Source organism: Malus sylvestris, chromosome 1, assembly GCF_916048215.2.
Source record: "Malus sylvestris chromosome 1, drMalSylv7.2, whole genome shotgun sequence".
Lineage (NCBI taxonomy): Eukaryota > Viridiplantae > Streptophyta > Magnoliopsida > Rosales > Rosaceae > Malus > Malus sylvestris.
This window is the reverse complement of record NC_062260.1, coordinates 16,734,802-16,876,523: the sequence shown is the minus strand read 5'-3', so window position 1 is coordinate 16,876,523 and position 141,722 is coordinate 16,734,802. Positions and strand designations below refer to the sequence as shown.

At 38.1% G+C, this 141,722-nt stretch overlaps 16 protein-coding genes and 4 long non-coding RNA genes across 30 annotated transcripts in view; 10 read left to right on the top strand and 10 right to left on the bottom strand.

Moving 5' to 3' along the window:
- The window catches only part of LOC126621938 (uncharacterized protein At2g39795, mitochondrial-like), a 659-nt gene extending 88 nt beyond the window's left edge, over positions 1-571 (top strand). The window contains exon 1 of the mRNA XM_050290565.1: positions 1-571. This exon is cut by the window's left edge and continues 88 nt beyond it. Coding sequence (XP_050146522.1) covers positions 142-507 — 366 coding nt within the window. The 5' untranslated portion in view covers positions 1-141 and the 3' untranslated portion in view covers positions 508-571.
- Positions 572-597: 26 nt separating this feature from the next.
- Positions 598-1,131, top strand: LOC126614027 (splicing factor U2af small subunit B-like). The gene has a single exon (XM_050281669.1). It carries the CDS (start codon positions 607-609, stop codon positions 1,129-1,131), a length of 525 nt encoding a protein of 174 aa, XP_050137626.1. The 5' UTR covers positions 598-606.
- A 7,945-nt stretch (positions 1,132-9,076) lies between these two features.
- LOC126621912 (pyridoxine/pyridoxamine 5'-phosphate oxidase 2) lies at positions 9,077-11,232 on the top strand. Its single transcript, XM_050290536.1, has 7 exons — positions 9,077-9,241; positions 9,323-9,372; positions 9,455-9,512; positions 9,647-9,679; positions 9,797-9,892; positions 10,761-10,928; positions 11,018-11,232. The coding sequence occupies exons 1-7, from the start codon at positions 9,146-9,148 to the stop codon at positions 11,117-11,119; spliced, it is 603 nt and encodes a 200-aa protein (XP_050146493.1). The 5' UTR covers positions 9,077-9,145; the 3' UTR covers positions 11,120-11,232.
- A 6,233-nt stretch (positions 11,233-17,465) lies between these two features.
- Positions 17,466-18,049, bottom strand: LOC126621929 (uncharacterized). The gene has a single exon (XM_050290552.1). The coding sequence runs from the start codon at positions 17,907-17,909 to the stop codon at positions 17,622-17,624; it is 288 nt and encodes a 95-aa protein (XP_050146509.1). The 5' UTR covers positions 17,910-18,049; the 3' UTR covers positions 17,466-17,621.
- Positions 18,050-18,830: 781 nt separating this feature from the next.
- On the bottom strand, positions 18,831-22,060 carry LOC126614016 (probable alkaline/neutral invertase F; the record flags this gene model as incomplete). Its single annotated transcript, XM_050281659.1, has 4 exons — positions 18,831-19,364; positions 19,882-20,440; positions 20,819-21,259; positions 21,806-22,060. Coding segments are annotated over 4 exons (1,548 nt in total), but the record flags the coding sequence as incomplete, so codon positions are not given.
- On the bottom strand, positions 22,042-22,726 carry LOC126621919 (uncharacterized). The gene is made up of 2 exons (XM_050290544.1): positions 22,620-22,726; positions 22,042-22,498 (listed from the first exon to the last, which is right to left on the bottom strand). The coding sequence occupies exon 2, from the start codon at positions 22,493-22,495 to the stop codon at positions 22,064-22,066; it is 432 nt and encodes a 143-aa protein (XP_050146501.1). The 5' UTR covers positions 22,496-22,498; positions 22,620-22,726; the 3' UTR covers positions 22,042-22,063.
- Positions 22,727-28,985: 6,259 nt separating this feature from the next.
- LOC126629076 (protein KINESIN LIGHT CHAIN-RELATED 1-like) lies at positions 28,986-32,559 on the top strand. The gene is made up of 3 exons (XM_050298967.1): positions 28,986-30,108; positions 30,593-31,501; positions 32,156-32,559. Exons 1-3 carry the CDS (start codon positions 29,513-29,515, stop codon positions 32,388-32,390), a joined length of 1,740 nt encoding a protein of 579 aa, XP_050154924.1. The 5' UTR covers positions 28,986-29,512; the 3' UTR covers positions 32,391-32,559.
- A 978-nt stretch (positions 32,560-33,537) lies between these two features.
- Positions 33,538-53,022, top strand: LOC126618839 (uncharacterized). 2 transcript variants are annotated; one of them, XM_050287035.1, is made up of 16 exons: positions 33,538-33,996; positions 34,504-37,236; positions 37,487-37,946; positions 38,674-38,902; positions 45,074-45,238; positions 45,479-45,751; positions 45,872-46,117; positions 46,738-47,130; positions 47,235-48,626; positions 48,955-49,011; positions 49,727-50,155; positions 50,761-50,984; positions 51,516-51,649; positions 51,770-52,039; positions 52,137-52,315; positions 52,430-53,022. In XM_050287035.1, the coding sequence occupies exons 1-16, from the start codon at positions 33,591-33,593 to the stop codon at positions 52,523-52,525; spliced, it is 7,686 nt and encodes a 2,561-aa protein (XP_050142992.1). In that variant the 5' UTR covers positions 33,538-33,590; the 3' UTR covers positions 52,526-53,022. The 2 variants fall into 2 exon arrangements, with proteins under 2 accessions (XP_050142992.1, XP_050143001.1); XM_050287044.1 differs by having other exon boundaries at positions 33,837-33,996; positions 34,524-37,236.
- On the top strand, positions 39,289-43,301 carry LOC126618848 (uncharacterized). 2 transcript variants are annotated; one of them, XM_050287053.1, is made up of 3 exons: positions 39,289-40,296; positions 40,474-40,847; positions 40,944-43,301. In XM_050287053.1, exon 3 carries the CDS (start codon positions 42,540-42,542, stop codon positions 43,212-43,214), a length of 675 nt encoding a protein of 224 aa, XP_050143010.1. In that variant the 5' UTR covers positions 39,289-40,296; positions 40,474-40,847; positions 40,944-42,539; the 3' UTR covers positions 43,215-43,301. The 2 variants fall into 2 exon arrangements, with proteins under 2 accessions (XP_050143010.1, XP_050143002.1); XM_050287045.1 differs by having other exon boundaries at positions 40,474-43,301.
- A 1,669-nt stretch (positions 53,023-54,691) lies between the features above and the next one.
- Positions 54,692-57,873, top strand: LOC126629096 (uncharacterized). Of its 2 annotated transcripts, XM_050298991.1 has the most exons (4): positions 54,692-54,903; positions 55,184-55,329; positions 56,130-57,064; positions 57,199-57,873. In XM_050298991.1, exons 3-4 carry the CDS (start codon positions 56,184-56,186, stop codon positions 57,665-57,667), a joined length of 1,350 nt encoding a protein of 449 aa, XP_050154948.1. In that variant the 5' UTR covers positions 54,692-54,903; positions 55,184-55,329; positions 56,130-56,183; the 3' UTR covers positions 57,668-57,873. The 2 variants fall into 2 exon arrangements, with proteins under 2 accessions (XP_050154948.1, XP_050154945.1); XM_050298988.1 differs by lacking the exon at positions 55,184-55,329.
- Positions 57,874-58,884: 1,011 nt separating this feature from the next.
- On the top strand, positions 58,885-60,606 carry LOC126626371 (uncharacterized). Its single transcript, XM_050295695.1, has 3 exons — positions 58,885-59,068; positions 59,715-59,797; positions 60,403-60,606. Exons 1-3 carry the CDS (start codon positions 58,990-58,992, stop codon positions 60,430-60,432), a joined length of 192 nt encoding a protein of 63 aa, XP_050151652.1. The 5' UTR covers positions 58,885-58,989; the 3' UTR covers positions 60,433-60,606.
- Positions 60,607-60,972: 366 nt separating this feature from the next.
- Positions 60,973-62,955, bottom strand: LOC126626361 (uncharacterized protein At4g00950). 2 transcript variants are annotated; one of them, XM_050295676.1, is made up of 2 exons: positions 62,187-62,933; positions 60,973-61,345 (listed from the first exon to the last, which is right to left on the bottom strand). In XM_050295676.1, exons 1-2 carry the CDS (start codon positions 62,796-62,798, stop codon positions 61,268-61,270), a joined length of 690 nt encoding a protein of 229 aa, XP_050151633.1. In that variant the 5' UTR covers positions 62,799-62,933; the 3' UTR covers positions 60,973-61,267. The 2 variants fall into 2 exon arrangements, with proteins under 2 accessions (XP_050151633.1, XP_050151640.1); XM_050295683.1 differs by lacking the exon at positions 60,973-61,345 and adding an exon at positions 61,377-62,089 and having other exon boundaries at positions 62,187-62,955.
- A 3,080-nt stretch (positions 62,956-66,035) lies between these two features.
- Positions 66,036-82,225, bottom strand: LOC126617919 (uncharacterized). 6 transcript variants are annotated; one of them, XR_007621640.1, is made up of 4 exons: positions 81,834-82,225; positions 81,523-81,751; positions 74,023-74,081; positions 66,036-66,242 (listed from the first exon to the last, which is right to left on the bottom strand). It is a non-coding gene; the product is annotated as an uncharacterized LOC126617919 (long non-coding RNA). The 6 variants fall into 6 exon arrangements; XR_007621597.1 differs by lacking the exon at positions 74,023-74,081 and adding an exon at positions 67,280-67,338; XR_007621646.1 differs by lacking the exon at positions 74,023-74,081 and adding an exon at positions 80,766-80,824 and having other exon boundaries at positions 81,834-82,224.
- On the bottom strand, positions 67,535-69,989 carry LOC126618115 (uncharacterized). Its single transcript, XR_007621647.1, has 2 exons — positions 68,348-69,989; positions 67,535-68,265 (listed from the first exon to the last, which is right to left on the bottom strand). It is a non-coding gene; the product is annotated as an uncharacterized LOC126618115 (long non-coding RNA).
- Positions 74,278-76,732, bottom strand: LOC126618159 (uncharacterized). Its single transcript, XR_007621648.1, has 2 exons — positions 75,091-76,732; positions 74,278-75,008 (listed from the first exon to the last, which is right to left on the bottom strand). It is a non-coding gene; the product is annotated as an uncharacterized LOC126618159 (long non-coding RNA).
- Positions 77,785-78,804, bottom strand: LOC126618207 (uncharacterized). The gene is made up of 2 exons (XR_007621650.1): positions 78,418-78,804; positions 77,785-78,353 (listed from the first exon to the last, which is right to left on the bottom strand). It is a non-coding gene; the product is annotated as an uncharacterized LOC126618207 (long non-coding RNA).
- A 4,401-nt stretch (positions 82,226-86,626) lies between the features above and the next one.
- On the bottom strand, positions 86,627-91,259 carry LOC126617625 (auxin response factor 18). Of its 2 annotated transcripts, XM_050285688.1 has the most exons (15): positions 90,819-91,251; positions 90,618-90,725; positions 90,247-90,362; positions 90,024-90,119; positions 89,871-89,927; positions 89,417-89,569; positions 89,223-89,307; positions 88,952-89,042; positions 88,702-88,866; positions 88,494-88,607; positions 88,332-88,404; positions 88,101-88,248; positions 87,404-88,008; positions 87,123-87,310; positions 86,627-87,030 (listed from the first exon to the last, which is right to left on the bottom strand). In XM_050285688.1, the coding sequence occupies exons 2-15, from the start codon at positions 90,661-90,663 to the stop codon at positions 86,886-86,888; spliced, it is 2,082 nt and encodes a 693-aa protein (XP_050141645.1). In that variant the 5' UTR covers positions 90,664-90,725; positions 90,819-91,251; the 3' UTR covers positions 86,627-86,885. The 2 variants fall into 2 exon arrangements, with proteins under 2 accessions (XP_050141645.1, XP_050141698.1); XM_050285741.1 differs by having other exon boundaries at positions 87,404-88,005; positions 90,618-91,259.
- Positions 91,260-103,944: 12,685 nt separating this feature from the next.
- LOC126617833 (triosephosphate isomerase, cytosolic-like) lies at positions 103,945-104,366 on the top strand. Its single transcript, XM_050285941.1, has one exon. The coding sequence runs from the start codon at positions 103,999-104,001 to the stop codon at positions 104,359-104,361; it is 363 nt and encodes a 120-aa protein (XP_050141898.1). The 5' UTR covers positions 103,945-103,998; the 3' UTR covers positions 104,362-104,366.
- Positions 104,367-114,155: 9,789 nt separating this feature from the next.
- LOC126617505 (exportin-2) lies at positions 114,156-118,982 on the bottom strand. The gene is made up of 2 exons (XM_050285601.1): positions 115,932-118,982; positions 114,156-114,880 (listed from the first exon to the last, which is right to left on the bottom strand). The coding sequence occupies exon 1, from the start codon at positions 118,848-118,850 to the stop codon at positions 115,935-115,937; it is 2,916 nt and encodes a 971-aa protein (XP_050141558.1). The 5' UTR covers positions 118,851-118,982; the 3' UTR covers positions 114,156-114,880; positions 115,932-115,934.
- A 10,303-nt stretch (positions 118,983-129,285) lies between these two features.
- LOC126617754 (ethylene-responsive transcription factor ERF023-like) lies at positions 129,286-130,065 on the top strand. Its single transcript, XM_050285832.1, has one exon. The coding sequence runs from the start codon at positions 129,328-129,330 to the stop codon at positions 129,886-129,888; it is 561 nt and encodes a 186-aa protein (XP_050141789.1). The 5' UTR covers positions 129,286-129,327; the 3' UTR covers positions 129,889-130,065.
- Positions 130,066-141,722: the final 11,657 nt, after the last annotated feature.

Below are 141,722 nucleotides of genomic sequence, written 5' to 3'. Positions count from 1 at the left end.
TGCGCTGAGGAGACCGAGGATCTCGACAAGGTTGAGGAGATTCCATCATCCTTCCCCTTTAAAATTGAAGATACTCCCGGAATCCAAACAGTGACGCTGAAAAGAACATATTAAGGTGAAGACATACAGGTTGAAGTTCACATGCCTGATCTAGTCATAGGTGAAGACGACAACGATGATAACCAAAATGATGACAATGATGAACACGCCAACCAATCCAGCATCCCGTTGGTTGTAACTGTCTCCAAGGGTAACGGACCAATTGTCGAGTTTAGCGTCACTGCTTACCCTGATGAGTTTCAAATTGACAGCTTGGCAGTGAAAAATCCCGAAGATTCCGAGGATCAAATTGCCTACGAGGGGCCTGATTTCCATGATTTGGATGAGAACCTTCAGAAAGCATTCCACAAGTATTTGGAGGTGAGAGGAATCAAGCCCAGCACAACTAATTTCTTGCATGAGTACATGCTCAACAAGGACAGCAAAGAATATGCAAATTGGTTGTAGCAACTTAAGCGATTCGTCGAAGCATAAAACTTTTACCGTAAGATGTTACCTGCTAGAAAAGATTGGAGGGAATTTTGTCAACAACTCCTCCTCTCCAACATGTACCAGCGCCCCGATATGCTCACCAACCCCGGCGTCGACCCCCAGGGCCAAGCCCTCAACCCCCGCAAGATCCCGGACAACTTCGAAGATTTTTATGAGGATCTGTTCGAGGAGCTGAGCAAGTACGGACAGATCGAAAGCTTGGATATCTGTGACAATTTGGCTGACCACATGGTTGGTAATGTGTACGTTCGGTTCAGGGAGGAAGAACATGCTCAAGCTGCACTTCAGAATTTCACTGGCAGGTTCTATGCAGGGCGTCTCATCATCGTCGACTTTTCACCCGTGACGGATTTTTGTGAAGCTACCTGTAGGCAGTACGAAGAAAATGTATGCAATCGAGGTGGCTACTGCAACTTCATGCACTTGAAGAAAATTAGCAGGGAGTTGAGGAGGCGGTTATTTGGGAGAAACAAGCGAAGGCATAGCCACAGTCCTCAAAAGCATCATCGTGGTGGTTATCAGGAGCGCCCACATGGAAGTCATGGTTCGAAATGGGTCGGATTCGAATTTCGGTCCTGAAGGTTTCTGTCTTTCGATCTTCACGGCTTCTGCTCCCTCCTCCCTCTCCCTTCGTCTCTGTAGAAATTTGGGGCACCTAGAAGGCACCCAAATTCAGTCTCTCAGCCATCCATTAGATCTGAGACTCTGATCCATTCCAAACAACTCATTCAATTTCTAAGCTTCTGAAATCAGAAGCAACAAAAAATGAAGAAAAGCTCAGATGGGTTTGTGAGGGTAGATCGGATTGATCTGAAGAGCTTGGATGAGCAGCTGGAAATGCATCTCAACAGGAACACCACCACCGCTAGCTCCAGCAGCCGGGTCATCGTCGGGCAGCATGGGATCCGAATCTGACCGTGGTCGCACCCGAACCCAATCGAGACCATGAATGTGCACCGCATAAATTGAGACGATTTAGAAGAAGCAGGGGAGGCAGTTTGGAGTCAACAACCTCAAAAACGGTCATTGCCGTCACACCCACCTACGCTCGAACCTTCCAGGCGCTACAATTGACTGGCGTTATGCACTCGCTGATGCTGGTGTCGTACGACTTCATCTGAATCGTCTGAATCGTCGCTAAGACCGACCCGGCCCCTTTCCAAACCCTGATCTCCCACCTCATGTCTTCCGCCAACGATCAGCGCTCCCAGGCGGAGCTCCTCTTCAACCTCTGCAAGCTTACCGTACTCTCCCCCATCCCCGGCGCTCAGATCCTTCAAGCCGCCTCTGCGGTTGGGCTGGAGCCACATACGGGCTTGAGGTGGCTCATCAATACGGTGTTCACGGGCAAGCTGGTGTTGTTTCAGACGACATGAATGGGCCCATCAACAATGAGCGGCAATCCCCTTCTGCCCGTCAGTTCCAAGCAGCAACGGCGACGGCAAAGTCTCCGACATCAAGGCTGCACCGCTCTTCTTTTGCACCCTCCTCCGTCTCTTGCCTCACAGCTGCCACCCACTTCAAAGACTGCTGTCAAACGACTAGCCGGCCGAGAAGCTCTTCCTTAAACTCCAGCTCTCCGTCCGTCTTCGTCCTTCCCTACAAAATCCCTCAGCCAAGCATCCTAATTTATACAAAAAAAAAAAAAAAAGTGGTGGAGCAAAGCAAAGTGGTGTTGTCACCACGTGAAAAAAAAGAGGGTGGAGCAAAGCAAAGTGATGCTGTCACCACGTGAAAAAAAAGGGGGGGTGCACCAGGCACCATGTGCAAAGAAAAAAATAAAAGAATAAAAAAAAATATATATATATATATATATATTGTAAAGGTTTTGGGTGCTCCACTTACCGTGTTTTGATTGTTTTAAAGCCAAGACTGGAAAGAAGGAGAAATAATATAAAAAAAATTTTGGTGGGGTCTTGGTGCCTCTAGCACCATGTGAAAAAAAAAAAAAAATGGTGGATCAGTCCACGTGAAAAATTAATATGTATGTATGTGTGCATAATATATGTATGTTTACAGCAGAAAAAAAAAAAAAAAAAAAAAAAAAAAAAAAACCAAATGCATCGAGAGAAATAAAGTCCGCTTTTCTTTATTTCTTTCTGGAATTTTTTACATAAATTTGCATTGTACATACAAAAAAAAAAAAAAAAAAATCAATCAACTCAAATTTACAAGAGGGGATCTTCAAGGACGATCAGGTGCCACCTCACCACTCGGCAGAGCTCCAGAAATGAGAGGCGCTGGAGGTTGACTGTTTGAAGCCTCACCACTCGGCGGAACTCCAGGAAGAAGAGGAGCCAAAGGATGATCATTCGGAGCTTCACTACGCGGTACAGCCCCAGAAGACGAAGGCAAATGTTGTTGGAACAAACCCACAAACCTCCGATGATCAAGTAAAATCTGACCATCAGATTCCTGCATCTGGTCAATTTTCCTCTTCATGTTTGTGGCATAGTTGTGTGCGAGCTTGTGCAACTGTTTATTCTCATGCTTGAGCCCCCTAATCTCCTGTTTGAGACTCATCACTTCAGTCGCCAAGGATTCAACTTGACGGGTTCGAGCAAATAGGCGTTGGGCCATATTAAACACAGAACCTGCACACTGCACACTAAGAGCCAGAGAATCCTTAACAGCCAACTCATCAGACCGTTTGGAAAATAGTCTGTTATCTCTGGGAGTGACAAGGTTCCGGGCCACCACCGCAGCGGTCATGTCATTCTTCATCACCGAATCCCCGACGGTAAGAGGACCAGTAGGGGATATGAAGGATGGGCGCCATATGTTGTCTGGAGAAGGCGGGACTGCCTCTTCACCAAGATTCAAGTGAAAATGACGGTCGGAGGGTCCAGACATTTTCAAAGTGTTGAAGAAAGAAGAGGTCGGACGAATCAAGATCTTAGAAGTGCAAGAAGGGAGTTTCTACAAGCGAAAATTCAAGTGTGCTTTGAAACGAACTGCATGCCTCTATAAAAAAGCAGCACTCGACGGGATTTCAGAGATCGAAGAGGTGAGCTCAGAGTTCGAAAATGCCGATTCAAAAATCGAAGAGGCAAGCTCAGAAATCGGAGAAGCATCTTGCTTTTCCAGACGCGTTAGCCCCCGTCACACGCAAACTCAGCTTTGCGGAAATCACGGGCAATTTGTTAAAGCGCCAATCCCAGATATCGAAGAGGCGCCAGTCTTTTCAGCCTTGTCAACACCCGTCACACGCAAACTCAGCTTTGAGGAAATCACGGGCAATTTGTCGAAGCGCCGATCCCAGATATCGAAGAGGCGCCAGTCTTTTTCAGCCTCGTCAACACCTATCACACGCACACTCAGCTTGACGAAAATTACGGACAATTTGTCGAAAATTTCTGATAAAGAAAAAAGCACGTGAAGCCATACTGATCAATCACGCATTGGTTACCGACACGAGTAAAAGAATAGTACATCTACAGGTACTAACGAATTTCCTATAACTGTCCACCTTCACCCTCCATAGCGAGGCAGACATACATAACCTTTCTTCATCTCCGAGAATGCCTTCCCAACGAAGCCTCTCGGGTCACTCAGTGTTCCTTATTCCTTGGGGTACCTCTGCAAGCCAATGACTCCAAAGCAAAAGTATCTCATATCACCAGGGTAGAAAGCAAGAGTATCTCATATCATGTGTTCTCCCTGTCCTTTCCTTTGTCCTTGTTCTTACCTACAAAGACAAGGATAAAGAAAACAATATGCCGGAACTTCCACTCAAACTCGGGTAAGGAACCGACTGCTTGGAACCCTTCCCTGATTGCCTACCTAGCACTGCTCTCGAGTACTCGTCTCCCACTGCTGCTGTACTTCCAAAGAAGCTGCCACATCTGCCTGAAGAACAGATAAAGGCAAGTGAAAATGATACCTTGCAGCATGTGGAGACAACGTGCAGAAGAAACAAGCAGAGAAGAATGCGGTCTGCACAGTCAACTCAGCAGAAGGAGTCCGAACTGAGGAACTCGAGAAGCTGCCACATCTGCCTGAAGAAACAAGCAGAGAAGAATGCAGCATGCACAGTCAACTCAGCAGAAGGAGTCTGAGATGAAGAACTCGAGAAGATGCCACATCTGCCTGAGGAACAGATAAAGCAAGGGAAAATAATACATTGAAGCATGTGGAGACAAGCACAACAAAGCACGTGCCGATTCATCCGCTACTTCTTCAAAATCAAAAGTATCTCATATCATCAGGGTTGTAATCACTCTGGACGGTGAACTCGTTTTGACCCTCAAATTCTTGGGTCGACTTATTAGGCGTTGTGGGCTGCACGTGCCGATTCACCACCCTTGAATCGAATCCTTAAAGATTAAGTCACCAACTTGAAGAAAAGCCCATCAATCTTGAAGATCATACCGTTGACCAAACTGTTCAGGTATGAATTAGAAAGATTGAACAAAGAAACAGGTTGTCACCTTTACCTCGTGCCTGCTTGCCATGTGTTTGAGTTAACCTTCAAGAATCAAGCCTTAACAGCCCTTGAAGAAGTTTCCAGCCAAATTCAAGATCAAGCATCGACGGCCCTTGAGGAAATCACAAGTCCGATTCAAGATTAAGTGTCTACCACCCTTGAATCAAAACCTAGTTCAAGAATAAGCTGTGGAAAATCAACAATTGGAGGAATCCAGAAAATCCTCCGACCCAGTTCAAGATCAAAGCTGTGGAAAGTCAACAAGCGCAACAAAATATGTGCCGATTCACCCACTACCAAAGCCAAAGATCATCTACCACATGAAGCTCCTTGTGGTCTAATTTCAACCTTCAAGATCAAGCCTCGACGGCCCTTGAAGAAATTTCAAACAAAAGTTCAAGAACAAGCCTCAACAGCCCTTTAAAGAAATCTCAAGCCCAATTCAAGATCAAGCCTCGACGGCCCTTGAAGAAATCTCCAGCCCAATTCAAGATCAAGCCTCAACGGCCCTTGGATCAACATCTACAGTAAGGGACTTCAAAACGCATCTCCTACACGTGACAAGCACATGTATACAACGCGCCTTGAAGTGGGGGCATTTGTAGACATCGAAATTTCGGTAAATAAATGTTGACCGATAAATCAAAGTTTCAACGCTCATGTATTACATAAATTTTACACGTAGCGTGTGTCTAAACAAAAAATTGAAATAAGTTGGAAAAGTCATCAAACAGGACACGTGTCAACACCTGGCAGAAACGACTTATTTCATCTGGAATATTATATTCAAAATTAGGCCTTGAAAATTTCTATAAATAGAAGGCTAATTCATTCATTTGAGGGGACCAATTCATATTACACCTTGAAGCTCTGAAGCTCTGAAAAACTCTAACGCCCTCAAGCATCCAGGTTCCCGAAGAATCAAGAAAGCTCTCTTCGTTCTTCGTTCATCGTTCTTCCAAGATCAAGCCCAAACGGCCCTTGAATCAACAATCATCCACCAATTCAAGATCAAGCCCCGACGGCCCTTGAAGAAAGTGTTCTTCGTTATTCGTTCATCGTTCATCCAAGATTAAGCCCCAACGGCCCTTTGGATCAACAATCATCCACCAATTCAAGATCAAGCCCCGACGGCCCTTGAAGAAAGTGTTCTTCGTTCTTCGTTCATCGCTCTTTCAAGATCAAGCCCCGACGGCCCTTGAAGAAAACACCATAATTCATCATCCGTTCATCCAAGATCAAGCCCCAACGGCCCTTTGGATCAACAACGTCGACAAATCCACACACATCCAACCGTTCTTCAAGATTAAGCCCAAAAGCCCTTGAAGATCTGTTCATCACTGTTTCTTCAAGATCAAGCCCAAAAGCCCCTTGAAGATCCGTTCATCACCGTTACTCAAGATCAAGCCCCAACGGCTCCTTGAAGATCCGCTCAAATCCACTTTCAAAGATCAAGCCCACGGCCCCTTGAAGAAACTTCCAACAGTTCATCCAAGATCAAGCCTCGACGGCCCTTGGATCAACGAAACATCCACAAATACACACCTTACGAAGATTGAATCAGAGGATCAAAATAGAGAGAGATTGTAACCCAAAATCATCAAATACAAATATTTGTTTGTGCACGTTGTTCTTGTCTCTTTCGTTTCAGGAATTTTCCGTGTTCACACCCCATTTCAGCTGAAAATGGCCACAAAAAATTGGCTTCACAAAACAAAATATGACGACTAAGGTAGTCAACCTCTCCTTTGGTTTGACAAAAGTAGAAAGCCCCAAAACAATGGCATACAAGGAGGGCCTATGTTCCCTTAGGGTGCGTTTGTTGCACCGGACTGTCTCGGACTGGACTAGCTGCAGGGACTAAGCTGGATTGGATTGGCTTAGACTAAGCAAGATAAAAATAGTGAAGTGTTTGATGCAGTGCTGGACTAAATCTCGGACTAAAATATTTTAGTCCCAATATTTCATTTTTTCCATTTTGCAATGGAAATAGACTTTGTAATTTGCTAGTATCCTACAAAACTTTGCCGTATTACCCTTACCCTCTCCCTCTCTACAAAAAAAACATCACCCACAACCTCTGCACATACCAAACTGATTCGAATTTCACCTCAATTTTTTCTGAAGTAATCTGTAGTTTGTAAAACCCATGCCATTTTCGATGAGATCCAACCGATTAATATCGATTCCAAGAATTTGATTGAGCCAAGCCGGGTCGACTCGACGCAACCCATCTTCAAATCGCGACTCAGGAGGCTTTTTGACCAACAGTTCACGAGCGTGCTTAGAATATCTTCTGCGCAGGAGAAGCCGACTGTTACTGAGTTGCCGCCACAGCAGCAGTACTACAGTACCAGCAGGATGGAGCAACTGTGGCCGTCGCGGCCGAGCTCGGATCTCAGCATAGCAGAAAGAGAAGAAAGCCGGGAGAGAGGAGGAGGGGAAGGGGGAATTGGCGAGGGGGAATGATGGTGGCTCTCGGCGTTTGTGAAAACATAGGAGCAGAGGAAGACGCGAGGGAGTTAGTCCCCGCTAATCCCATGGTTCTCGACGAGTCTACTAGCAAGGGAGTTAGTCCCCGCGAGTCCCTTCTAATCTCATTAAACTTAGTCCCGGACTGTTAACAAACACGAGACTAGACTACTACATAGTTCAGTCCAAGCCAACGAAAGCTAGCGAGCTCAAAAAAACACCCTTAAAGAAAAAGGATAGAGACGATAATAACAGACTAGAAACTTGTCCTCAGTTGCTGAATATTTTCCCACGTACCCCTTGGTGAAAATGCAAAATTTCCAAATCTTCTAGCATCCCACAAGCACACTAGCTTCCAAAAATCCAGAAAAGTGATAACCGAAGAACTTTTTCCTTCATGATCCTGATGCATACAATGCTGCTGAACAAAGACCCAAAATGTTCTCCGATTCATCTATTGTAGACCGTGATACATTCTGCATGTAGGTATCAACAAATTTTGTCTTGATCCCGTAATAATCTTGCTTCCTCGGATTAAGTAGCGAGGCATCAGACAAAGTGGCATCATCAACACAATATTGTATCAACTCTGCCAAACGTAAAGCTCATTGACCGTGAAACAATGATCTTCAAACAAAATGGCCCAAGTCTTGATATCATGAACAATTCCATTTGTTGCTGTCTCATCTAGCACGGTACAGGTTTGAGGCAGTCCAAAGTCCCAAAATCGCTTGGTTATATATATTGTGGTCCAGCTGAACCCAACACTTGTCACCAGCTTAATAATTAGCTCAAAACACCATGTTCTTGTGTAAGACACAGCAGCCTCAAGCATCCAATGCAGATATAACTTGCTGATCTTGTCCATAAAAGTATGTGCCATGATGACGATAAGGTGAATAAGACCTTAAAAACGATAATTCCAGTTTGAATTTGCGAAGAGCAATAATTCCTCTGCCATGAAAATTGAAGCAAGCAGTGCATACACTAGCCTTTCTTGCACCAACTAGCTCCAGGAGAATATTTTTCTTGCTTTTTTATGACTCGTGAAGGTAATTGTTGGCAAATGAAGGAACAACTTTTGACTCGGCACCCAAAAACCGAATCAAAGTTAGACAAAACTGTAATATCATGGATTCTTCCAATGCATCATCCGTTAAGTGTAGGATACTCTCAGCCACATTCTGACACTGCAACGTCACAGTAAGAAATGCCCCAGCCACAATGATATGGTGCTGGAAGGTTATAAACATATGAAAAACACCATATAGTGCTGGGAAGACATGACCACGACTGGACGAGTAATGACTTTTCGAAATCCACCCTTTGTGCGATCAACATATCCAGCACTGCAATTGTTCCCTTCCTTAGTGCAACATCGAACATTCTCATGGAAGGAAAATGTGCCCAGTAGTCTCAATCTGCAAGCAGTTGCAAGCCAAAATGATCAAGGGGAGGAAGATTTGCGTCGTTTGCGAGGCAGAGATTCAGAGCGACGGAGAAAGAGAGAGAAGAAACGTAACAAGTCGTGTTTAATTGCAACCGCACGATCTCATTGAAAGAGATCGAACGACTCTCCGCATCATCCCATTTTTCAGCTAAAATGGGTCCCTCCTATTAAAGAGGCTGTGCAACTATTGTACCTGGAAAAATCAACAAACGGGGAAACACAAAGAAGCAGAGATTAGCGGAGCAATGGGAACACTAACAGCGCCGGCGCCATGGAAGCAGCTCCTTCTCAGCGCAATGGAATCAAATTCCCACCTCAGGCACTCTTCCTACATTCAGCTAGTATGTCTTTCTCTCTCTCTCGTGATCAATTTTTTTTCTGTTAAAGTTTGAATCTTTGATGGTTAATTGGTTATATAATAGGCTACGATCGGTTGTAACGGGAGACCTTCAAATCGGACCGTTGTTTTCAGGTACTGGCCCTCTCTCTCTCTCTCTCTCTCTCGCTCTCTGTCTCTCAAATCAAAGTTGAAGACTTTTCTGGGTAATTCTCAGGGGATTTCAAGAGGACAGTGATAAGATTCAAATCCACACCGATTGCAGAAGTCGTAAGGTGTTCATTCTCGCTCTACCCATTTTGTATTTTCCCCTAATTTACATGTTTCTTTAGATTTGAAGATGATATGATGTTTGAGTTTTGAAGCAATGGAAGTTGGAACTGACATTTCTGCATAAAAACTATTGCAGATTGAGGAGCTTAAGAATTGCCCTTTTGCTGAGGTAATTTATCTTTGAGGTACATTCCCCTTAATTTGTTAAGAAATGATCGGCTTTCTGTCTATATGCACTGCAAGTAATGCTTATTTTGTGCTCGGACTTAATTCTCCATGTTTTTAGATATGTTGGTACTTTACTGATTCGTGGGAGCAATTTCGGATCAATGGAACAGTTGACATGATTGATGGATCAGATCCCGACGCCGTAAAACTTAAGGTGATGTCAATATTCTTTTAATGTATGCATCTGCATCGTCATCTGAACTTATACTTTGGATATGGTGGTTTTGCTGTGGCAACTCCTACATCTAAATTTTGAGTCGGAACATTTTAGGATGTAAGCGATACTGCAGAAATCCTAGTTTCCATGTTAGATGGCATGTTAAACATGTATTCATCAAATCCAGTTGATTCATCGAAGGGCTGCGGGTAGGGAACTTCGAAGTTCAGTTTGAAACTCTCCGCAGTCTTCTCCCGACAAAGTTAGGAAAATTTGGTCATCAAGGGCCTAACTGAGTCCCAACATGCTCTGGTGTTTTGTTGAGGAAAGTAAAGCCCGATGAGGCTTAATTTGACATCACTTATAAGTCTGGGATCTTCGTTGATCATCATGTCTATACGAAGTCCCATGCACATGTTTTCAGTAGTCAATACAATTCATACAAAGTTTACCGAATATTTTACATGTTTGCTTATAAGATTTCAGCTAGATTTTGCAATATAGTTTGATTTATCATGTAATTTCTAGAAATCGACATGCTCTAGGCCAAAGATAGTAAAATTGGGCGAAGCTTGGTGCTGGACTGAAATTAGTTTTTGGCATGGTGCCACTTCGTCGACTTCCTTACTGAGCAAGGATGAAAGATACTGTGTTTTTGTTGAAAGAAAATCCCACGGTTGAGCATGTTGCCAAGATGTGGGGGTGGAAGGTATACGTAAGACGATTGAGTGATGTTGGACATCATATAGCAAAAACAAGTGTGTTTAACTAATGAGTTAGTCACGATCATCGACCTCACACAGATGTTGAGAACTGTGGGTTTCTGTTTGTTCCTGATATTCCCCTCTAAAATTGCCTGGTGCAGCAAAGAGAGAAATGTTGGTTCTCCACTTCTCTGAGATCAAGACTGCAGTATTTGGGGCCGCATCCAGGACTTCCTGATCCGAGTGAAGAAACACCGGCGCAAGTGTTTCTTGACCCTTCTGCAGGCCCGGCTGCTGCATTTTGCGTGCTTGTTCTGGACCCTCAACAGGTTTAATTGCTTCTCCGGTCTTGCATTCACCTAAAAATTTGCTTGGTTTCATCCCTGCTTATTTTTCCTGCGTTTCATTGCATTCGCAGGTTGATTTCTTGAATCTGAAGAGTAACCAGAGGGTAACATTTTCATCGACGCAAAGTCCCAATGGAGACAAGTGCTGGACTTCAGAAAGGGTTAACCCATAAACATCTGTTCTATGATTTTAGATTCAAGCGATTTGCCATGTACTGCTAATTTATTCTCCTTCGTTTACATTTAAAAACGAATTGCCAAAGCCAGAGCTAGTATTTCATGTGCTCATGCTCCTCTTGCCCTCTATAACGTGACATAAAGACTCCTTCAACAACAACAGTAAATTAATTAAAATTTTAGAATAGTAGTTTGATCAAATCTCTTAAGGCCTTAAACATTTGATATGTATACCCAAACCAACCAGTTATCTTAAGATGTGCTTATCAAGTTACCAGATAACAATCCGAATTCATTAACATGTCAATCCAAAACCTATTAATTTCATGTTGTTTCATGTCAGGTTGAAGAAATTATCAAACCTACTTAGATTACAAGGAATTCCGTATACTTGAGGAGACCATGTATCGATTATATAGGAAGTTGAGAATCTATCAAGATGTTCGAGTACCAATTTTTACCAGCCCAAACTAGCATATTATGCCATTATCCCGTCAGCTGAAAAGAGGATTGTGCTCTGTAGAAGTTGAACGAAAACAAAAATGCATTTTTGAGTAAAAGAAAATCAATTTAAAAAATTAAATTATGTACACGTCAAAATTTGAGCTACCCATATTGTGTCTAATGCATGCCATGCCACGATACGATGCCTTCAAAACCACGCTGCATCACTCTGTGTCATGGTGCAAGGTTTCATATAGTAATTTGAGCATGCATATGTTTCTAGGTTTTCTCCAATGCGGGATAGTAGCTGGATGTGAGTATTTGGTTGATCAGAATTACACAACTAACCAACCGGCCACTCACATCCTGCAAGTATCCCATAATGATTTGTCCCGCACTCGAGAAACTGTGTGTACGACCACTACTACTGCTACTTGAGAAACTACCGCACCTTAAATTAGATGTCCTGTTTTAATTAGTTGTTCGTTAGAGTCCATACATTTAGTATGTACACGTCATAATATTGATTATTTTTTCCAAATTATATCCCTCATCAAGCTTGGCATCTCAATGTTTCTTTACAGGAAAAGATGAAAATTTTTTTACTAGTAAAAGCACCTCAGAACCCTAATTTACAAGTTCATAATGACAGCCTATATAATATTCTAATAAGAAATGCAAATGAAAACTAAAAAAGAAACAATGAGTATCAAATAAGAGTAGTCACAGTAGGAAAGATACAAGGACTGAATCTCTAATCAAGTAATAAGCCACAACACTCCTTCTGGGTACCCTTTCGTGCTCACAGAGTCTCATCTGAGCAATTAGCTAGCTAGAGAAAAGAAAAGAATTCTCATGTGAGTTCGTTAATTAATGTATTGTGTGGAAAATAAGACCGTGTTATGTGTAGATAAGTATAAATTTTAAATTGTATATATTTTCTGATGTAGGACAGAAATCCGATTATTTCACGTGCAACAAAACTAAAAGAAGGAAGCGGCGAGCAATAAAGAAAAGTGATTGGAGAATTGGCAATTCACGTGTTAATAGATTATTTGCTACGGTCATATCTCAAAAGTTGATGTTTTGAACCTTTCTTGTTGAATGAAAGCTACTTTCATTTCTGGTGCGGTCGTAGAAGAGGTGTTTAATTCTCCCACAAAAGTGGCTTGAGCCATCTTTTGCAGAAAGTCATGAAGACAGCAGCCTACTAATAAATGGAGTCTTTTGGGGTTTCAAGGGCTTTATTATATGTCAGTTATTTTCATTTTAATTTCCTAAGTCTTTTGAGTTTTCCAAGAGGTTGTAAAAGGCTTATTTAAGAGCCATGGCTTTGTAATCATTTAGACATCTTTCAATCAATTAATCAAATTATCCTTTGGATTTCTATCAACTGGTGGACTCCAGTAACTTTGTTCTACAAGGGATTACGCTGGTAACCCTTTCATTGCTTCGTGCTGCGTCAATTGGTATCAAAGCGGGTTTCTCCCGTCTTGGCATTGTTGATTATCCTATTTGCTATGTTCTAACGGCAATCGATCGTGGGAAAAGATATACCTTAAGTGACGTTGATCGCAAGGTTGTTACAATAGATGTGGTGTGCACAAAGGGAATTGCCTCGAGCCAATCTCATATAGTTGATGTTGAAGATATTCCTATTTTCTTCGGAAGTGATTGCATTGAAGGTTTTCTCTTGTGGGTTGAGGATGTAGAAAAACTTTTCAAGACACAACCAATTCCGGAAAGAGAGATGGTGAAGATGGTTGCTTCTTGTTTAGATGGTGACGTGGGTTTATGGTGTGATCATATGCAAGAATCTAGGCAACAACAAGGTAAGTGTCCTATCCAAACTTGGCGTTGGTTGAAGCGACTAATTGTTAAGCAATTCTTGTCCGATTTATACGAATTGTATTTGGAAAAGACTGGTCAACCAATCATCAGAAAAGAAGCTAAAGTGATGGAGAATGATATATCATTATGCCAAGAAACGGTGGAGGCCAAGGTGGAAGAAAAAGAACAAGTAATTTTCCTTGGTGAAAATCTTGTTGATGAAGATCTCCGGAAACATGACAACTCAGAAGTGGAGGCTCAAGAAATTCAAGGTATGAGTGAATCAAAATCTGTCATGACTTTGGAGAATCATGAGTCTAGTAAATTGGATCTAAATTCTATTGTTGACCAAACAAGAGAATTGGGTAAGGAAGAATATTTTGATTCCCAATTGCCATATTTCAATCTTATTTATGGAATTAATTTCATGATTATTCCACCCAAGTATACGGAAAGTTGGGCTTCTCAAGTTGAAGAACTTATTTTCTTAACAAGGGAGTTATCTACTAGCTATCAAGACCGTTTCAAGACGAACTCGAGGTCGAGTTCCTTTCAAGTGGAGGAGTCTGATGTAGGACAGAAATCCGATTATTTCACATGCAACAAAACTAAAAGAAGGAAGCGGCAAGCAATAAAGAAAAGTGATTGGAGAATTGGTAATTCACGTGTTAATAGATTATTTGCTACGGTCATATCTCGAAAGTTGATGTTTTGAACCTTTCTTGTTGAATGAACGCTACTTTTATTTCTGGTGCGGTCGTAGAAGAGGTGTTTAATTCTCCTACAAAAGTGGCTTGAGCCATCTTTTGCAGAAAGTCATGAAGACAACAGTCTACTAATAAATGGAGTCTTTTGGGGTTTCAAGGGCTTTATTATATGTCAGTTATTTTCATTTTAATTTCCTAAGTCTTTTGAGTTTTCCAAGAGGTTGTAAAAGGCTTATTTAAGAGCCATGACTTTGTAATCATTTAGACATCTTTCAATCAATTAATCAAATTATCCTTTGGATTTCTATCGACTAGTGGACTCCAGTAACTTTGTTCTACAAGGGATTACGCTGGTAACCCTTTCATTGCTTCGTGCTGTGTCATTTTCTCAAAAACCAAACCAAAACCACCGCACCAAACCGAACCGAACTAAACAGTTTGGTTTCATTTTAGTTTTAGCTTCAAAACCGCACTGAACTGCACCGCAAAAAGTTGCGGTTTTACTCAAAACCGCATCGAACCAAACCGTACCCACCTCTCATTACAAGGAATTCCGTATACTTGAGGAGACCATGTATCGATTATATAGAAAGTTGAAGAATCTAAATCTATCGAGATGTTGGAGTACCAATTTTTACCGGCCCAAACTAGCATATTATGCCATTATCCCGTAGCTGAAAAGAGGATTGTGCTCTGTAGAAGTTGAACGAAACCAAAATTGCATTTTTGAGTAAAAGAAAATCAATTTAAAAAATTAAATTATGTACACGTCAAAATTTGAGCTACATATTGTGTCTAATGCATGCCATGCCACGATACGATGCCTTCAAAACTACGCTGCATCACTGTGTGTCATGGTGCAAGGTTTCATATAGTAATTTGAGCATGCAAGTGTTTCTAGGTTTTCTCCAATGCGGGATTGTAGCGGGATGCGAGTATTCAGTTGATCAGAATTACACAACTGACCAACCGGCCGCTCACATCCTATCCTGCAAGTATCCCATAATGATCTGTCCCGCACTGGAGAAACTGTGTGTACGACCACTACTACTGCTACTACAATAGCAGCATATGAGCTAAAGTTGGTGCAGAGAAGAATCTCCCATCTCCAGCTCTCTTGGGTGGCTTAGAAATATAAACTTCAAGCTCCCTGAAAGAAGTCAAAAGCACTTGTTCAAAAGTGCTTATAAGATGAGCGTTATAAGTAGCCTCCCAGGAGTTAAAAAGAGTTGGGTCAACTGGTTGAACAGACAGCTAAGCAGAAACTCCCCTCCCATGAAACTGCCACTGATGTGAAAAAAATGGTTGAAACCAGAATATTGGGTTTTGGCTCCTTGCGGAACTCCCTAGGGAAGCCACATGCTCCAACCCCCAGAATTGCAACAAATTTACAGGAACTTGCTGCGCTCGAAGACAAAATTTCGTAACCAACTTTTCGTAACCTCCCCACACTAAGCACTACTAAATGTGAGAGCAGTCAGTTTAAGTGTGAACAATCTCCAAAATACAAAGTTTAGGTTTTGATAGTTGGTTCAGAGACTCTCACAGGGATGGGGTGCTTGCCCTTTCCTCCGAGGACGGGGTGCAAGGTTCGGGCTTCAAGGGGTAGAGTCTTGAAGGGGAAGCGAGCAAGGCTATACATAATCCAGCTCTGCATCTTGATGCTGATTTGCTGGAGAGAAGAAGATAAGTAGTGATTAGATTATTGGACTGAGCAAATATTGATCAATGTGTTTCATTAGTTGCATCTGAGCTATCTGCAAATAAGTAATGTAGATGATGAGCTGAATGAAAAATATTTCCTACCTTGGTTCTGCATATCCAAGCTGCTTTCGTTAATATTCCCCTGTTTTTCTTTCGATGATTTTTTGTGAATCGTTCTTTCTAGCCACTGTGCTGGTTAAGCAATCAATCCAAACCAAACGTGAAATTTTATGATGCAGCATCTTATTTTCAAACAGACAATAAAATCATACCTCTGAAAGCACCAAATTTGTGGCGAACACTCGGCACATAGGACTTCTGGTACTCCTGAGATTTGAATCCCTTCCTCTTTAGTTATGTTTTGAATGCTCATGCTTGAAGAGGGATTCGTTGTTCAACGATGTTTGATTTCACCAGTAAAGGGAACATAATAAATTCATACCATATCTGGTAAAAAAGTCATTTGCATACAAAGGTGAAAATCGCAGACTTATTCATAGTGATGTGCAATACTCAGATCAAATACTAGACTCTGTCTGTGGTATCTTTCACAAAGACTGAGATGTGGCTCTTAAGGAAAGAAAGACAAACTTTAATACGCTTTAACAACTATTGTCGCACATAGCGCCGAAGATCTTGCATTAACAGAAAGGTGAAGACCGTTGATGCAACATCTTATAGTTACGGAAACAGACACCATATCAGACCGTTAGCTCTAACTCGACAACGAATTTTGTCGTATGTTGCGACATAGACACGATCGCAATCATTAATCCAGCTAAAAGCTCTGAGTTTCGATAGACAATATGCATAAAAGAAAGGGAGAAAGAAGGAATTAAAGAACCCTAGTCAGCCAATTTTCTGTCTGCAAAGTCGCAAACTCAGTAACATGGCAAAGTACTTTCTTTCTAATCTTCTGGTCTCTAATTGCTCGCAAATGATCTATGGTCCCCAAAATGAACAACAACAACACACAAAAAGGCACACTAGTTCAATAAAATGAGAGCATCGTCCAAAATCTGAAAGGAAAGTCATCCATGAAAAGTTTGGCTCGTGATGCAAATTCCTGGTTCAAATGACCGGAAACATAAGAACAAACCAAGACAAACGCCAAAACGTTCCACATTTTCCAACCTAAACAATATAACACTTTGATAAACTAAGATGTAACCACCCATTACGCATATGAATTCAGGAACAAGTAAAACATCAAGCTCGAATCACTAATGGTCCGTAAAATATCGAATAAAATCCACCGACTGATGTGTGGGAGTGGGGACTTACCCACATATTTTTCAAGCTAAAGTGTCATAAGCTAGTCTGACCAAACTATAACGTTACATAGAAAAACCATAACTGATGTTAGCATGAGAGAGAGAGAGAGAGAGAGAGAGAGAGAGAGAGAACATATGTAGACCTACAATTCCGATGCTATCATTCAATTGTTTTCTTTCCATAAATAAAATTAAATCCATTTTTATTTTTATTTCTCAGAAGGAAATGCTACCATCCAAGCTAAAACTGCTGCTTCCAGAGCACTCTAGATGCATACAGTGATTGTACCTTACGCATGTAAAAGGTTGTACCTTGACACGGAAGCAACAACGTCAGCTCTGGAAATAGCATTTCCCCTTTCCCAAACTCATCAAAATTGAAATTTTACAAAAATCCCCAATTTCATACAAAATCCGAACAGAATTCCCAATTCGTACGAGACACAAATTAAATTACACATAAAAAGCAAAACAAAGCATTGAAATTTCCTCTTCTAATATTCACCGTATGTGAGATCTGCTGCGAGTGAGTAGCTGTATTAAGCTGAAACGCCGTCGCTGAGGCGGTGGTGGGTGGCGGCGGCAGGGGGCTTGATGGGCTGATCGGGGCCGGCGATGGCCTGGTCTTGGTGGGACCCGGCGGTGGGCCTGGAGGAGCAGGAGGAGGAGAGGAAAAGAGGGCGGTCGTCGTTGGTGATGTTGTGATTGTCGTCGTCGAAATCGGCGGTGTTGAGATTGATGCAGGAGCAGCGTTCCAGTGAGGCGAAGAAGGCGGAGGCGACGTTGGTGCCCACACACGACAGCAAGGACATGCAGTTGGTCTCCATCGTTGGATCACGTTGATTGAGCGGTACAGATTGATCGAGTGCAGAGTCTCAGTGAAAGGGAGAGGAGCAGCTGAGCTGAGTTTTGGGGGAAGGAAGACAATGGAGTTTTTGGGAAATTGGAAGTTGGAATAAAGGGGTAATGGAAGTCTTCTTTTTCTTAATGCTACGTCGTGTGATTTGTCCGTTTCTTGTAAATTAATATTTGATTTTCAATTAAAAGTAAATAGTTTTGATTCTGTTAATAAAATTATATTGTTGCTACTAATTCTACGGTCTAGTGGTATTCATTCTCACTGATTAGTGAGAGGTCTTAAGTTCAACTCTCGCCAAATGCGACACCCCCTTTCTTTAGTGTAGATAATATCGATTTGCTCAAAAATAAAATAAAATAAAAATAAAATTATATTGCTTTAGTACGATGAGATAGTTGTATTTTTCTTTTTACATATAAATGAAAAATTTTTATATTTAATTCTCGTTAAATGTAGAATTTAGCTTATTTTTATATTTTTTTATTATAGATAATATTATTTATTAAATTATTTGAAAATATATATATAGTTTATTAAAAATAAAAAATTTATATTATATTTTGTTACCTTCATTAGGGCTGTTGTCAGCTGATTATTTTAAGTTTCCTATTTTTCTCCTGATCAGAAATAGATAGTTTCCCCAAATTTTGACCACGCCTTTGGCAAAGAACATGAAAAATTAGGATTAATTGTGATACTGTCCATTGAATTTCTCCCAAGTTTCACTTTTGGTCCTTCAATTTAGTTTTCAATTTCTATATGTCTCACTTTAGTTATTTTATCAATTTTATTTTAGTACATTTAAACTGTCTGTATCACTCTTTAAATATGCATGCAAATGAAATAAAGAGTAACAAAACGATGTGCGACGTAATTGAAGAACATGGAATTTAAAAACTGAATTCAACGACTAAAGTAAAACACAGATACAAATTCAAAGACCACTAAAATGATTAACCCAACATTCGTGATCACTAAAAACACAAATCAGAAGGGTAAAGCTATGAAACCAAAAAGAAATAAAGCCAAAGAATGGATGAACCACTTTGATAGGTTCATAGCCAATCCATGGCACAACAAAATCTCATAAACCACTTCCATCATGTGCCACTTCTCTGTGGTCTTCTTATTCAGAAAGAAGCAGAGCGGGTAAGCCTTGGCTTGGCTATCTTCTTGTCCTCTTCAAGATAGATGAGTGCAAGATTGGCCGGATTCTCGATCATCAACTTAGCAACCAGGTATCCGGAGATGCTCCAAGTCTGGTACTTTCTTGCTTGCTTCCCAATGTACCTCCCTGTCTTGCCGTCATAGTACTCGGGCCACCCGTCTTTCGAGAGTCGCTGCTCCACCAGCTCGATTGCTTTCTTCGCCATCTGAGGCCTCCCGGTCTTGATGCAAGCTGCGGTAAGCAGCCACAGCAGCGCTGCAAGAGAGGATGACACATTAACAATTGTCAAGCCACATTTGCATATTTGTTTTAGAGCAAACACACGTGTCAGCATTCAATGAGCTACACTAAGTTACTAACAAACATCAAATATCATGTCAAATGAAGAACAACGGATTAGACACGCTACATAGCTGAAGATTTTGATTGGAAAAGTGGCAGAAACTGGTAATTGAAAGGTTTCAGTTGAATTATACTAAGAACTGTATACGCTTTGAAAAGAAAAATGGAACTGCAAATTGTCACATTATGCAAATAGATACAAGAGTCACTTGATCAGTACGTAAAAAACAAGCAACAAACAAAAACAACCCGACAGCTTATTCAACGATTTAAACGAAAAATCTTCACTACTTCAATGGCTAAAATGAGGATTAGAGGTTCTAAAATGGACAGGCATAACAACTGCAGTAGCAATTAGCAAACATACAAGAGCCAATGCAAATAACACAACATTTGATTAAACTTGTATTTTCATCTCCATAAAACTTACTTGGCCAAGAACCACCGTTGTGATAACTCCATCGTGTGTTTTTCGAATCAAATCCCGTGACAATTCTCCACTCATGTCCCTCCAATGCAGGGTAAATAATTTTCAGAGGCATCTCCCCGATCAATTCCTCCCATCTCTCCTCAATCAAGTCCATAATTGCTGTAGCTTGCACAGGTGTTACCAGCGAGCTGAGGATGGCAATACAATTCCCAACTAAAAACCACCTGAAGTCCATCCTAGCTGGGCTAACATTGCCGATCAGATATCCTCCTCGCAAGGGCATAAAATCGAAAACCCAGTCAGGGATAGACTCTGGAATGACATTAAACTTATTGACGGCAGTATGGGAATATTCCTCAGTTTTGTAGCGGTACACATTGTTTAGCTGTGTAAAATCAAGCCAGTAATACGTCTGGATGTGAAAGCTGAGAGCTGAGATGCGCTTATCTATCCGCTCAAGGAATTCCTTGCCACCACGTTCTGGATTCAACAGCTGCCGGGCACACCTCAATGCAAAGTAGAAGAGTGTTTGAATCTCAATTGGATAACCATACATCCCCTGTCCAAAAATCAAGCAAATGCATGAAGTTTGGTTCTCTTAATTATAAGGTATCCTTAGACTAGTTGGGAAAACTATGAATGCAAGTGACAATGCCAAACCACAGAAAATTAGATATCAAGTAATTTTCTTCAAAATCACTAGGAGATCGAAGTGAAAAACATGCGAGTTATGGCATTCTAACTTCTCTAGCGGGCAAACTATATTGCCACATAAACAACTCCTGTACTGAACCAAGATTTTACCACAAGAATGTGTCTATTAGTACATATCATTTCAGCTAGTGAGGCCAATATTTAATAGGAGTTGGGAGAATCAACCAACCCAAAACTGATATGTAGTTTCAAGAATCCTACAAACAGAAAAGAAAAGACTCACCATCCTCCTGTCGATCATACTACACCCATCTGCACAGAGAAGTGTTGGGAATGTGTCAAACCCATCTGACAGGCAAAGATTGAGAATTAACTTTATTCCCGTCTGCACCTCAGGAAGTTCTGCCAGTGAGTGATCATGAGTGCATTTGGTGTATGATCTCAGCAAAATGATCCACCAGAACCCAGAATCAATAGGCGCAACTCTTCCAATTGCGCTGCCACCAAAATCTGCAACTAAAGTTTCATTCTTACGATGTTGATCAAAGAGAACCTTAAAACTTGCCGGCAGAACACCTTCTCCAAGCGTAAAATTATCGATCCTCTTTTCCCAGCTTTGGAGGTGGAGGGTCTTGAGGAGAAAATTCTTTACAACATCTCGTTGATCTGGTTCTTTTTTCATCAGGCAGGCCAAACCACTAGGAACAAAATCTCTCACAAACACCTGCAGTTACATATCATTACTTGATTGGGATCATTCTTAATGCCTATTTCCTACCAATTCAAACAATATAAACAAAATAAATTGAATTTACCAATTCTCTTTCCCATATTTGTAGTATTTTGAATACTGGCATCCATCAGGTGAACACTAATAAGCTAGCTAATTAGTGCCACAAGTTATCAAATACAATGAAGAATAATACTTGCATTCCCCATTTTCAATGCCTAAATTTCCGAATTAGAGACACACAAACACTTGCAAATACTCCGTCTTCAATACCTAAACTTCGGAATTATAGACTAATTAATCAAGAAGCATTAATCCACAATTAGATGCACTAATAAACAGATAATCAAGAAGAATCAATCAGCAACTAATCAACAGTTGATCAAGAAGCACTAATCCACAATTAGATGCACTAATAAACAGATAATCAAGAAGCATGGATCAGCAACTAATCAACAGTTGATCAAGAAGCACTAATCAGCAATTAATCAAGAAGCACTAATCAACAATTAAGTTATTAACAAGAAACATTCGGTATACCTGATTGTAATTCAAAGTCTCAGCCGTTGGATCCATAGCTGCAAGAGTACCCACTGGCTTGCCTTTGAAGTAGACGTACGACTTCTTGAGTCTCTCCCAAGCCTCCTCCACCATCGCTGGGCTCCCTGCCGATTTCGTCTTTGGCGAACCTTCCTTCCAAGGATCCAAGTTCTCAATAAGGCTCGCTCCCACACTTGGAGACGGCAACAGCACCCCTGGCTTCGCCGCGCTCACACTCACTGGAACGTCGTCATTTCGCTAGAAGTTTGTCGTCTTCTTCGCCGGCGGTCTCTCGCACTCTTCCTTCCGCTTTGGCACCTCGCCAGCATCCAAAGATTCCGTAAACTTCTCCGAGCTCGACTTCTCTGTCGGACTCGAATCAGAGGTTATTGCACTTTCTTCTACCGACTTTTTAGACTCAGCATTCCAATTCGCAATCATTTGGTGAATATGATCGTAATCCAAAGCATCTGTCGATTTCAAACTCGATGTCACGCCTTCATTCGTCAAAGAATTGGAATCTTTCTCCAACGGCCTTGCCTCAGGCTCTTCTTCATCGTTCGGAGAGCATGGAATCCTTTCCGGCGAGATGACATCATCGGAAGATTTCTCGACCGTCGCCGGCACTGGAGGCGGAGCAGCCTCCTCTTCTTTTGTTTCGGTGAGGAGATCATTGAGCGTTTTCGCCATTTCCTACGAGAAGGCGGATAAAATCGATACAGAGCTGTAAAATTAGTGAAGAAAATCGAAAATGCAGAAGAAGATTCTAGAGTGAGAAAGCTAAATCTTGAGGGAGAGAGAGAGAGAGAGGGACCTGAAGTTATATCTCGCAGCGCAGAGAGAGGGAGAGAGAGAGAGTGTAAGTGTGTGTCCGTACAGAAGTTAGAGAGAGAGAGAGGTATATAAAGGGCGCGATTCTGGGTGGGGGAGTCCGAGTCAGGGAGGACGGGAAAGCATGGGTTCGTTTTGGCGGTTAGAAATGGAATTGAAGCAACAAGTCTGAGGAATTTCGTTTGGGCGGCGTTGGAAATATCTTCATTTCGTTGGGGGCATTTCCGGAACTCAATGTCAATGACCGTTCGTCTGCGCGGGAAGGGAAGTGCTCATTATATGGAAACGACACCGCATAAGGCACGAATGAATCAGTGATTCATACTAAAATCGAACCAAGAATCTCGAATTGCGATTTAAACTTGGGTCAATTTTACGAATACTCTCAAAGTTAATTTGGCCCATAAATTATGTCTTCTTGTCTCGTTTTACTCACAGCATCAACTCCGTAAAATAATCATACAATAAATATCTTATTCATTTATTTAAATAATCTTCATTGATGGTGATCTAACAAAAGATTAACGGTCTGTTTTCGGTATCCAACTCCAAATGCCCACCCCTACCTCCAACCAAAAACATATTGGCAATCAAATAAACAAACAAAAAAATATGCAAGTCTAATGAGTTTAACATGATAAAAGCAGCTTCACTCCCCCATAATTTAGGGTAATGTAATTCTCTAACTACTAGCAAAAGATTTGGGAAAGAAGAAATACTATAAACATTGAACAAATAATTAACAAGCTAGATACCAAATGAATAGCAAGTGGGATTGTGGGTTGCAAGTTTGCAATACCATTAAACCACTCAAGCTCTTCAATTTTCTTTTACAAGTTGCATTACCAACAAGGTTTAGGTGGTAAAGGCTCTTTGGTATTCAGCCTATTTCTTATACTTTGGAATATTTGAAATTGCAAAAATCATCAGGGCACAGTGAGTTAAAAAAATGCAAAACTTCCGCTAAAATTAGGATTAATTACACTAAGATTCTCTAATATTTATTGAGTTTTAACAAAATTCTTCTCACATTTGAGACATTACACTATGACCCCTTTGATTTTAATTCACTTTCAAATAACCCTTTAGTCAAAATTCTAATAATAAATATAAAACTCTATCCTTAGTAATTACTTGAAATTAATAACAAAAGATTTATAATTATATATAAAAAATTATGAAACATTAAACACTAAAAAAAATGACAAGACAAGACAACACGTCGCAACATCAACCCGAGGGTTTTGATGTTGTAATTTTGGTTCTACTTTTGATTCCCTTAGGCCATCCCAAGACGATGAAGCTATGAGTTGTCATCTTAATTTTTCATTTGAGTGGATACAAAGCCAAATATCTTATTCTCAATTGTTCATAGAAATCCACACTACGGTGCATAAACATGATTGTTTTCCGCCGCTGGTGTCACAGCCCGTCCCGAGATTCTATATATCGAGGTTGTGAAATGACAAAATTACCCTTGACGGTTACTAAGGTATGTGTGTGACATGTTATTGATTATGCATATTTCTTAAGTTTTGGAAAATTTAATTGGATTAAAGGTTATATGTATTTTTGTGGTTAGGGAGTTAAGAAAAATGGATGGTGATGGTTTTGGGATGGACCACACACACATACACACGGGTCAAACCTCTCTCTCGCCTTCCCCGTGCTCTCTCTCTCTTCTCTTCTCAGTTCACTCTTTCCCTCTCGAAAACGTACGGACGAGACCAAATTCCCTCTAAACATCGCGGATCGACGCCAAAAAGGTAAGGTTCTTCATCATTTCGACCTCCTGAGTCGTTTGGTACTAGTTTTAGAACGAGAAACCTTAGAAATCATGTTGAAAACCCGGGGTCTAATTTGAGTATTGTTCATGCATTCGTGATGTGTTGATTTTCAAGGATTTCTAAGCTTATAGTGAGCTTAGTGAGGTCCTAAGGAAGCTCGGAGTGCTTAGTTTGAAGGTTTTGGACGTCGGGATCGTTGAGTTCGAAGTTAGCCAGTTTTCTTGGAATTTCTCCGGTGAGATTTCGTAGTTTTTAGAGCCTTAAAGTAGTGTAACGTGAATCTACATGCTTAGGGCTTCATTTTGATATAAAACGCGTGAAAAATGGTTGAGAAATGACGGAGAACAAGAAGATTGAAAAATCTCCAGTTTTCCAACGACCGGCGAACCAGTCCGGCGACTGGAGGTTAGGGGTGATGCGCGTGGGGGCGCGTGGACCCGTGCACATCCCAGGGCATGGGGGCGCGTGCGGCTTCAGAAATTTTTTCTGAAAATATGTCGACGTCCGTGACGTTGAGTAGGTCACTGTGGTATATTCATATACCCAAATTGAGCACCGTATAAGAAGTTATTACAAATTGTCGGTTATGTGCTTTAAATAACGTTATTTTAGTTGTTTCGCATATAGGTGATACCTATCCCAAGGACAAGCGCATCCAGGGACGTCACCGAGGTTACGACCCTTCAACTTATCAGTAAGTGGGCAGTTATTTTCTGTTATTACCTATATACTATTGATTTTCCCATAAATTGAATTTAAATGAAAGTATGTTTTCAAATGTCATACATGCCTATTATGAATTATATGAATTAGTAATTGATGCATATATATATATATATATATATGAATTTGTGTTATGGACACATAGGTGAGTATCATGTGAGTTTTATGTTATTTATGTGAATCATTGATGATGTGAATTATGTTGAGAACTCATAATCTGCACCCCTGGTGTTAGTGCTTATAGTATTCACCGCACCGCAAGCTCACATTGGATCCAAGTAGGTGCATGTCGTACAGACCATGAGAGGGTTCCGACATGCTAGACGTACAGATCACTAGAGGTGGTTCCGACTAGTAGGTGACCTTAGATTATGTGCACATATGAGTGATGAGAGAAGCACTAGAGCGTATTATTACACCATTCTTGTTGTACAGACTACTTCAGGTAGTTCCGACTTATGTGCAGAGTAGTGCCGTACAGGTCACCGTGGTGACTCCGGTTGGTTTGGATATTAAGCTATGGAATTAACCGTACATGATTAACTGCAGGGTCTCCGGTTGATTCATTATGTCACATGTTATATTGATGCATTCATAATCTGTTATTGACATTTATGGCATGGCATATTTTCTGGAATTGATAAGGATTCGTGATTTGAGTTATATGAAGAGTTATATGCATATTATGTTAATTTCTGGGAAAGTATACAGATTTTACAGTGAGGGGTTAGAATTGTTTTTTATGAAATGTTTTCGAAAAGCTTTGGTTTTACTGACTTACTCAATTTTGTTTTGCGCCCTTCGAGGTTCTAGTTAGCAGCGTTGGTGGCCCACGAGGATCCCCACGGCGTACTGACAGACTACATAAATGTAGGACCCACACTGCGGGTGTTGTAATTTAGTTATAGTCCTACTTGACTACACCTAGTTATTATGCTCTGAAATTGTGTGTTTCGCACTTAAACTTACTCTAGCACGTTACTTGGTTATTATTGCTAGTATTTGGTTTTTGTTTATTCGTATTTCTCTTATCTTTTACTTCCGCGTCGCACTTTTGATTACGTCACACTCACGTGACGGCCAACACGCCTTGATTCTAGGATCGGGGTGTGTCAGCTGGAGTGTCTTCTGTTTCAATTATTATTTTTTGTAGAAAGTAACTATCTGAAGTATATATTCAATTCATAAAAATAGAAATAAAAACTTAAATTACTCTTATACACGACAATATTAATCTAAAATCACTCTTGTTTATAATTTTTCTATGGAAGTCATAACTAAGATTAGTTTTGATATGTATAATTTTTTAATTTGGTATTATTGAGCAGTCTAGAAAATAGACGGATATAGGAATCTACTTGATCTTTGTAATGGTTCGATCTCAAATAAAATGCGTACCATTGAAGGCCATTTTGGGAAACCTGTACTTAAAAAATAAATAAATAAACTGTTTATGTTGTGCTTTTAAAATAATCAATTGTAAAATAAAGGAATTGATAAACTGTATTTTTAAAAGTGTTGTGAGAATAAAAAATAATGCAAAAACGTTTGATAAACTTTAATGTAAAAGTAATATAATTGTATATAATTACAAAAACGAACATAATAATGATGGGTGGTGGCAACAACGGTGGCAAGGCTAGTGTTGGGCTATCGCTACTACAATGGTGGGGGTATGATGTTTGTGCCAATAATAGGGTATGGTGTTTGGGTTGTAAAGGTAGCAATGGTGTTAAAGTCAATGGCAGAGGCAACAACGGTGGTTGTGGTGGCAGTTGTGGTTGTGGTGGTGGTGGTGGTTGTAGATTATGGCCTTAACAATGCTAATGATGGTGGTGGTAATGGCCGTGGTGGCAGTTGTGGTGACGGTGGTGCGATGGTGGTGATAGCAATTGTGATGATTATAGTGGGACGACAGTGGTGACAACAAGGATGGTGATAATGGCGGTAATGATTTAAGGTTAATGGTTGTAGTGGTAGGTGTTGGCGGTTATTTGTTCTCTAATGGAGAGAATGTGAATAGAAGGATAAATAATATAAATTTTTTAGGGTATATAACAATTAAAAATATTCATTAAACGTCCAATTTTGTTTGTTTTATAAAAACAACTTATAAGAGCTGTCATCTGGAGGATATTACTTTAAAATAAAAGAAAACTAATGAAAATTGCTTCAAATTTTTACATTTTAATAATAAAAAACTACATACTAACTTTATTTAATGACAAGGACAAAAGAATTAAAAAAAAAAAAACCAACTTGCGCTGGGGTGCGTACCACCCCTTCCCTTTCACACTCTACTTTTTTCTCCCACCTTTTTCCCCCATTAATAGATTTTTTTTGTTTGCTTAGAATAAGAAAAATACTTCAAATTGAATTACATTCTCCAGTTTTATTTTTGTGTTGTCGTTTCCCAATAGTAATTATGATGATGAGAAACTTTTCGATGTGTCTGGAAATTAGGGTGGTATACTCTATACAAGTTATGAGATTCTTGTGTTAAAAAATTAATAACATAAAAAATAAAAAATTTCATCACTTACATAATAATACGTGGTATACCATTTGTGTTACGAGCACAAGGAAAAATTTATCCAATATGACACCCAAGCTTAAGAAATTGGATGGAGAGTTACATTTATTATTGTAGGTATGTAAAAAATATGATGAAATTTTAATTTGGTAATTGAAAATAGATTTTTAAATATAATTACTGAGAACATAATATTCTTAAGGTTTTGGTCCACATAATCACTTATGGATTCATTGTTTTTGGTGCAATGGGTGCTTTTACAGGACCAAAAATGATCTAAGTTTCAAACCTTATGAAACTGAACACTATTTATAAAACTTCACCAATAAGTAACACTATTCATGAAACTAAACCAATAAGTAGATAATATTTATGAAACTGGACTAATAAATAGACACTATTTATGAAACGAAAACAAGAATTAGGCATTAATTTTAAAACTAAACCAAAATGTGAAAACTATTTATGAAACTGGAGTTAGAACTGACAATATTTATGAAACATGACAAAGAATTATGCAATATTTATGAAAGTGGACCAATGACTAGACACTATTTATGAAACCGGACTAAGAAATAGACACTATTTATAAAACTGTACCAATTACTATACATTATTTATGAAACTGGATCTAATAACTAGGCACTATTTATAAAACATGATCAAGAACTAGACACTATGTATGAAAGTGGACAAAAGACTAGGCTCTATTTATGAAATTGGACCAATAAATAGTATAATACAGTTTGGTTTCATAAATAGTGCAATTTTATAAATAATATTCAATTTCATAAATAATGTTCAGGTCCCGCGCATCAGGTTTTTTTTTTCTTTTTTTAATTGTGTCATTTTCATTAAAATTTAATTCTTTTTCAATAAATAAAGTTATAGCATGATTTTTTATTAAAATAAATTTAGTTCAAATCCTTTTTAAGAAGTTCTTTTAAAAATAAGTAAAGTATTTTATTTTGGGGTGTGATATTCACACACCCAATTTACACACCCTTCTAATTTTCGACCGTCGGATCGAATGAACTAAAGAAAATTAAAGAATAAAAATTAACAAAATATGTGTAAGAAGTAAAATAGGATGTATGGATAACACAACCTTTACTTTTATCAAACTTTTTAACTTTTTAAATTTAAAATTTAAACAGTAAAAACAATGTCAAACAAGGTGTGAATGAGACGTAACATTGTAACGGGACCTGAAAAATAATCCAATAATTGCAGAACAGATACTCCGGGCCACGTTGTGGGCCGATACTTACAAAACAGCAGAAACCAGCCAGCTCCAGCCTTCTCTAACTCTCTATCTCTCCTCTCTCTCTCCCTCTCCCTCTTCCAGTCAGCAGAGCAGAGGAACATTCAGACGAAGCAAAGCATAGAAAGACAGCGCAGAAGGAAGTGAAAAATAAAAATAAAAATAAAAATTTGCTGCAATGGATTTCGTATCTCTGTTGGTCCCCTTTTTTGTTTTAAAGCTGATCATCAAATTAAAGCACTCCAACCCCAATTCCTCCATCATTAGGCGTCTCTTCCAAGCAACCCTCCATCCCCACCCCCATTAACTCTCTCTCTCTCTCTCTCTCTCTTTACCCACCTACTCTCTCTCTCCCCTCTGCACACTGAACCAAATTCAAGTTTTTACCAGCCACTTATCAGTTCCCTACTTCTTGTAATACAGAAACAGAAACCCAATTCTTCATTTCCGCAGCTATTTCTCACCACATTTGGTAAAATTTAGCTAAATTCAGTTGTGGGTATTTGAAATATATCAATTTTTAGCTTGAATTTATCGAATTTGATTCTGGGTACCTCAGCTTTTCAGCCATGCCAGGCTTAGTCTCACCCAAAAGCTCGCCTCTTGGAGTACCTTCGCCGCCAATTTTCGTAGCCGACCCGGCCCGCAAAACAGAGCACTCCAATGGCGCCAAAACCCCATCGCCTTCGACCACTCGGGCCAGACCAGCCAAAAAACCAGCCTCAGAGAAGCTACCCATCGACGAGACCTCGCTCGACAACCCGGATCTGGGTCCCTTTTTGCTGAAGCTCGCCCGGGACACTATTGGGTCGGGTGAGAACCCGAATAAGGCCTTGGACTACGCCATTCGGGCATCCAAGTCATTCGAGCGCTGCTCGGGTCCTGGTCTTGACCTGGCTATGAGCTTGCACGTAGTGGCGGCGATATATTGTAATTTGGGCCGGTTTGAGGAGGCGGTTCGGATCTTGGAGAGGTCCATTGAGGTGTCGGATCTGGAAAATGGGTCGGATCATGCGCTGGCAAAGTTCTCGGGGTACATGCAGCTGGGTGACACGTATTCGATGCTGGGACAGCTTGAGCAGTCCATTTTATGTTACGGGTCGGGTTTGAAGATCCAAAAGGAGACTCTGGGTGAGTCGGATCCGAGAGTTGCAGAAACTTGCAGGTAAAGTAAAGCTCATCTCTTTATCTGTTTGTTCAGCTCTACAGGCTCATTTTAGCTAGTGATGCTGTAAAAATGCTACATTGCGCCATATGACTGCTTCGGTTAATCTGCTCGCGCTAGAGATCGACTCACGGCGGTTGATACATGTAGCCATGTGTGAACAACTCTCAACCGTTGATACACGCATCAACGTTTGGAGTTCGGCTATTGTTAACAATTGATTAATATTGTAGGATGTCGCATGAATCAACGGTTATCAACCACTTACGTTGCGTTAAAACTTATCGATGGGGGCAAAAATTTGATTGTGTTATTTGTTTTGATAGGCTTATCCTCTTAGAACTTGCTGATGCAATGTAATTTCTTCACAATTGCCTGTACTATGTTTTCCTATTATCCTTAGAAAAACAAAAAAATAATAATTGGAATTTAAGCACCGTAAAAATGTGCTGGAAACACAAACATAAGACATTGGAAATGGCAGGTACCTAGCAGAAGCCCATGTCCAAGTAATGCAATTCGACGAGGCGGAGAACTACTGTAAGAAGACGCTTGAAATCCGCAGGAAGCACAACTCGCCAGCGTCTGTTGAAGAGGCTGCTGACCGGCGTCTCTTGGCTCTCATTTATGAGGCAAAGGGAGATTACGAATCTGCACTTGAGCACCTTGTCCTTGCAAGCATGATAATGATTGCCAATGGACAGGACAATGAGGTTGCCGCTATTGACATGGGCATTGGCGATATTTACTTGTCTCTTTGCCGCTTTGATGAGGCTGTTTTCTCCTACCAGAAAGCACTTACTGTCTTGAAATCCATGAGGGGCGAGAATCACCCTTCAGTAGCATCCGTCTTTATTCGCCTTGCTGACCTGTATTACAAGACGGGTAAGTTAAGAGAGTCTAAATCCTACTGTGAGAATGCTTCGAGGATATATGCAAAACCTTTGCCTGGAATCGTACCCGAGGAACTTGCTAGCGGGTTGACTGAAATCGCAGCCATCTATGAAGCTGTCAATGAGCCTGAGGAGGCACTGAATCTCTTGCAGAAGGCGATGAAGTTATTAGATGATACACCTGCACAGAGGAGCTCTATCGCAGGAATAGAAGCACAGATGGGCGTTATGTTCTACATGGTCAGGAGGTACAGGGACGCTTGGACGTCTTTTGAGAGTGCTATATCAAAGCTTAGGGCCGGCGGGGAGAGGAAATCTGCCTATTTTGGTGTTGTGTTGAACCAGATGGGATTGGCTGGTGTGCAGTTGTACAAATTAGACGAGGCTGCTCAACTTTTTGAAGAAGCAAAGGAGATACTTGAGCAGGAGTGTGGCCTTTGTCACGCCGATACTCTTGGAGTGTATAGTAATCTTGCAGCCACATATGATGCCATGGGAAGGTAACTCATCTTTGACACATAAGCTACAAGGATTTCTTAAATTCTGTAAATAGTTTGTTTTCGCTGCTATTAGAATCTACACAGAAGCACTTAGGCGGCAGACATCTATGCCCCATCGTTTATGATCACTTTTGTTTTGTTTTGTTTTATGCTGAATTATTGTTTATCAAAAAATACTTTTGTTTGCAGTGAGCTTAGATGTATAAGATATAGTGGAAGTATAGATAGTGAACAATTAAGCTTGTAGCCTTGATGCGGTCTACTATGGGAGGTCTGTCAAAAGTCACTTTAGTAAGGAGTCCTCACATTTGCTTGAAGTCGTAATTAGTTGTTACTCCCTGGTACTCATGATGATCGTTCCTCTATTCTTTTGATCTTCCGTGGGTAATTGTCAGGCGGCTGATGTAAAGTAAAAGGTTGAAGGCTTGTATCAGAAAGTAGAGATGCTTGTCCATTTTGGAATCAATTACAATTTATAGTTTTGAGATCATAGAAAATTTTGCGTGTTTGCAGAATTGCTGAAATGCCGAGCATCCTATTAGGTTTTTTTTATTATCCAGTCGTAAAACTTGTATAGGGATTTTACCATGATGTTTGAGTTCTGCAGCAAGTTCAGTTCGTCCTTTGAACATGAAATTCTGTTATTTATTACAGAGTAGAAGCTGCAATTGAGATGTTGGAGCATGTCTTAAAGGTGAGGGAAGAGCAGCTTGGGACGGCAAATCCAGATTTTGACGACGAGAAGAAGAGGCTAGCTGATCTTTTGAAAGAAGCAGGAAGGGCAAGGAACAGAAAAGGAAAATCACTTGAAAATCTCCTCGAACCCAACTCCCAAAAGACGAAAAAGGAAGGATCGAAGAGGCGGTCTGGATTTGGATACAAAACCTGACGGAGAGACGCCTCTCTCCCCGGCTCTTCTTTCCCTTGCTGCAAATTTTGTACATATCATGTTTAAGCTATTGAACTTCCACTTGGTTTCACTTCCTGTATTTCTTTTACTCTCGTTCACTTTATTCCTGGATGCTTCTCTTGTGAAATTTAAGTCGTGTTTGGACCTTTGTTGTACTGTTTTTTTTTTTTCCTATCTGATTCCTTGCTTACTATCAAGGTTGTGTTGGCCACTGTGTAAGTTACCACTGCTCCCGAGAAAGACTCGTCTGTCATCCGGGATATAACCCACGTGATGAGTGTTATAGGAATACATATATATCTCGGTTGTATGCAAGAGGCTCTTGACGATGTGGGGGTTCACTTCTAGGAGACTACCTACCAAACTAATGGACTAATAGCAGTCTAACTGCAGTCCAAAACCCTCAAATGGAAGTCATACAAGCCACCAAAAACACATGGAGATTGAGTCTTATAGTTGCTAGACTTACCTATATTTCAAATTCATAATATGACATTTGAAATCCTTAGTGTACACAAAAATAAAGCTCATATAAAGTTCTAAAGTTTAGGGTTAACGGGAGCTGACCAGTGCCTGAAGTTCGAACATATTGCCTTATCGGATTGAAAATCTTGATCCATATACTTATTTTTGGTCAATTAGTCAATATCCAAATAAATCCATTAAATCGAATCTTGGGAAGAAAAAAAAAATCAATATAAAATGAAACTCAAACTCATTTGAATGTAGCAAGTAGCAACGTTATTGACATGCTTACTACATACATACAAGTCGGGTGGACAAGTTATGTTTTTAAAGGCAAACGAGGGAGTAAAGCATAAAAATCTAATAATTTTATCAAATACGATGAAAATTGAGTCTATTCTTATGTCATAATTAGGGCAAATTGATTTTCTTTTCAATTTTAATTTCAAGTAAATATTCAAATTTGGTACATTTTTTTGAATATTGTGAAAAGAAAATATCACTTTACAACCTTGAGTTTGGATTCGAATTACACATGGAGATGGAGGCCATTTCAGTCATTTTGCGTTTGGTCTGATGCAAATATTTTTCAGTGTCGTTTCGCCTACACGACGTCGTCTCCTTGGCGCCACAAACAACGTCCGCTCTCTTCCTCCCTCCTTCCCTCTTCTTTCTATTTTCACTCACGCACCTTGTCACCAAACCCAAAACCCAATGCCGGACGTAGACGCACCCTCCGCTTCCCAAACCTCTATATCCGCCGTGGGCCCCACCCACCACCTCCCTCTACAAATCCTCAGATCCGACCCGACACCTCCTGCCCCGACCCGATCCGACCCACCGGGATCCACCATCGACTGGCTCCCCGATTTTCTGGAATTTTCATGGGTCGCCTACGGAGCCTCATCGCTACTAGTGATCTCCCACTTACCCTCCCCACTCTCCGATACAGAAACACTCATCGGACCCATTTTCCGGCAGGTATTCGAGCTCTCCGGCGACCCCTCATCGGCCGTCGAAGCTGTTTCTTGGTCCCCTGCCATGCCCTCGATTGGCGAGCTTGCTGCCGCAGCTGAGAATTGCGTTTGGGTGTTCTCGCATGACTCGGCGACGTCCAAAGGTGCGTGATTGTTGGAGGTTGTTTTAGTGTTTGGTTACTGAGAAAATTGAGAGAGAAAATGAAAAGTGAATGTTAAGGTTTTGAATTGACAGCAGGACTTGAATGAATGTCTTGTAGCAGGTGTGTAAACTGTTTGCAGCAAAAAGGTTTCATATTTCCTGTTTGGTAGCTAGGAAATTTAGATAAAAGATGAGGTGAAATGTTGATATTTTGAATTGGCGACTGGACTTTGGGCATAGAATACAGAGAAGCGGTTAGATGTCGAATGTAGTTGTTTTCTGTTTGGTTTCTGAGAAAGCAAATCAGGAAAGGAAGTGATATTTGATTACAAATACATTGACATTCTTGTGATTTTCTGCATTCATGTGGTCCAAAATGGCAATATGATTAATGTTCTCTTTTAGTTCCTAAAAGTTTAGTAATTTACTATAGGCAATAATTCTGGATTCTTTTGTTATTAATTTGGTTTGTATGTCTTAAATTTCAAATCTTTTTACTCATATTCAGGTTCTTTTTGTTGGAGCCAGAATGCAGTACTTGTACAGTCGACGAAGGTTAAGGCAATCAGATGGACGGGCTCAGGGGATGGAATTGTTTCCGGTGGAGTTGAGGTGGTTTTGTGGAAAAGAAATGGCAGGTTTTGGGAAATTGCTTGGAAGTTTAAAGCAGAATTACCACAAAGTATGGTCACCGCAACTTGGTCTCTCGATGGACCATTTGCAACTGCAGCTTATCAGAGTAAATGGCAGACTGAAGGATTGTCAACTAATAAGGCTAGCAAATGTGTGTTAGTATGTCAAAGTGATGGAAAATCTGGATTTTTGAAATCCGACCTACATCATCCTCATGCTGTCTCAATGATTCAATGGAGGCCATCTACCGGTAGGCATTTAAACAGAGATGCAAGACATCCACCAAGGCAAGTGTTGCTCACTTGTAGCACAGATGGAACTATTAGGTTATGGTGTGAGGTTAATGATGGAAGGGGAAGAAAATTTGGTAAGGACATGAATGACCCCAAAACAATGAGATGCTCTTTTTCTGTAGCCGCAGTAATAGAGATAAACCAGGCTTTGAATGGACTTCTGGGCACTGATATATATGTGATGTGGGCTACAGAAATTGGGGGTGTATGTAAAACTCGTGAAGGATCTAAACAAATTTTCTCCACAAAAGGTTATCTGCAGGACCTGGCTGGTAATTGCGAGTGGTTGATTGGGTTTGGCCCTGGAATGTTGGTAAATTTCTGGGCTATACACTGTCTCGACGATGTCTCACCAATACGATTTCCGCGGGTTACTTTATGGAAGACACAGAAACTGCAAGGTCTGAAAGTGGGAAATTCTAATTGGACTGGACTTTCTAACTGTAAAGATGGAATACCTCTTAATAAAGTTGTTATCTCAAGGAACTGCTTGTCTGGTCCACCAACATTATGCTCTTTGGTTCAGTTATTACCTTGTAATTCCTTGGTTTGGTCACGAATACATACTCAGACGTCAAATAATATAGAGGATACACCCATTAATAAATCTGGTGCAGAGAACATCATATCATGTTCAGCTGGTGGACTCCTGAATTTGGATGGTCATGCTGGAAGAATCTTACAAGTAGATGTGCATCCTTATAGCTGTGAAGTTGAGTTGGCTGTCTCTTTAGATTCTTGTGGATTACTTCTTTTTTGGTTCTTTTCTACTATTTCAAACTGCATCTTGGACCGGCCAACACTAATTCCAACATGGGAGCTTTGTGGGAAGCTTGCGACTCAAGGTTCATGCTCCAAATATACAAGCTTGAGGTGGGCACCATCAATTGGAAATGAAGCAGTTATTCTTCTTATGGGACATGCTGGAGGGATTGATTGCTTTGTTGTAAAAATTCATCACAATGAGGAAGAAAGTATAGAATGTCACTACTTATGTACAATACCTTTTACAGGTCATGGTCCTTATGTGGATGGTCCTGCTAGTATCTTTTCAATTCCTTTGCCTTCAACTTGTCCTAAAACCCTAAAATCTAATAAACTTTTGCTTTTGGGTGTATGGATGAATGGGTTTCAGGCTCTTTCTTGGGAAATAACCTTGCATTCTTTTGATTTATCAAGAAGCTACTGTGAGTGCAATTTTGATGCAGGAAATGCGTCTGAAGGCAGTATGTGGGGATTTGAAACTACTTTTGCTGATAAAAGATATTGTCTTAATGTAAAACCTTGCTCATCACAGATCCCAGATCCTCACACGCATGATGAGGTTACAAGTTTTGCTGTGGTCTACCCAGGTAGAAAGATCTGTATGGAAAAGAATTTGGCTTCTATTATTGATCTATGCTATCCTCCATATATTATGGCGACAGGTTGCTCCGATGGTAGTTTGAAATTGTGGAGGAGTGTCATGGATAAACCATCAACGCCTCACATTCCATGGGAACTTGTGGGTAAGTTTCAGGCACATCAAGGACCTATTAGCCATGTATGCTTATCTGACTGTGGTCGTAAGATAGCAACCCTTTGGAAGGAGCTTTCTTCAAATACTGTTAGCACTCTTCATATATGGGACTCTGTACTCCTAGCAGGTGCAGGGTCTTTTATGCTAGAACATACAATATCCTTTGGTCAAGATCTTGTTGCTTTAAATTGGCTATCATTTGGAAATGGTCAGTTATTACTTGGAGTTTGCACAAAAAATCAGTTGCAAGTATATACCCAGCAGCGTTGCGGTAGCCAGACTTTATTAAACTCTGAAAAATCATTGAAAAGGGATATATGGGTCTGCATTGCGTCGACTCATACCTTCCCTCTCATTAATGATTTCTTTTGGGGCCCCAGAGCATCAGCTGTGTTTGTTCATAGTAGCTACTTTTGTGTAAATAGTCAGTGGTTATTCCTTGCAGATAAGAAACATCTTGTTAATGTCGATCCAAGTTACATCATGGAAAATTGCTTGGATTCTGTGGGTGGAATGGAAGAGGACATTAGTTCTGGAATTTTCATTGATTGTGGACTTGGTCAATTCAGTAAAATATTACTTGATAACAACAGAAGAGATTGCAAGTCTGATATTCCATTGGAGATTGATTTGAAAAAGGATTATCTTTCTAGCAGCTTGTTTGTAGCAAGGGCTCAACTGAAGTGTAGTGGGGCTACTAAAGTAAGTATATGGACCATGCATGAAGTGGTCGAGCAGTTAAGTGGATCTCTGCCAGTTTATCACCCAGAGGCTCTCTTTATGAATATCTATTCAGGTATTAATATCACAGAAGTTCAAGTGAGTTGTGTGGTACTGGTTAAAATCTTCTATTCATCCCCCTCCCCCGCTCACTCTCACACCCTCTCCCTCCCTACCACTCTCTGCATGTCTCTTTTTGTCCCAATTTGAAGTTTCCAAATTGTCCTTTACTTCTAAAGAATCCTTTTTGAGTTCCTTGTTTTCCAAGTAAGTACTTTTGTAGTATTTAATTAGTTTAATAAACAAGGAATCTGTAATGTGTTTAGGAAATTGGAAGCGTGCTTACATTGCTCTGAGGCATCTTAATGAGTTTCTCTCTTCTAATTCTTCTCCTGAGAGGAAGTGTAGCCCTGCAAAGTCTAGCAATTGCATTCCGCAGATTCCTTTGTCAAATTTCCTTGATGCACATATCTCAATAAATTCAAATGACAAAGTATTTCAGTGGAGTGGTGATGCCTCTGTATTTTCGTCATCTTCTCCGTTTCAAAGAGGCTTTGGCCAATTTACAAACAGTTTGGACTCTTATGGTTCCAGTAATATGATCAATTCTTCCTCAACAAAATCTGAACTCAATGACTTTATTGAGCCTTTTGAGAAGTTGTACAAGTCAGCAGATATAAGTGACATAGAGAAGATTCAAATTCTTGCCATTATAGATCTTCTTACTGAATTGTGTAGTTCAAACTCTAGTTCTGCATATGAAAGTCTTGATGAACCTGGACGGAGGTATTTCTGACTTCTGTACCCCATTCTGAATTCTTTTATTTGAGTTATTTTTCTTGAATTTGATTAGAGGTACATTCACAGTGAACACTAATTTCTAGCTAACATAAAACAAGAAAAACTGGATTTTAGGTAACAACAGCCCTCCAATTCGCATAACTATAAAAGGGTAGGTCTGAAACCCAATAGAAACCCAAACCGACAACCATCCCACAAACCATCTGCACCCTCCCCTCTATAATTTTGAAGACTTATATTTTGTTCCATACGCACCATTCAAAACACAGCCAACACACACGGTCCACAAAGCCTCTTCTTTGCCCAACCAAATATACTCTTATTGGAAGTGTGTGGTGATGGCTATTTTCTGAATGATTTAAAGGGAGAGGAATAAAAGTATATTTGATAACGGGAGGGGTGAGGAGACATTTTTTAGTTGGAGAGGGTTCGCTTTTGGGCGTCTCTATGTGCCTTGTCTTTTCCAACTTTAGGGGTACTAATCTTTGACATTTTAGGGACATTTATTGTGAAAATATCTATGTTTCAGTTGGGTATATCCAAGCATAATAGGTTGAGCGGTGATGAACAATTTTTATCTAATTGTGTTGCATAAAACTATACTATTTTCTCATAACTTTTTTGAAGTTGTTTAGTTCTTGAGAGTGATTCAAACAATGTTTTCACTTTTTCTAATTCTTCTATCTTATTCCGAACTGTCCATTCGTTGTAGGTTTTGGGTTGGATTGAGGTTTCAGCAACTACATTTTTTCCGAAAGTCTGGTAGATCAGCATCCGTGGAAGAGTTGGTAATTGACTCCAAGTTGATTGGATGGGCCTACCACTCTGATTGCCAGGAGAATTTATTTGGTTCGTTTCTACCTAATGATCCATCTTGGCAAGAAATGCGGAATTTGGGTGTAGGATTTTGGTTTACAAATACAGCACAGTTGCGTTCAAGGGTAATACTCTAATCTCTTATTCTTTGTATACTTTTATGCACTAAACTAGGGAAATGTCTCTTCTCAATCTTTTTACATAACCAGAAAAGCCGGTTGTCTTCTTTCCAATTTCCCAAACAGTTATCTAGAAGAAAAAAAAAAAAACGTAGTAGCTAAACCTGTCTGTGATGTCCATATATTTTGGCAAAGATAAATATGCATTGTGTTGACCAAGTATACCAAGGCAATAAATTGATCTCGCATAAGCACTGAACTTTAAGTATAAATAAAAAGAAAACAGTTTCAAAAGGTAGTTAATTTGTTTAGTTTTATTATTGTGCCGTAATTTTAGTTTATCAAGTTATGGTCATGTTTAAGATGTTTAGTGACTTCATGCAGCTTCCTTATTGTGCTAGGAATACAACAACAACAACAACAACAACAAAGCCTTTTCCCACTAAGTGGGGTCGGCTATATGAATCCTAGAACGCCATTGCGCTCATTTGTGTCATGTCCTCCGTTAGATTCAAGTACTCAAGTCTTTTCTTAGGGTCTCTTCCAAAGTTTTCCTAGGTCTTCCTCTACTCCTTCGGCCCCGAACCTCTGTCCCGTAGTCACATTTTCGAACCGGAGCGTCAGTAGGCCTTCTTTGCACATGTCCAAACCACCGGGACCGATTTTCTCTCATATTTTCTTCAATTTTGGCTACTCCTACTTTACCTCGGATATCCTAATTCCCAATCTTATCCTTTCTCGTGTGCCCATACATCCCACGAAGCATCCTCATCTCCGCTACACCCATTTTGTGTACGTTGATGCTTCACCGCCCAACATTCTGTGCCATACAACATCGCTGGCCTTATTGCCGTCCTATAAAATTTTCCCTTGAGCTTCAGTGGCCTACGACGGTCACACAACACGCCGGATGCACTCTTACACTTCATCCATCCAGCTTGTATTCTATGGTTGAGATCTCCATCTAATTCTCCGTTCTCTTGCAAGATAGATCCTAGGTAGCGAAAACAGTCACTTTTTGTGATCTTCGCTAGATTGCTCCGGTCATTAGTGTGGATAAGTATATAAATTGATAGAGATAGGAAAGCAAACACAAGATGTACGTGGTTCACCCAGATTGGCTACGTCTACGGAATAGAGGAGTTCTCATTAATTGTGAAGGGTTTACACAAGTACATAGGTTCAAGCTCTCCTTTAGTGAGTACAAGTGAATGATTTAATACAAATGACATTAGGAAAAATTGTGGGAGAATGATCTCGTAGCCACGAAACTTCTAAGTACCGGAGTGTGGTATCGTCTTGACTTGCCTTATCTGTCTCATAGGTAGATGTGGCATCTTCTCTGGAAGTACTCTTCCTCCATCCAGGGGTGGTATCTGTAACTGGTGGAGATGCACAAGGTAATGTATCAATTTCACTTGAAGCTTACTTGTAGTTTCATGCTTGGTCAAGCGAGATACAAACCATGTAGTAGGAGTCCCCCAAGTCGCCGAGCTGGGGGATCTGCTAAAAGAGGTGACAGACAAGGTAAGCAATCAGAGCTCCGGCTGATTGTTCACATTCTCCCTATCTTGCAGGCAGCATGAAGGATAAAGAGAAGAAAAATGAGGAGAGATGATGTGGGATACTTTTGCTTTTGGAGAAGTAACTTTCCACAGGCTTATTCTTGAACTGGGCTGGAGGGTTTTCTGGTTTCCTCCAGAGTATAAGGCCGACTGAAGAATTTGAGGGTCAAAACAAGTCCATCAAATCTAGAGTACGTTCGACCCTGCTGATATGGGATACTTTTGCTTTTGATAGAGTAGTGGATGTATCGGCACGTGTGCTGTTACGCTTGTCTCCACATGCTTCCTTGTATCCTTCTCACTTGCCTTATCTGTTCCTCAGGCAGATGCGGTATCTTCCCTGGAAGCATAAGATGTTGAAGATGAGTACTCGAGAGCAATGCCAGGTAAGTAATCAGGTAAGGGGTTCCAGGCAGTCAGTTCCTGGCTGGAAGCTTGATTCCAAGTGCTGACTGATTGCTCTCTTTCTCCTTGTCTTGCAGGTAAGAACAAGGCCAAAGGGAAAGACAGGGAAAAAGCATGATATGGGATACTCTTGCTTTTAACCCTGATGATATGAGATATTCTTGCTCTAGTATAGCTTGTTTACAGAGGTATTATCGGGGGGAAAAAAAGCTGAATATTTCGAAAGGCTTTGTTGGGAGTGCCCTCTCAGATAAGAGAAAGGGTTGAGCATTTTTGCAGGTCTGCCTGTCCGTTAGGGATGGAAGTCGACATATATAGGAGTCTCCCTAACATCAAGTAATAATGTTATTCCTTTACCCTGCTTGGTTATAGCACGGTAGTGGGAGCTGCCAGCTTCACATGTTTTAACTCTGTCAGAGCACTTTGAAAAAGTGGTTTGTGGTATCTGGAAAGCTGATGTTGCGTGTGAAGATTACAGACCTGTCGGGGGTCTGGCTCTCGAGATTCGGAAAACGATGCCTCTTCGATTTTTGAGAAAGCAATCCTGCTGGGGGTCTGGCTCTCGAGATTCGGAGAGCGGTGTCTCTTCGATTTTTGAGAAAGTAATCATGTTGGGAGTCTATCTCTCGAGATTCGGAGGACGGTGCCTCTTCGATTTTGGAGCAAGCAATCTTGTTGGGAGTGTTTTCTCGAATGAGAGTAAAGGTTGGGTATGTTTGCTAGTCTACCTTGCCACGAAGCACAGAGGTTGACACACAGGGACTTTCCAATTATCCAGCAGTGGTACTGTTCCTTTACCCTATCTTCGATTTTTGAGAAAGTAATCATGTTGGGAGTCTGGCTCTCGAGATTCGGAGGGCGGTGCCTCTTCGATTTTGGAGCAAGCAATCTTGTTAGGAGTGTTTTCTCGAATGTGAGTAAAGGTTGGGCATGTTTGCTAGTCTACCTTGCCACGAAGCACAGAGGTTGACACACCGGGACTTTCCAATTATCCAGCAGTGGTACTGTTCCTTTACCCTTGTGGGTAATAATATGGTAGCTAGACCTTCAAAATTTATGTGTCTAAACTTTGTTAGTGTTGTTTCTTTGCAATTCTTTTACCCTTCTTGGTCAGAGCGGTGTAGTGGGAGCTGCAAGCTTCACGTGTCTCAACTTTGTCAGAGAACTTTGGCAAAGTTATCTGTGGTACCCATGAGCTACTGTTGCGTGTGGGAAGTGGGTGATTGAACAGTACGATTCATGTGCTTTCTACTTCGCCAGAAATCTTCGACAGAATGCCCATAATTTCCGCAAAGCTGAGTGTGCGTGTGACAGGTGCTGACAAGGCTGGAAAAGTAGGTGCCTCTTCGATTTCTGAAATCGGCCCTCGTGGTCTCTGAGCAGCCCAGCTTTTGAGAAAGCAAGCCTCTTCGATTTCTGAGATCGGCCTTTGTGGTCTTTGAGCAGCCCAGCTTTTGAGAATCTCTGAGCAGCCCAGCTTTTGAGAAAGCAAACGCCTCTTCGATTTCTGAGCAGGCGCCTCTTCGATTTCTGAAGCTTCATCGAGTGCAGATTTTTATAGGGGCTGACATTAAGTTCCAAAGCACACTTGAATATCCACTAGTAGAAGCTCCATTCTTGCACTTCTAAGATCTTGATTTGTCCGACCTCTTATCTCTTCAACACCTTTGAAAATGTCTGGCCCCTCCGACCGTCGTTTTGACTTGAACCTTGTTGAAGAGGCAGCCCCGCCTTCTCCAGACAACATATGGCGCCCATCCTTCGTCTCCCCTACTGGTCCTCTTACCGTTGGGGATTCCGTGATGAAGAATGATATGACCGCTGCGGTAGTGGCCAGGAACCTTCTCACTCCCAAAGATAACAGACTACTTTCCAAACGGTCTGATGAGTTGTCTGTTAAGGATTCTCTGGCTCTCAGTGTTCAGTGTGCAGGTTCTGTGTCTAATATGGCCCAACGCCTATTTGCTCGAACCCGCCAAGTTGAATCATTGGCGGCTGAAGTGATGAGTCTCAAACAGGAGATTAGAGGGCTCAAGCATGAGAATAAACAGTTGCACCGGCTCGCACATGACTATGCTACAAACATGAAGAGGAAGCTTGACCAGATGAAGGAATCTGATGGTCAGGTTTTACTTGATCATCAGAGATTTGTGGATTTGTTCCAAAGGCATTTATTGCCTTCGTCTTCTGGAGCTGTACCGCGTAATGAAGCTCCAAATGATCAATCTCTGATGCCTCCTCCTTCTAGGGTTTTGTCCAATACTGAGGCTCCGAATGATCCCCCTCCGGTGCCTTCTCTTTCTGGGGCTCTACCGACTGCTGAGACTTCTCCTAAGCAACCTTTGTGAAGGCTCCCTCTTGTTTGTTTATTTTGACTCAAGTATATGTACATATTTGTAACTTATCGGGGATATCAATAAATAAGCTTTCCTTCATTTCAACGTATTGTGTTAAATACACCAAAGCCTTCTTCGCTAAGTTCTTTGAATTTTCTTTTGTTGAAGCTTGTATGTTGAAGCTTTGTGAGTGGAGCATATAGGTTGAGGTAGTGTTCCCTTAATTTCCCGAGTGAGGAAAACTTCTCGGTTGGAGACTTGGAAAATCCAAGTCACTGAGTGGGATCGGCTATATGAATCTTAGAACGCCATTGTGTTCTGTCCTGTGTCATGTCCTCCGTTAGATCCAAGTACTCTAAGTCTTTTCTTCGGCCCTGAACCTCTGTCCCATAGTCGCATCTTCTAATCGGAGCGTCAGTAGGCCTTCTTTGCACATGTCCAAACCACCGTAACCGATTTTCTCTCATCTTTCCTTCAATTTCGGCTACTCCTACTTTACCCCGGATATCCTCATTCCTAATCTTATCCTTTCTCGTGTGCCCACACATCCAACGAAGCATCCTCATCTCCGCTACACCCATTTTGTGTACGTGTTGATGCTTCACCGCCCAACATTCTGTGCCATACAGCATCGCCGGCCTTATTGCCGTCCTATAAAATTTTCCCTTGAGCTTCAGTGGCATACGGCGGTCACACAATACGCCGGATGCACTCTTCCACTTCATCCATCCAGCTTGTATTCTATGGTTGAGATCTCCATCTAATTCTCCGTTCTTTTGCAAGATAGATCCTAGGTAACGAAAACGGTCGCTCTTTGGTATTTCTTGATCTCCGATCCTCACCCCTAACTCGTTTTGGCCTCCATTTGCACTGAACTTGCACTCCATATATTCTGTCTTTGATCGGCTTAGGCGAAGACCTTTAGATTCCAACACTTCTCTCCAAAGGTTAAGCTTTGCATTTACCCCTTCCTGAGTTTCATCTATCAACACTATATCGTCTGCGAAAAGCATACACCAAGGAATATCACCTTGAATATGTCCTGTTAACTCATCCATTACCAACGCAAAAAGGTAAGGACTTAAGGATGAGCCTTGATGTAATCCTACAGTTATGGGAAAGCTTTCGGTTTGTCCTTCATGAGTTCTTACGGCAGTCTTTGCTCCTTCATACATATCCTGTATAGCTTGGATATATGCTACTCGTACTCCTTTCTTCTCTAAAATCCTCCAAAGAATGTCTCTTGGGACCCTATCATACGCTTTTTCCAAATCTATAAAGACCATGTGTAAATCCTTTTTCCCATCTCTATATCTTTCCATCAATCTTCGTAAGAGATAGATTGCCTCCATGGTTGAGCGCCCTGGCATGAACCCGAATTGGTTGTCCGAAACCCGTGTCTCTTGCCTCAATCTATGCTCAATGACTCTCTCCCAGAGCTTCATTGTATGACTCATTAGCTTAATTCCCCTATAGTTCATGCAATTTTGTACATCGCCCTTATTCTTGTAGATAGGCACCAAAGTGCTCATTCGCCACTCATTCGGCATCTTCTTCGTTTTCAAGATCCTATTGAAAAGGTCAGTGAGCCATGTTATACCTGTCTCTCCCAAAACTTTCCACACTTCGATTGGTATATCGTCTGGGCCTACTGCTTTTCTATGCTTCATCTTCTTCAAAGCTACACCCACTTCTTCCTTCCGGATTCTACGATAAAAAGAGTAGTTTCTACACTCTTCTGAGTTACTCAACTCCCCTAAAGAAGCACTCCTTTCATGTCCTTCATTGAAAAGATTATGAAAATAACCTTAAAATTCTCTTCATGATTTTATGCAGTTTTGACATGACTCAGTTTTTGTCTTTCACTATAGATGGAGAAACTGGCAAGATTGCAGTATCTGAAAAGGAAAGATCCTAAAGACTGTGCATTGCTGTACATTGCACTGAATAGAATTCAAGTTTTGTCTGGCCTTTTCAAAATAAGCAGGGATGAGAAGGATAAGCCCCTTGTTGGATTTCTTTCACGCAATTTTCAGGTACTTTTAAATTTATAGGCTGGTAATATATAATCACTTGTTTCTATCGGAGGAAATGTTTCTTCTTGAGTTGAGGTCCTCCTTGTCCCATATTTTCTTCTCTTCATTTATTGGTGCCAGTATGGACTCTCTCTCTCTCTCTCTCACATTTTTTTCCTACTAATTATCAGTTGAACTTGACCAGTAGATTGTCTTAACAATATTCAATCTCAATTTTGCATCCACATTTTATTCTTTCAGGAGGAGAAAAATAAGGCAGCGGCTTTGAAGAATGCATATGTCTTAATGGGGAGACATCAGCTGGAATTAGCAGTTGCTTTCTTTCTGCTTGGAGGTGATACTTCTTCTGCAGTCAATATTTGTGCAAAGAACCTTGGGGATGAACAGCTTGCATTAGTTATCTGTCGACTAGCTGAGGGTCGTGGTGGGCCACTAGAGAGACACTTAATTACGAAGTTCATGCTACCATCCGCAATTGAGAAGGGCGACTGTTGGTTGGGAAGCCTTTTGGAGGTGTGTTTATATAGTTTAACACAATATTTCTTGTTAAAGTGGACTCTGCCACTGTCTGTGATGTGCTGCAGCGCAGTTCTTTAGATGTCATACCTTACGGTGACTCTTCTTGATTTGCAGTGGGAGCTGGGAAATTACTCTCAATCTTTTACATGCATGCTTGGTTTCCAAATAAATTCTGCAACTGAAAAGTATGCACTTTTGTCCAACGGTGCTCCTTTTTCAGACCCAAACGTTGGTCTGTATTGTCTAATGCTAGCAACCAATAATTGCATGAAAAATGCTGTTGGGGAGCAAAATAGTGCATTACTCGGAAGGTGGGCAATATTGACTACAGCTACTGCATTAAACAGATGCGGTCTTCCAGTAAGTTTACTGTTTGATCCATGCTGTTGTTCTGAATGATATATGCTGAATGCGAATGTAGTGTTTTAGGTGATTCTTCCATTTATGAAAGATTAATGACATTCTGAAATGTTGGCCATATTATTGTCTCATGCTAACCTGTTAATGAGTTCCATAATTTTGTAGCTCATAACCTGTTTCTATCAAAATACTGCCTGAGTTTTGACTATATAGTTTCACTGTCCAGTTTATACACCGAGATGCTATAATCTGTAGGACTTGCCTATACAAACTGGTTTCTTGTCTTTGTACTGGAATATGTTGATGCTTTTTTCTAGAGTAAGTGGATGGGTGTCATACTATGTGTACCATTTACATCCAGATCTCTGTGATGAAATTATCCAAAAGTGGAAAAGCCTCCCACCAATTTTACATAAAAACTCCATACGACTTTACATGTATTGAAAGGCATTCGAATTGGTTGTGCATATGGTTTTGCACTTCTTGTTACAACTGCTCTTCTAAGGTTCATACTGCTTTCTATTGTCTTATGGCTTGTCAAGTGTAATTGGATTTTATTGTATAGGTGTATGATTGGACAATTCTAATATGCAACTAATAAATCTTATACTTATTGTAAGCTTGAAGCTTTGGAGTACCTTTCATCTTCACCAAACATTCCTGGGGATACAGATGAAAGGGGTACATCAGATCTTGGGCATTCTGAAAATCTGCGTGCAATTCTAAATCCTTCTCCCAGAAATTCTAGCAATTGGTTATCAAGTAATGTGGCTCTCCATCTGGAGTTCCAAGCCAAATCAGATTTGACACTTCAATACTTATCAAAGTTGGTAAGAGAGCATCCAAGCTGGGTGGATATTGTCTTTGGATCTTTTCAAGCTAGTACATGTGTAAAGGAGTGCAAAAATCAGGAATATGTAAAAGTTCTTGAATCTTTCCAACAGAAGTTATACACAACACTAAATCAGTTGGAGCAGAAGTTTTCAGTGGTTCCTTTCCATCTTGTTAGCATGGTACATTTTTAGCCTGTGATGTGATCAAATCTGTTAGTTTGTCTGACATTAAGTGATATTAGTTGTCCTAGATTGACCTTATTTTTTTCTTTTTCATTCTGCAGATTTTAATCTCGCTGTATGATTGTGGGCTGTGGTTTGTTGGATATGATATATTACATAGATACACTGCTCAAAATCAAGATCTAGATAAAATCCAATCAGCTGACAAATTCCTATCATATGCTCTTATGCATAAGCTGCTTTTGAAGGCCACCAGAGAAACTTCCCTTTTGTTTTCACGCGTTATTGTTGCCTGCGGTATAACATGCTCTGTTCTGAAGTCGCATTATATTGAAGACAATGTGTCTGGTGATAGTAGATCTACAGGGTCAGATGCTTTGGAGTATTACTTTCAAGGTCTTATACTGTTATTGAGGAGTTTAAGGGCTGCTTTGGGAACGACCTTTTGCTCCACCACGGAAGATCTCATAATGAAACCCCTTACAATCATTGATTTGATGGAGTATTATGTACATCTTGCATATGCTTGGCATCATAGAAACTCTAAAGTTCTCTTACTATTGGTGCAACCCCTTCTGATCACATTTACTAATGGGCATACACCTTATGAAGTTGATATGAAGAATATGAAGAAACTCCTCACCCAGATTCCAGAGGTGGCGGTTCAAAATAATGTGGGCCTTCATGTTTCTCAAGAGAGAAATATAACGCATTTGGTTCCAGAAGATGAAAGATGGCAAATCATAAGTGTTTGCTTATGGCAACACATATCCAGATTCATGCAACATAACTTAAACGTATTGTCGTATAACCTTGATGATGATGGCTGTTTTGCTGGTGAACCCCATCAAAAATATTTTTCATGGGCACCTATCTCTGCAAGTTTAGATTCTCATAGCAGCAGTCTGAAAGAACTGATTGGGCTGGTCTCATTGAGCTTAGTAAAGTTATTGAAGCCCACACTTTCACAGGTTGCCTCTTATCATGTAAAACAGTTAGCATCACTTCTACAGCACAAAATGGATAATGGGTTGCGTGTGACGACTCTTGTTTGGTTAGAAGAATCTAACAAGTCTCAACCTGGAGCTCTCAATCAGCATCTAAATCAGGATAATGTCAAATTGGACACAATAGGTGAAAGACTTGAAGCTGATATGTTATGGGATGCCTGTGCTGACCCTAAAATAATATACGAAAGTTTTGCCAAGGAAAAAATAGACTTGTCTCACTCTCTTGATCATAAACCCTGTAATGGATGGGGTACCATAAACAGGGGCATCGGGGCTGCAGATGAAACTGAGGAAATTCACCATCATGAAGTTACACTCAATAGTAGTTCTCCCAACAGTGAAGCTGGATCACCTGCTAAAAGTGTATTTCGGGGTGGGCATTCTTTCCTTAGTGCCTGGCAGAAAGACACAACCATTACAAAGGAAGTCACACCTTTTCTAAACCCAAAGGAGATATATAAGAGAAACGGGGAGCTTTTGGAGGTACACAAATCTTCATTTCTTCCCTCTATAACTTTGGGCAATTTACAAATATTATATTGATCACTGCATGAAGATCTTTGTATTGAATTAGTTCTAAATCCTGAAAGAGAACTTTTTGGGCACTTTTGATGATATTTTTTATGGAAAACTAATGAAAGGGGCTTGAAAACTTTGAGTTTTAATGATAAGGACAAAATAAAGGGTAAAGTGAATAGTACCAGGATTGACTTTTTAGTGTAAAAATGTGGTTTTTCGTTAAAGTGAACAGTACCAGATGCTTTTCGTTAAAGTTCCCTATTTTTTAGTGATTATCTTCTATCTGGATCAGGCATTGTGTCTCAACTCCATTGACCAGAGTCAAGCTGCACTTGCAAGCAACCGAAAGGTATGTTCCTTCACTTGAACCCAATCTGGTGAGAAATCCTTAAATTTATTTTCATATGACTAACCATCTTCTGTGTCTTACACTTCTTAAATGTTTGATTCTATTAGCTTGGGCGTGCACTAAATATAACCTCCTATATTTTTTTCCTCGAGAACTGTGATATGTACCTCATGTATTTAGATCATCAAAAAGCCAAAAAAAAAATAAATAAATAAAAAGAAGCTAAAAATTGTACTGAAATACATGCCATATAACCAACTAGTAGGTCCACAATGATGTTTAAATTATTGCATATATACTACTTACTTTCCAGAAATGTGTCCTGTGTATTTAAAATTGTTAAATTTCATCTTCCTTTGATTATGGAGTTCTCTATATACCTACATAAGCAAACAATTAAAATTGAAGTTGAAACTTCAGCTTAAGAAAACAATGAAAAATTTACTAAAACTGTATAAATTTATTGAAGTTGAAACTGCAACTTAAGAAAACAATGAAAAATTGACTAAAACTGTAAATAAATTTATATTTAGTTATGATCTTTCCTACAATCAGTTTGCCTGCTTTCTTTATCGCAAGATCAGCTCTTCCAGAAATACATATATTGCGAAGGATTTAAACTGATTTTTCAATTTTGACAAATGTCATTGTTTGTACTTTGCACCCCGTATGGGAGTTCATCTGAGAGTATTAATGTCAACTTCTTGTGATTCAGGGGATTATATTTTTTAATTGGAAGGATGATATCCCTTTCAGAGATCATTCAGATTATATTTGGTCACTGGCTGATTGGCCACCAAATGGGTGGGCTGGTTCTCAGTCAACCCCTGCTCCAACATTTGTTTCTCCTGGTGTTGGTCTTGGAAGCAAGAAAGGAGCACACCTTGGATTGGGTGGAGCAACTGTTGGTGTGGGTTCTTTTGCAAGGCCAGGAAGAGATTTGACGGGTGGTGGAGCATTTGGGGTTCCAGGTTATGCTGGTATGGGTGCATCTGGTTTAGGTTGGGAAACTCAAGAGGACTTTGAGGAGCTTGTTGACCCACCAGCTACTGTGGAGAATGCAAATACGAGGGCTTTTTCCAGTCACCCATCTAGACCTTTCTTCTTGGTTGGGTCTAGCAATACACACATCTACTTATGGGAGGTATGAAACTTTGACAGTGAAGTTATTGGATTTGCTTCAAGATCCTGTAGATACTATTTGCAATCTGTTATCTGATATCTACATTGGTTTTCCTTGAGTGGTTTTTGTGAAGATTCTTATAGATCTCAACAGAGCAGGATAGAATCTTAAGGAAAGTCTTCTTATGAGGATATTTTAAATCATATTATCATATAGTATTTTGCTTGATGAGTCTTGTGGTCAAATCCAAAGTCTTTTGTTGGTTACAGTTAACTACAATAATTTGTTACTAGGGTGCATTCATGCGGTATTTTTTTATTTTCTTTTTTTTTAGACAGTCATAATTACCCAAGAAACATTATATCTTTGTCCCCTTTGTGGTAACTGGTAACTTATATTTTCAATTTTTCATGATATACTTGTATGTTATTCTACCCTGACCTCCAATCTATCCTGCACACTTTTTGCAAAATATTTCTTCCTACAATGCACTGTGAAGAATGCACCGAAACTATGTTCAAATACCATCATAATAAGTGCTGTAAAGTGCAATCTTGTGAATATTTTACCATCTCTGTATGTCACCTTTAAGGGCATATAATTATATGTAAATTTTATAAATGCAGTTTGGTAAGGACAAAACTACTGCAACTTATGGAGTGCTGCCTGCTGCAAATGTCCCTCCGCCTTATGCTCTTGCATCGATATCCGCTTTGCAGTTTGACCACTGTGGACACAGGTTTGCTACTGCGGCCTTAGATGGAACTGTGTGCACGTGGCAGCTGGAGGTCGGAGGAAGGAGTAACATTGGTCCTACGGAGTCATCTCTATGCTTTAACAGCCACGCATCGTATGTGTTATATAAATTTTAAAATTCTACACACAATTCCAATTGTTAAGCTCTTAACTACGTTTTGGAAAAAAAGTGTATCATCAGGAATTCTTTTGAGCATTGCTGCAGTATGTGTTAAGATGAAGTAACAGTAACCTTTGCTTCAAGCTTTTTTCATTTTGGGGTGGCTACTTACCTCTTTATGATTTAATGCAATCACTCTATGGTGATAGCAGAAACCTGATATTATTGTAATACCCTCCTATAGTTCTGGACTTCATTGTGTTCAACAGTTTGTTGTTAGCCTAAACTTTAACTGTTTAGGTGGATGTTGATCCATAGCAAATGACCATTCGTATTGAAGTGGTTATCTATTGACCTTGATTTATTATTGGTACCCTGTTTCAGCATGTTTACTCAATATATGTGTGTCATTTGGTTGTCTAGTATTGTTTGTCTGTATGTGCATGATTATGTTGTTGACCTGTGGTTAACACTCAATTTTAATCTGATAATTTCTGTCGTTTCCAACTGTAATTTCATTTGCAGCGATGTTGCTTATGTCACTTCAAGTGGATCAATCATTGCTGTGGCTGGATATAGTTCCAATAGTGTTAATGTGGTTATATGGGATACATTGGCTCCACCTACAACCTCACGAGCTTCTATTCTTTGTCATGAAGGTCTCTCTCTCTCTCTCTCTCTCTCTCTCTTTCACACGTCGGACATTGTTATTAACTTTCTTGTCCAGTTAATAATTTTTCTTCATCTTGTATATGCCTTGTTTTTTTTTCTGTGTGAAGGTGGTGCACGCTCTCTTGCAGTGTTTGATAATGACATAGGAAGTGGTTCTGTCTCCCCCCTTATTGTGACTGGTGGTAAAGGTGGTGATGTCGGACTTCATGATTTCCGGTACATTGCTACTGGAAGGAGTAAAAGGCATAGGCATTCGGATAAAGGTGAACAAGTCATCAAGACATCATCGAATAATGATACGCATTCTGAAAATGGCACCAAATTTGGGGAACAAAATCAAAATGGGATGCTTTGGTATATACCGAAGGCTCACTCAGGTATAACCTGATTAATTTTAAGCAAGAGTAACTGTGAATAAAATTATTTGTTGGATCACTTATCATTTAACTTTTTACTGAATTAATCTGGGTGAAGGGAGTGTGACCAAGATATCCATAATCCCAAACACGAGTTTGTTCTTAACTGGAAGCAAAGATGGAGATGTTAAGCTTTGGGACGCCAAGAAAGCTAAGTTGGTACATCACTGGCCGAAGTTGCATGAAAGACACACATTTTTGCAACCAAGCACTCGAGGCTTTGGCGGAGTAGTCCAGGTAAGTCCTTTGTTCATCTTGTATCTGTATATGTATTGTAGTTAGACACAGTAAGTGATTTCTGTTACCTCGTAAGATAAATTACATAAGGTGACACCACTTTCCATGTCATAGGCTGCTGTCACAGATATAAAAGTCGTTTCACACGGTTTTCTTTCGTGCGGTGGAGACAGCACTGTAAAGTTAGTTCAACTCAAAGACCACATCTGAACTCGTGGACAATAGGACTGCTGAAAACACGAAATTTCGCTTAAACTGTCCACAATTCAAAGTTGGTGATTGGTGAAAACGAGAGATACTTCCCACATTGCTCGACTGTTGCTTGTCACTAGCATATACTGTAGTCGACTCGAGGATGACAAGTGAAGGCAGTATGAACTGTGTAACGTTTCTTGCTTGGAGGCGTCTTCCAGGACCATACAATAAGAAAAGAAATCAGATAGGAAGTTTATTGGTTTTTCACTGTGATCTTCGAGCAACGTTGTTCGGAAAGCCGGCATTGTCGAGTGTCTTCCGTCGACTGCTCTGCCCTTCTCATGGCAGTATCTGCTTTCGAATTACAACAGAAAAATTACCCCTTATTTTTATATACTTGTAGTATTTTGCATTAACTCAAACTGTTGCAAAAAGCTACTAGGAGAGAATGTAAAGTGAATCAATTTTTTTACCATTTTACGTTATATTTTACTGAAAGTTTTTTACTGCCATTCCCAGCCCACGGAGAGACAGTAAAAGAAAAAGGAGAAGGAAATGTCAAGATATTCTCTGTGGTCTCGACTCTGATTGTCTGTGGGAAGAGAGGGTGTCTGTGGGCAGAAAGACAGCACACGATAAACACGTGGCACTCCCGGTTTGCATTGCAAGCAACTACAAAAAAGTCAAAAAGTACTTTTAGTCTGCTTTTGTTGGTAACTTTTACCGGAAGGAATGCTTCTACTTTGGTTCACACCTTTTGCCCTTTGGATAACTTAAATTCCCATCAATTAGTCCACTTAATTAGCCTTTATAGGTTGTCCATGCTTGGCCATAAATCAATGGGCACACCCTGAAAAATACCTCATACCTCTCTTGATCTTTCGTATTGAGTCGTGAGTCGTGACGATGATGTTAGAACGTGAGCATCAAATTCAAAACCTGCTAATACCAAATCTTTTGAAACGCTTATGGTATGCTTTTATTCTTTGATTTGAGATGCGGTAACACCTCATTCGTGCGATAGAACATGAGGATTCAGCTCTTAGATCAATTGGCAATGCGTGAAGTGGCACAAAACATTGGGTGGGCAATGGCACACACTATATACTCATGGCTGCCTTGATGTTCACTATGTTCAAGTAAAAACGAATCATATTCAATTTTGTACATAAATTATACTAGCATCAGTCATGCGTGATAGTGACATAATCGCTGATGATTATAATTCGTGAGGTATATCCAACGCACATCAACAACTATAAGAACACCACGAGATTAACGCTAGCACAATCCAACGCACATCAACGATGACTATGATAGCACCACGAGATCAACGCTAGCTCAACTCTACATATCATAGTCACCCAATTCAAGATCTTGATGATTAATTCAAGCTAAGTTCTTAGCCCTTATACACATAGGGTCCATCTCATCACTCTCACATGATCATGGGGCCCACCCTAGATGCCAAATTCCGCTCCATATTATCAACGTATATCTATTACCTGGGAGAAACCGCAATGGTTGGTTGGTCTATTTGGACCCCAATCCCTAGAAAGATTTTTTAATATTCAAGCGCTATTCTATAAATAATATATTTCTATTTATTTTATGATACATCGAATAATTGCTTGAATACCGAGTACTGTAAAAAATTTCTGCCACCCCATCCATTTGCCGGATTTGGATCCTATTCGAATTCAAATGGTGAGAATTCTAGGAATTCTCATATCTTAGTTATTCATCGTGCATGACGCGATAAAAAGTTATTTGATATTTTTTATTTAAAATTAAACACTAATAATACATGATAAAAATTAGTTGTACGATATACGATAAACAGTTACGACGTAGGAATAACACAAAGTAGATCCGAATAAGATCCTGCCCCGCGACAATTTTCCCTCCAAAAAGACTAAAAAATAACACTTTTAAGGGTACAATCCTATCCTATGTAATATGTGGACCCATCTTGTACCCTTGGATCTCCCATCGCTGCCACGTGTCACGAATCCACCAGCCGACTGCAATTTTACATCTTAAGAGTGGATATCATATATCGGTATTCAATTTCAGACCCAAATTACGAAACATGGGCCCCCACAGGACAAAGACAATGCTCGTATGGCCAATACGGCGTCGCAGGAGTCTCGAGGGGGGTGTACAATATTTGGTTGCTGAATGGGGCTGTGCAAAACTGCAAACCGACAGCATAAAAGCAGGAAAGTGATAACTGAAAAACGAAAGCTCTTCTCTGACATGGCTCATCATCTTCTCGCTTCCTCTTAGAGTCCTTGTCTGAATTTCCGTCTTTGCAACCGCAAAACGGTTCGTTTCATTGAATGGTTTAGATCCAAGCCTAACGAGTTCCCACTTTTTCATTTACCTTAGAGGTTTGTTCTGCTTCTCTGTTTTTCTTCTTCTTCTTCCCGTTTGATGGAATTGAATTGGTGGGTGCTTTTGTTTCTAAGTTTTTTATGGAATTTTTTTTTTGTTGGGTTTTGTTTTTCATCATGTTTGCTAATCTGGGTTCGTCTCATGAACTACGAGGAGGGGATTCGAACTTGAGTGCAGAGGCGGAGCACACTGCTCCTATCTCTCGCTAACTTGGCTAGGTCCAAGCCTGCGAATTTTTTTATTATGTCAGTGGGGTTTGGTGCTTAAATTTGGCAGGATTATGTTTAAGGGTTAGTAAGGTCATTCAGAACCCTTTGGCATTTTGCATTGGGGTTTCTTATAGAAAGAAAACAAGGGTTGGATTAAGGACGGTTGAATGAATGTTTGAGGGTTTGGTCTTTGCTTTCACTCATCCAGTGGAGGTAATGGCTCTTCAACATTTTAATTGGTATTAATGTTTTTAAAGCTTTCTATTTTTTTTTTCGTGATTTCGAATTTTTGTGCAGTTGCTAATTGTGTTATCCATTGGTTTTTGTTCTTCTTCTGATTGTGTTGGTGCTTTGATTCGTTTGAACTTCTGTTTTGTATTTGTTTTGAGCGATGCGGGATTAAGATTTGTTTTTTCATTGGCCTTGAAGAAAAGGAATGATGGTGATTGGGGTTGTTGATTCTCCTCGAGTGCGATTCTCATAAAGTCAAGCGAGCACGCAGCGAGCTTGATATAAAGGGAAGTAGGTTGTGGAGTTGGAATCTAGGAATTTCCACATCGATCGCAGTTGTGTGACTTGTAAGGAGATTCGGGTTTTGAGTCAAATTGGCTGGGTTGACAATGGTTGCAAAACCCGCCTGATCATGATATAAAGCATAGCAAGCTTTATAATCTGGTTTGTATCTTATAATTTTTCGGGTAATGAAGGATTTCGGCTAGTTCTAGTGTGTAAAATCGGGATATCCGGTGTCCCATTACATAACTTCGACTGACACCATGGACTTTTAACAGCTTCCATAAGTTGTCATTCTCCAAATGAACTGTGAACTTGTCAAATATGTTGAAGACTTGCCATCGTCTTGATTTTAATTTTAGAACCTATCTTGGATTCTTCTAATGAATAATTGTTTTGTTTTTCTCTTGTTGCTTCTCTGGTGGGATTTCGGTAGTGAAATAGTACGACCCTTTCTGTTGGATTAAATTTCTGATGTGTTCTTCTTTTTTTGTTAACAGTGTGCAGCGTATTTGCCTTCTACAAGGTAAAATGTGCAAAAGAATAACAAGTTGATGGCAGCAGCAGAAGCAAGGGCTGTGTGGCAGAGAGCAGCTAATCGTTGTTTCGTCCAAGAGGATGCCAAAAGAGCTCCCAAGTTAGCGTGCTGCCAATCCTCTTCTTCCACAACTAGGCAGGTTGATGCTGGGCCTGCAATTGGAGCCGAAGGGCCAGATCATCCTGCCGCTGGTTTCATGCCTGTCTACCGGAATCCATATTCTAGTCGACCCCCCGGTACAAGATGGTGGCTGCAACCTAGCCATGGGCACCAAAAGGATTTTACATACGAACAGTTAAATGCTTTGGAGGCTGACATGGAAACACTGAGAGCTGGGTTCGTGAAATCAACACCCAACACTAGCGAGGTCCACCAGCAAAAAGCAGAATTCACTGATGCGGATAGTATCTCCGCTGTTTGTACGAAGACAGGCTACGAAGTGCAAAAGCAAGATGTTAGCACCAAATATTGTGAAAACATGCAGGAACTTCTCCAATACGAAATGAAGGGAAAATGTGAAATAATGGGGATGGATACCATTGATTGCCCAGTTTCCAAGAAACCCAAGGAGTTTTGTTGTGATTATCCTTGGCTTGGAGGTGGGAGAGCTGAACCATGGTGGCGGACAACGGACAGAGATGAATTGGCTTCCTTGGTTGCTCAGAAGTCGCTTAACCATATTGAGAACTGCGACCTTCCCCCACCTCAGAAAATGTATCATAAGAGACATCCATATGCTGATATTGGTTGTTCTGACCCGAATGTGATATTGGGGACATCTTTAGATGCGAAGGCCCAAGCGAACTATCTTTCCAATATGACCACTCCTGCACATCGCTATCGTGAATCTGGAAAGGGAGAAGCATCCGGAGAAGGGCACTCCGACAAGTCATTCAGGTGGTTATTACATAATAGATTGACATTTCAGGTCCCCATGTTATTTACGAATTCTTTCAGATTTTTAGATTGTACTCCGTCTAAAAAAAAATTTGGGACTAGCAATCTGAGATCAGATGTATTACTACTTGCAGAGACGTCATGGAGATTCAACAACCTTCTGAGGGTGAGCCTACAAAAGCTCAGCTAATGGAGGCACTCTGCCATTCTCAAACACGTGCAAGGGAAGCTGAGATGGCGGCGAAGCAAGCTTATGCCGAGAAGGAGCACATCTTTAAGCTCTTCTTCAGACAAGCCTCTGAACTCTTTGCCTATAAGCAGTGGTTCCGATTGCTGCAGCTGGAAAGCCTTTATCTCCAGATCAAAAACAATGACCAGCGTCCAAGCGCCACTGTTTTACCGGAGGGACTTCCATGGATGCCATCCAAAGGCAAGAAACTGCGGAGGAGCCGGCGTAAGGGTGCCAAGGGTAAAGGAGGAAGGAGGGCCGAACCCAGACACGACATTACAACGTATGCTGTTGCTTTTGCATTGGGGTTCGGTCTTGTTGGTGCTGGGTTGCTGCTGGGATGGACTGTGGGGTGGATGTTACCCCATTTCTAGGCTGTGTAGTAGTTCTGAGTTCTGACCATTTCATGCTTCTTGTAACGATTGTTCAAAAGGGAATAGGTATTTTGGGTTAGTTTCTTTTTCTGTGTATTTCGTCCAGGTTTTTCGTAGTTTTCGTATGTAAATATACCCCGATGTACGTGTATAAATACTGCAAGGACGGATGAGATTCTGCATAAAATTGGTTGGTTGTTCTTCCACCTTATGTTTGTAAATTATAACAAGTCTTGCTTCCTTTTCCTTTTGTTTTCCTATGTAACTATATCAAGACCTTGAAAGCCAGTTTGGTGTTTAAATTTTGTGTGTTTTGACTTTGATGCTCTGATGATTTATGAGACTTGTGTGTAGCTTCAGAATATGGCATCACAGTCGGAAATTTTGAAGAGACGACTTTCCTGTCCCGCTGAATGAAGAGTTAGTTGCCATCGATGAGAGAAAGAGGAATCAATCGGTGTTATATGTTGTGCTACTGTTAATTTATTCATGTTATAATACGTTCATCCACTTATAACGCTAAAACTCACTTAACCTTATGATTTACTCTTATTATATTACGTTGATAATATATTAACACATTGTGATACTCAAACTAAAAAAATAACTCACTTTGACAGAAGATAGTGTTACACATTAGAGCATCTTCAATGGGTGGTGTATTACCTCTTTTTTAGCTCATGAAGAAGAATACCATATTTGAGTGGACGTCTAACTGCAAAGAAGTCTTTCAATTTGAATACAATTATTTCTACAATTTGAAGGCGATATGGTTTACCTTGCGTCAAACTGTGTCAAGGAGGGGGATAAAAATGCAAGTGATCCTTTACCACAATGATGGAAAGGTGTTAAGTGATTGTATAACAGTATGGGTCAAAGCGTCGTTTTTAACTAATCTAACATCTAATCTAACAAAATATATCGTTTGACATAAAAATAGACAGGAGGATACAAATATATTTCGTATAAAAAGTAGACACACGTCCATCTTAGCCCGAAAATGTGATTATTAATTAATATTTCCATTTTGCCCATGGGTGCATGAGAAAATAACCCGAATATAAACTTGGGTCTCTCTATTGGAACCAAAATGGAAGCAAATGGACCATAATAGTTAGGACTGGATTAATGAGAAGCCCAAGTTTGAGCCCAAATTAAGTAGTGAACCCGATTCGTTAATGACCCGTCCCTTCACCCGGGTCTTCTTGCGAAGCAGATCCGTTTCTGGTTCCTTCCATTTCCTTGCAGCTTTCTAGGTCGTAGCTCAGACGACGAAGAGGATCGCTCACACGCACAAACTCGAAAGTACACACACCAGAGAGATGGCAGTGATGGAGAAGCTCAGGATGTTCGTCGCTCAGGAGCCTGTCGTCGCAGCTTCTTGCCTCATCGCCGGCGTTGGTACTCTCTCTCTCCCTCTAGTTAAATTTAGGATCCAATTTATGGGATTCAAATGCCCAGAATTGGAGCACTGATTTCAATGTTTATAAATTGAGTTTTGGTTTCGTGTTCAAAGTTACCGATTTGAGGGGGTTTTCATCTCAAATTAGATGATGGGCAGTTGCCAATGCGTTTTCTTTTGAATGTTTGAGCGCAATGAAGGCGTAATTTAGAGCTGTTTGATGCTGAGGAAGTCTTGGTTTCTTTCCCTTTGAAGTGTGTGAAGTATTGCATACTTTAAAGCAGGAATTTGCATGCATGTTTCAAGGCAAAGTTTGAATCTTTTGGCCGAATTTCGTTATCTCGTGATCTCTTACGATTTACAAGTTTAAGAATTCCATGTTTTGGAGCTGTTTGCATTCATTTATCGAAGAAAAACTCAGAAAAATTATTAGTTCTTAATGAATTAGAAGTGCATTTTCCAATTGCAAAATTATCCCTGTAGAAATTGTATTAGATTCGGGTCAAATTTGGCTCCTAATGTTTTCAAGTTAATAAATCAAGCATTCTAAGAATCATCTAATCAGTATCTGTTAAGGTTTCAAGGGCATTCCTGTCGGGGTTATTGCCATCTTCAACTGACTCGTTATTGTGGATTGAATTTCAGGACTCTTCCTTCCCGCTGTAGTAAGGCCAATTCTAGATTCCTTTGAAGCTTCTAAGCAAGTCCCTCAGCCTGCTTTAAGTGATGTGAGTGTTAAATCACATGTTAATTTGAATTCTCATTCGTACCACCTAATTATGCACTTTACACCATTGGAGTACTTGGTATGTTGTTTTGCTCGTAGTGAAATGTTCACGGCTGATTCATGCTTTTCCAGATTAGAACATAATTTAACTTGGATAAAGTGACTGCTCAAAAGATCTAGCGTTGATATTATGATGGTGTTCAACTTAGATCTTATCACTACTGAGCTGCTTTAAGGAACCTATCCAACACGGTGTACTTCATCTTATAGTTAGAATGGTGGTCTTCATAGAATGCTTATGGACCCTCACAACGCCTTTACATAGGTCTACGTGGTTTGGTGCTCTTAAACTTCAATGAGCATGTATCTTGGAAAGGATAGGAAAACAAGAACATAGAATAATCGGATCCTCTCAACTTGCCTTGCCCCTTACATACATTGACATGATTTGATTATGTGCTTTTACACGTCCACGAGTTTTGAACAATTTTTTCTCAAAAAAAAAAAAAGTTACAAATGATTTGATACCCTCACAACATTTCAACATCTTCGGACTTGTTTGTTTACTATCACTCCTTTTCTGAATTACCCGGGTATTTTTTGCAGGTGGTTGCAGGTATGACAGGTAAAAAATAGCGGTGATATGATTTATCGGTACAGGCAACAAAATTCGAACGATTTCCCTCTGTCATTTTTCCATTGTCTTGAGCATTGAAATAAGCATGACAAACTTGTATGGAGACAGTGATGCTGCATGTTGAATATTATCCTTTTTGTTACAAGCATATGATTGGTTTCCTGTCGCGTTAACTTTAACTAGCCGAAGCTTAATTTGAAGCCTAATCAATGCAGTTCTTGTTAGATTGAAGCCTAATTTGAAGCTTAATGAATGCATGTTGGACACAAGTGTCTGCTGCTGTTTTATTCTTCATATGAATTCAAATTTCTTTCCATTGTCTTGTATGAACTTTCGTTTGTCCCGATGAACATAATTTACAGGTTTGAATGCCTTTCTGATCCCCATGTTTTGCTCGGGTTTTCGATTTGGCCAATTTGGTCACGGAGTTTTAATCTGTTAACTATTTGGGTCATTTCCGTCTCGTTTCGGTGTTAATGCACGGACACGAAGGCTCACACGACAGCGATTAACATCAAATTAGGCAAAATGTACTGAAATTGTTGACAGGATAAAGCACATCAAATTAGGGCTAAATTTTACACAAATACATTACAAATTCATTTTACATTTTACATGTCCGTATGGGGACTGACCGTAAACCCTAACCCATAACAAAGTCCCCCGCAATTCAGCACCATCCCGGTTTTCAGCACCGGCGGCGGCGGTGTTTCTGAAGTCTTTAGCTTGAGTATGGAGAAGAAAGGGTCATTTTCCATTGACATATAATATTACAGGACTAGAGAAGTTGACAGGTAACTGATTTGGATGCGCTCAGACAGAGACAAGCCTAAATCATATAACAAACCCATCTTTCTTGAATTTTCTATTCTTCCATGGAACTGCCTGTTTCAAGCTCTGTTTCACTGTCGCCTGCAAACATGGAAGCAAGTTTTACTTCAATTACAAATAACTTCAACGTTCCCAAACGAAAATCTAAATGTCTGGTTGGAACTGCATTTAGAATGCTTGAAAGCGCTTGCGCATGGCGGAAAAAGATTGGAAATGACAACTGCAAAGATTGTATAAGCATATGAAGGTGCTTCTCCAAAAAGCAATTCCAAATGCTTCTAGCTAAAATGCTTATGATCAAAAGTGCTTCTTCCAAAAGCATCTTAAAATGGGCCATAACGACTTTTCCTTAAGTCGTCACACTCGTGGCCTTGGCCAAACCAGCAACATAACATGTTCTCACACTCCCATTCCATTCCTCTGCCTACCCTACAAAGTACAAACCCCAATCTATCGTGTCCTACGTAGAGACCTGCTTAGTTGGGTACATGTAGCATGGCAATATGGCATACTACATACCAGATGAATATGGCACGCACCGGATGAATAGAGGGTTGGATATGCGGCCAAGATTCTAAGGACTAGAGGTCCCAGTGTGTATGTGCATACTATATACCGGTGCATACTAAAAGAACCCCTTTCTTTCTCTAGCAAAGAGCTTAGATCAATTCGCCTGCAGAAGAGGGGAACCTGTCACACCCTTCCAAGGCTTTGTACCAGTTTCTCAATGACATTAAAACCATCTAGAGTTCATACTTTCTCGGTCAAATTTTACACAAGCGATACTAAATGGAACTCGGGACGTCAGGTGCAAGGGTGAATGCGCTGACAAAATTTTAATGATACGTGAGCGTGCCATAATATATAAAATCCATTTAAAATTAAAAACCAAAAGATGAGATAAATGAAAGAAATTATTTACCCAGAAGTGAGGTTTGTCATGAGAGAGGCTAGAAAAGCTCCCAACCCTTGTAATCCTTGGCACCTTCTTCTTCAGCTTCATCCTCCCACTCTCTCCTCCCACACTGCCACCACCGTCACTTTCTCCGTCCACAGAAGATGGAAAGACATAACTAGCCCCACCAACGTCTCTTTTTCCCTTCAACACCCTCCTCCCCCATGAGTCAAACCACCCTCTCTCCTTCCCTTTCCTGCTCAGAACCAGAGCACCAAGCCCCCCTCCTCTCTCGGGGCTAAAACCGCCATAACACTCCATCCTGAATGAGGAAGACTGAAACCTTGGCCTGCCGACATAAGGACCCTCCAACACTGTGGTGGGAGAAAGCTGTTTGGCTTCCAAAAGCAGCCTTGGAGGGAGCTCTAAGCACTTTTGGGAAAAGTCAGTGGGGTTTTGAAGGGTGGCCAGGGCAGTGCAGGGCCTTGGCTTCCCGGGCTGTTCTTCCCAGCGGAATGGGACCGAGACTGAGGAGGGGTGGGGCGGGGTTAGGGTCCCTGATGGCTCGTGGGAGTGAAATGGTGGGGCAGAAAATAAGGGCAGCTGTGGTGGCTCGGCCTCATCAGATCCCAGCCCCATTGCTGTAAAAGTTTTTTGAGTGTGAAAAGGGAGAGACAATGGAGGAGGAGAAGAGAAAGAGGAAAGTCCCCAGAGGAAAATAAAAGGCAAAAGTCACATATACCTTTTAATCGAGGGTTGCTATGTTTGCTAAGCTCGCACTATTGCTGCTTGACAGGAAATCCCCACACATGGAAATTGATGGCGAGCAGTGCATCCACATTTTTTGTTTTTATTTAGAATTACTATTGAGGATTAAAAAATTATGTTTATTGGACTGACAAAGTGGTAATGATTGTATCAATTTGTGAATGTTCCTAATCATTTATGCTAATTGAACTCACAAAGTAAGAAAGGCCATATCAGTTTCGCACGCGTTCTCAACCGATCCTAGTCATTCATGCTACTTGAGCTCATGATCGGGCAAAATTAGTCTTACACCGAGCGATTGTTTTAGCAATTCCTCTTGGATGGTACTAAAAGCAAAGCAGGGTTCCGTTCAATGTGCATTTGCGACTAATCCTATTATTCCTCTTGACTGGGATAGAGATCCACTCCGAATCTCACTGTCTGTAGCTCAAGGATCCGGCAATCCAAACCGTTCAAATTGAATCTGACTATTCCCGTTAACTCATTTTACTAGCTCACTTTACACAAATCAAGTGCTCTAATTTTTCTTTCACACAAACCAAGAGCCCCGGATTTCCCATCCTTAAGCTCGGGGCACTAAGGGCAGAAGAGGATAACAGAGGTGGTCCTGTGTACTATCCCAATCGAATGGGGCTTCTGGCATAAAACATAGGAAGTTAGATTTTCTGTACCAATTTCAAAGACCCATGGTAGCATTTGGTGCACACGAGCATACCAGATTGGAACTGGAGTCATGAAAGCATTGGATGCCAACCTGTGATGTAGAATAAACCCTTTTCAGAAGTCCTACCGAGCCTCTCTTTGGACTTTAGCAACTTAGTTGGTCAATCAAAGTTGCAACCAAAAAAGTCATCTCCTCTGTGCCACTAAACCCTAAAAACCTTCCCACCCTCTCAAGGCAACCGCAGATTGTCATGTCCTTGTAAGTCTAAAGCTTCAAAGCATGAGAAAACACATTCAACCAATCTAGTGCTAAAGAGTTGGATTTTGAAGGGTTGGCACTAAGAAGAAGACACCAGCTGGCTTTCGAAGGCCTAACAAAACCTGCCTCCACATTGACCATACATGTAAAATAGTAAAAGGGATTCCGTTACGCTACTAGTTGGACGTACTATTTTTTCTGTCTCTTTCATCACGTGATTAAGATGAAAAAGATGAATGATAGACCGATAGAGACATACTACTGATTGCACCCAAAAAAATTTCGTTATTGAGGAAATTATTCTATACGAATTCACATATAATGAGAAAGTTATCTGTCTCTAGATTGCCGAGTTCTTGATTAGGGTACTGATTAATCACAGTCCATTGACTTGCCTTGCCATTAACTAAGGATTAGTAGTAAAGATGCACCTAAGAATCCAAGCCTCATATAACAGGAACTTTTTTTATCAACTCTAATGAAATGAAAGTCAATAATACTATACGAAATCTTAGTTGATTTGGGAGCAATCAAAGGCATTGTGTGACATAGAGCAAGAAGTAATGTTTACGTATAACTTCAACTCATTCATTGATTTTTCAACATCAGTCGCTTCAGACCTCCACTTAGTTTCACTCAAGTTTCATCCAGATCATGGATACTTGAATAGACCATTGACAAATGTGTAATTGCTCAAACAATTATCTATGACATTTTAATTAGGGTAGTGGTATTAGGAGTAATCGTGTGGCTAACCATCAGTGTTGTAGTTGGCGTGGTAGAGTTGCTACTTGTCAATTGTCATCCAGGAGCAAAAGTCAAGGGGAAAAGCAGAAAGCAAGTCATTTTCATAATCAAAGAATTAGCTTTGCTCAAAAGCAGATTTGTGATATCATAAAAGGGTGATCAGAGTCCTTTTTCTCTCCTATGACTTTATAGTATAGGCCTAATTGCAATCCATAACTTCAAAAGTACTTATATTTCTCTACCGACTTCGGAAGTATGTAAAACGAGGATGTACACTGTGTTTCTCATTGTGTCCATGTTACAACTAACAATAACAAAACGTCATGTGATTGAGAAACGCTCGGAAAAGTCTTGGCTTGAGTAAAAGTAATTGAAATATATTGTATCATAAATCCGATCTATAAATTAGATTAGCATAATCGATGTTGATATAATTTGCTTTGTCTTGTTTGGCAAAAATACTAAAAACTCACTAAACCCATAATCATAGCGAAATTCGAATAAGTAAGAAACTAAGGGTAATAATGATTGAAGTGTAATTATGTAGAAAGTAGAAAGCAAAAAAAATGAAAAACACATGAAACAAACAACTTTTTTTTTCAAGGCTTATTAATTGATTTGTCTTATGAAACTGTCATTTAGCCTCAGTTTGCCATCTAAAACTAGTTTTGTCTCATTTTGCCCCATGAAACTGCCATTTTCATCTTATTTAGTCTCAGTTCACCCCATTTTTCTTCCATTCCGTCAAATAAACGTTAAATTAAAGGGTAGTGTGAACATTTTATTTTTGTCACAACTCTTTACCTCCAACTTGTTTGCTAAACAATTCCAATTCCATTTTTGATAACTCTAATTCATACCCCATCTGCCTTTCTTGCAGATTGATGTGGAGCTGTAATTGCAACTGTTGGCAAAAGCAAATAATGAGTTGTGTGTTTAAAAGCAAATAATGAGTTGTCTTTCAAAATCAAATTTAAGCCACTCATTGAATCCAACTACTGAAGATACAGCTAAGCATCAATCCGCAAGGGAGACAGAAGGGGGTTTGAACTAGAGTTACCAAGAATTGAATTGTGATTGTTTTATCATGCAAGTTAGAGGCAAAGAATTGTGTCAAAAATAAAAGGGATGTTTTGGATGCGGTCTCTAATCCTTAACATTCTTTGACTAAAACCTTAATGATATTCAAAGTTTGATCAAAGTCCCTTGACTTTGTACACCTCATTATATTACAATTAATATTTATATTTTTATAGTTTTGACATTAATTGTTTGATATTTTATGAGATTTATAATCCTATAAATTTAAAATCCCTCATTATAATACTATCAGAAACGGTTACAATAAAAAAATTCAAACATTTTGATTGAATAAATGGATAAAAACTATGTAAAAATAAGAAATAATAAATGGCAAAAGAATGTATCCATAGTGTTAAAAAAATTTGGTACATTTCATGACACACCCCGTCCCGAAGGAGGGCATGCTGGCCGTCACGTGAGAGTGACGTAACCATTTGCACAGTACGGAAGCTTTAAGATACAATTTATAAGTTGATACACCCGAAGGTGAGTCCTAATTTTGTCCAATCTGTCAGAACACCGTCGAATTCCTCGTAGTCACCACACCTTTGTGATTCCTGAACCTGGAGGGGCGCAAAACCAAAATTGAGTGGGTCAGTAAAACAATTCTTTTTCCAAATCCAACATTTCTCAAAACGTTGTAACCCCTCTCCGTAAAACCTGTATATTTTCCCAGAAATGTAAAATATAAATATACATATATATTCTCAAGACTTCAAGTCGTTAACTCAACATTTTCATAACAATTATGCCATGCCACATCATCTCAACATTTCTCATATTAATTATGCCATGCCACATCATCTCAACAGTAATAAGGTATGAATGCATCAACATAATCATATCAGGTGCAAGAAAGTAATCAACCGTAGGCCCTCTAATAGCCCTGTACGGTTGAACCTAGAGCTCAAAATCTATCATTATCACTCTACCGGAGTCACCTCTGTGACCCGTCCGGCCTTCTGCACACAAGTTACGCTCTAGTGCTTCTCATAAATCATCTGTGCACATAATCTAAGGTCACCCACCAGTCGGAATCTCACTAACACTCTCGCGACTGGTCTGTCGTACCCACTCCGCGTGGACTGTACGACTAGCATCTACTTGGATCCAAGGCGAGCGTGCGATGCGGTGAATACTATAAGCACTAAACCATGGTGCAGGATTTGAGCTCAATATATATCATCATCATCATAACAGTAATTAAATACTCATCTGTGCGTCCACCGCACCATTTCATACATATGCATCATAAATCAATTCTTACCTGTGCGTCCACCGCACCAATTCATACATATTCATCATAAATCAATTCTTACCTGTGCGTCCACCGCACCAATTCATACATATGCATCATAAATCAATTCTTACATGTGCGTCCACCGCACCAATTCATACATATGCATCATATATTAATTCATGCATGGCATTTCAACTCACATTTCTATATACTTTTCATATCAATTCTATGCATGGTATTTCACTTCCCGTTTTTCCACATAACTCATATGCATTTCATTTTAAACATATTTTCATTTCAATTCAATTTCTGGGAAACGTCAAGTATATATATATACGGAAAACAAAACTGCCCACTCACCTGGAGTTCGTCCAACAACTCCCTAGCACCACACATCAAGGCGTCATGACGATCGCCGCCTAGAATAGTAATCAAATCCAGGCTCAGAATTCATATCGATAGAATACATAACTTATATAAAATACGTCACTACGTTGATCGATCCGGAAGATCTGCCACTCAGATTTTAAATCCATAACTTCCAGAGGTCCACATTATACCTCTAGGACAACATCCTAAAATTTCATTACCATCCAACGGTCGGATCTCCGTCAATTTCCAAAACTAAGTGACGGTTAACATTTTATATTATGGACTTACAATTCCAATTCCGGAAGATCCGTAACTCGGATTCCCAATCCGTAAGTTCCAATAATCCTCAAATATTACGTATTACAACGTATCAAAGTTTGGTGACGATCCAACGGTCGGATCATCAATTCACATTTTCACCTAAATGTGAAAACTATAAAACGTTATTTGAACACCTAACCAACAATCCTCAATAACTTTCTCATACGGTGTTCAATTTAGGTATATGAATATACCACAGTGATCTACTCGACGTCACGGACGTCGACATATTTTTAAAATAATTTTATTTTTATTTTTTATTTTTACTGTAGCACCTTCTTCTTCCTTGGGTCGCCGGACTGGTTTTTCCGGCGGCCGTTTTCCGGGCAGTTTTTCAAATTGCCATAACTTTGTCATTTCTCAACGAAATCAAGTGATTCAAAAACGAAAGTTGTAGCCCTTGAAGAGACAAAGAGAATGGTACCTTGCACAACACCTAGTTCGCGGTGGTTTGGCCGGAAACTGCCTCGAAAGCCTCGGAGGTCGCCGGAAACTCGACTCCTAACTCGCCCGGGATTCTCCGGAAAACGCCTCGAAAGCTCCGGCCAAACTTTGAACTTGTCGATCTCCGTGTTCTTACGTCCAAAAACTTCCAACGAAGCACTCCGAGCTTCCTTGGGACCTTACTAAACTCGCTATGATCTTGTTTTAGCCTAAAACGTAACCAATTCAAAGCTCATGAACAGTGTCATCTCACGGCAACTTTAGAACTAGGGTTTTCGAAGTGAAACTCACCTGAAATTGGTATCCCCGTGCTCGTGAAGTCCCCAGGATCACGATGGTGGTCTTAAATGGAACGTTGGTACAAGATTGTGGTGGTTCTTGGTGGTTGCCGTGAGTTCGAGAGTAAGAGAGAGAATGAGAGAGTTTTCAGAAAAGAATAAGAGAGAGAGAGAGAGTCTGGAATGAAAGAAGAAGAGAGAAGAAAGGTTACGGGTTTTAGGGAGGGAATTCAGGGTAGGAGGCCCTACCTAAGTCCAAGCACAAATTAACACATACAAATATAAATCTAACCCTAGTTTAGGATCTTAAAGTAAAACAAATGTCATACATTTACACACCTTAATCCCGTTTAAGGTCACATTGGTCATCTCACGTCCTCGGAATTAATAATTCCGGGACGGGCTGTGACAATCTCCCCTCCTTATAGAATTTCGTCCCCGAAATTCCAATCACCAACCAGAACATCAAAACTCATAAAATAGTCTCGGATACATAACTCTCATCCGTTCTTTTGTCTCCCATGTAATTTTCTACTGAATGATTTCCTTCACAAAGCTTTTACTACTTACTCTGTCTTAATTCTTAGGACCTTCTTTTTCCAATCCAAAGTCGACATTAGTTCCTCACCAATCAGATCCGGCTTAATTCTCAATAGTTGCACCAAAGTCCCATGTAACGACTCTGCCACTTAGTGACAACGCATCGAACACAAAATACATTATGTGCCTTAGCCAATTCTGAAGGCATCACAAACTTGTATGCAACTTTATTGATTCCTTTAGTGAAAAGAAAAAAAAAAATGGTCTGATGTGTCTAAATCTTATCTTGTCTCTTTTCCAATTCTCGTCATTTCTGTTCGCGGTGAATTTTCCAAAAATATCAAACCATTTACCTTACACACTCGATTAGTGGCATATCCATCTGTTGATCTCTTTTGCCATTCCTGGTTACTTCAGGTTAACTTAATCACCTGAATACTTTGAGGAGACTCATCCATAGTCTCAGGGTCTACTAAAACTCTTTCTTGATCGAATCTTTCTCTACCTAGAAACATTCCATTCACAAGTCATCAAAAACCGACTCACGTGACACATTTCATGGTCCTTATGGCGTTACTTCGGAAACTGCACAACCAACATACTTAAGAAACTTAGCAGTTCCGTAATCCAATTCTCTTTTCCATAAAACAAATTAGTAATGTTGCACTGTCTGGGAAAGGTTGTTACTCAACACTGGAGTAAATGTACTAACTTGTTACTTAACAAGTATAACTTCTTCTCGATCTTCCATTCTTAACTTTACTTTAGTTAGTTTCCAATCCACAAGAAGATAATCTTGGCAAACGTGCCAGACATTAATCTTACTGTAGTCTTCTCGCCAAGTGCTTGAGCTAGAACAAACTTTACGATCACCCTGATCGTACAATCATGTTCATTAAGCAATACAATTCACTTTCGCTGCCTCATATCAAAATCCTTCCAAGTAATGGATATTGAAGACTTTTTGGATTCGTAAAAATCTTGCATTCTTACCAAATATAATGCCTTCATAACTTCACAGCAAGAATGGTAATCATGACTTCCAAGTCACCCGTAGGGTAATTCATCTCATGAGGTTCCATTTATCGTGAAACGTATGCAATCACCCTAACATTTGCATCCAATACCATTCAAGAAACATCACTAAAAATTTATGATTACCATTATTCTCTGGGATTACTAAAATACGTGCATGAGTGAGGAAATACTTCAGTTGTTGAATCCTTTGCTCACAATTTCCTTCCCACTCATACATAACCTCCTTTCTCAACAGTCTCATCAATGACAAAACAATGACTAAAAATTCTTTCACAACCATCCAAAATAGCCTGATAAGTTAAGAATTTCCGAATCTCAATTATGGCTTGTGGTTGTTCCAATTTCTCAATTCTGCCGCCTTTTAAGAATTCATTTGAATACCTTAAGCAGATATAACCAATCTCAGAATGCCACTTGATTCATCCAACATTCGCATTTGCTAAACTTAGCATACAACCAACGTTCTCTTAATCTTTGCTTCACCGACTTAATACGTTTACATGCTCTGCTCTAGGCTTAGAGTATACCAGAATATCTTCAATGAAAATGATATCTATTTATCAAGGCATTATTGGAATACTTCATCCAATAACTCATAAAACAGCATGAGTATCCATATAGCATCACCAAACTTCATAAAGACTATAACGAGTCCAGAAAACCATCTTATGATCAATGTCACTTATAATATTCAATTGGTAGTAACCAGATCTCAATTCAATCTTTGAATCTTCGCAATTACTTCTGAGCTGGTTAAATAAACATCAGTACATCACCATGGATAACGGTTCTCAATCGTTACCCGACTCCATTGTCTATAATCAATGAACAGTCTCAAGATCCATTTTTCTTCCTCACCAACAAACTGGGCTCCTCAAAAGTGTTGTACTAGGTTGAATAAAACTTTTATCAACCAATTCTCTCAACTGAATTTCCAATTCCCTTAACTCATCCTGAACCAATCTCCAATATAAATTTATACCTGGCAACAAATCAATAATGAACCTCATATCTCTGCCTGAAGGCAATCCAGGTATACTTTCAAGGAAGACATCAAGAAAAGTCTAACTCTTTCGACATTATTCACACTACTCCAAACAACATCATTTAGCACCACATGAGCTAAGTATTTTTGACAGCCTTTCGAAAACAATCTCTTTGCTCTCACAGCATAAATAACAGCCTGACTCAATCCATTTTGCATACTTACAAAAGTAATCTTTGTTCATCCAGATCGATGGAAAGTACTGGTTTCCCATAACATTTCGTCTTGTCACAATTATAACCAACCAATCTAATGGAACAGAATTAACTGATACAATATATATTCTATTATTATTAAGCATTCCAAATAAGTACAATACTAACATAAAATAATCTACCGGTTTGCTTGCTTAACGAATCCACGAATGAGTTATTAATATTACGGTCTGCAGCCCGCAATACTGATAAATCATCGTTGTCTCGATAAGTAGGCAACCACTCTCAAAGATATAACATTACTATTTTGTCACTCAATGCAAAATACATACACTCATCTCAACTACATTTATTTACTACTCTCAAGGTAATAACATACATAATAAGAAATATATCAGCCGAAGTCAACTAGAATGATCAATACGACTGATTCAACTCTTATCTCAATAATACGTCGGCCGGATCCACTCCGCGTGGTCGGTACGGCCGAGCCTATAACTCACCAATTTCTCATGTGTCAATCGAATCCACTTCTCATGGTCTGTACAGCTGAACATATAACTCATCAAATCTCTCTGTACTCACGGTCAATCCGACCAAACTACTAAGTCCATAACTCTGCTGAATCGACACTATGATATCATGGAAAATTATTGAGTACAACTGATTCTAGGGACGATTCACAATTCTGTGTCCCCTCTGTTCACATAAACACATTCATTAATTTCACACTTCCCAAAGTGTTAATTTTGTACCTGCTGCACAAAGTACATTTCCTTTACTCGAGACACCTTGTCTCAAATATCTGGGATTACCAGTATATCCATCACTTTTATTCTGACCAGCGACATTAAAACCTCAGCTGGAAAAATTAACTCTAGCTTCACTTCTTTCGAAGCTCTGAATCTTTCTATATCCTTGATATGACGAATCATTAACTTTATCGTCTTCTTTTAATTCCTATTCTTTTCTTATTCTTCTTTATTCTCGTTGCTCATGTTCTCAGAGTCCTCAAGGCTCAACAACATCTTGTATACTCCTGGTAAGAAGTACAATGGATAGTGGTCACCCAAAATACCACTTCCCTTTTTGCCACCCAGCTTAAAACAACATAACACCTCCACCAAATTAACAACAATATCTGGATGGAACGAGGCAAGTCTGAAAACTTTCTATAATATCCCTCGATCATCACCTTCCTTGTCTCATATTTGTAAACTCTTGTTTACTACCATCGATAAATGCCGGAGGGATAAACTTTTCCTTTAAACAAGTCCTTAAACAATTCTCAATCGACTGATTCCTCTGGTGACAACAATTCATACTCCTGTTTCCACCAGGATACAAATTCATAACCAAAACCAGGTAGTCGTCTCGACCCCTTGTCAGAAGGAAATTTCCTTTGACTTGCATAACCTGAAACATCTTTTCCAAATGGTTAAACCGTTACTTCGCTCCCTCAGGTTCATCATTTCATAAGGTGATTCAAATTCAACTCATAACCCGTCTTAAAATGTCCATTTTGATAATATACCGAATCACCATAATAATAGTTTCCCCCAACCCGCTAAATCGGAGACTAAGTTCCTCTAACTACGTGGTTTGCTACGAGGCGGTGTAGTTCTGACAGAATTCACTAGAACTTCTCAAAATGTCCAAGATTGCAACCATGCTCTGATACCAACTGACACACCCCGTCCCGAAGGAGGGCATGCTGGCCGTCACGTGAGAGTGACGTAACCATTTGCACAGTACGGAAGCTTTAAGATACAATTTATAAGTTGATACACCCGAAGGTGAGTCCTAATTTTGTCCAATCTGTCAGAACACCGTCGAATTCCTCGTAGTCACCACACCTTTGTGATTCCTGAACCTGGAGGGGCGCAAAACCAAAATTGAGTGGGTCAGTAAAACAATTCTTTTTCCAAATCCAACATTTCTCAAAACGTTGTAACCCCTCTCCGTAAAACCTGTATATTTTCCCAGAAATGTAAAATATAAATATACATATATATTCTCAAGACTTCAAGTCGTTAACTCAACATTTTCATAACAATTATGCCATGCCACATCATCTCAACATTTCTCATATTAATTATGCCATGCCACATCATCTCAACAGTAATAAGGTATGAATGCATCAACATAATCATATCAGGTGCAAGAAAGTAATCAACCGTAGGCCCTCTAATAGCCCTGTACGGTTGAACCTAGAGCTCAAAATCTATCATTATCACTCTACCGGAGTCACCTCTGTGACCCGTCCGGCCTTCTGCACACAAGTTACGCTCTAGTGCTTCTCATAAATCATCTGTGCACATAATCTAAGGTCACCCACCAGTCGGAATCTCACTAACACTCTCGCGACTGGTCTGTCGTACCCACTCCGCGTGGACTGTACGACTAGCATCTACTTGGATCCAAGGCGAGCGTGCGATGCGGTGAATACTATAAGCACTAAACCATGGTGCAGGATTTGAGCTCAATATATATCATCATCATCATAACAGTAATTAAATACTCATCTGTGCGTCCACCGCACCATTTCATACATATGCATCATAAATCAATTCTTACCTGTGCGTCCACCGCACCAATTCATACATATTCATCATAAATCAATTCTTACCTGTGCGTCCACCGCACCAATTCATACATATGCATCATAAATCAATTCTTACATGTGCGTCCACCGCACCAATTCATACATATGCATCATATATTAATTCATGCATGGCATTTCAACTCACATTTCTATATACTTTTCATATCAATTCTATGCATGGTATTTCACTTCCCGTTTTTCCACATAACTCATATGCATTTCATTTTAAACATATTTTCATTTCAATTCAATTTCTGGGAAACGTCAAGTATATATATATACGGAAAACAAAACTGCCCACTCACCTGGAGTTCGTCCAACAACTCCCTAGCACCACACATCAAGGCGTCATGACGATCGCCGCCTAGAATAGTAATCAAATCCAGGCTCAGAATTCATATCGATAGAATACATAACTTATATAAAATACGTCACTACGTTGATCGATCCGGAAGATCTGCCACTCAGATTTTAAATCCATAACTTCCAGAGGTCCACATTATACCTCTAGGACAACATCCTAAAATTTCATTACCATCCAACGGTCGGATCTCCGTCAATTTCCAAAACTAAGTGACGGTTAACATTTTATATTATGGACTTACAATTCCAATTCCGGAAGATCCGTAACTCGGATTCCCAATCCGTAAGTTCCAATAATCCTCAAATATTACGTATTACAACGTATCAAAGTTTGGTGACGATCCAACGGTCGGATCATCAATTCACATTTTCACCTAAATGTGAAAACTATAAAACGTTATTTGAACACCTAACCAACAATCCTCAATAACTTTCTCATACGGTGTTCAATTTAGGTATATGAATATACCACAGTGATCTACTCGACGTCACGGACGTCGACATATTTTTAAAATAATTTTATTTTTATTTTTTATTTTTACTGTAGCACCTTCTTCTTCCTTGGGTCGCCGGACTGGTTTTTCCGGCGGCCGTTTTCCGGGCAGTTTTTCAAATTGCCATAACTTTGTCATTTCTCAACGAAATCAAGTGATTCAAAAACGAAAGTTGTAGCCCTTGAAGAGACAAAGAGAATGGTACCTTGAACAACACCTAGTTCGCGGTGGTTTGGCCGGAAACTGCCTCGAAAGCCTCGGAGGTCGCCGGAAACTCGACTCCTAACTCGCCCGGGATTCTCCGGAAAACGCCTCGAAAGCTCCGGCCAAACTTTGAACTTGTCGATCTCCGTGTTCTTACGTCCAAAAACTTCCAACGAAGCACTCCGAGCTTCCTTGGGACCTTACTAAACTCGCTATGATCTTGTTTTAGCCTAAAACGTAACCAATTCAAAGCTCATGAACAGTGTCATCTCACGGCAACTTTAGAACTAGGGTTTTCGAAGTGAAACTCACCTGAAATTGGTATCCCCGTGCTCGTGAAGTCCCCAGGATCACGATGGTGGTCTTAAATGGAACGTTGGTACAAGATTGTGGTGGTTCTTGGTGGTTGCCGTGAGTTCGAGAGTAAGAGAGAGAATGAGAGAGTTTTCAGAAAAGAATAAGAGAGAGAGAGAGAGTCTGGAATGAAAGAAGAAGAGAGAAGAAAGGTTACGGGTTTTAGGGAGGGAATTCAGGGTAGGAGGCCCTACCTAAGTCCAAGCACAAATTAACACATACAAATATAAATCTAACCCTAGTTTAGGATCTTAAAGTAAAACAAATGTCATACATTTACACACCTTAATCCCGTTTAAGGTCACATTGGTCATCTCACGTCCTCGGAATTAATAATTCCGGGACGGGCTGTGACAATCTCCCCTCCTTATAGAATTTCGTCCCCGAAATTCCAATCACCAACCAGAACATCAAAACTCATAAAATAGTCTCGGATACATAACTCTCATCCGTTCTTTTGTCTCCCATGTAATTTTCTACTGAATGATTTCCTTCACAAAGCTTTTACTACTTACTCTGTCTTAATTCTTAGGACCTTCTTTTTCCAATCCAAAGTCGACATTAGTTCCTCACCAATCAGATCCGGCTTAATTCTCAATAGTTGCACCAAAGTCCCATGTAACGACTCTGCCACTTAGTGACAACGCATCGAACACAAAATACATTATGTGCCTTAGCCAATTCTGAAGGCATCACAAACTTGTATGCAACTTTATTGATTCCTTTAGTGAAAAGAAAAAAAAAAATGGTCTGATGTGTCTAAATCTTATCTTGTCTCTTTTCCAATTCTCGTCATTTCTGTTCGCGGTGAATTTTCCAAAAATATCAAACCATTTACCTTACACACTCGATTAGTGGCATATCCATCTGTTGATCTCTTTTGCCATTCCTGGTTACTTCAGGTTAACTTAATCACCTGAATACTTTGAGGAGACTCATCCATAGTCTCAGGGTCTACTAAAACTCTTTCTTGATCGAATCTTTCTCTACCTAGAAACATTCCATTCACAAGTCATCAAAAACCGACTCACGTGACACATTTCATGGTCCTTATGGCGTTACTTCGGAAACTGCACAACCAACATACTTAAGAAACTTAGCAGTTCCGTAATCCAATTCTCTTTTCCATAAAACAAATTAGTAATGTTGCACTGTCTGGGAAAGGTTGTTACTCAACACTGGAGTAAATGTACTAACTTGTTACTTAACAAGTATAACTTCTTCTCGATCTTCCATTCTTAACTTTACTTTAGTTAGTTTCCAATCCACAAGAAGATAATCTTGGCAAACGTGCCAGACATTAATCTTACTGTAGTCTTCTCGCCAAGTGCTTGAGCTAGAACAAACTTTACGATCACCCTGATCGTACAATCATGTTCATTAAGCAATACAATTCACTTTCGCTGCCTCATATCAAAATCCTTCCAAGTAATGGATATTGAAGACTTTTTGGATTCGTAAAAATCTTGCATTCTTACCAAATATAATGCCTTCATAACTTCACAGCAAGAATGGTAATCATGACTTCCAAGTCACCCGTAGGGTAATTCATCTCATGAGGTTCCATTTATCGTGAAACGTATGCAATCACCCTAACATTTGCATCCAATACCATTCAAGAAACATCACTAAAAATTTATGATTACCATTATTCTCTGGGATTACTAAAATACGTGCATGAGTGAGGAAATACTTCAGTTGTTGAATCCTTTGCTCACAATTTCCTTCCCACTCATACATAACCTCCTTTCTCAACAGTCTCATCAATGACAAAACAATGACTAAAAATTCTTTCACAACCATCCAAAATAGCCTGATAAGTTAAGAATTTCCGAATCTCAATTATGGCTTGTGGTTGTTCCAATTTCTCAATTCTGCCGCCTTTTAAGAATTCATTTGAATACCTTAAGCAGATATAACCAATCTCAGAATGCCACTTGATTCATCCAACATTCGCATTTGCTAAACTTAGCATACAACCAACGTTCTCTTAATCTTTGCTTCACCGACTTAATACGTTTACATGCTCTGCTCTAGGCTTAGAGTATACCAGAATATCTTCAATGAAAATGATATCTATTTATCAAGGCATTATTGGAATACTTCATCCAATAACTCATAAAACAGCATGAGTATCCATATAGCATCACCAAACTTCATAAAGACTATAACGAGTCCAGAAAACCATCTTATGATCAATGTCACTTATAATATTCAATTGGTAGTAACCAGATCTCAATTCAATCTTTGAATCTTCGCAATTACTTCTGAGCTGGTTAAATAAACATCAGTACATCACCATGGATAACGGTTCTCAATCGTTACCCGACTCCATTGTCTATAATCAATGAACAGTCTCAAGATCCATTTTTCTTCCTCACCAACAAACTGGGCTCCTCAAAAGTGTTGTACTAGGTTGAATAAAACTTTTATCAACCAATTCTCTCAACTGAATTTCCAATTCCCTTAACTCATCCTGAACCAATCTCCAATATAAATTTATACCTGGCAACAAATCAATAATGAACCTCATATCTCTGCCTGAAGGCAATCCAGGTATACTTTCAAGGAAGACATCAAGAAAAGTCTAACTCTTTCGACATTATTCACACTACTCCAAACAACATCATTTAGCACCACATGAGCTAAGTATTTTTGACAGCCTTTCGAAAACAATCTCTTTGCTCTCACAGCATAAATAACAGCCTGACTCAATCCATTTTGCATACTTACAAAAGTAATCTTTGTTCATCCAGATCGATGGAAAGTACTGGTTTCCCATAACATTTCGTCTTGTCACAATTATAACCAACCAATCTAATGGAACAGAATTAACTGATACAATATATATTCTATTATTATTAAGCATTCCAAATAAGTACAATACTAACATAAAATAATCTACCGGTTTGCTTGCTTAACGAATCCACGAATGAGTTATTAATATTACGGTCTGCAGCCCGCAATACTGATAAATCATCGTTGTCTCGATAAGTAGGCAACCACTCTCAAAGATATAACATTACTATTTTGTCACTCAATGCAAAATACATACACTCATCTCAACTACATTTATTTACTACTCTCAAGGTAATAACATACATAATAAGAAATATATCAGCCGAAGTCAACTAGAATGATCAATACGACTGATTCAACTCTTATCTCAATAATACGTCGGCCGGATCCACTCCGCGTGGTCGGTACGGCCGAGCCTATAACTCACCAATTTCTCATGTGTCAATCGAATCCACTTCTCATGGTCTGTACAGCTGAACATATAACTCATCAAATCTCTCTGTACTCACGGTCAATCCGACCAAACTACTAAGTCCATAACTCTGCTGAATCGACACTATGATATCATGGAAAATTATTGAGTACAACTGATTCTAGGGACGATTCACAATTCTGTGTCCCCTCTGTTCACATAAACACATTCATTAATTTCACACTTCCCAAAGTGTTAATTTTGTACCTGCTGCACAAAGTACATTTCCTTTACTCGAGACACCTTGTCTCAAATATCTGGGATTACCAGTATATCCATCACTTTTATTCTGACCAGCGACATTAAAACCTCAGCTGGAAAAATTAACTCTAGCTTCACTTCTTTCGAAGCTCTGAATCTTTCTATATCCTTGATATGATGAATCATTAACTTTATCGTCTTCTTTTAATTCCTATTCTTTTCTTATTCTTCTTTATTCTCGTTGCTCATGTTCTCAGAGTCCTCAAGGCTCAACAACATCTTGTATACTCCTGGTAAGAAGTACAATGGATAGTGGTCACCCAAAATACCACTTCCCTTTTTGCCACCCAGCTTAAAACAACATAACACCTCCACCAAATTAACAACAATATCTGGATGGAACGAGGCAAGTCTGAAAACTTTCTATAATATCCCTCGATCATCACCTTCCTTGTCTCATATTTGTAAACTCTTGTTTACTACCATCGATAAATGCCGGAGGGATAAACTTTTCCTTTAAACAAGTCCTTAAACAATTCTCAATCGACTGATTCCTCTGGTGACAACAATTCATACTCCTGTTTCCACCAGGATACAAATTCATAACCAAAACCAGGTAGTCGTCTCGACCCCTTGTCAGAAGGAAATTTCCTTTGACTTGCATAACCTGAAACATCTTTTCCAAATGGTTAAACCGTTACTTCGCTCCCTCAGGTTCATCATTTCATAAGGTGATTCAAATTCAACTCATAACCCGTCTTAAAATGTCCATTTTGATAATATACCGAATCACCATAATAATAGTTTCCCCCAACCCGCTAAATCGGAGACTAAGTTCCTCTAACTACGTGGTTTGCTACGAGGCGGTGTAGTTCTGACAGAATTCACTAGAACTTCTCAAAATGTCCAAGATTGCAACCATGCTCTGATACCAACTGACACACCCCGTCCCGAAGGAGGGCATGCTGGCCGTCACGTGAGAGTGACGTAACCATTTGCACAGTACGGAAGCTTTAAGATACAATTTATAAGTTGATACACCCGAAGGTGAGTCCTAATTTTGTCCAATCTGTCAGAACACCGTCGAATTCCTCGTAGTCACCACACCTTTGTGATTCCTGAACCTGGAGGGGCGCAAAACCAAAATTGAGTGGGTCAGTAAAACAATTCTTTTTCCAAATCCAACATTTCTCAAAACGTTGTAACCCCTCTCCGTAAAACCTGTATATTTTCCCAGAAATGTAAAATATAAATATACATATATATTCTCAAGACTTCAAGTCGTTAACTCAACATTTTCATAACAATTATGCCATGCCACATCATCTCAACATTTCTCATATTAATTATGCCATGCCACATCATCTCAACAGTAATAAGGTATGAATGCATCAACATAATCATATCAGGTGCAAGAAAGTAATCAACCGTAGGCCCTCTAATAGCCCTGTACGGTTGAACCTAGAGCTCAAAATCTATCATTATCACTCTACCGGAGTCACCTCTGTGACCCGTCCGGCCTTCTGCACACAAGTTACGCTCTAGTGCTTCTCATAAATCATCTGTGCACATAATCTAAGGTCACCCACCAGTCGGAATCTCACTAACACTCTCGCGACTGGTCTGTCGTACCCACTCCGCGTGGACTGTACGACTAGCATCTACTTGGATCCAAGGCGAGCGTGCGATGCGGTGAATACTATAAGCACTAAACCATGGTGCAGGATTTGAGCTCAATATATATCATCATCATCATAACAGTAATTAAATACTCATCTGTGCGTCCACCGCACCATTTCATACATATGCATCATAAATCAATTCTTACCTGTGCGTCCACCGCACCAATTCATACATATTCATCATAAATCAATTCTTACCTGTGCGTCCACCGCACCAATTCATACATATGCATCATAAATCAATTCTTACATGTGCGTCCACCGCACCAATTCATACATATGCATCATATATTAATTCATGCATGGCATTTCAACTCACATTTCTATATACTTTTCATATCAATTCTATGCATGGTATTTCACTTCCCGTTTTTCCACATAACTCATATGCATTTCATTTTAAACATATTTTCATTTCAATTCAATTTCTGGGAAACGTCAAGTATATATATATACGGAAAACAAAACTGCCCACTCACCTGGAGTTCGTCCAACAACTCCCTAGCACCACACATCAAGGCGTCATGACGATCGCCGCCTAGAATAGTAATCAAATCCAGGCTCAGAATTCATATCGATAGAATACATAACTTATATAAAATACGTCACTACGTTGATCGATCCGGAAGATCTGCCACTCAGATTTTAAATCCATAACTTCCAGAGGTCCACATTATACCTCTAGGACAACATCCTAAAATTTCATTACCATCCAACGGTCGGATCTCCGTCAATTTCCAAAACTAAGTGACGGTTAACATTTTATATTATGGACTTACAATTCCAATTCCGGAAGATCCGTAACTCGGATTCCCAATCCGTAAGTTCCAATAATCCTCAAATATTACGTATTACAACGTATCAAAGTTTGGTGACGATCCAACGGTCGGATCATCAATTCACATTTTCACCTAAATGTGAAAACTATAAAACGTTATTTGAACACCTAACCAACAATCCTCAATAACTTTCTCATACGGTGTTCAATTTAGGTATATGAATATACCACAGTGATCTACTCGACGTCACGGACGTCGACATATTTTTAAAATAATTTTATTTTTATTTTTTATTTTTACTGTAGCACCTTCTTCTTCCTTGGGTCGCCGGACTGGTTTTTCCGGCGGCCGTTTTCCGGGCAGTTTTTCAAATTGCCATAACTTTGTCATTTCTCAACGAAATCAAGTGATTCAAAAACGAAAGTTGTAGCCCTTGAAGAGACAAAGAGAATGGTACCTTGCACAACACCTAGTTCGCGGTGGTTTGGCCGGAAACTGCCTCGAAAGCCTCGGAGGTCGCCGGAAACTCGACTCCTAACTCGCCCGGGATTCTCCGGAAAACGCCTCGAAAGCTCCGGCCAAACTTTGAACTTGTCGATCTCCGTGTTCTTACGTCCAAAAACTTCCAACGAAGCACTCCGAGCTTCCTTGGGACCTTACTAAACTCGCTATGATCTTGTTTTAGCCTAAAACGTAACCAATTCAAAGCTCATGAACAGTGTCATCTCACGGCAACTTTAGAACTAGGGTTTTCGAAGTGAAACTCACCTGAAATTGGTATCCCCGTGCTCGTGAAGTCCCCAGGATCACGATGGTGGTCTTAAATGGAACGTTGGTACAAGATTGTGGTGGTTCTTGGTGGTTGCCGTGAGTTCGAGAGTAAGAGAGAGAATGAGAGAGTTTTCAGAAAAGAATAAGAGAGAGAGAGAGAGTCTGGAATGAAAGAAGAAGAGAGAAGAAAGGTTACGGGTTTTAGGGAGGGAATTCAGGGTAGGAGGCCCTACCTAAGTCCAAGCACAAATTAACACATACAAATATAAATCTAACCCTAGTTTAGGATCTTAAAGTAAAACAAATGTCATACATTTACACACCTTAATCCCGTTTAAGGTCACATTGGTCATCTCACGTCCTCGGAATTAATAATTCCGGGACGGGCTGTGACATTTCACATATAACAAATTAGTACATTAATAAAGAAGAATGGGAACATTATAAATAAATTAGGGTACAGATAAAAGATTAAAAAATTATGGGTACAAATGAATTTTTAAAAACTATAGGCGCTAAAAGAAGTTAATACATGGGTACAAAATAAAACTAAAAAGAAAATACTACAAATTTAAAAAAAAATGTTGCAAATTAAAAGTGGGTACAAACTAAAAATATAAATATATGATACAAAGTTTAGGCATAAAACATAATATGTAATTTTTCTATCATTGATTAAATATACAATGTCACGTGACGGTATACACATGGGTACAAACACAAATAAAACTTTAAAAAATATGGGCACTAAAAGAAACTAATATATGGGTACAAATTAAAAATGGAAAAAAAATTGGTACAAATTAAAAATAGGTACAAACTAAAAATAAAAATATATGATAAAAAATTTAGCCATAAATATAAATATACTAATTGTAACATTTTTAACACTAAAGGAATATATTTAAAAATAAAAATATTTTATTATTCAAATAATTAATGATGTTATTAATATACAAGGACCTCGATCAAAAATTGAAAATGAATAGGATTTTAATCAATGGAGTAGCAAAAAAAAGGATGTGAACCTAATTTCTCCAAAATAAAATATCCATACTATCCTTTAATTTAACATTTATTTGATGGAATTGACGAAAATGGGGTGAACTGAGACTAAATGAGACAAAAATGACAGTTTTATAAGATAAAGTGAGACAAAACTAATTTCAGAAAGTAAAATGAGGCTAAATGATAGTTTCAAGAGCGCCTTTTGTCAATGAGAGAGAGTTTGGTGGTGGAAACAAACAACCTTCCCAAACCCATTAATCATTTAAGGGCTTCTTAGCTTTGGGCTATTACTATTAAAAATCTTCATTTCTGCTTATTAGTAACATACAAAACCCATAAATTCATGGGCTTATTCTTTTGAGTTAGGCCAACCCTTTTAAGAATTAACACTAAGATGACAAGAACATTTTAATTGTAGAGGTAGCAGATGCGAATTACCTTTGGTGGTTAAGCTACTAGGTCGGGCTCTTGTATCCAAATTTGAACATTCAGTTCTAAAATTGAACATCACTATTATTTAATACTACGATTTAGTAATATTTGTTTTTTACTAGAAGTGGGAGGTTTTTAGTAGTAGCGAAAATCAATAATACTTATGCATTATGGTGTTGGTTCAATCTCCACCTATCTCCCTCACCTTTAACATTTAACAATTTAACCTACTAACGCAATAGTTTTTTCTAGAAGAAAAAAAAATAGGAGTCTTAGGTTCGAATCTCACGAATAACGAGTTCGAAATCTAATTATTATGACATTTGCCTAATGTATGATTAACTCAAATCTCTCGCCTTTAGTGTAAATGCATCTTTGTATAAAAAAAAATTAAATAAATAAATAAAATATATATATATATATACACACACATACATAATGTCTTCGTATAAAAAAACATCTTCTTTATATATAAAGTCAAGGACCCAATGAATAGTATTTCTTTGGTGTCACAAGCTTTACAAAAAATAATTGGACAAAAATGCCTCTCAAACAAAAAACTTCAAAAGCAACCCAAAATAATACATCAAATGTGACAGGGGTACTTTCATCATTTTAACAGTTTTTTTAATAATGAATTATTTTTGTACAATTTTTTTTAATAATTAGTACCTCACAATAGGCTAACAATAATGTGATTCAATCAGTTGTTCATTAAATATTATTTTCTCTATTTTTAAACACGTTCAAAACATTTAAAAGGCGCGTAATGCCGGTTATAAAAAAAAGTCTTTCGCACGAGGATAATAATGTGATTAAATAAGTAGTCAAATGAATTTTATTTTTTTGAACAAACAATATTATCTACACTAAGGGGGAGAGGGTGGGCTTAGCCTCACAATGAGCTAGCAATAATATGATTAATCAATTGTTTATTAAATATTATTTTCTCTATTTTTAATATAAATTCAATAGAGATCGATTTTATTATGTGGATTTTGCTGCTTTAATTGGTTTATGAATGGTTTCTTCTAGCATGATCTAAGATTATTCATTTACTTCAAATCTTTGACTTTTCTTTGTCAATTTACGCATATAAATACATTTAAAACGTATAAGTCGCGAGTAGCACGCCGTAATTCAAAAAATATCTTCTACAAATGCGTAAGTCAGTGCATGAAGGCTAGTAAGAGATAAAGAAAACTTCTCTTTGTAAACATGATTAAAGTGAGCATATATCTGGTAAACACTAGAAGCCATTCACCTCACTAATGGATGAATTTTGACATCATAGGTGGTTGACCAACTATAGTATTTTATGTTTTTATAAGACGATATATTTTAAATAACTTTAACTTGCAGGTGAGCAATATTCGAATTTAGATTAAAGAGGTCACAAATTGTTTTAATTAACTGACTTAACATATTTTATTATTAGTTATATTTCACTTATCCCATCATATAACTTTTTATTGCAGTGGCAAAAAGTAATAATGTTTATATACTTTGGTGCGAGTTTGATTCTCACAAATCCTCCTCTCCTAACATTTAACAAATTAACTCGCTAAAAGATATGAATTGTAGGAGAATCCAGTAGACATAGACATTGGGCAAAGAAGGAATTAAAGGAAACAAAGGGACTAGGTCAGACTAATTATATATATATATATATATATATATATATATATATATATATATATTACATTTATTGGCCTTTTATACGTACTCTTTTGTGAAACTGCCTTGAATAATATTGTAACAAAATTTTGTATGTTATGTGAAGAGACAATTGAATCTGCCTTTCATTTGTATTTTCTAAAACATAATATAAACAAATTTGGAGCTGTCACGCAATCTTCCCGAACTCCATCTCCCCTAAAATAAGGCATATACAATATACTCTTTTATTAATAATAAACAAACAACTAACTTTGATTTTTTGAAAATTGCTGATCTCCGTCAACATCAAGCATTCAAACAAGAATTCATATGACCAATTAATGTTTTAATTAACAGTTTGACGATATAACACGTTAATAAAAGAACATTTCCAACTTATGTGTAGCATGTATTACAAAAACATGTAAATTTTTCTTAGAAACAAGCTTTGGAAGAACCAAAAGAACAAATATTATTTTGTTTGATTCAACAAAGCAACAAATATTATGATATTAAGTGTTCCTCACTATGCCATGTTACATGAAAAATGTTCAACGAGTTTTGCACTTATTAGTATTTTGAAAAAGGATAGTCGGCTTTGCTAACCCAGGACTAGAAAAAGCAACTACTCTTAATCAGGATAGTCGGCACTGTATTTTGAAAAAGGATAGTATTTTGAAAAAGCAACTACTCTTAATCAGGACTAGAAAATGCCATGTTAAAAGATGCGGATTCAGTTTTAGGACCACTAGTCTACGCCCATTAACAATTTGAATCCACACCCGTCGATGGCTAACAACTAATGTAAAGTTTAAAACCACCAATATCGGTAGTGGACAAAAGGGTCTCTTCTAGCATTCTTGAAATATGTGGAAGTTTAAACTAATGTTTGGTGCATTTTTACCTTGCTTTTTCCTATATATGTTATCATTTTGAATTCTTAAGATCATTTTTCCTTTGAGTTTGAGCTTAAGTTGGACATGCCTGCAACAGAAGGCAATGAGAAAATGCATGGAAAACCCACATCTTTTTACTTTCAATACAAGTGACAGACAGAGAGGGTAGAATTGAACTCGAAAACTCAAGCGTAAGAGTGAATGTTGTTAATCAAACTTTTAGTATCTTTACTTCTTAGTGAAAAGAGAGTTGGTGAAGGAAATAGTGAATGTTGTTAATCAAACTTTTAGTATCTTTATTTCTTAGTGAAAAGAGAGTTGGTGAAGGAAATTTTCAAAGATAAAATAATGATGCTAATCCCCTCATATCTTCCTTGTCCTTGTCAAATGGATTTTACACATTTTGATGCTTTCTTTTTCCACCCTTTCTCCACTTCCACTTTCCTCTCTATCTTCATGAAAACACCACCTGCCTCCACATTTCAGACAACTTAGACCAAAAGTTGCTGCCTCCCCCACTTGCTCCACACATCACACATTGCCATAGCCTTTTCTTTCTTTTCTTTCCTTTTTCCAACACCTTTTTTACGCGTTACGTTAATGTTCAACTGAACTGTAAAATTAAAGCGCTTGACAATGCGTGACTGGCTTAAAAATCATCTTCTTCAGTAGGTAAGTTTCTCCCAAAGGACTTTCCACACAATAAAACCAAAGGACTAAATTGAAAACCAAATGGCAAACATACATATATAAAACCAAAGGACTAAATTGAAAACCAAATGGCAAACATACATATATAAAACCAAAAGGACTAAATTGAAAACCAAATGGCAAACATACATATTATGTATTTTTACAGGCCGACTCATCCTAACCCACACCAAGTATTGACAGATTTCCATTTTCTAGTCCTGATTAAGAGTAGTTGCTTTGCTAACCCAGCACCAAAACAAAACCCCTAAATCCCACCTAGCCCCCTTCTGTTTTCCTACAGCATGCTCTAAAAATATGAGTTAAACAACTACCACCACAAGAAGCAAAAAGGGAAGTTGAACTAATCATGTTCCAATCTACGCTCAGAATCCATGCTTACCGTCCCTTCACAATCTAAAGATGAACTCTGAAGCTTGAATCTGTTCATCTTCTGTACCTCGTCGCTTGAATATATAAATATCTTCTTCACCAGCTTACAGAAGTCTCTGCATTTGGAAAAAAAATTAATGTAGTTAGAACCCAGTTCATTTTGCAATGAAATGAAATAGTGCAGTAGACCGAATCTTAGGTTACTAACGGCCATTGATCATCGCCCATAAGCATCATGTCATTTTCATCATCCGTGAAAACAACTGCCCATTTGTTCTGTGGACGAAGCTCCCCTTTGATCTCAAACATTTTCTCTAGCTCATCAATTAGATGATCGTAGCCTTTCAATGCAGTCAAGTCCACAGCACGACCAACAGCAACCCCTTGCATTTGCACCTTATCAGTAGACAAAACAAATAGCTCGTCAGGAACAACTGCTTTTAACTAGTGGTGTGATAAAAACGGAACCAGCAATAGTCCACATTTTACCTTAGTGCGAGTTCTCATTGAAAGAGTCAATCCTTGCTTGCCCTGTGTTTCTTTTGGTGAGGCCTCCAAGATTACTTGTTTCTGCTCTTTTGACAGCTTCGAAACATCCAGAATCTGATCGGATTCAAATGCATCAGCTGGAATAGGTCCTTTGGCACCAGACGGCATTGTTTTAAACACTAGCTCTTGAGGACAAGTTGTTTTAGTGTTGTTTGTCAAATTGCAACCAAACAACCTAAAACCTGAAGTGTCAGATTTTTTCCCTTTTTCAACCTGGTCATGCATCGGGACATTATTTGGCTTTGAGGTAATTGGGGAGGCAAAGCTAGAGAGCACAGACCCTATAGTTACATTCTTGTTGCTTTCCTTTGAGTCTGGGAAAAGGCTCAAAGAAACAGTCACGTTCGGGGAAGAAGGCCAGATGCCATCTGAGCATACCCTTGCGCTAGAGTAACTGCTGCTATTGCTTTCTTTCTGCCTCATAGGCCAGACAATCTGACTACTAGAGCTTTGGACTTCCGGAACACCACCTAATTGGTTTAACTCTGTGGTCTGGGGTGAGCTATGATACCAAAATGCTGAAGCAGCTGAATTGGTGGTAACTTCTACAATCCAATTTATGCAAACAAGAGAAGACATTCAGAACTTGGATTTTCTTTTTAATAAGCAAATAATCCAGTGCGGTTATTTTTCATACCAGATGAAGCAATTTCTACAGGCCGAGGCCTTTTACTCTTTACCACTGGTTGAGCAAGATTTAAAGGAGCAGAAGCTACAAAAAGTTCTATATCCCAAGGAGAAACCCTCTCTGGCCTTTGAACTGCAGCATGCTCATCCCATTGAACCTGCAAGAAATACAGCGAAAGATAAGTACATGAACAGGAGCAAATAAAACAGCATTTGATCTGTTACTTGTTAGCATCTTAACCTTCAACGATCGCCATTTAGACTCCGACCACTGAGGAGATAAATCCCCAACCTCAACTATTGTGCCTGTGAACCTGAGCAATTAAAATATGTAGAAATTTACAATCTAGTTGAGTATTAAGAAAACATTAATGACCAAAAATCCATTACAGACGCGGAGAACCTTCTTTCAGGAGATTCTTCTCCCTCAAATCGCATCCTGAAGCGCATCCCAAGCGAGAATTTATTGTTGATGGCCTCCAGATATTTGTTTAAGCAAACAATGAACTGGCTAGTCCTGAGAGAAAACAGGAAAAGGCTCCAGAATAAAAGGATTTCAAATTAATTGAAAAAATCTTAAATTACAGACAAAATGAAACCATTGTCCAAACCTTGGCTTGGAATACACAACAAACAGTGTTTTGGTCATAAGAGCATGCGAAGCAGTTGCAAGCACTCCAAGATGCATGCTCTGGCTTGATATCACAGATGATGGCATCTGACTCTGTTGACGAGCTAGACGCCGAACCCCAACCCGTAATTCCCCATTGTCACCCCTACAAACATGTCCTTGTTAACAAAAATCCATGCATTCCTATTAATTGTGATCGAAGAATGATTACACCTCTCAAACGCAAATACCTCAAAAACACAAAGGCGTCACCAGCAACCAATCTTTTTGAAGTGACGAATGTACTCCATCCTGTGGTAAGTAAATGCCTCCGCGGTTGACCTAACATAAATTAGTGAGAAGTAAGCCCATCAATCATACACAAAAACAGGATAGTTTCTAGCATTCGACATGGCTAATAATATTAGTTCTTTCGATTAGTTTCTTTCAGCAGTCAAAGACAAAACCACATTCGCATTCATTTTCCCTCACAAACCAAGCTTTCGGTTGCAGAGAGGATACCTCTAAAGATGTGCTTAAATTTCCACTCATACCCATGAAGATCTTTGGCGATTAACTCCTGAGTTGGAGTTGCTTGGTTCATGTCCTAATGAAATAAAAATACGAGTACACGTGAAAATATGAAAAGAAAACGTTGACTGACCATTAGCATAGTTAAAAAAACAACAAAAATGTATGTAAACGAGAGTAAATACCAACGGAGGTAAGCACTCGGTGGCATGCTTTCGAAGGACTGAGAACCCTCCATGGGTGCTTGTATCGGAAGCTGTCAAAATCTTGCAAAACCAGTGAACCGTTGGCTTTGGAGCTTCGGGTTTGCATGGATCAGGACTTGTAGGTTCACTTTGCTGTGATACCAGCCGAAAGAAGATGAGTACAAAGAAAGCGGAGAGCCTTACACACTTTTCTCAGTGCTGGAACTTAAATTTTCTTTATCTAAACACCTTCAGTTACTACGAAAATTGTGCAAAAGGTTGAGAAAAATGTGAGATCTCCCCTATTCGCTTTTCAGATAATATCCCAACTGATTTAAAAAGACTTTAACATCAGTGAATTTATATTCTTTTCTCCTACTTCTAAGCAACCAAACAGAGGAAGATGAAACAACACATTAAATAAGACCAAAAAAAAAACAAACATGTTTCTCACATCTGCTTCTGGATGCAAAGTGATTTGAGCATAAACCTCATCTGTTTCTTGTTCTGCCTGTAAGCAAAAACAAACTTCAATTTCAATGAAAACCAACAAAAACCGCTCAAAACCGTTGATTTGCATGAAAAACTACATTCCGAAACGCAATACCAGTAATCGAATATTGACCACACTACAAAGGATCTTTGAGGGAAGATTAAAGAGAGGGATTTGCTGGTTCAGTTCCTGATTTGTTGATGCTTCCAGCTACAAAAAAATATATAAAAAAATAATAAAAAACCCAGAAAATAAACACAAATTAAACAAAAAAGCAAACAGATTTTGATCCATTGAGAAACAATTAAAACAAGAAGGATAGAAGAAAGGATTGTACTTGTTCCATATGACCTTGAGGAAAGTAGAAGACCTTATCTCCAGGCCTTGGTACATCCACCAGAGGCCCTGCACACAACTTCCATAGCTCTGTATACAGATCATCACCTCCCAAACCTATCAAACAAAATGTACACCCATAAAAATTAAGAAAAATAATAAATAAATAAACAAATATATGGGTCTAAAAAAAGAAAACCCAGAAATTAAAACAGGTTAAAGGTTAAAACTTTATAGCAAGTTAGAGCCTTCGGTGACTGCATTGTTGTGTTTACTCAGAACCCAGAAACCAAAATTGCAAAATTTATAGCATTTTGCATTTCGTTTCCAATTTACCCAGCTCTGCTAAACTTACGAAGCAAACAAACCCACCTGTTTCCGCACGAGAAATCGAGGAGTCACACTCGAGGTGTGCCATTCAAGAGCTCAAACGAGGTCGTTCAGGGCAGCGGAGGAGCAGAGAGCAGAGGACTTGCAGCACTGAAACAAATCAAGAAGAAGAAGAAGGAAAGCTCAAAACAGCAGGGTCTTCAATGCTGAGGCAGTAATGGGTGAAATACCATAATAACGTACACCATTTACAAACAAGAGACCCAGAAGAAGGAGAGCAAAAAGGCTAAACAGACAGGACGGTTATGGAAGCGGCCATTATTGCTTGTGGCTCTGCTACTCTCCCTCCTTTTTCTTTTATCTTTTTTTACTTTTTCTCTGTAACGACTGTGAATTTTAATACTCTCTCTCTCTCTCTCTCTCTCTCTCTCTCTCTGATGAGGGTGTTTCAGTTACAAACCAGCCTTTTGCTTTGGCTTCTCAGCCCAAGCGAAAACAGCTCTCTCTTCTCCTCTCTCTCTCTCTCTCTCTCTCTCTCTCTCTCTCTAAGACTCTCTCTCTTCTCTCTCTGCGAGTGTATTCTGCTGGGTTTTGTTTAATCTGAATCGACGTTACCAAATCCCCAAAACTGCTGCTTCTTTTTACAAGTCATGTTGTTATTATACTAAATTGCAAAATGCTTAAACGCCTAAATTTATTTATTTATTTTCAATTCTCTCATGTAATTGAGTGGAACTTGGGAGTGGGATCTATCTATCAAATGCCCATTTGTTTATTTATTCTATTTTCTTTATAAATGAGTGGGATTTTATTGTCTTATAACAGCCCATTCCACTGCACACAAAAAAATATATAAATAATTAAATTAAGTAATTAATTGTACTTGATAATATTCCATTTCCATCTCATTATGGAGAGATTTTTCAATGTGCTAGAAACACGGCTGACATAATTCAATTGGTTGAAAACTTGAAGAAAAAAAAAATCAAACATATATATTATGACAATTGGTGAAATGGGCTATGTTTTCAGCTCATTGAAAAATTTCTTCCATTATGAATTGAGTACTTGATTTTTCAAAGTCAAGAAGTGATTTTTGCACTCTTTTTTCCTCTACATACATTATTTTTAATTATTAAAACACAGAAAATTCGGAAAATCGAGTGACAAAAATTAGAAGTAAATCGAGTTGCAAAAATTATTTCTTTTTTAGGTAACATATGATGACATGTTGTTAGAGTCTTGTACTAGTGATGGTTCATGGTAGGCGATTAATCATCGTAATGGAAGCATGGACCTTACAAATGTTTTTATACAACAAAAACTCAAATTGTATATTCAAAAAAGATTTCTTAAAAAAAAGATGGACCAATACCTATCATGAAAAAATGAAAAAAATGAAAACTGTAGACCAATAATTGGACCACCCCCTCTATTTGTGTGAGATACTGGGACTGCAATGTTAATTATATCATAGCTAGTGTGTGGGTTGGTGACCCAACGAAAAAGAAAAGGAATAAAAGTATTCTACCGATTTGAACTAATGTAGGCATTTATAAAAGAAAACCATTAGATTCTCGTCAAAGATAAATTTGAATCACACTATTGCTAATCTATTGCGAGGTTAAGTCCACCCCCTTCTCTGTAGATAATATCATTTGTTCAAGAAAATAAATAAATAAATTAGAGTATTAAATAATATTAATGTGTTGCATCTTCTTCTTTGTATTACACAATGAAATAAGAATTTACCTAATCATGATTAAGGTGGAGAGTTTGGCAATGTAGCATGCCTCCTGGCCAAAAATTCAATCCACAATTTAATTAGTAATTGTTATGGAAATATGGTACATTGTTAAAATTGGAATATGGTATGTTGTTTGTAAATTGGTAGCATACATTCAAGGAAAAATTCACTATTTTAATATTTCAAATTGGCAATTGTTAGCATAACTTGTCAAATTGTTTTGAAAAAAAATCCTTAAATTTGTTCGCAAGTTTCATGTAGTACCAAATTCGGTACATGACTTTTGTGAACAATGGATTGCCCTAGTGAATAACGCATTTCTCTTCATCAACTGCATTCCGAGTTTAAAAACTCTCCTTTCAAATAGTTTAGTGTAAATTCTCAATAGTTTTTAAAACAAATGAAAAATGAGCTTACTCTAAAATTTAAGTAACATCTCTATTATATTCTAATTATTTAATCAAGAAAACTGAAATAATTTTTCTTTATATTACCCATTATATATGGGTGATGTTCATATTCTACATTAAATTTATATTATTGCATTTTTTTAATTCTTTAATATCAATTAATATTCTACACTAACTTTTTTTTATCTCTTTCACACCTTCCGTTAATTGATTATTTTTAATTCATTCGATCCAACAACTAAAAATTTAAAAATATATGTATAGCATCACCTTAATTGAAAAATATACGAAAGAAAAAATTTGAACTTGAGTTGGAGAATAAAACTACTTTAGGTAATTGGACGAAACCTTAGCGACCTTTTCTTTGTTAAGTAAATGAGCTAGTGCTATTACTGTGCTAGCTAGTTTAGTACATGGTGGTACAGTAGGGCTCACGATAATTCGAACCTCAACCATCTGAAAACAACGGCGGAGCACTTAATGCTGGACAAGGATTGTCTCTCATCTTTTTTTCCATACCCTTCTATACCTTCATGTTTTGTATGGTCACGGTTAAGCTACGTTAACATTTTTATTATTTTTATTATAAAGATAATAAAACAAAAATAAATAGTAATATAAAATGTTGACGTAGTTAACCGTAACCACACAAACAAAAAAGCATAAAAAAATAGAGGAGAGACAATTCTTGTCCCTTAATGCCTCCGTCGTCATCATTGACCAAACGGAGCCTAACGCTACCCCGTTATACTTTGACGGCCTCCGTTACAGGTTTTGCTTCGTCGCCGTTTTTGTCGCTGTCTGCGTCGTGTCGGGCAATCATATTGGCTCGTGTAAATCCGGCAAAGAATTTCCTTTTGATTTTTTTGTGTGTTTTTATTGATATTTTCTCGTTAATTTTTGACCTCTTACAGCCGTTCTTATTACGTAATTTGCCACTGCTTCCGTTTATTTTGGTTAGTGCTTGGAACTTTGGATTCCGCGCGCCGTTGGCAACTGTAGGCCACGCGTTGCAACCATAACACAATTTCCAACTCATTAGCAATTAATTGGAGCAAGGTAAAATGATTAAATGTACATAGATGCTTTTTTTTTTTAAGACCATATAATGTTAGAAAAAACCAAATATTCTCTTCTCACCCGCTTATATTCTGAAAATATTCCTAACAATTTTAAGTGGATGAGAAACAATTAGACATCACATATGACGGGCAGCTCCTTTTCTTTTTGCTGTTAGGAAAGTTATCTTCCTTTCTTTTTCTTCTTCTTTCTCTCTCTCTCTCTCTCTCTCTCTCTCTCTCTCTCTCTCTCTCTCTCTCTCTCTCTCTCTCTCTCTCTCTCTCTCCCCCCTTGCATAAGGTTAAATTTGTTATTAAAATTTTCATCCAAAAGTAGATGAGAAAATAAGAATGCAAGGGTATATCAGCACTCAGGTAAATATTGCACACAGATTACTTGTTTTAATTACAATTATAAACCTCATTTATTATACCAAAATAAAATTTTATAGCTACACATATAATATTAGAGAAATGCTAAGGAGATTCTCTTAAAGTTGGACTCTTCAGCACCTCACAGTTTAACATTACTTCTCGTGTCAACATTATAAAATATATGCCAAAAACATGAGGTGACAAAGGGTCCATGAATAATCTCACTTTTGAGAGAGTCTCCTTAGCATTTCTCATAATATTATGTATGAGAGTTTCATAATTAAATGGAGAACTTACTCTCGTAAATTAATGGCAACAATTGATAATGTGTTAAGTAATTTGTTTAATCGTAAAAAATTAAGTGAGCTAAACTACACATCAAAACGTGATAAGTGGCTAGCTAAGCAACTTACTCTTCCCTCCCGCTTAGAATGAGAGATTTTTCAATATGATCGGTACACGGGATGATACACCATGTGTCATGATACAAATGGTAAGATATGTGTGTTAAAAAGTTAATAACTTAAAAAATAAAATTTTATACCATTCATATAAAAACATATGATGTACCTCCATTGTTCCGGTCATAATAAAAAATTTCTTGCTCAGAATAATTGAAAAGAACCAAAACCCTTGACAGAATGCACCCTTATTTCCATACAAACACAACCAAGAAAACCCTTGAAAGGAACCAAGGTTCCCATAAAGGGGAAACTTGATATAAGCCCAATTTTTTGAGTCAATAGTAGGAATAATAAAATTTATTAAAATAAGTCCAATTCCTTAAATTTAATTATTTAATTATCAATAATTATCTCTTCAATGAAAAAATTTATTGTAAAAATCAAATTTCTTGCTAATTATCTCTTTGATTATTTCTTTTTATTTATTTATTTTTGTTATTTATTGTTCTTACTCTTGCTTTGTCCTATTTATAGATTTTATTTTAATTTTTATAATCAACCTATATTACAGGTTAATTGTATTTATCTACCTATATGACATATTTTTTTCATAGTCAACCTGTCACTAATTAATGTGTCTTGCTGGTAGGTATATTATGTTTTTTCTACCTTTTAGTTAGGTTTCATATCTCACTTATAGGTATAATATACATTCACAAATTTGCTACTTGAGTTAGGGTAGAATGTTTTGCAGATAAATTTATGTTAGTATATTAGTTTTTTTGTTATAAGATATTAATTAGATAATTTGGAGTTGGAAAATGCATAATATTAAAATATTTTAATTGATTTTTAATATTTTTAGAAAACATTAAATGAGTATAAAAGAAATAAATACATATAATTAGATAACTGGATTCACTTCTAAAAACACTCTATGATTTTGGACCTAGATCTAAAAGCCCCTTAAATAAAATAACAAGCATAAGGTGCGCGTGAACGCACTTGTTACGAAGAGAGCGTTGGCCGATGTGGCTTGGCTTATACACAATATATCCTAGGGTTTATCAATCATCTATGTGACCACTCGGATCTATTTGGTGGTCCTGCTCCCACCGTACACGTCCTAATGCCAAGCTCATTAAGCTTAGCCACGTGGTCTGGTCGTTTTCGTGCCCACGTGTCGTGAGCCAACTAGTTTTTCCTCTCCGATGCAGGACATTCTGCTGCATACAAGTCATTGGACAAATCAAAAACCCAACAAATAATTTAGAGGAAAATATCAACTTTTTTCAAATAAAGAAAAAAAAAACTTGAAAAATGAAAATAAAAATTCATTTTTTTATTTGGTCAAAAATAAAAATTCAATTTTTAATATGCTCAAAATATTGAATTTCAACGTTATAGAATTTTTAGTTCTGAAATTAGAGTTTTCACGTTATTAGCAAGGAATGAGATAATAATGTAGATTAAGGAATTAATCTTCAGTTACACGAATGCACACATGTTATATTTGTAGCATATACAAATACATTAAAAAAAACATACATACGCACTTAATTAGCTCTTAATTCAGTGGTAAGTTTGGTGCGCACCACATGGATCAAGCTAAAATGAAAAAACTCCTGGACATGATTTGCTTAAATATTGGACACTTTATCGTAATAAAATCGACAATGTTCGATAACATACAGAGGTTGACAGGATGATATATATGATGTATTCGTATACAACTAATGTGCGAATTATGTTGTCCCAAATCGCGGGGCATAATTTTTCTTCAATCGAACATTTCATTACCTTATTATTTTCTTTGCAAATCAAATATATACGGAATAATCAAATGAAGTTGATACTGATAAACCCATGGACCACATGCACTAAACTAAACTATTAATTTTGACCGCTTTTTTTCTACCTTCTTCTGATATGTATATTCTTTTGGCACCTTCAAAAAAGATGAGAGCATCGATTAAGATAATAAAAACAAAGTAACACAAATTAACATGATACCCAAGAAAATAATAGTTTATTTCTTATAGGAGCAAAGATCAATTCAGAGATCATTAAAATGAAATACAAATGGCAAAAGAAGCATGAGGACCATATAAAGTTATATACCATTGAGCTTTTTCACAAGCTTTTTTTAGCTGACTTGCAGGAACATTTTATCTCATCGAATATTACTCATAATCTTGCTTTTTTTGTTTTCCTTCAAATAAAAAATGGTGGCGTTATTTACTTACTTTTTTTTACTTTCCGCACATATTTCTTAATTTTCAGCTATCAATAAAATAAATTAAAGAAAATCAAAGCACATATATTAGTAGGGGATGTATGAGAGGTAAAAATTAGTATAAATATTAGAATCATGCTTTGTTGCTAAAAGAAGAACATCAAGTACTACTGGAAAACTAATCACAAATGAACATTGTGTCTGAGTAGTTGAAATTGAAAACTATGATTGGACACTTGTTCATTTGTGATTGGTTTTCAACAGCACTTGTTATTCTTCTTTCAACAACGAAGCATGGTTCTATATATTACGAAATGACAGTATATATTTTTCGAATCTTCATAATATGTGATCTCAAACATTAGCAGGTGCCCTCACATTGATCATCCAACAACATACGCATTAGCGGTTCCGTACGAAGACTCATCAACTCAATAAAAGTACAGGAAAATTTAAAGAAAACAAGCTAGAACCTCTACAACAAGCGTGGTTCTTAGGTCATGGGAACTAGATTCAGATACTTGTAAAATCTGATAGGTTAGTTTTACATGAATATATTGAATGTGTATGTTTGTTTTGCCCTTGAAATATTCTTTGACGGGACATGGGGGAGTGGAGGGGAGAGGAGCTGCGGAGGGGAATCGCTATTAGCTGCTTAATCATTATTTATTTAATGTAATTTTGAAGGTTAATGAGAACCGTTGCTTCCAAAGCAACCACTAACTATTTACAAATTATTATTCTATAGCATAATATGCCGTGGTGGAGTAGGATCCAATTTATAGTCTATACGCTATAGTTTTATTATATATAGCACAAAATGATTCTTATATATTACGCTAATTATTGGCTCATTTGAAAAGTATTTTTAAAATTATTGAAATTGTTTTTAGTAAAAGTGCTTTTGAGTTCCAAAAACACTTGAAGTACGTTCTACAAGAAGCACTAGTTATGTGCTTCTTGCTCCTGCACTTTAAGTACTTTTTCAGGATTCACTTGCATTTTTACTAAAGATTGGTTCAAAAAGCACTTTCATCAAAAGTAATTTTAGTAATTTTGAAAGTACTTTCAGACGAGCTTTATATGTTTCACTAATCTTTGATTAGGGTGGGGCTTTTAGGTTTAGTTTTTTTTATTTTTTATTTTCTCTCCATCTCTTCTAATTTTAAAAGCCCGAAACGAAGAAAAATTATACCATAATGTGATGAGGTCAAGCGACTCCAACAATATCATCAACCATTCAAAACATAACCCTTAAAATCGATTGAAAAAAAAAAAAAACATAGTTGTTGCCATTCTTCTAGTTTAATTGGGAGGCATTTAAATTTGATCAACGATAAATGTTTTATTCCTTGGTTTTTATATGATTAAAGTGGTAAATTGTTTAGTTTACCTTATTGTTTAGAGAACAATTAGATGATAAGGAGAGGGTATGTCTTAAGAACCAACTTTAAATTAAAGCAACAGAAGAGGATTTGATTCTTGATTTGCATCTTTATAAACATTAAGCAAGCATTTTGACTCATAATTTTCCTTCCTCCATCCCACTAATCCAAACAACAACAAAAAATTAAGGACAAGTTTTAACTGTTCAAGAAGAACAGAGGCCAATAGGTAACAACTGTTAATTAATTTTTTTATCCTAATTATTGGAGACTAGGAGACCTCTATACTTTACAATATGATTTTTCTGATAAAAAAGTTAGGGTTAAAATAATGAAAATGGCTCTTCCCACCTCTTAAGGGTTAAGATCTCCTCCATTACTTATAATGGCTCCAATAAAAATAGGTTTTTTTAATTAAAATGGTCCCTGAGATGAGCGTTATTTCTCATTTTGGTCTTTGAGATTTGAAATCGATAGAATTAGTCTTTGAATTTGTCCACCGTCAATCATTTTGGTCATTCCATGAAAAATCTTTGTTAAATAAGAACCAAAATGACAAAAACACCCTCAATTTAATAATCAATGGACCAAAATGATTTGACAAAAAGTGAGGGCATTTTTGTCATTTTATCCTTATTTAACGGAGAATTTTCACAGAATGACCAAAATGATTGATGGTGGAGAATTTTAGTGACCAATTCTGTCGATTTAAAATTTCATGAATCAAAGTGAGGAATTACGCTAATCTCATAAACAATTTTGGCTAAAAAGCCATAAAAATATAATATGTAAAGTGAGATTAACCCTAATCGAATAATATCATCCATCTGATTCCGATATGAAGATTCCATTTGGATTGGAGATTGGATCCCTCAAAAATTTACAAACAAAATTATAACATGGACGATCCATTGGTGACTAATGCAAATAAAGATGGCTTCTTTTGTCGTTTTAACCTGACCTAAGCATCTCCTTTGCTTTCATTTGACACAAGTTTTTTGTACAAAGAGTTGGTATCTTGGCAGAATCTTCTGAATTGTTCCCATTACTTTATGTTAAAATTAAATAAATAATTAGCCTCTTCTTGTAGGGAGATCATGCTAAAAGTTATATGGCATGCTCAACTAAAGCCCTTTAGGTTAAGGGATGTGCCCTTGTTGCGAGACGTAAAATATTGAGAAGACAAAATGATTGGTGGGACAAATGATTTTGAATGCAAACCCCATGTGGAGACCAATTCAGTTTATGTTTCTTGTGCTGCCCTAACCCTTCACACTTTGCCCTTTTTTTCCCACCTAGGTTTTCGTATTATCTTAAAAGTAAATTGTAGCAATAGTCCATTAACTTTAACTCAATTGAAGTAATGGTTTCTTAATTAAAAATCAATAACAATTGGTCTCTCAACTCATCAAAACATGTAGTTATGGTCCCTCAACTAAAAATTCATTACCATTGGTCAACTTTAATCCAACAGGAGAAATGGTACCTCAACTTTAACCCAATAAGAGTAATGGTCCATCCTTTAACCCAATTGTTGCAATGGTCATTCCAACATAACTCGTTTTGACAAAATTCTGACAAAGTTGACGAAAATGATCATAGCTATACGTTTTGATAAGTTAAGGGACCCTAATTATAATAATGATCATTTCAACATAACTCATTTTGACAAAATTTTGATGAAGTTGATAAAAATGACCATAGCTACACATTTTGATGAGTTGAGTTAAGGGACCAATGGTAATTGATTTTTAGTTGAAGGATCTTTGCTCCAATTTGATTAAAGTTGAGAGACCATACAATTTACTTTTAACTTAATTCATCAAATTGCCAAAGATAACCAACCCGGATTGGTTCCGTAGTTAGAAATGAATTTCATATTCATATTTCACACGACATGTCCTGAGTTCGATTCGTAGCGCTCGTAATGGCACGATGGTGGCCAAGAAAAAGCTAAAATGCATGCGTAAATCATCTCGGTCCATGTAATAATGGACTATCGTAACTAAGTCACTAGCTAGTTCTTTTTTTCTTAAACAAAAAAATTATTAAATAATCAAAGTGCCAAAGATGAAATTATAACCAGAATAGCATATGAGGTTAGGATTCATGTTACATGTGAAAATAATCACTGGTAACTAAATTACGGTGGACGGTAGAGTTAATTGTTTATGAATATATCTTTGTAATGCCTTTTGTCCAATAAATAAAATATAAATAAAAACGAATATGTGACACAACTTTTTTACATAATTTTTGGTACACATTTTTTTATAGCCCATTTCGTAACGTATTTCAACAATCCGAATGTCTATCTTTTAGTTCTTCTTTCAAAGATTTTGTCTGCCAAAAATCAGTCAAATTTGAAATCATATATCATTGGATTAAGAGTTTAGGGTTTCTTTGTAGAACCGTATTCGTCAATTTTCTTCATTAAAAATGAATGTCTTAATGATTTTGGATTTGTCTAATTTTTTGTTAGGATGGTCTATAAATGATATTCTAATATATAGACAATTCGGATCGTCAAAATATATTAATGACTCGACCTCATAAAACATTTATCACAAATTGTGTAAAAACAATGGTGTTACAAATTTGGCTCAACCAACGACGGAGCTAGGTAGAGGGCTACACTGGGCTCCAGCCCAGGGGAGTTTTGTGCTCTAATTCATTTTATCTCATGTAATTTTTCGTTTTAATTCCAGTTTAGCCACCTCTAGCCCACCCATATTCACATTGAAAAGCTCAATGCCATTGATCATACAACAAATTTCCTTGATCCAAATAAGTCCAATGTTATATTTTTTTGGTTTTTATTATCATAAGTTGGTTATTCTTTTTCTTTTTAAATTGCTTCCTAGTTGTTTTTCTCATGAATTGGACAACAATAACATCTCGTTTGATCATTCATTAATCTCCTTATAGAAGTTAACTTATGCAGTCAAAATAAATAAAAAATATTAGCCCATCCGATAAAATATTCCTGGCTCCGTCCTTTTATCAAGATCATGCAAATAAGGACATCGCGGCTCCAAATTGCCTTATGACCATAAAACACCATCTAATAGTAGATCCAACAAACTTAACCAGCTCACCTCTAATATTTTGGTGAACCACCATACGGATAACACAACAACCCAACTCGCTTATAGCGCAACTAAAACTACTATACTCTCTTACTACGAGACTAGACTACTTATACTGAGTTTCTTGAGTAATTACAAACATAACACTTATATAAAGCAATAAAAACAAAAAATAACACATAATATATATAAAAAATATATAAAAAATAAAAATTGATACCTTGAGATAACTCACATCGAAATCGAAGCAGATCGGATCTTCATTATTCACAAATTATATGAATAAGATATTATTTTCTTCATATCTGATCATCTCAGTGGCCGTACAAATTATGTCTCACTTTTGACCAAGTTTGAAACTCTGTGAGCCGTTGGATCTGTTTCTTAGGCCAAAGATCTTTGAGATCCATTGGACCTCGTATGCCTTCTCTGCCCATTCTACCTTTTTATATGGAACACAGATCCTCTCCGGATCTGTGCAACCAGAGCCCGGGGATCAATGAATTCGGACCATTGAAATTTAATTCAACGGTTACAAACAAGAGATCCCTCTAAAAATTATAATAATTATAACCGTTTGATCAAATTTCAATAGCTTTGATCCATTGATCCCTGGATTCCGGTTGCATAGATCCAAAGAGGATATGTGTTCTTTTATATGTACTTTTTGGTAAGAAAGCTCGTTTCATTTTGTCGAAAGGTGAGCCTTTGTAAAAGGGAAGTGTTATCTACACGTTTTTTTTACTCCTCACTTACTTTTGTTAAATTTTGTTTGTTGAACTTTTTTAATTCAATCGATCAAACGGTTAAATATTGAAAGGAGTTTGTGAAAGGTAAAAATGAGTACGTGAATAACACCACTCTTGTAGAAATTGCCGTTAAATACAATGAGTTATCTAAACCAATTTAAATTTAATGTTGGGTAAATTAATTTTACCCCCTCAGGTTTAGAATCGATTGCAACCTCATACAACATCTTTAAAACATTTCAATTTCATACATTAACTTATCATTTTATTTCAATTTCATACATCCGTTAGAAAATCTGTTAAGTAAACCGTTAAGTGATGACATGACAAAATGAAAAATATTTTTGTTAATAGGGTAAATCGTTAATCGATTTCTCCCTGATTTCTCCCTGAGTTCTCCAAAACACATCGGAGAAATCGGACCTTGGGGAACCAGTTAGACGGCGGCGGTGCAGTGGTGGATGTGGTTCGACTGAACCAGCTGGACGGTGGCGGCAAGCTTGGGTTGGGCCTTCTAGGCCCGGGAATGGTGACGGGAGGTGAGGTAAAGGGAGAAGAGGAAGAGGGTGATTGCCTAGATCCCCTTTTCAATTTTTTTTAGTTATAATATAAATTGATTTTTTTAACAAATAATTCTTTTATTATTATTTTTTGTTTATACCATATTTAGGGCCTCGTATTTAGACCTCGTATAAATACTCGGAGGACTTAAATGTAATTATGTAATAAAAGAAGGGGCAAATATGTAATAAGTGAGGAGTCTTTATTCTATAAAAGGACCCTTCACCCTCACAATTAAGGGAAGCCATTTCAGAGGCCAATTCTTATACCATCAGAGACTTCACTTTCTCCCTCAGAGGCTCTGAATCTCTCTCCCTCACTTCTCAGATAAATACATAATCAGTGTGGACGTAGCCCAAACCTTGGGGTGAACCACGATACATCTTATGTTATTTACATTTCTTGCATATTCACGATCGGATTTACGTTGTTCCAAGACCTCCGGTTTTGTGCATCAACATTTGGCGCCGTCTGTGGGAATCGACACAAAAAATCATGTCGGTTCTCTTTCATTTTTTTTTTCCAACCACCGTGGATCTGTAGAAACCCAAACCTAGAGCACAAACATCTCAACGCTTTTAACAAGATACCTCATCCCAACCAATCAAATGACTCCCCTCTTTCCTCTATGTCATGGGAAACCTCACTAAATGCGTGACAGAAGACAGAGAGAGAAAGAGGTCGGGCGAAAAAGTGTGGTGGGTTTTGGCCCAGATGCAGGTCTCGAATCTCTATGCAAGCTCCCAAGTTTCGATTCAGTTGATGACTTTCTGCATAAGGTGGCTACAGTTAGGGGTAAGCTAAGTTGATGATCAGCGGCCTGTTGAGGCAGCTGTTGCTGCCCTCGTTCCAGTCGTGCAGCACGATTCTTGCGGCAGCGCCAATATTACCCCAGCAACTTCACAACAGTCAGAACCCAAATCCCACCTTAGGATCTGACCTGGAAACCTACGGAACCCCAACCTTCTCCGAAGTCTCCTTCGTCGGCCGATCGAACCGCAACTCGAGCTCACTGACTCGGTCATTCAAGCTCTGCAGGAACAGCTCACCCCTGAGCCTCTTCTCCTTCGCCCTTACGAAAGACGTCGGACTTAACAGCTCCAGCCGTCTCAGAGTGAGAACCCGACAAAGCAAATATAGCAGAGCCATGGAAGCGTTGACGAAGAAAGAGCTAACAGTGGCGATGGGGTTTGTTATCTTCACAGTCGTGATTTTTGACGTCAGAGCTTAGACCGGTGAAATCCACGGCAGAGTTTGATATTTGTGGCCACTCCGCCGTCAGACCCGAAGATCATGTTCTAAAAGGTGCTGAGTGGCAGAGACGATGCCACTGTGATTCTGCAAAACTGAAGGCTCACAACACAATTATTACATTATCCGCTGTGTGATTTCGAGATTATCAAGAAAAGATGGGCAGGAAGTTCTTCGTCGGCGGCAACTGGAAATGCAACGGAACCTTCAATGAGGTGAAAAAGATCGTCAACATACTGAACAAGGGACAAGTTCCATCGCAAGACATTGTGAAGTTTATGATTAGCCCACCGTATGTGTTTATTCCAGTAGCGAAAAGTTTGTTGAGGCCCGATTTCCATGTCGCGGCACAAAACTGTTGGGTCAAGAAGGGTGGTGCCTTCACTGATGAAGTTAGTGCTAAGATGCTAGTCAATCTCGAAGTTCCTTGGGTCATTCTGGGTCATTCCGAAAGAAGACTTATTTTGGATGAATCCAATGAGTTTGTTGCGGACAAGGTTGCGTATGTACTTTCTCAATGAGTGAAGCCAATCACTATTTACATACCGGAGCATGAGCAGATGCTCCCTGAAAAACAACCTCTGCAAAAGAATTTGAAAAGGATAAGACCTTGACCTTTGCAGATGACAGAATGATGGACTTGTCACTGAGATAAGATTATCTCTCTTTCTTATTTTACTTTGTCATCATTACGTGTCTGACCCATGGACAGGACTCCATTTCTGTTGTCATCATTATGTGTCCGACTCCAAGCATTTTATGATCTTTCTGATGTTTTCCCATTGTGGGAGTTTGAGTCACATATTTTGTTGTCTGGTCAAGTTTTGAATGAGTAGGGTAACACCACCGACAACGAAAATGGTGAGAACGTGCTCGAGTCGGAGGAACTCATAATCAAGAAAAGCAGAAAAGCAGTGGGGAACAAAGCAGAAAAACAAAAGGGATGAATAAACACCCCACCAGAATGATGTAAATTATTTTTATTATCTTTCAGAGACATCTGTATAAACCCCATCAGAGGGTAAATATAAAAAATAAAAAATAAAAAATAAAGGGCAAAGCCCAAAACAAATGGGCTAGCATGTTGTGGAGGGCGAATGCCCATAAGCCCGAAATAGCACTAACCAGGTCATCAAAAGTACGCCCAGTACTCCATAGTTAGTCGGCAACCCACCGCTATTACCACCAAACAGGTGATCAAAAGTACGCCCAGTACTCCACAATTATTCGGTAACCCGCCGCTATTACCACCAACCAGGTGATCAAAAGTATGCCCAGTACTCCAAAAATTATTCGGAAACCTGCCGCTATTACCACCAACCAAGTGATGAAATGTACAACCTGTACTCTAATATCATTTGGCAACTAGCCATTCATGCCACCAACCAGGTGATGAAATGTACAACCCGTACTCTCCTTCATGCCACCAACCAGGTGATCAAAAGTACGCCCAGTACTTCATATTATACATGAGCATTACTCATATCAATCATACATAAACATTCATGAGCATCACTCATGTTAAACATCCATGAGCATCACTCATGTCAATCAAACATTCATGAGCATCAATCATGTCAATCAGCTTCAAAAGCTTCATTTACAAAAGCTCTAGCTTCAAAAGCTTCATTTACAGAGCTCCAGCTTCAAAGCTTCACTTACAAAGCTTCAGTGCAGGGTATATAAATACCGCCTCCGAACAAATGCCACTTCGGCCTATACATAGATTCAATTTGAAATCTCCAGCCAACAGACTCTATTGACCGAAGACTTAGGGGACTACATTATGTACTATATACTGGGCCTTAACTGGGTCTCATGAAAAATACTTGGGGGATTCTAGCCCATCATTCATGTATTGAGGAGCGAGCCCTTATTTTATAAAAGGGACTCCCTCACCTTCGTTATAGAGCATCGCCGTCAGCTGAGCAACCGCCTCGCCACGAGTGATGTGAAAAATAAGTTAACACACAAAATTAAACCCTCTTTTTATCAATTGTAGCAAAGTATGTAAGTAGGGATCGTTCTAAACCGGGGATTAGGAGAGATTGCTAAACACTTGAAAACTGACTTAGAAATGTAAAAACAAAGTTTCAAACACTAGATTAGACTCAAAGAATGCAAAACTCACGTTTAAAATACTAAAATAAACCAATAACTCAAAACAGCAACTAAAAGACTCAAAACTGCCTTAAAAACACTTTCTGGGCAGTTTTGAACACAAAGCACCAATTTGGACGAATTTGGGTTTTAACTTGTACCAAAACACTTAAAAACATAAACCAACACACTTTCTAACTAATCTAGGACTTCAAAATAAATGGGGAATTGATTTGGACGAAAATGAACTAAATGGACAGATTGCAAGGAAAACAGATTGTAATATAAACAGATTGTAACACAAAGTTATGAATAATCAATGGATGATGGAATGGCTAAGGGGTCTTCTCCACACATGAAATATATGCAACCTAAATCAATTTTCAGTTATCAATTTAATAAGTTATGAATCTCGACACTCCAAGTTAATTAGGTCCGCTTAAATTAACCTTCAGATTTCCCTAGAATCATTGAACTGGATGAATATGCATCGCAAACAAATTATTCCCAACAAGTTCTTTATATGAACAGCATGATAAAGACACAAGTTAGAATCATTACGTTCTTTGGAAGTCATAAGCATCGACAAGGCATTCGTAACTATGAAAAGCATGATACTCTTGCCAGGAATCTACTTAACACGATCGTGACTAGCGACCTTCACTACTTACGAATATAAATTCATAACGATTAGGTGAAACAAACTTATATCCTAGCATCAAATTCAAGCATGCAAATTAAGCGTGCACTCTCAACCAACATACAAGAATAAGTTCTAAATCAAACGGTTAAGCAAATTGTATTCACGACTTATACAACGATAACTGAAAGTAATCAACTTATTTCACATATATAATCATGGTTTTGAATCCACCCTTAGCCAAAACGAAATTAGCCAATCATACTTAAAGCAAAACAAAGATTACATGAATTAGACATTAAAATCCAAAGAAAGAAAACACCTAGAATGCTCCAACTTGGCAGCAAGTGCATCCAAGATTCCTCATTTCCCTTGCTTGTGGCAGATTGGTTTGTGGACAGGTTTTGGGTAGTTCTATGGTGCAGAAAGGTTTATGGTGAGTGTAGAGGAGTGTTTGATGGTGGAAGGGTGGTGGAGAACTTCGGCAAAGAGGGTGGAAGAAGGTGGAGTGGCTGTGATATTTTCTGGGCACTAGAATGGTGTTTTTGGGGTGTTTTGCTGCCTAGGGTGAGTATGGACGAATTTCTGTGATGAATGGTGAATATGAGAGTGTGAACCCTTTGCCAAGGGGTGTAAACATGTATATATAGGCCCCAAAAACCCTAGAGAATTAGATTGGGCAGTGGGGAAAATGCACAGCAAGGAGGGTGAATTTGTGGTGTGCAATGGTCCAAGGATGAAAATGGAGCAATGATGCAAAGTATGGAGGGTAAAATGGAGTGGTATTTCAGCTAGGGAGCATGAATGATTGTGTTCATTGCATGGAAATGAAAAGGGGAGGTGAAATGTTTCAGAAATTAGTCAAAGGTGCAGCAACATGTGTTGCACACAGCATTGGATCCCAATTGTGGATGATGGAGCATCAATTGGTGCATGGAATGGTTGTGAAAGTTGTGTGAAATCTGATGGGTGAAGGGAACAAGAGGTATGCAGCAATTGAGTGTGATAATTGAGTGAATTGAGGCATGAAATCAGAAATATTTTAGGGGACAAGGATGATTAAGCATGCATGGGAATCCAAAGGGAATGCTATTTGGTTACACGGCAAGGAGTGGGTGTTCTTTTGTGGCTGAATTCTTGATCCTTTGTACATTAATTCTTCACATTCTTAGCCTCTTTAATTCTTCAATTTCGTCCAAACCTTGGTTCCAAATATGTGACATGCATTCCAAGCTCCATTTTGCTCCAAAATGCTCCAAAATGCATCTTCTTGCCTACTTTGTCCTTAAAATCTGAAAACACACGAAAATGACTTTAAACACTAAAATAACTAAAGAGACACGACATAAATGCACAAGAACAAGCCAACTAAGTCGCATAAATATGCTCCTATCAACGAGCATCACTCCTAACCCATTATTCATGTACTAAGGAACGAGCCCTTATTTTATAAAAGGGACTCCCTCACCATTATTAGAGAACACCAACTCTAGCCCATCACTTATGTATTGAGGAATAAACCCTTATTCTATAAAAGGGACTCCCTTACCTTCATTAGAGAGCAACGTCGCTAGCTGAGCAACCGCCTCGCCACAAGCATCACTCTTAACCCATTATTCATGTACTGAGGAGCGAGCCCTTATTTTATAAAAGGGACTCCCTTACCATCATTAGAGAGCATCAACTCTAGCCCATCATTTATGTATTGAGGAGCGAGCCCTTATTCTATAAAAAGGACTCCATCACCGTCAAATGCCACAAGCCTAGCCAACCAAGGCAACTTAAGCCACGAGCCTTGCACCTCGCAGCGTGTGCTACTTCTAGTTGAGCATCATTTCAGATTAAGCACCGCCTCATATCGAGCATCAGTTCAAGACAACATCTAGTTACTTCGGCCCACACAAGGACTGAATTTCAAGTCTCCAGCCAAAAGACTCTCTTGACTGAAGACTTGGGGGACTACTGTTTATACCATATTTAGGGTCTCGTATTTAGACCTCATATAAATACTCGGAGGACTTAAATATAATTATGTAATAAAGGAATGGGCAAATATGTAATAAGTGAGGAGTCCTTATTCTATAAAAGGACCCCTCACCCTCACAATTAGGGGAAGCCATTTCAGAGGCCAATTCTTAGGCCATCAGAGACCTCACTCTCTCCCTCAGAGGCTCTGAATCTATCTCCTTCACTTCTCAGATAAATACATAATCAGTGTGGACGTAGCCCAAACCTTGGGGTGAACCACAATACATCTTATGTTATTTACATTTATTGCAGATTCATGGTCGGATTTACGTTGTTCCAAGACCTCCGGTTTTGTGCATCAACATTTTTTATTCACATGGTGCAAAGTTGACAGCTATGTCAGCACAAATGTGGACTCTACATTTGCCACGTCATCACTGAACAATTAACCTAACAAATTTTTTAAAGATGTATGAAACTAAAAAGAAAATATAACTAAATGTATGAAATTGAAATGTTTAAAGATGTTGTATGAGGTTGTAATTGACCCCATACTTGAGGGGGTATGTAATACCCTGAAAAATTTAAATATATGAATTGGGTATTCATAATTATGAATATGTGAAAAGAATTGAGAATTTATATTAATTCATAAAATTTTAGTTTTTTAAATTAAACTAGTTACGAGGTTTAAAGTTTGGACATTAATTATTTAAAATACGTAGACCTTTCGAGGTCAAAATTTATATTTTTAAATAGATCTCGATCTTACGAACGCGTAGGCGCAAACCGTTTGTGAAATAGAATTATAACGAAAGAGTTATTAACGTTTAAAATTAGGGCTATTTTGGTAATTTTATTTCTATTTAGAAGGCTCCAGAAATCTGGAGCCATAAGTTGTGCCACGTGTGTGGCTGTGATTGAAGAGAAAAACAAATGATGGACGGTTGGGATTGAAAAAAAAGCATAGAAAGGAGAGAATGGGAAAAGAATCAGAGGGGATGACCAGTGGGGAGAGAGAATCGGGAAGAGAAAGGAAAGAAAGAGACACGGGGAATCGGGGGTGTGACCCGTGTGACCTGACATACAAGCCAAAGGTTCCTCGCTGTTTTTCGTCCAATTTTTCGACTAATTGGACCTATAAACCCCTCCCAATCATCACCTTGGCCCTCTCTATTCCTGTTCCACCAAAAATTTGATGGAATTTGATGCTATTTTGGTACAAAAATCCTAATAGGTGTCGTGGGAGACTTTGCCCAAAATCCATAAATTGTGAAATGATTTCATACGATTTCCTCCACGAAAACCCTCCCCTAGATGTCAGAAACAAAGCCTAAACAACTAGAGGGGCGGCAGAACACTTGAGATGAAGGATCGAAGTCACCCATTTATAGGGTTTCCGGCGGGTTCGAGGCAAATTGGAGCCTTTCCAGGTTGGATTTGTCCGCATGTATAAAGTTTGCTCTACTCTTTGAGATCTTTATTTCTGTAATTTTTAAGAAATTTTAGAAATAGTCGAATTTTCAGGCAAGCCGAGGCGGCCGATCGCCACCCACGGCAGTGGGTGCGGGGGCGTACGGTCAAGGAGCCGACATTGTGTTTTTATGCGAATTTCGTTATTCTAATTATGCTTTTGAGACCTAACTATTGTGATTTGAATATTAATATTGTGGTATATCAATACATTCAGATTTGGTTTGAATTTTGGAAATGTGAACTACGAATGGCTTGATCCCTGTTTAGGGTATGTAGGCAGTCTAACGAGATGTTAGATGCAACCATACAATAAGTAAGATTAAATAACTCGAGAAATCATTTTTAGAATGGGAAGTGTTTTATAAAAGGAAATAGTGACAAAGTGAGAATAAATTTGTATGTTTGGTGTTTAAACAAGACAGATAATTAAAGGATTACGATAGGTGGTAGTTAAATAATTGAGAGAAATCCTTGGTGGTGATTTTGTACTAAAGAAAGGAATTTAGTAAATCATTTGAGTTTTTACCTTATGGTTATTTAATTAAAGGTCGGTTTTGAATTTAATGTAATGATTAGTGAATTGAATATAGTAGAAAATAAATAATTAATGGTAATCAACTAAACATGATTTTTAGGTTGGGCTTGTCACCGATAATATTCCCGAAAATAACAAATATTTCGGGGCAGGACGTTACAAGGTAAATGTAATTTACCCTTTAATGTTTGTCGACACAAGAAATAAATGTTATTTACAAATGTTGCCCAAATTGAAAGTAGAAGATAAATTAGTCATAAAGGAAACTTATTTCTTTTCATTAACATTATCTAAACCAATTCAATATTGGGCATCAAACGATGCCTATATGTATACATGCTATGCAATCAAGTTCGTCGATGGTTAAAGATGTCTTAAGTTCAATTCACTTACTCAACAATAAATATTAAATAAAAATCATATGACCTCCAATAAAATTAATTTAACAACTTCGTCCATGACTAATAGAAATTTGGTCTACTAAATATGTTCTCCGTATCATTTTCATTTTAGTAGTGAAGAAGTTGAGTTTCCACCATAAAACCAATTGGTTATATGGGGAGTAACCCAATCTCTTATAAGCCCTTGGAAAGTTTCTCCTTTTACCAATGTGAGACTATTTTACTTTTACATTCTCACACGCTCTCTCGCGTATGGTGAATTTTCAAGCTAAATATGTGGACAACATGAATTGGGTGACGTGGAGCACGTGTGGCCGTTAGGCTTCACACGTGGGGCAACCTGCTCTAATATCATAAAAAAAGTTGAGGTTCCACCATAAAACCAATTGGCTATATGGGGAGTACCCCAACCTCTTATAAGCCATTGTAAAGTTTCTTCTTTCACCAATGTAAGACTCTTTTATCTTTACATTCTCACAAGTAGTAATTTAATTTGTGGGGTTGATGTACAATTTTGTTTTGTTTCCTAATAGCTTAAATGTTCGGAGTCTAATGATTCTCTAACATGATCTTTAACTTGATATGCATTGTTGTGCTGGTCTCCAATAGTTAAGTTTTGATTTTGATCTAATTACAGTCTAACAATTTTAATTAAAGATAAATAAACAATAATTAGCTACTATCATTATATTTTGAGATATTGGGATATTTCTCTCTTATGAGGTCCAATGTGTCTTGTTTCCACCATCAACAAAAATGCCATGGAACATCACACTCACACAACCTTTTCATTGAAACAAGAGGATAAGCCATCACACATAGATGGCAAAAGATTGGTCAAATTAGGTCCAGTCACCACCAAAGTAGATTAACAAAAAAAAAAACTAAAATGGAGTGGCTTCTTCTTATAGGCCATTTATCAATTGCCTTTGGACCATCAATTTAATGATGATAGTTATTTGCATTTTTTGTGGGACCACTAGCCATATTCTTTGCCAACAGGATCATCTTCGGATTTTTTTGTGTGAAGATCCTGGAGATCTGTAAATCGTGTTCGTTCATTGTACATCGTACGGTTAGTTTTTGTCAAGTACTATTTGTATTTAATTTTAAATAAAAATATTTATAATAATGTCTGACCGTAAGATGTTCGATGAATCGATATGATTCACAAATCTCCGAGATCTTCACAAAAAGAATCATGAAAGAATCCTCTTCCTATTCTTTGGACCATATGGTGGGGTTCACCCAATGACATGGCAATCATAATTTTCTTGGGGTCCAATATTTAGATTGGAGAAGGCTTGCTGGAAGGAACCTCGGACAATTAATGAATGGGTAAATTAACATATCTCTTCCACCAAGGTCACCAGATCAAGTGATCTGGATCTTTGAAATTTCATTTAATGATCCATCTGCTTTGATCTCTTAAAAGCTATAATAATTTTTTGCCATTGAATGAAATTTCAAAGGTTCAAATCACTAGATCTGGTGATCTTGGTGGCTCTTTCCGATAAATTGTAGCTAAAATATAAGTTTTTGTATAATATAATTTACCCTTGATAAAGTTTGAAATAAACAAAAGATTAGAAGAAGAAAAAGTGTGTTTAGTGGATGTCAGTTAGGCAGCCCAGCAAAATTCATAGCATTGGTGATGACTGATTTAATATTACGTGCACTTTTTGTTAGACAATGCTTAGGGTTAACATCATTGTATATTAATATGTAAATTATTATTGGGATGTGCTTAGTTGATTTCCTTCTTTGGGGATGAAAACATTCTCCTACTTGCAAATAACGTGTCATCTCCGATTTTTATTTTTATAACCAGAACCGTTTAATCTCTTAATCTTTATTTGAAAATCATTCATACAAAAAAAAATTATTTGAATTTCAGATTGTTTAGTAATCTAAATGTATCAAATAAATCAACAGTTCATCATGAATATGTTACTTGATACCTACACTGTTGATTTATTTTGATACATTTAAATGGAATTGTATCCGCTCCGGACCTTAGTGTCCTGAGCCTAGGGATCAAATCATCTGGACCGCTGATTGGTATGTAAAATAAATCAAAGCCGTTGGTTTTGTATGGTGGGGCAGGAAAATGAGTTAATGGGGACCATTGGATTGAATTTATACAGTCCAGATGAATTGATCCTTAGGTTCCAGACACTAAAATCTAGAGCGGATCCAATTCCCATTTAAATGATTAAACAATCGCCGATTCAAATGATTTTTTTATAGGGAACTTTAACAAAAAGCTCCCGTTACTATTCACTTTAACGAAAAACTACATTTTTACACTAAAAAGTCAATCCTGGTACTATTCACTTTACCCTTTATTTTGTCATTTTCGTTAACACTCAAAGTTTTTAAATTATTTTCATGTTTTCCTTTTTTTATAAGGACAATTTTCAAATGAAGATAAGAACACGTTATTTACAAATAAAAAGAATGAACTCGTTCCTCCGATGCAAGCATTATTATTATTTTTATTTTCTTCTGACAAAGTGATACTCTAAATATACAGTAACTTACGGAGAAATAGATTTAAACTCAAACGCAAAATGGAAAGCACTGTGATCTGGACAAATAAGCAACGGTCCATCGTGGTGATACGCATTTTGGGCATAGTCCAACAAGATCATGAATTTGCATTTGCTTTCTCAAGAGTCATCGGCCGAAGGATTAAAAAACTATGAACAAGTCAATTTTATTTATGTGTTTTTCATTTTTATTTTTTTCTCTCCTATGGAATTCTAGGACAGTTTCCCACATCTACCAGTTCTTTGATTGATTCAACTTTCAGGAACAAGAAGTCTGTGTTGACGACAGTTTTTCTCTTGATTTTACCCGCTATTGCGGCGTTTTATGTCTGTAAATCCACCAAGTAGACAGAAAATTACGCACAATAATATATGATTGACACAAGACATGAATGGTTGGCTTAAGACTTTTATTACACTCATTTTAACATCTTACACCCCCATTTTAATTTAGACCGTTAATTCTATTTAATTTATTCAATTCGATGATCATAAATAAAAAACGAAAAAATCATTCCCCTTTATACATTTCTATATCTTACACGGGCACGTCGTGTGCATGATGTCAGTGGAATCATATTTGTTTAGTTAAATTAGGAAACCCAACAGGAGTTTGGTGCTCGATTATAACTAGGTCACTGTGTTCTAGCAAAAGACGACATTTTATATCAACATCAAACGTCGTATATACGAACAAACATGTTGCACAATTTATTGGGTACTCTCCATATATTATTAAAAAGTAGATTGCACAAGAGCATGCGTCCATTAGAAACCTTCCTTCCTTCGACACCGACAAAGTCGAAGAAAAGCTTCATCTTCTTCCTAGGACCTGAAAACTTCCGGTTTCCCCTCCCACCACAATAAAAACTTCATAGGGGAAATGCTAAAACCTTAATTCACTTAACCAACCAGGGATTTCACAAACTGAAATACCGACGACGCAACAATTCCTTTTTCTTCTTTTGGGAAAGACAATGGTGCAACAATATGCATACATGCAATGGTAATATTCAACAAAAACAGACTTACATGACAACAATACAGATCTACTATAATTTAGACAAATGCATGCTGACACGGGACGGGATGCGGCAAAGGCGTATACATGATGACTTAAGACATAGGACTGCAACACTAGAATCTAATTAACTGGGTGCTCACCGTCATGGTAGACAGACTCAGGACAAGTGTAACCAAAAATCCCACATCATTTCTGCACAAGATCGTAAATGCTGCAGAGATGAAGAGGACAATCATCAAAACCCGGAGACTGCAAGGCAGTATAGGTTGCTCACATATGCATGCTGACCAAGACTCGTTGAAACTTCAAATGAAAAGCCCGCACCTTCATTGCCATGTGAAATCCTGCAAGTTTACACATGAAATTAGATAATTTCTTGAATGTCGTGGCATTAATCATATTCGGATTAGACGGAAACAAAATAAAATATAAAACAAAGATCTAAAGGGGGTAAACTGTAGGAAAATCTGAGCAGTTACTCGACTAACATAGGAGGTTAAGTTATACAGCAATATAACATACATGCCACTAACACGAAAATACGTGAGAGGATAAACAAAGGTATCATTACCAAAAAGTAGCAAATACAGTAGAATTAATAGTCAAAGGTAAGATATGCAAACAGGGAAGCTAGGAAATTCATAGATGCAAAATAGTGCTAACACTCACTCACAGGTTTGACATATAGTGCTAGCATGCTTAGATTGAGAAATAGAAACAATTACAGCAAGAGCTTAAACCAACTAAACTTTCACTGTAACTTGAGGAAACCCCTTGAACATTGAACACGCAAGGACTAAACATCAACTCTAGAGACCCTCTAGTACAGAAAGAAAATCCAGACAATTCAGTTCAACAACTATTTTTTTTACAATTTTAATCAATAAATGTTCCCAAACAAGTAATAACTTTTTTCTTACCATCCAACTTCTACTCTGTAGTTTACCAGTGGCAGTATTTTCAGCACGAATCAAATATTAAAGCTACTCATAACAATTACCTAAACAAGATGTATTCCTAGGCCGTTATTTTAGCATTCCAATAGACAAAACAACTTTTAGATACAAAAAAATTATCCAAGGGAAGAAGAGCATATAATGACAGAGGATATGATTAGATAATTTCTTATCTAGCCCAATACATTTCGATCAAACTGCAAGATAAACTCATTGCTGAGTAACAAATAACTAGCCAACATCCTTTCTGTGTCAGAACATATGTACCCCCACCCCACCAAAAAAAAAAATTGTGTATCACATCACCAACTATTGCCACAATATAAATATATCACAAACAATTCCAGATTGTAATTAAAACATGTGCATGCAAATCCATAGAAAATAGTAGGGATGGTGCATAACTAAGAGAACAAGAATGTTTTATATGCATACTCACCACTCAAACAATCGGGCAATTATAAAATTCGCAGAGACGACGTAGTTCTGCCTGATTGGCTGGGTCAAGATACTGACTGATGATTTGAGGGTATCTGTTAGGGGAAAGTTTGGAAAACCCAGCCAATGAAGTTACCAAAAATTCTTTCGGGTCCTTTATATCTTTCAGAGGGTCGTCCTCTCTCTTCCCAGCATTGTGCAGACGAACAAAGGTGGCAGAGTAACCTGTGTTTTCAGCAATATCAGGCATTTCTGGATCCTCTTCAACCCTGTCCTGTTCAGGCCGCGAAAGAAGGGTCATAATGCTGTCCAGCATCTTCCCCCAGTGTTCAACAGCTGCGGCATCCAGAAGTGCTGGAGATTCACATAGAAGTCTGGTTGATGCAATAGCAGTCAACTTAGTCTCAATGACTCCTGTAATAAGCTTAAGATTGGATATCCAAAACTGCACCAAGATGACCTGAAATATGTTGCCCTGAACAGCATTCATTGTATCTGCAAGGTTTTGAGAGCCGTGTTTGACCAGAAAGAGTGACATAAAAATCAAGAGAGACTTAATAAACTTTCCTGTTTGCCTGGTTTGGAGCACCGTGAAAAGGGCACTCCAAATGCCACCAATGTAAGGCGCAATCACATTATACTCAAGGCTGTCGATAATAGTATTTAGCACATAGAAACCCTGTTCATCTGTGCTACGAGCTGAGACAAGCTTATTAAATATCACAAGCACTTGCTGCAACCTCCCCCCTTGGTTGAGCTCGTGGGGTGCCTTGTAAAGGAATGCTTGAAGCAAACGCACAAGAGCTGGAACATTAGACGCCTTTTTCCATAAATCAGGGGACAAAAGTATCTCAAAAATATGCATGTAAGACGGTGAGATTGGCGGGTTATTCAACTCAACTAGCTGAGCAAGCAGCTGAAATGCATAAGGAAAGAACTCGGTCACATCTTCCCCCAGTATCTTCTGGAGGCTGGGAAATAGGCTCGTCTCAAAAAGTGATATTAGAGAGGCATTCTTCCCACATGCACGCTTCACAAGAACAGCCACCGACTCAAAAAGATAGTGGTTAAATATTGGATTCTTGGGGTTTTCACAAGCTTTGTTGAGTATTAATGTTAACCCTTTAATGCAAGGATCAGCAATCTCAAACGATATGTCAGCAACCCCGAGAACTCGCATAATACACTTCATTATGTATTGGTTTTCCTCAGATTCTGGAACCTTCAAGGCCTCAAAGAGATTGTTCATCAGTTGTGGTAGAACGGGAGAAATATCTGTTGAAGTATATCTTGCTCTTCCACCATCGTCCTTTACCATCAAAAGTTTCTCAATACAACTCGCAGCATAGGAGTGAACAACATTTGACTCTGCACGAAGGAACCGAATCAAATCTGGAAAAAATTGCAATGCCATAGGCTTTGGTATGTGATTCCTGAACATTGTGAAAAACTTCAGTGCACCGGCCTTGAGCATCGGAAACCCATTGACATCCTGATTCTGCAATTCTGGAGCAATTACCGTCCCAAAGAAGCTCTGAACATCAACAAGATCAGTCGAAACAGAAGTACCACCAGCCTTCTTAATAGCAAGTGATACAACCAAGTATATAGCACAGTCCTTATCCTTCCAATTCGCAACAGGGTTTGTAGCAAAAGAGCTTAGCAAACTCTGTATCTGTAGAGAAACCAAATTGGTAACCTGTTGTTTATAATTGCTAGCGATCCCTTTAAGAAGCTCACATGCAATCCTCCTCCTAGTATCGAGATCACTACCCTCCATATCCCTCCTGATGAACTCAATATAGTTCATTTCAAATAGTTCCTCATCCTCCTCCCTCAGTCTCACATTAGGGATCACAATGCCCTGACAAATCTGTGGTATCACACCCTCAGCAGCAAAAAGATTATGATGCACACTTGTGCTAACTGTGGTCAAGAACTTAATAGCTGTAACAGCCAACTGATCACGGCTCGACACTTGAGACACATTCACCAATAATTGCCAGACAGCGAGCGCAAAATCATTCAAGTACACCTGAAATTCTTCCTCATTCTTTTCCATGTAAAGGTTAATATTCTCGCAAACAGCTGCACGCAACCCATCGACCAGCGCAAGCCCATCAGCGCTACTCTCCAGCGCTGGATAACTAGTGGTTAAATATTTTTTCATCTCAGTCATCCACTCATTCATATGGTCCTCAAAATACTCAGGCAACTCTTGAAAATTCAATGAGTAGAAAATCCTACAGCACAATCTCTGTGAGTCAAAAAGGGGCTTAAGCACCACGGCAGACCCTCCGGAATTAGCAGCAGACTCGATCAAGTTTGCAGTTTTCATGAAAATTTCCAAAAGGGGTGCGGCGAAATTATCCAAACAGTATTTCAAATCAAGCAAAAGATCATTGGTCTTGTACTGATAACGAAATTTCTTAAAAATGGAGTTGGCAGTGCCGAGAATACCGTTAATGGAGGCGTAGTCGCCAGCAAGCGAAGCCGCCCCAAGGCTGGAGATGAGCTCGGGGAGCAAAGCGGGCCACAACTTGGGGAAATCGTGCTTGCCAATGAGGACTAGGGCTTCGCTGAGCTGGCCCTGAATCTTGGGTGTCGCGGAGAGCATGAGGGAGACGATGAGGCCCTTGATCTGGTCCTTCTCGGCGTCGGGGATGGGGATCTCGTCGGAAGAGGAGTTGGGAGCCCATCGCGCCTTGAGGTGGTTTTTGAAGTTGACGGAAGCGGCCTGCCGGATCTGGTCATCAACGGTGGGCTCAGCGACGAGGCGGAGGACGGCGAGGCCGTAATTGGGGAGGAGGGATGCCTCGGATAGTGAAGCCTCGGCGCGGCGGCGAGGCTCCGGGGCCGGAGAGAGGGTGTGGAGGAAGCACTGAGAGAGGTGCTGTAGGGTTTCGGGATTCCATTCCATTGTTGGGATGGAGCTCTCGCAGTATCTAGATTTTGGTGGGGTGGGACTAGGGTTTATGCAATGTGTGGAGATTTTGAATGTGAGCGAGAGAGAGAGAGAGAGAGAGAGAGAGAGAGAGACAGCGAACGAGGAGAGGGAAAATTGAAGAGTTGGGGGATTTTTAAGTGCACGTTTGCACGAGGAAATTTAAGATTATTAAGAAATTTTAAAATGATAGAAATTGAAATGATAAAATTTTATTTTTTAGAATTTATAAATTTTCTTGTTTGGTTAACCTAGAAGAACAATAGAATTGAATACGGAATTTGTTATTTTTAAACTCTCAATCATATAAATTGGGAAATAACACATATTTACATGGAATTTGAACTTGGGAATTGAAGATCTCAAATTCCAAGTATTTTTTCCACATGAAAATTCTAAATTTCTATGTTTATGAATCCAAATAAAGAAATTAGTGCATGAAAATTTATAAATTCTGACTTTTACCAAAATTTCAAGTTTATTTTCTGGAGGGATTTTTGGTCTGCGAGTGAAACTGTGGAAAGCAGCAATGCTAGAAAATGTGGAGATGCTTTTCCGCACCCTGATTATTCCCCTCTAAACGGCGGCGTTTGGCTGCCCTCAGGGCCAAGGCAGTTAATTCATAAATTATAAGAAAACTAATGAAAAGGGTTTGAAAACTTTGAGTTTTAATGATAAGGACAAAATAAAAGGTAAAGTGAATAGTACCATATTTGATTTTTTAGTGTAAAAATATGATTTTTCGTTAAAACTCCCTAAATTATATCACAGGAAAGTATGTCTTGAAAAGGGGAAGGGAAAAGATTTAGTGAAATTGTTTTCCTAATATATACGATTTTGGGAGGATGATATCAGTTTAAAATTTCTTTTGTTTCCTTTGCCAAAATAAAGAAAAGTAAATGAATAGAGGGAGGCCACCCCTTCCAGGCCAAAGTTATACCACAAGTTTTTTTTTAGGACTTATACCAACTGCAATGGTTGGGTTAAAACTCAAAATTTAAGTTTTAAACTCGCCTAAAGTTTCTACAATTATTGGGCTAAAAAAATGTTTTGGATCTTATTTTCAGGCCATATTTAGCCCATAAAATGAGCCAAAATCAGTGTCTAAGACCCAACGTTGGGACCCAGTTGCTAACGTTGTCGACCGAGGAAAGGCCAACGACTATTTTTTTTATCGGACAACCCACGTGGTTGAACCGTCAACCAACGGTCAAATTCATTTTTTTATTTTTTTAAATACCAAATTTGTAAGTCCATTAAATTTAATAGTTGAGATCGAATGTGCGCAAATATAACAAGAGTGATAATTGAATTTCACCAACCTCGTTTGTTTGAATGGGAGTTATAATTTGTATATGTTTGTTTAATTGAAACTTTATCCAAAATTTCAACCGATCAAAAGTAAAAGGAGTAGCCACACCTCAACACCTCCTCAACTATTTATTAATGAATGAAATGGCTATTTGTTTACCAAAGTGGGCTAATACCCTGTTGGGCTCTTATATAAAGGTCTGCGTTTGTAGCCCACTTGGAAACAACAAAAAGCCCATTCCTGAAATTGGGCTTTAACATTTGCCAGTTATATTAATGGGCCTTTGCTAAAGCTGACCCCAATCAACCCCAACTGGAATAAGAGTACGGAGACCTAAACCTCCAAATTATGGATCCGACTAGGTTACATATAAGCATTGAATGCATTCACCATCTTGACCGTTAAATACATCCAACGATTGAGAAAAGGTGTTTTGGAAAATAAGGAACAAAGAGGCCGCTTGCTACATGGTACAAACGATGCTGTACGTCAACTCTTTTTCCTTCCTCTCTCTTTACCTCCTTTTGTGTCCTCCGCATCACTTATTCTCATAAACGAGAAACCAAAACGTTTTTTTAGTCAAAATAGTCTTTGAGATTTGCATAACTCTTTATTTTGGTCTCTGAGATTTGAAATCAATAGAAGTAGTCCCTGAGTTTGTTCACTATCAATCATTTTGGTCATTCAATGGAAAATCTTCATTAAATAAGACTAAAATAACAAAAATACTCTTTATTTTTGTCAAATCATTTGGCCAATTGTTTATTAAATTGATGGTATTTTATCATTTGGATCCTTATTTAAAATAATATTTTCAAGAAAATACCAAAATAATTGATAGTGAACAACCTCATGACCATTTTAGCTAAAAAGCCAAACCAAAATGAATCAATTCCATTACTAGAAAGGACAAAACTCTACCCTCATGTCCGACGACCTTGACATGTAGTGATGGAATGACATCGTCTACACTAGATGGTTGATGTCGTGGTGGTGGTGATGGTGGTGGTTTAAGCCTATGAGCAACGAACATGGTTGCACGAAGAACATGACACTTAATTGAGATACGACAATGACATCGTCCTACACTAAGACCATCTCATTATTGGGTTAAAACCTAAAATAAGTTTGAGTTAAAAACCGAAAATTTGAGCAAATTTAATCTAGAATTTAGGCCAAGGCAAAAAGGCAAGCCCACCAAAATTTATGTTTTAACAACTTTTGAAATTAAGAGTTGATATAAGTAAGGTTCTAAAAAACACTAGGTGCTAGTCGAGCGGCGGGTTAGGCGAGCGCCTAGACGGATTTAGGTAAATTTCTTGTATATCTTGTAAATAAGTGTATACTGACACTTACAAAAAATTATACTTACATGAAATCCCTGAATAAAATAGTAAAAGAATAATAAAATGCGTATCTAACAAGTCCAAAAAATCAATAGCACTTGATGCTATGAACTGACAGCCTAACAATCTATGTTTTTTTAATGACAAAACAATTAATAGCATTTAATGCTATGGATGGACTGACAACCTTTTTTCTTTCAGAAAAGTCAAGATATTAGCTGTCCAAACTTGAATGGATAGAAACAAAAAAAAAATTAAATAAAATAGTTTGAAAGTGATCACGTGGGTGTGGAAGGAAGAGAGAGAAACTAATTAAACTAATTTTCTCTCATCTTCTTCCTCTTCGCAAGAACACCAACCATAAGCTCATGAAGTCCAGAAAAACTAGAGCACATCTAATCTGCATTCATCATTTCTCAAGTTCAAACACAGAAAAAATTGAAATTCCTAGACCGCCTAGGCCACCTAGTCGCCCGCCTAGGCCGCTCAGGCCGCCTCAGCGCCTGCCTAATCTCTGTCCCGATTTTGCTCCCGATTTTGCAGTAATCCCGGCGGTTGGCCACTGCCCATCACCTAGGCCGATTTTTAGAACACTGGATATAAGTGTTATAAGGTGATGAAGTTTAATTAAGTTATAAAATGCTTGGTAGTATGTAATCAAAATTGTGTTTTTGGATACCTTTTTATTAACAAAAGTAAGATTTTCTATCCATAGAGAAGAAGACAATGTCTCAAGAGTTAAAAAGACTTGTTAGAGAAGAGGGGGCTATTTCGTATCAAGGTTTGGAAGAGAGGCGACTCCTTGGCATAAGCACTAAAGTTACTCCCCAATCTTATGATCAATTCGAACCTTCTAACTACTCCTATCTTGTAGCTGGCTTTGCTAGATCTGATGAAAGTAGGTGAATCAAAGGATATCTCAGAGAAGCAAAATCATTCTATGAGCACTTGTGCCATTTTATGAAGAAGTCCTTACATGTGGTTAGCAAAGTACTTACCTGGCACTGGTGCCTATGAATTTGTTTCAAAAGCTACTACCCGCGATCCTAAGCCTATTTTAGAGACCATTTCACTACACAGAAATAGAAAGATCTGACTTCCACAACTACAACTAAGACACGAACAACTATTTACATAGTGGGTTCTAAAATAAGCTACTTCAACCATTCGCACAAACCTCTTTGACATCGTTCACTCTACTCGAAGTAATACAAAACTTATTCCTTCCTGAATCAGAAAATGATGCTTGTGCTTTCACAGGGATTGGCACAGAAATACAAAGTTCTTTCATATTTCCATTCTTTTAAGGAGAAAGAAGAAACAAGATTGAAAGGTTGAAGACTAGTGATGGAATTTGGTTAATGTAAGGAGGCTATCAATAACTTACATGTGGAATGCTTTACCTTTTTCTTGAGCTTAATTCTGATTCCATGATTATGGACTTCCTTAAATTATTTATTGTCATTATTGAGCAGGTTGATTTGAGGTAATAGCGTGAAATTAAACATGCTTTATTCTCTATTGGCCCACTCAAAGCCCTAGGACCTGATGGGCACCCTGCTACTTTTTTCCACAACTACTGAAAGGAAAGGGATCATCTTCAGATCCCTTCCTCCTAATTCACAAAGTTCGTGGATCTGGATTTGATGGATTAGAAGGAACGATCCGGAGAGGATCCTTCTTTTTTTTTTTTTTTTTTTTTTTTTTTGTAAGACTGGAAATATTTCATAAATTTACTATGAAATTTCTAAACTAAAGTATAAGAAAATTATATAACAGGTGGAAGTACGTCAATGGGCCACCAAATGATGGGGCCTAATAGTGAAATGTGACTGCTATTTTGATGTTATCTGATTTTTTTTAAATAAAAAATAAATGTACCTAATGCTTACATGTATGGTAACCAATTTCCCAAATTATATGAAATTAAAAAAAAAAAAAAAAACAGTTAATCGTAGGTGGTCTCTAGGAAGAAATCACAAAAGTCCTACGCATCAAGATTTGGATATTTAAAATTTGATCTAACAATTATAATTATTATAACTTTTAGAGAAGCCTCTTATTTGTAGTCGTTTGATCAAATTTCAAGGGTCCGAATCTCTGAATCCCTAGGATTTGGTGGGAGAGATCCGGATGGGATCTCTTAAATAGTCTCTTGGCACCAGAACCTCCAAACTTTTCCTTTTTTGGCGAGAATTGAATCTAAGATCTCTTACTCAAGTAAATAAGAATATCACTAGACCGTAGTATTAAGTTGCAACAAACATTTTTTTTTTCTCTCTCCTAAAATTTCAAATTTTGTCCCTCTCACTCTCCACCTGGCCAGAATACATTGGACCAAAATGTATAGCCCATCCATCCTAATCAGGCTCATTAATTATTTGGTATTCGGACATTGTTTAACTTTCCTTCTATTTTTTTTTTTTTTTGGGAAACTACTTTCCTTCTTATCTAATGACGGGGTTATAATTATACACCAAAGTTCTTACTCTCACATTCATCATAACAATTTTACAACATAGATAATGCAGCTTGTTTGGGTGAAAATTTTCCGAATTTTGTATTCTTTTTAACTTTCTAGAATCAGTATATATGTTTCTGTTTTGACTAATTTAATAATTTCGCATGATTTTTTTTTATAGGAAAACTAATATTTTAGCCAAGTACTATTTTAGAAAATTTTCATTTTCTTGTATTCCTTTGAGAATCAGCAGAATTACAGACGTTGTTATTCTAACATTCTTCTTCATATGAGAATCAACATAATTGAGGAAGATCATGCTCATCCCGGTCAATTTTTATTTCGCCCGCTACGCGATACATCACTATACCTCCTTTAGACCAAACAAAAATACTGAAAAATGAACTAGTAAACAATCCCCTGGACCCTATTGATGCATCAAATTAAAACAATCCCTTTCCCACCGGCGTTGGCATATATCTTTCTACAGCAAAATGGGGTCCTCTGTCTAATCTCAGTTGCGAAAAGGTTCAATCATATACCATTCAGGACCATGCTTAAAATTAAAATTGTGACATAGACATCTACCCCCTTATAATTTTCCTCCACATGCCATCGTTCTTCCAAAACATTTCTTCACGTGTTGCATACACTTGGGGTTTCTACTTCTGTGGTCGAAATAACAACACATAAAGGTGCACCACTACGTACCCAACAAAGTCATTAATTTAGAACCACCCCCCCCCCTTCCCCTTGGGGATTATGCCTTCTTGCATATACTTGCTCATTCACACAAAGTTCTACGGCATCCCGGAGTCGAAGAATGGCTCAACCCCTGTCCAAAAGCATCGGTGTTTGAGTAGTTAGATTGAGATTGTCAACATTTGGTTATATAAATTTAGCCGTCCAATGCTCCAATGTATGTGTGTATTGTAAAAATTCTAAAGAAAACTAATGAAAATGACTTCAAAACTTTGAGTTTTAACAAAAAACCATCCTATAATTTTATTTAATGATAAGAACAAGAGAAAGAACTTGAAAATCTAGGACGAGCATCTATCATTAAGTTTCATAAATAGTGTAGTATCGTTAAGTATCATAAACAGTGTAGAAAGTTTCATAAACAGTATTGTATCGTTAAGTTTCATAAACAGTGTAGTACCATTAAGTTTCATAAACAGTTTGTGTGAGAAGGGTGTAGGTCCGCGTGTCAATTTTTTTTTAAATATTAAAATTATGTCTTTTTCATTAAAATTTAAGTTTTTTTGTCATTTTATTAAAATTTAAGAGTTTTTCATTAAAATTTAAGTTTTTTTTAATTAAATAAAGTTATAGCATGGTTTTTTTTATTAAGACTAGCCTCTCTGCACGCACTAACGTTCATGTGAGAGGCATTTTTGCATCACGGACGCTACGCGTCCCTAAAGGTGCATTGTGATAATTTTTCTTCCATTGTAATGGTCAAGATATATTTTAAATGTATAATGCAAAGAGGAACTTTTTCTTTACCATGCACGTCCTAAAAAGTTGTCATGTTTTTCATTTTCACTTTGCGTAAAGTAATGATTTAAATGTTAATCATGCAATTGTCAAACAACATAGAATTTTAAATGCAAGTTCCTACCTAAAGTCCATGAACAATAGCAAATAGCATTCACTTTCCAACACATATAAACATAATTAAAATTTACAAAAATATTAGTAGGCCAAATTCCTGGATTAGAGGAACATAACAAAATAAAAAAGATAGTGTAAAACAAAAAGTTTAATTATCAAAAATATAAAATAACCAAAAGAAAGAAAGGAGCAAATTCCCTCACAAATTGCATACCAATTGATTGTTTGCAAGAGCATTCTCTCTCTCTCTCTCTCTCTCTCTCTCTCTCTCTCTCTGATTGAGGCAAAAACCAAAATGGAAAACCTAATAACAGTAAAATACCAATCAAGCATTCAAGAGAAAGGAGGAGAGACAGAGGGAGAATTCCTGACTCTAGGAGTGTGCTTGAAATGTTGTAAAGCCCTAAAATTGGTTTAGTTTAAAGTTTAAGTTCGTATGAGTAGAAAAGCAAATGAGAAAGAATACACATATGAATAAAATTAGATATATAAACCTTTACCATCCTAACCACTGTGGAAAACCTTCTTTACAGCTAGAATCATAGAAAAAATACGACTCTTCAATACTTTTTTAACAATAATTAGGGCCTATGGTCATAAGAAAAATTAGAATGTTCGAAAGACAATATACTTTGTAGGCTTGTAGCAATTAAAAGATTAAACAATTAAGTGGAGAATTACTTGTTAGAACTGAAAAATTATTACAAAAAGTTTGAAAATTGCCTAGTTAGATACTGAAAAAGAGAGTGATGAGATGGAGGATTTCAATCAAACTAAAAATTTGCAACATGCAAATGTAGTGGGGGTGAAACTCTTTGGAATCATACTCTTCCTCTTCATACTCTTCGCCATCCTCATCGTCCTCATATTCCTCATATTCATTGCCTGACTGACCATATTCCTATGCTAAAAGAACAGTAAACAATTGTCAAGCTAATCTCTACCAAAAATAATGGAGTATCAAAATAAAAAATTTACATACCAAAACGTAGATAGATGAAGATTGGAGATTTACTTACATCTCTATCATATCCCGCAGTTCCCATTCAAAATTAAAAAAAAATCATAAATAAATCCAATTTTCAGATCATACCCAAAAAGGGAAAAAGAAGGTGAGAGATTTGATGATACATTCAACTGTTTTTTCTGGATACATGATTTTCCATGGCAATTTTGTTAATCTGGTTGGGAAAATTGACTGATGAAGGCGGAAGAGCATTTTGGAGTTGAAGAGAAAACTTTTTTTTTTTTTTTCTGCGAGAGTGAACATAAACCGATGAAAAAGAAACTACAAGTTATTAGTGAGATAATTGTTGTTCTTATTCATCTCTAAATACTGGTGGTATGTGGATGATTAGTGTTGAACCTCCCACCAAACTCATTTCGTCGAATCTTTGAAGGAGAAAACTGCCCACTACTGCAGCAGTTTGTGATGGTTATGCTCGTCCATTCTCTTTTCTAATTTTTTTTAATTTTCTTTTTTTATATGTACTGTAACTTTTATTTTGAACAATACTGTAACTTTTTTCATTTCAGTGTTTTTTTATATATATATTTTTTTACACATGTGGTAAAGATGATTTTTTTTTTTTAATTTGTGTCCTTAAATTGCCCATTACTGCGTATCAGTTTGTGAGGGTTAAGCACATTCATGTTTTTCTTTTTCTTTTTCCTTCAAGTTTTTTGTTTTCATTCCAACATTATTTTAAATTTTCTAATGTTGAATTTTTCTTGTAACTTTTTTAATTTTAGGTTTTTGTATTTATATTCGTTTTTTACATATATAGTAAAAAAAAATTAATTTGTGTTTTTCCATTAAAGTTTCCATTTTTTTTTTGTATTTATATTCGTTTTTTACATATATAGTAAAATTTTTAATTTGTGTTTTTCGATTAAAGTTTTCTATGTAGTTAATTTTTTTTTACCAATTTGTCCTAGTTTTTTGAAATTTTTTAGGTTTGATAGTGAAGAAAACATAGGGGTGTTTTTGGTATTTTGAAATGCTTCACCTATTTGGGCTTTTCCCTTTATATATATAGAATAGATAAACTTAGTCCAAACCATTTTCATGAAAGTTCCCTTTTTAACCTCTAACTCTTGGGTTTCGTGTAGGATTACTGTTTCACTAGGTTAAAAAATTGAAAATTAGACTCTCTCCCTTATAACTCATTTAATTTCGGCTTCAACCCATCACATTTATTTTTCATGAGAAAAATCTATTAACTAGGCACCAACTAAGTAAGTTTCCTTTACTTGCTTGATGACTCAAATTATGTATCTTCCTTGATTTTATACGACGATTAGAACTGTTTGTTTTTTAAGAGCATCTCCAAAGGAAATGTAAAATTTTAATGGATTTATAAACTCATAGATTTTGGGGGGGGGTGTATTCAATTGGGATTTTGAGGGATTTTAATTCTTTTAATAAATTTAGGGGTATTCAATTAGGATTTTAAGTGATTCTCTGAAATTTAAGGTGTATTCAATTAGAATTTTAAGATAGTTTATTAAAATCCTTAGAAATTCGGATGTATTCAGTTATGATTTTTAAGAAGTTTATAACATTCTAGGTGTATTCAATTAGAAATTGATTTTAAAGAATTTGAGAAAGTTTAGGAATTTGAGGGAATTTGAGAGATTTCGTAATGTATTTTAAGCATCCACAAATCTCACATCTCCCCATGAGATTTCGAGGGAATTGAATCAAAATTTTATATGGAATCTCTACAAATCAATTAAACTCCATAAAAATCCATGGATTATAAATCCATTAAAGTCTCTCAAATTCTCAATTGAATACACCCCCCTTCATGGAGTTTAATTGATTTGTAGAGATTCAATATAAAATTTGGATTCAATTCCCTTGAAATCTTAGGGGGAGAGGTGATATTTGTGAATGCTTAAAATACATTATGAAATCTCTCAAATTCCTCAACTTTTTAAAATTCTTTAGAATAAATTCCTAATTGAATACACATGATGTGTTATAAACTTATTTAAAATCCTAATTGAATACTCTTGGATTCCTAATGACTTTAAAAAACTATTTTAAAATTTTGATTGAACATGTTGAATTTTAGAAAATCACTTGAAATCTTAATTGAATACCCCTACATTCATTAAAAGAATTAAAATACCTCAAAATCTCAATTGAATACACTCCTAAATTTGACTACCTATGTGACATTTTGACATCTTTTTAAAGTTTTGCTCTTCATTAGATATGTCAAATTAAATTATTATAATAAATGTTTTAAAACAAAAACAAAAAACAAATAATAATAAAATGCATTTATAATCAATTAAAAAAAGATTTGAAGCTGTTGTCAATTTCGGTTGAAAAATATCATTACTATCTTTTTTACTGTTAGTGCTAATTTGAACATTTTGACATTTCTTTTGAGATGCTCTAAAAAGTATTGTTTTTTCTTATCATACTTCGTAATTTTCTTGGCTTGATGAGGGAGCTTTTTTAGTCGTAAATGTTCAATTAAATCATGCATACACCCTTAAAGCTGTAGAACCCCACCATCACAATCAAGTGATCAACAATCACTCGGCGCACACATGTCATTGAAATAACCAGTCCATTGATCTATTATGCAAGGGCATAACTGACATTTCACAGGAAACTATAACTTATAAGGCCAAAGGCCTAGACAAAGTAACAAGTGCGAGTGACACTCCCCTTCAGAGGAGAGGGTTCTAATATTGTACATGGAACAACCACCATACACTGAAGATGACCAGAGCACCACCACCATCAACACCCAAAAAGCCGACTCGCAAGGTGGAGGCACCCGCCACCCGGTGTACCGAGGCGTCCGGAAGCGGAGGTGGGGGAAATGGGTGTCCGAAATTAGGGAACCGCGCAAGAAGTCACGCATTTGGCTAGGTTCTTTCCCCGTGCCCGAGATGGCAGCCAAGGCCTACGACGTCGCCGCCTACTGTCTCAAAGGCCGAAAAGCACAGCTGAACTTCCCCGAGGACGTCGACCACTTGCCCAGGCCCGCCACGAGTACGGCTAGGGACATTCAGGCAGCAGCAGCCCAAGCAGCACATAGAGTCATCAAGTCATCACACATCACCAAGAAAAATGACGACGACGACGATCATCACGGTGGATTGGACGGTGGCGATGATTTTTGGGGAGAGATTGAGTTGCCTGAGTTGATGAACAAAAGCGGGTGCTATTGGAATTCATGTGGCTGGAATATGACTGCGTTTTCAGGTGATGCAGCGGCGGTAGCATGTCCGGAGGGAGAGGCTTGCCTCTGATTAAGAAGTGTTGGGTGTGGTTGGTAAGGCCATTTATGTGTACTTATGTGCTTGTTTAGATCATCAGGTTTTCAATTAAACCACACTTAAAATCGAGCACAACTATCCCGTAAATATGTGAAAATTTGTATATGCATGCATGAATAGCTATTAAATTATAGTTAGTTGGTTTGATTATTTGAAGTTTCTTTCAACAAGTTGAGTTTTAAAAAAAAAAATAATGTATCCAAGTTTTTTACCCAGCTAGTTACTAGGCTCCCAGCCTAACCCCACAATTTTTGGGGCGCGAGAAATTCTAGCATTTGTTAGGTGAGTACCGTGGGAGAAAGTCAAACCTCAGACCAAAGACCTCACCGTTGGACCAACACGTCTTAGGTGTTCAACAAGTTGATTGTCATAAAACCGTTTCATCATTCCACTCATCACTCATGAAGAGATTATTAATGATCCTTGATGCATGGATTTGTTCCTAATTTTTAAACTCGTCTAATCAAATTGATTTCAGGAAAAATTTAGTACCCTATAATATTGCAGTGTTTTGAGAAAATTTTGAATGACACAGGTGAACGATGGGTTGACTGAAACATTATGTGGTGGTGAATACACCGAAAGAAAAGAAAAAGAATTGGTAACAGAGTAAATTAAAGATAAAGATCATGCATGACGTTCTAATGTTCCCTTACCATTAATTTCATGCATCCGGCTATATATGCATTGCTCTCTATATTATTACCAGTCAAAACAGAAGCAATTCTAATGACTTGAAATATAATGTTTATCTACTAAATTTTAATATAAGTAAAATCACCATATATGTGAACGAAAATGATTTTTTTTTTCCTACTTCTTGTAGGTTATAAATTTGGAATGATCTTACTATGTATTGTTTTTCATGCAAAATCACTTCGAATTAGGCCTGTAATTGGACCTAATTGGTACTTGCCACATCATTATGTAACTGTCAATTTAACAGATTGACTAACGGTTGTGTGACATTGAAATGAAATAATAAGTAAATATGGAATTGAAATGTTTTATAAAAAGGCTTTTTAGCCAAAATGGTCTTCGAGATTTACATAACTCCTCACTTTGGTTCTTGAGATTTGAAATCAATAGAAGTGGTTCTTGAGTTTGTCCATCGTCAATCATTTTAGTCATTCCATGAAAAATTCTATTAAATAAGAACTAAAATGACAAAAATATCCTTAATTTAATAAACAATGGGTTAAAATGATTTGATAAAAATTCCCACAGAGAAAGTTTGTAGACACTTGGAGGAGGTTACTAGTCTTTGCGAAGTGATTGTCAGCCCTTCCAAAGAACTTGAGGAAGCGAAGAGAAATGGCTAGCGTGGCAAAAAAAAAAAAAAAAGACATGCAAACATTACATCAATGGAGACAGATGGCTATCAGCTCCGCCAACAACCATGAAAACATTAATTTGGAACTGCTCAGGGCTTGGGAACCCTCGAAAAGTTCAGGTGCTACTAGATCTGGTCAAGCAGCAAGGTCTGACTTTGGTATTTCTGTCGGAGATGAAATGCAAAGTTTATGCACTCAACTTCATTAAGTTTCAATTGGGTTTTGGTAAAGACTTTGGAGTGAACTCAAATGGGCAATCTGGGGGTCTTTGCCTATTCTGGAATGATGATATTAATTTAAGAGTCTTAGGCTCCTCTGAGCACTTTATTGATGCTGAGGTTGGTGGTATTGAGGGGTTGATTATTGGATATTCACGGGATTGTATGACCATCATTTCACTGAGAATCAAATTGTCACATCCCGGCCTGGGCCCCCACCACATCTCTTTCCGACCGACCTCTTTTCTAGGTTTCCGGCCAAGGTGGACTTCCCAGTGGGTCACCCATCATGGGATTGCTCTCGCGCGAACTCGCTTAACTTCGAAGTTCCGATGGAACCTGAAGCTAGTGAGCTTCCAAAAGGCCTCGTGCTAGGTAGAGATGGAAATATACATATAAGGCTTACATGATCCACTCCTATGGGCGATGTGGAATCTTACAATCCACCCCCATTAGGGGACCGATGTCCTCATCGGCACACTTCCGGCCAAAGATTGGCTCTGATACCAGATTGTCACATCCCCACCCGGGCCCCCACCACATCTTGGGCTCAACTTTACCGTAGCACGATATTGTTCGCTTTGGGCCCCGACCACGTCCTCACGGTTTTGTTTTTGGGAACTCACACGAGAACTTCTCAGTGGATCACCCATCATGGGATTGCTCTCGCACGAACTAGCTTAACTTCGAAGTTCCGATGGAACTCGAAGCTAGTGAGCTCCCAAAAGGCCTCGTGCTAGGTAGATATGGGAATATACATATAAGGCTTACATGATCCACTCCTATGGGCGATGTGGGATGTTACACAAATCTTGTCCTGGAACCTATTGAGGAATCTGGCAAATAAGGCATCTATCATTTGGATGGTTGAAGGGCACTTTAACGAACTAATTCACTTTCATGAAAAGTGGGCAGTCTCATATGCCCAATCAAAAAAATTCGAGACCTCCAGGAAGCATTAAACGACTGTAAGCTTTTGAACATGGGTGTATCTAGTATTTCCTTTACTTAGGTAACCACTCATCATGGTGGCACCAAGGACAGGCTCGACAAGGCGGTAACTATTGCTGAATGGACGAATATTTCCCTAATTACTCAGTTATTCACCTTGATCCAAGTATGTCAGACCACACCCGATCATCCTTTCCAATGACTAGTTCCCCGATCATCGCAAAAGAATACGTCATATTTTTTCGTTTCAAGGAATTTTGAACCATAACTGATGCATATTTTGGAGCCTTTAAAGAAGCTTGAGAATGCCATATGATTAGAGTACTGATGTTCCAAGTGGTATAGAAGATCAAGGCTATGCATGCGGCGTTGATTAAATAGCATAACTGAGCGTTCAATTCCCATAAATTCGAAATGGCCCAATCGTAGTCTAAGCTTGGCTTCATCCTTGGCCAACCTTTATTCAAAGAATCGATTGCTGAAAGGTCTTCCTTAGAGCAATGACTTGATGCCTTGGTGAAGACTTGATGCTTTCCTTGGTGGGGAATTTAGCTATTGGCGACAATGATCTCGGTTACTTTAGATGAAAGAGGGTGACCGTAATACCTAATTCTTCCACCAACGCGCCAAGAATCGGAAAACAAAAAAATTTCATCAAGGGTATTAAAGACAAAAATAGAGTGTAGCTAGAGACAGAAATATGGTATTGAAATGGTGGTCCTGGAGTACTTCTAGGACTTATTCAATTCCACTTATAACGACGGTGATGTGGAAGTGATTGAGGCTCTTGAACCCAAAGTGACCCATGAGATGGGTGCCCAACTTAATCGTAGTTTAACAGTTGAGGAAATTGATGAGGCTTTATTTCAATGCAACCATCAACTGATTGCATACCTCATATCTTCTTATTTTTTCTAGAAATATTGGGCGATCATTGGTCCTAATATCACTGCGCCAACCACTCATTTTTCTCATATAGAAAACTCCAAAAACAGATCAACTTCGCCATATTTGCTTAATTCTCAAATAGAAGAGGCCTAATGAGATGTCTTAACTGAGACTGATTAACCTCTACAACGTTATTTTCTCAAGATTATCTCAAAGGTTCTCGCTGACCGATGGAAGCAACTTTTGCCAAACATCATCTTCCAACAGCAAACTGCCTTTGTCCCCGGTCGACATATATCCGACAACTCCATCCTAGCCCTTGAAATTGCAAACTTTATGTTCAAACAAAGAAGGGGGAAAAGGTTTTCTCTCGCTCCAACTCGATATGAGAAAAGCCTACGATCAGATTGAAATACCCTACTTGTAGAAGGTTATGGTAAAATTGCGTCTCTCACAAGTGGATTAATCTAGTGATGATTGCTATCTCTACCGTCACTTATTCATTCATTGTGAATGGTTGTCCAAAGGGTTATATTCAACCTACTCAGGGACTTCGACAAGGTGATCATTTTGTAAGAGTATGAGTATGATTCTTACAAGTCTTAGGATAATTGATATTATAAAGAAATCTAAATCATGTTGACAAGAGTTAATCCAATCATATTGGTATATTGAGGACTCTTGTGTTTGCTCGTTTATAGGACTCATACTGATATAAGGAATGCAGTATTGTATTCCTTGTGGGATTGTTATAAGGTGATCCAAGTCTTGTAGTATAAAACCACAATCCTCTGCTCTCACAAAACACGCTCTTATTGTTCCAATTACCTATAACTTGGAAAGCATTGAGTTTTGCAGAAAGGAGAAGGCTTGTGCAGATTTTCATGGCTTCTTCGTCTATGAACATGTTTGCATGTATGTACTGGTGCAATTGCTTCTATTCTTAGGTTCACATTACACACCCGATCAAAGGGTTGTGATTTAGTTGATTAATCCTTATGTTCTTGGCTAATGAGTTAATCTATAAGTTTATCTTTCTTCTTACACCTTTCTCCCTTTATCTTTTCGTGATTTGTGTTGAAGGGCTCTTAGATCTTGCTCAGAAGGAAAGATTGGGATTGCCTAAACCCTGTCTATCTAAAAAACTTTCTTAGTTAAAGTTGAAGGCCTTCAACCCTGTCTATCTAAAAAACTTTATTAGTTAAAGTTCACAACATTGGGTTATGCATCTATTTACACCCTATGCTGTACATGTTGTTCCCAAACGAATTATGGTTGTGATTTCTACAAACAACATATTCCGCGAGAGTACTTACAACTAGTTCCATTCCATCACATCTATATCCGTCTCCTCCAAGGAGTGGTGTACGATTGTCACAAGGGCATATCAATACAATGACCAATCTACCCTTTCAAGCAAACATCATTATCAAATCCTCAAAAAGCTTAGCTATTGATTTTGGTTCCTATATCCTATTGGTTTTGCCGATTTGCAAATCACATGGTGGATTAATCAGCACAGGATTTTGATGATTTTTCTAGCTTTTGTCCTTTTTTTGTTAATTTAATTGTTTTTTGGCACTTTTTAATATGGGATATTTTGCATGATAATTTGGTGGGTTTTAGTAGCTTTGGTGTGAGTTTTGACATAGACAATAGGCCCTTGGAAACTAGTATAAATGCTCCCATCATGAAAAGGCGGTCCTCTAACTCACGATAAATTTTTCAATCCGTTGTGAATACGATAGGTACACTAAATAGTCTAAGTTTACTATACAAGTAGTTAAATATTTTAAAAAATTCATATATATATTATAAAATTTGATACACCAAACTATATACCGTTATTTTGAAAAATCTTTCTTATTAATCTCGATGTGGATAAGGAGTTTGATTGGGGACCACAATGTTAATTGCACTATGAAACTTCTAATCACAACTGCTTTATTTGATTACTTTTTTCATTCAATCATTATTTTGATACATGTGTTGTCACAAGAAAAGTTAAGACACGTGGATAGTGTAATATTCATATCATACTCAACGCTATTTAGTGATACTATAGTAGTTTGCCCTACAAGATGCTACTACTTTTACAAGTTCATTTTTCATTTTACATTCTAAAAATCTTATTCTACACTCATTATCTTGATACATGGAAAAAATATAACGGTCTTGCTCCACATAGTTAAGGGTTTTTTTGTTTCTAAATTGTAACATATTTATTTAGTGTTTAGGAGAGTGTTTAAAATATCAGTATATGCAATATACAAATTTATGAAAATATCAATAAATATATCGAAATCGATATTGGTTACTTTTGGTGAAAATAATGGAAATTTAAAATGAAATTTTAGGAATTTTCAAACATTGGTTTGAACGAAATATCAGAGCTTCTTCCGTATTTAACAAATGTGTTTGAAAAATCGACAATATATGTTGATTTTAGCCTAAACTTAAGAGTTTCTCCGATATAAGGTGAACTTTAGACATTACCCCTTATTTTCATATATTTCTATGATTTTTTGGATATTTCCATGAAAATATCGATTGGATCGAAGAAATTTTAAACCCTGGTTTAGGATGTTTTTATTGCATAAAGTAATGCTTTTAGAGTTGCATTAAGACATGCATTTTCTTATTTGATTAACCTAAAAGAACAATAGAATTTAAATATGAAGTTTAATGTGTTTATAGAGTCATTAAAATATAAATGAGAGAGAGTAGTTAGGAAATGTGCTAGTAATGGTGGTGGAGATGGTTGTAATGAAAGTGGCTGGTGGTGACAACGTTGAGGACGATGGGTGGTGGCGGGTGGTAGACCCGGCAGTTTTTGACACGACACGAAAACGACATGAAAATAACGGGTTTTAGGTCAACATGATAACTTATCGGGTCATAATCGAGTGACTTGTTAAGAACCCGTTAATAAGGGGTTCTTAATGGGTATACACGCGGGTAACACGTGGGTAACATGTTTCGACCCGTTAAGAAAAAAATTATTTTGATAATTTTAAAGTTTAATTACTAAAAGATTTATTATAAAATACAATAGCCATATTAATATATACAATATATTCTATATTAAATATATAGTTTTGTATTATTATTCTATATAAGTTTTTAAAAAAAGTTTTAGTAATTATTTATTTTTATTATGAGAGTTCCTTATTATCATTACTAGGATAAATTTTACTTAACATGTTGTTGTCCAAAATTAAAATAAACTAATATAGTATTTGTATAGGCAAGAACTAATAAGACATACATACAAGTATGAAAAATGTGAAAGAATATATAAACACTCTTGATTCATCGTTATTCCTCCATAAGTAGATAATGGTTACACTTACATTATTATTTAGATTTTTAAAATCCTCCAAACCTTCATGAATAATGTTTTTTATTTGAGGGCAAAATTAATGTAATTAATAATTATTATTGTAGAAGTGTAAAAAGTGTAAAAGAAATATGCAATCACTCATAGTGACAAATTTTACAACTTTCATGAAGGAGTCAGCTTCAAAATCCAACATTATAATTCATAAACCTTAAATTTATATTTAACCGTCGATTGTCATTTACGCTTTATTCTTCTTATTGAATTTCATTTTTTAAAATTTTCTTTTTTGAAAACATGATCATCTGGCGGATGTAAGAAGATGAACGGTTCAGATCTTTGATATCACATTTCGATATTTACAATTAACTGAAATATGAGTCGATGTCATATAGTTTGTAGAAACTGAGTCACCCCGTCCCGAATGAGGGTATGCTGGCCGTCACGTGAGAGTGACGTAACCATTTACACAGTTCGGAAGCTTTAAAAAAATACAATTACTAAGATGAAACACCCGAGGGTGAGTCCTACATTTGTGAATTCTGTCAGAATACCGTTGGATTCCTCATGGCCACCAAAGCTCTGCTATCTAGAACCTGGAGGGGCGCAAAACAAAATTGAGTGGGTCAGTAAAACAAGTTTTTCGAAAACCTTTCATTTAAAACATTTCTAACCCTTCGCCGTAAAACCTGTATACTTTCCCAGAAATTTATTATAAAAACATAAATATATAAATCATCAAAACTCCGCTCACCATCTATCAACATAACATTTCAGAAAGAATATGCCATGCCATGCCAAAATATAATATGAATGCATCAATATAAATCAGGTGAAATAATAAATCAACCGAAGACCCTACCGTAGTCCTGTACGACTGATTCTATAGCTCAATATCCCATCTAGCCGGAGTCACCAACTGTGACCTGTACGGCCCTGCCGGAGTCACCAACTGTGACTTGTACGGCACTACACTGCACATAAGTCGGAACTACCTATAGTAGTCTGTACGACTAAGATGGTGAAATAATACGCTCTAGTGCTTCTCTCATCAATCATCTGTGCACATAATCTAAAGTCACCCACCAGTCGGAACCCCTCTAATGGTCTGTACGACTGGTATGTCGGAACCACCTCTAGTGGTCTGTACGACATCCACCTACTTGGATCCAAGGCGAGCGTGCGGTGTGGTGAATACTATAAGCACTAATACCAAAGGTGCAGTTTATGAGCTCACAACGCAATCACATCATCATTCATTCATATAAACCATATAAACTCACCTGATACTCACATGTGCGTCCACGGCACCAATTCACACATATATATGCATCAATTATCAATTCATAACTCATAATATGCATGCATGGCATTTTAGAAATATAATTTCATATAATTGCATTTTCTGGGAAAAACAGTAGTATATAGGTAATACGAAAACAAAACTGCCCACTCACCTGGAGTTCGCCGTACAACTCCCTAGCGCAATACGTCAAGGCGTCATGAAGATCGGCGCCTAAAACAATAATCAAATCCAATCTCTGAATAGTGCTATCCGATTAACCATCTATTTGAGGGCGATAAGTTGTACTATAAGGTAACTTGGTAACCCAACTTCCTGGATGCTATCCAAAACTTAGAAGTGAATCTTGGATCTCGATCAGAAATAATATTCACTGGAACCCCATGATACTTCACAATCTTTGCGATGAACAACTTAGCCAATTTATTCAAAGGATACTTTTCTCTCACTGGAATAAAGTGTGCTGACTTGGTAAGTCGATCTACAATCACCCAACGCCATCAAATCCATTCTGAGTACGTGGAAGCTTATACACAAAATCCATAGTGATATTTTCCCATTTCCATTGAGGAACGGGAAGTGGTTGCATCCGACCAAAAGGCTTATTTCTTTCAGCTTTGACTTGCTGACAAACAATACACCTACTTACATACTCTGCAATTTCCCTCTTCATACCCGGTCAATAATAAAATGGTCGAATGGTATGGTACATCTTGGTACCTCCAGGATGCATTGTATAAGTTTAACAGTACGCAAATTCCAAAATTGCTTCCTTTAATTCCATAACATTAGGTATAAACACCTTGTTCTGTTGCATAAGCTTGCCATCTGATTCTCTAACTCTGAGATCTTCCTTTCTCCCGTTATTCCTTGCTTTAAATAAATTCTTGAATTTCTTCGTCAAACGCTTGAGTCTCGAGTACGACCTACCAAATAGGCCTAACTTGAAAATTAGCAAGTACATTTTCTTTTCGATCTTCCATTCCCAACTTTACTCCCGTAGATCTCAAATCCACAAGAAGATGAACATGGCAATCGTACCAAGCATTAATTCTCGCTGGGGTCTTCCTACTAAAAGCATTGGCCACAACATTTGCACGATCACCTGGTCGTGCAATCATAATCACTAAGCAACTCAATCCACCTTCGTTGCCTAAGATTAAGATACCTCTGAATAAACAGATATTGGAAACTCTTTTCATTCGTAAAAATCTTGCACTTTTCTTCCCATAAAGACAATGTCTCCAAATCTTCAAAGCAAATGTGGTAACTGCTAACTCCAAAACATGAGTAGGGTAATTCATTTCGTATGGTTTCAATTTCCATGAAACATAGGCAATCACCTTACCCGATTGCATCAACACGCATCCAAGACCACTCAAAGAGGCATCATCAAGACCTCATAATTTCCGCTATCATCTGGGACTGTTAACACATGCGTAGGAGTGAGGACATACTTCAATTGCTAAAAACTTTGCTCAAAATTATCATCCCACTCACTTAACCTCTTTTCTCGTCAATGGCAAGGTAACGACTAAAATAAAAAAAAAATCCTTAACAAACCATCTGTAATAACCTGTTAAGCTAAGAAAACTTCGAACCTCAGTCACGGTTCGTGGTTGTTCCAAATTCTTAACCGCTGCTACCTTTTAAGAATCCTCTTGAATACCTTAAGCGGATATAACATGTCCCAGAAATGTCATTTGATTCGTCCCAAAATTGGCATTTGTCAAACTTTGCATACAACCGATGTTCCCTCAAACATTGCAACACCACCTCAAACTGACTAGCATGCTTTACTTTCCCTTAAGAGTATATCAGATTTCAACTCTTTCCTAGAAAACACATAGGCACCTCTAAGTTGTTCAAACAATCATCAATGCGCGGCAATGGATAACGGTTCTTACTCGTTACCCGATTCGATTACCTAATATCCATATATATTCTTAAGGTCCCGTCTTTCTTCCTTATAAACAAAGCTGGGGTTTTTCCAAGGTAACGTACTAGGTTGACTGAAACCTTTATCAACCAATTCCAGTGACTGAATTTTCAATTCCTTTAACTCTGTGGGAACCAATCTAGAACATAAAATTTGTACTTGGAGACAATTCAATAGTGAACACCATATTCCTGTCTGGCGGAAATTCATGTAAATCATTCCGGAAACACATTAGGAAAATGTCTACCACTCGTACGTCATCCACAATACTAGGAGTACGATCCTGCAACACCACATGAGCTAGGTATCCTTGGCAACCTTTTGATAACAATCTCTTTACTCTCACAACAGAAATAACGGCATGTCTCGCTCCACTTTGCTCAATCACAAAAGTAACCTCTGATAATCAAGACAATGGAACGTAACTGATTTCCCGTAGCAATCCATATTGGCACGATTATAATGTAACCAATATGTGCTTAAAATCACATCAAAATCCACAATATCTAGCGGGATACAATTCGCTGGCATAACTACTTCTTCCACCATCACTGGACACCCTGAATAATCATAACCAACATAGAATGACTTACCTGTTTACTTGCTTAACGAATCCAACAAATAAGTTATGGGTATTACGGTCTGCAGCCCGTAATAACGATAACTCATTGTCGTCTCGATAAGTAAGCAACAATTCTTAAAGGTGCAATATTATCATTTTACTCCTCACAGGAAAAATACATATATACGCCTCGATCGTGCTCATTCACTACTTCCTTTGGCAACATCGTCACTAATAAAAATTATATCAGCCGGAGTCAGCTAGAATGACCTGTACGGCTGAGTCTGCAGCTCGACCATCTATATTAGCACATAAGTCGGAGTCACATATAGTGACCTGTACGACTTACTCATAAATTTTCCAAGTGATATGTCAAGGAAGACTACTGGGTAACAACTGATCCCAGGGACAATTCATAGCTCTATGTCTCATCTAACCACATAAACACATTCACGACTTCCCACACTCTCCAAAGTGCCTAATATTGTACCTACGGTACAAAGATACATTTCCTCTACCAGAGTCACCTTGTCTCTGAAATCTGGGATCACTAGTAAATCTATCACCTTGCCTCTGACCAGTGGCACTAAAACCTCAGCTGGGAAAATTAGCTTTAGTTTTACTTCTTTTGAAGCTCTGAGTCTTCCGAGGTCTTTGATATGACGGATCTTTAACTTTATCGTCTTTCTTCTGATTCTCATTCTTTTCTTATTCCTCTTTACTCTCGCTGATCATGTTCTCAGAGTCTTCAATGCTCAACAACATCTCGTAAACTCCTGGTAAAAAGTGCAATGGATAGTGGTCGCCAAAAGAACGCCACTTCTTCTTATTATCCAACCAAAGACGACATAACACCTCGACCGGATTAGCAACTACATCCGAATGGAAACAAGGCAAGTCTGTAAACTTTCTATAATAATATGCCGGAGGAATGAACTTTTCCTTAAACAATTCTTTAAACGATTTCCAAACAACTGTCATTCCGATAGCATCGGATAACATTCCTATCTCCATCAGAATGCAGATTCAACACTCAAAAACTAGGTAGTCATCTCGACCCACCTGTCGGGAGGAAGATTCCCTTGACTTTGCATAATCCGAAACGCCTTTTCCCAAATGATTAAGCCATCAATCTGCTCCCTTCGGTTCTTCATATCCCTAAAGTGATACAAATTTAACTTATAACCAGTCTCAAAGGTTCCTTTAGATAATAGACTGAATCACAATGGCAATAATTTCCCCCCAAACTACTATATCAGGGAAATTAGGTTC

Excerpts from the sequence above, each read along its gene's own strand:
- LOC126614027 (XM_050281669.1), top strand. The coding sequence starts at position 607 with ATGTACCAGCGCCCCGATATGCTCACCAACCCCGGCGTCGACCCCCAG.
- LOC126621912 (XM_050290536.1), top strand. The coding sequence starts at position 9,146 with ATGGGAACACTAACAGCGCCGGCGCCATGGAAGCAGCTCCTTCTCAGC. Across the intron at positions 9,373-9,454 it reads AATCGGACCGTTGTTTTCAG|GGGATTTCAAGAGGACAGTG; the intron begins GTACTGGCCCTC and ends GGTAATTCTCAG. Across the intron at positions 10,929-11,017 it reads TTGTTCTGGACCCTCAACAG|GTTGATTTCTTGAATCTGAA; the intron begins GTTTAATTGCTT and ends TTGCATTCGCAG.
- LOC126621929 (XM_050290552.1), bottom strand. The coding sequence starts at position 17,909 with ATGGAGACCAACTGCATGTCCTTGCTGTCGTGTGTGGGCACCAACGTC.
- LOC126621919 (XM_050290544.1), bottom strand. The coding sequence starts at position 22,495 with ATGGCGAAAACGCTCAATGATCTCCTCACCGAAACAAAAGAAGAGGAG.
- LOC126629076 (XM_050298967.1), top strand. The coding sequence starts at position 29,513 with ATGCCAGGCTTAGTCTCACCCAAAAGCTCGCCTCTTGGAGTACCTTCG. Across the intron at positions 30,109-30,592 it reads AGAGTTGCAGAAACTTGCAG|GTACCTAGCAGAAGCCCATG; the intron begins GTAAAGTAAAGC and ends TGGAAATGGCAG. Across the intron at positions 31,502-32,155 it reads ACATATGATGCCATGGGAAG|AGTAGAAGCTGCAATTGAGA; the intron begins GTAACTCATCTT and ends TATTTATTACAG.
- LOC126618839 (XM_050287035.1), top strand. The coding sequence starts at position 33,591 with ATGCCGGACGTAGACGCACCCTCCGCTTCCCAAACCTCTATATCCGCC. Across the intron at positions 45,752-45,871 it reads GGTTGGGAAGCCTTTTGGAG|TGGGAGCTGGGAAATTACTC; the intron begins GTGTGTTTATAT and ends CTTGATTTGCAG. Across the intron at positions 49,012-49,726 it reads CACTTGCAAGCAACCGAAAG|GGGATTATATTTTTTAATTG; the intron begins GTATGTTCCTTC and ends CTTGTGATTCAG.
- LOC126618848 (XM_050287053.1), top strand. The coding sequence starts at position 42,540 with ATGTCTGGCCCCTCCGACCGTCGTTTTGACTTGAACCTTGTTGAAGAG.
- LOC126629096 (XM_050298988.1), top strand. The coding sequence starts at position 56,184 with ATGGCAGCAGCAGAAGCAAGGGCTGTGTGGCAGAGAGCAGCTAATCGT. Across the intron at positions 57,065-57,198 it reads CACTCCGACAAGTCATTCAG|AGACGTCATGGAGATTCAAC; the intron begins GTGGTTATTACA and ends TACTACTTGCAG.
- LOC126626371 (XM_050295695.1), top strand. The coding sequence starts at position 58,990 with ATGGCAGTGATGGAGAAGCTCAGGATGTTCGTCGCTCAGGAGCCTGTC. Across the intron at positions 59,069-59,714 it reads TTGCCTCATCGCCGGCGTTG|GACTCTTCCTTCCCGCTGTA; the intron begins GTACTCTCTCTC and ends ATTGAATTTCAG. Across the intron at positions 59,798-60,402 it reads CTCAGCCTGCTTTAAGTGAT|GTGGTTGCAGGTATGACAGG; the intron begins GTGAGTGTTAAA and ends TATTTTTTGCAG.
- LOC126626361 (XM_050295676.1), bottom strand. The coding sequence starts at position 62,798 with ATGGGGCTGGGATCTGATGAGGCCGAGCCACCACAGCTGCCCTTATTT. Across the intron at positions 61,346-62,186 it reads ATGACAAACCTCACTTCTGG|GCGACAGTGAAACAGAGCTT; the intron begins GTAAATAATTTC and ends CCATGTTTGCAG.
- LOC126617625 (XM_050285688.1), bottom strand. The coding sequence starts at position 90,663 with ATGGCACACCTCGAGTGTGACTCCTCGATTTCTCGTGCGGAAACAG. Across the intron at positions 89,570-89,870 it reads CTTTGCATCCAGAAGCAGAT|CAAAGTGAACCTACAAGTCC; the intron begins GTGAGAAACATG and ends CTGGTATCACAG. Across the intron at positions 87,311-87,403 it reads CAATGAGAACTCGCACTAAG|GTGCAAATGCAAGGGGTTGC; the intron begins GTAAAATGTGGA and ends TCTACTGATAAG.
- LOC126617833 (XM_050285941.1), top strand. The coding sequence starts at position 103,999 with ATGGGCAGGAAGTTCTTCGTCGGCGGCAACTGGAAATGCAACGGAACC.
- LOC126617505 (XM_050285601.1), bottom strand. The coding sequence starts at position 118,850 with ATGGAATGGAATCCCGAAACCCTACAGCACCTCTCTCAGTGCTTCCTC.
- LOC126617754 (XM_050285832.1), top strand. The coding sequence starts at position 129,328 with ATGGAACAACCACCATACACTGAAGATGACCAGAGCACCACCACCATC.